At 35.0% G+C, this 134,026-nt stretch overlaps 1 protein-coding gene across 1 annotated transcript; it reads right to left on the reverse strand.

Moving 5' to 3' along the window:
• Positions 1-7,524: 7,524 nt before the first annotated feature.
• On the reverse strand, positions 7,525-120,999 carry LOC150092543 (uncharacterized). Its single transcript, XM_090414651.1, has 11 exons — positions 120,708-120,999; positions 113,146-113,321; positions 108,409-108,540; positions 97,260-97,365; positions 84,494-84,605; positions 72,658-72,830; positions 55,664-55,812; positions 48,171-48,258; positions 47,337-47,414; positions 31,932-32,062; positions 7,525-11,239 (listed from the first exon to the last, which is right to left on the reverse strand). The coding sequence occupies exons 2-11, from the start codon at positions 113,311-113,313 to the stop codon at positions 11,096-11,098; spliced, it is 1,281 nt and encodes a 426-aa protein (XP_090270777.1). The 5' UTR covers positions 113,314-113,321; positions 120,708-120,999; the 3' UTR covers positions 7,525-11,095.
• Between the last annotated feature and the right edge of the window lie 13,027 nt (positions 121,000-134,026).

A 134,026-nucleotide genomic window follows, 5' to 3' on the forward strand; every position in this document is an offset into this window, starting at 1 on the left:
TTACATTATGAGGAGAGGTCACTACCCAGACCGGTTTCGACCTTTATTGAGGTCTCATCAGTGAGTAGGTAGACCTGGAATGCCAAGGTTTAAGTGAACCGAACTTACATACACCCCTACTAAAGAACTGCCAGACCGATGTACCCATATATATTATTATTACTACGATAAAGAGCCAAGAGGCAATTTTTCCGGCGGCGTAAATTAAGTTAAGGGGATAATAAATCCCTCATTATTTTAAAGCCGGATACGAAACTCGGAGATCGAAATCTAGTGTTTACTACCCAGGTGATGACTTACGCTTGGACTCGCCGATAGTTCTCCGGCATGAAACTCTTAGATTTCGATCTCTGAGTTTCGTATCCGGCTTTAAAATAATGAGCGATTTATTATCCCCTTAACTTAATTTACGCCGCCGGAAAAATTGCCTCTTGGCTCTTTATCGTATGAATGTAGTCCTTTTCCATATATTCCAATGTTTTCTCTGATATTTGTCTAAGACTGAAGATTCCTGCCTGCTTCTATTTTTTCGAAAGCCATATTGCATTTCATCAAGTGTATCCTCTATTTGATTCCTAAGCCTCGCTTCTAAAATACGGGCATATAATTTTCCTGGAACGCTTAAAAGCGAAATTCCTCTATGGTTTTCACAGTTGCGGTTGTCTCCTTTCTTAAATATAGGGATTATTATAGCTACTTCCCAGTCTTTGGGAATCATTTTCTTTTTCCACACAACATTGAATAGGTGTAAAAGAAATGTTATGGCTTTTGTTCCTAAATTCTTCATCATTTATGGGGTTATTTGGTCATGGCCTGCTGACAAAATCACTTTTATATAATGGATTGTAATAAGTTACTCTTTGTATTGCAATTTAATTTTCAGTCTTTTTTCACTATGGCACCCAAATTTTCTATTGGGTTAATGTCAGTTACCTGGCCACTGAACATAATGATTTTAGAGGAACTCGAACTCTCACAGGAGCAAGATCCTGTTGAAAGAAGCGTTCTTTATCTTTCTGGATTTGTGGGACCATTTTTTAATATTTTTATGTATTGGCCACTTTTCATCATACTTTTTTCATTAACAGGCATAAGTGATTTTACAGACGTAAAACAACCCCAGAACATTTTTTAGCTGAGTTTTAAGGAGCTTGTTGAAGGTGGGCAGAAGTTTCCTCAGCCATTGATTTGTTCAAATAAGGTATGTGTTTACTATAGACAAAGAAATGGCTCTCATCTGAGAATATAATCACCCACTTCTCAACAGTCCAATCTTTGTATACTTTTGTACACTAGAGCCTCTTTTTCTGCATAGCCTTTGTCAACAGTTTTCTTTTTTGGTTTATGGACAGTCCTCCCTTCTTCCAACAATCTTTGACAGACTTGTAATGTCAGAAACATTAATTCCACTAACTGCTAAGTCTATAGCAGACAATGGTGGATGCATTTTGCTTTTCCTAACTGGTAAACAATCTTAAGTGCAGTTTTCCTTTTCTGATGAGTCAGTTTAAAAAGAAAGTTTAGGAAGAAATACATATTTCTGAATGCTTTCTTGGAAATGTATCAATTTTATAGCTGCATAAAATTGATAAAACATACAAGGCAACTTGTTTACTTATAGCAGAAGGTTTTTACATTATTAAAAACGCACGAGATTATTAATAAATATCATAGTCAGATAAAGAGCCAAGACGCTATTTTTTCCGGCTGCGTAAATTAAGTTAAGGGGAAAATAAATTTATTATCCCCTTAACTTAAATATCAGTCCTTTTTTACACAATGAAACCTGTGGTGAATTCATCACTAAAAACACACGTATTAACCACATTGATAAGTTTTAATACGTAAATATTTCATCCAAAGTATTTGGGACATCCTCACTGTATATTTACGTATTAAAACTTATCACTGTGGTTAGTACGTGTGTTTTTCAGTGATGAAACATCATAGTCAAAACATACAGCACTCCACCAAAATAAAAAAATAGTACAGTGAAACAAAAAGTATGGTGAACTGAAATAAAAACAGCCAAAAATAATTTAACACATTCATACTGGACAAAACACAAATTGTCATTTGGTATTCACTAAGGGGATGCAACAAACTTCTTACTTCTGGTTTGTCCTCTGTTAAGCACACAAATCGTTACATGTGCTTTCTAGAGAAATCAAAGTTTCACAACCCAAAATTAATGTAATTCGCTAATAATTATGAAAATTTATATAATTGTAATTTTATATTTAATCCACATCAAATTCTATAAAGGAAAACTTGAAATTCACACGTCATTCCACTTTGTGTAGACAGGCCCATCTAAAAATGGGTGGGAGGTAAAGAAAAAGCAAACTCTGGAAAGATACCAGATGCAAAACATAACCTGGAGACTGAAGAAAATGAAAAGCTGGGTTTCAAATAAGAAAAAATAGTGCCACTTTCGTGAAGATGAGCAGTCAATGGCCCTTCTCATCATCTTCATTCCATCTACTGCTCTTTCTCGAACAGCTTTCTATGGGATACAACAAATCATGCTATACTTTCAGTTTATTATCTGTTGGTTACCCATATAAAGTTAAGCAAGCTACTGTCAGATGCACAACACACACCCCAAAGTGGCCATGTTAATGACATGGATAACAGATCCAAAAGTGATACAGGGAATTATAGGTTTGAATTCAATTCAGTATCCATTATGAAGCTAATATATTACACTATCAATAATTGTCCAGACACTAGCAATTTACAATTGATACCAGTAGGTGGACCCTAATATCAAGTATGTCCACCTTTGGCTTTGATCACCTCCTGTACCCTTACCCTTTGTGGGAGGCTTTCCACCAATGGCCATCTAGGTGTTTCCTTCTACTAATAATGCCAGAACATCTCCATTTGTTGATTACATCACCAACCGTTGATTTTGGCTGTTCCAGTTGAGTGGCAATGGTACGCATAAACTTGCCACCAATGTAACAGCCAATGATGACACCTCTCGAAGTCACTGAGTTCAAGTCCTGTTGTCATACCAGCTGTATTCAACTGTTAATATGAAATACTGCTATCTGTACACTGGTTTTTGTTATTAACAAACTGGAATGTTTCATAACTTCAAATAACATGAGTGTCTGGAGAATTATTGGTAGATAGTGTATATTAACTGCATCTGCTTTTTAGCTGTTCTGAGGAATGAAAAGCTAAATTTTCAAACAAGCAAACTTCCACCTCCATGAACAGCCAATGGTCATCTTCTACTCTTCATTCCATTTACTGCCCTTCCCATAGTGCATTTCAATGAATACAACTCTCCCCCCAGGTTTTCTAGAAACATGCCTACAAATTCCTTCTTTTACTATAACCATCAGTCCACACAAGGCACCAGCATCTTTCTCTCTGAAGGACAAATCTTGTAATGTTCTTACAGATGCTTTTGTTGGTAAAAATCCAAGGGCCACATTTTGAGATAGTACAAATGATATTGAGGATAATAGTAATGAATTGTAACTGATAATGATAAAAAAAAAGTCAGTGCGCTTTACGAGTCACTGATATAACTGCATCTAGAATACTACAACCATATCTTGTCAATAGGATTTTTTTTATTTGATTTTTATGACACAAAGGCCATACTGCACCAGGACACAGGTTACAACAGTGCATATAGTAGACGGTTAGTAGGACAATCACAAACATCCATGCCCTTGCTGGGATTCAAACCTGTAGTCTCTTGGCTAGAAAACAGATAAACTAACCACTAGGCCAACCAGAATTTTGAGATGAGAAAACAGTGGAAAGAGAAGCATGTAACCAACATGATTTCAAGACCGCAGACTATCAAGCATGAAGACAGTTAATATACTTCACTTTACTTCTAACATCTGCTCTGGTGAACGAGGTGGATGAGAAGTAAAGTGATGTGACAAACAAAACTAATAAGAGGATTTTATAAGATAAAGGAATGTAAAACCTTTTGGTATATAGGAGGGAAAGAACCATACTGCTACTCAACTCCCATCCCTGGAAGTTGTCACATATATATATTTAACTTTCCTTTTAAGTAGCATATAATTTAAATTGCTTAAACAATTTTAAACATTTGAAATTTATAAACCATTATAAATATGCAATAGACATTAAAATAAAGTTTATTGCATATATCTGAATAATGCATAATTATTGTACCTGTATATGAGAATAAAAGCTGTAGTGAAAAATGGTGACTATGGGTAACGGAAACAACTCTGGCAATAGTGTAAGAACTAGATTTTTCTCTTCGCAAAAAGTGAATAAGCAAATAAATTGCCAACGGAGCAGAAATTTAAAGAAAAGTATAAGTAGTACAGTTACACTGTTAAATTTGTGATCCTTGTAAACTTCATGAGAATTTACTTGATCACAATTTAACAAGTAGAAACCTTATTAAGAAAATTGTGCTTGCATCCGAGTACAATATGAAATAAATATATTTTTAAAAAATAATTAACTCTCATAAGAACATTAATTGTATAACAATAGAAAAATAAGATAATGTACAGTAATTAGAGGTAGGATTTTGTATGTGAGAGGCTAGTTTTTGAACTTGAAATAAGAGATTAAAAATTCGAGTTAATTCTTAGAAAATTTTGGAAAGGGGATTAATTTAGTATAGATGACATAAAGGTTAGCTTAAACAAAAACCAATGCTCAAGGTCATAATTCACGAATTGAGACTTCGCAACGTGTCAGTCGCGTGCACACGAACCGCATGTTTGGACAGAAAAACGCCACTCTAATTGATCAGTGAAATCGACTCCAGTAAAGGGGAAGAAAAGAAATTGAAGGGGCCGGTAGGGGTCATCGTATACAAGGGTTAGGAAACCCCCCCCAACGAGGCTTTTTTTCCCCTGAGTTTCTTCACGAGTCTTCGGATAGGTCTCACACAATTTTCCTGAGTGACGGGTTAGGAGTTTTCTTCGTCCGACACAATAAGGAAACAAAGTGTGCGGGATTTCGATTCCTATTGTAAGAAATGAGGGATGCCGTTTAGTTAAAAGGAAAGAAGTTAATGTCAGTGTGTTTCATCATCCAGTGATCGTAACGAGAGAAGAAAAAATCTATAAAGAAGTCAGTGCCCACGTGGCGAGTTTCACAGCCATAGAATAGATGATCCTATGTATGTCCTTAATTGAAGCATGTATGGTAAAGATTGTGAAAGCCCATCTTAGTGCCAAAGGAACTTAGGAGTGATAAGTTATAGAAGAGTTCGTCCTAGGAAGGTACACTGTATTACCAAGTCAAAAGGTACTGTGAAAATCTTGTGTCAATTCAAATCGTATGTACCTGTATTCATTGTTCAACTACTGAACAGTTGAAGGGATTAATGAGAATTATACTAGGACTTTAGTACATGTCAGACTAGAATGAGAATAAGCTTGTTACTATTAATTAATAAGTATTCATGTGCCCAGAGATTAATGCATGTACATTGTATTTTATTTAAGTTTTAAAGGTCAAAAGGTGTGAATTAGTACAACAAAAGCATAGTTTAAACCATACTGTTTTAGTAAGTTAGAGTAAACTGATTGCAAATGTCCATGGTAATGCAGCATTATAGGGCATTCAGACTAGTAAAGGGTTAAGTGTTAACTAGTTCTGGGATTATACATGTTTGTATGTATAGAATCTGTTATGGCGGCATGATCGCAAATTCCATATAGGATCTTAGCTTAACACTTGTGTTTAGCTAGTGTTAATTTGTATTTTATATTCTTAGTAATGAATTCAGTTTTATTTGATAATAATTGAATTGTACCATGTTTAAGAGTTCAATAAACTTTTGTTCATTGAAAATACAGTTGTCTGAGATTGCCACTCAATGCACCACTTGTAAAAACGTACGAACTTAATCACGCGGGGGGGGGGGGGGGGGATTTTGTTAAGTTATGAGATAAAGGTCACGACTGCATATTAGTTTCAAACTTAGACATATTTTGGTAATTGCTCCTTGTTTTTGAATTTTATATCTTAAACTAAATGTCCTGAAAGGCGCAGTTTAAAAATAAATATTTAGGGACACTAAGGGGAGAAGCTTGAATATTTGTATTTGGGTGATATCTCATATATAGATAAGATTTGGATAAAGATAGAGTTTCACATGTAAGGATAATTGAAAACATATTAATCGTAAATTGGGACACAACACCCCGAGTTACGTAAGTCGAATTTGTAAATTACATACGTACAATAAAATGTTCAATGGCTACTCATACCACTGTATTACATTATTTTTTTTTGCCATTAATCAGATATCTCCCATTTTTAATATTTTTCATTTTCAGGGTGATTAAAAAAAATTTCAATTGTAAGTTAGCTGTCCTTCCCCTTCTACCTTCAACATCGAAAGTTTATCCCCTTTCGATGTTGAAGGTAGTGTGGTTCATCTGAGTTGTCATCTTGACTTTGTTGTGAATGGCATCTCACAAACATGTCTTGAGTAGATTGTGTGGTCACACACTTCTTGTCCTCGTAGATAGACATATCGGAATAGATACAGCGGCTAACATTTTCGAACCTCCGAGTGTTCGGATCCATCGATTCTAATTTTGCTAATGGCATGTCTATCAAGTTAAAATCTCGGCTAGTCCCTTTGTAGTAAATTTCTTTATGTTTAGCAGTTCAATTGGCTTAGTATTTTCTTCGGAATGCCTCCAACCGAATAAGGTCATCATTTGTTAGCTCTTCGTGCTCAAAAGAAGCTCGTTAATGTCACAGTCACATCTCACGTGTAATTTTGATGCTGTGCAGATCTGTACCTTTCTTGGATCGTTCAAACCATCCAGCACTAGCTTTAAATGTACTCTCTGCGGTCCATGATGCTGACCTGCTCTTTTAAATCCTTATATAAGGACATAGCCATCTCCTCGATAATCAGTAAACTTAACGGAGTCTGCTTCTGTGTCAGATCATCGATCCAGTGGGACAATTTCTCCATCTCTGATATCGGGCCCAGCTAATTCTTGATAATAATTGTGCCCTTCAACACTACCGCACCTTTCGTGCTTTCAGCAATGCGAACTTTATTCTTCACTATTGTATTTACTGTCCAAATAGGTCAGGTTTTTTCCCTAAGCTATTGTTAAAATTTTCCTGCCTTCATGCATACAAATTATTTTCAACTTTTCTTCTAAAGTAATTGCAAGCCTTTGTTTTTTAAACTTATTACCAGCGCATTCGGTTTTGCATTTGCATTCCATTTTAAGGGTGAAAAAACAGCGAAAGTGATAACAGAGATTTATTACGTAACTCGGGGTGTAACTGTATGTGGGATGAGTAAGCATCCCACAATAAGTTCTTAGCTCCCTGGAGGCACCTATACTTTTAACATCATAGTCGGCTATAATTAGCGCAACAAACTGAGCATAAAGAATGATGCTGAGTAACAGCATGCATGTTTGTGTGACAAATGTTTACCACATCTGAAATTTAATTTTTTTTTAAATACAAATTTTCTTAAATACAAATGTGTTTGCCTTTACTGAAATACCAGTGCTTAAATTATTATGAACAGAAATATGAATTTATTGAATCATATTCTTTACACCATCACTGCTATCTTTGGTCGACAGTGAGCTAGTGTATACACATTTCCGAATGACCTTGGAAGAAACATTAACCCGACTATACTTCTGAGTTCTAAACAACTGCTGAATTTGAAATTTGCAACATGAGTTCAAAATTTACTTTGTTTAGTCACAATTTATTTCATGTCTATAACAGTGGAAATAGCTTATCTTCTGCTGGTCACTTGGTGCTTTTAGAAGAATGATATCAGTGCATATCTTTAGTGTGCATGATATCATTACTTTCAAAAGCATTTTGTGTGTTGGACAATTTATTAGACCAATACGTTTGTGGCTGATTTCAATCCAGTGGATTCATTTTTGTTTCTTCACAGCAAATCTTTACAGTTCTTCAGAATAAAATACAAAAAATAATTTTGACAACTAAATATAATAAAAGTGAATTGATTATGAAACCTGATAAAAGGTGCAAATTTCAACATCATCCCACAATTCTTAGGTATATTTGCATTTGTTCATATGTGAAAAATAACTGGGTGGCTAAAGTAACTAAAAACTCAGGAGTAACCTCAATACAACACTTCATCTCTATTGATGCGTCTTCAGAAGCATGTGTGAGTCCATATACTGTATACACATTAAAACCAAAGTACAAATATCAGAAATCAATCATTAGGGTCAAGTCTACCATTCTTATAACGCACGCACCCATCCACTGTGTGCAAAATGTATTTAAAAAAAAAGTGTTAAAAGTTCTCACTCTGTTTTGCATTATCATTAATACAGGGTTACATTTAACTCAAGTAAAAGCACACAGTTAATGTAAAACAAATGTTTATAACAAAAGGATAACAGAATTAACACTAAGGAGCTAAGCCATTTCTGTTGTTAATCTTAGTGTACATATGAAATGGCAACATTATTATTACATGACACCTCTAAGAAGTCCAAAGACTCATCGAGAGAAGGCACCCACACTACAACTCTGTTTCCACCACTCAATCCACCAACTACAATGAACCACAACTACACCAATGCCATCTACCACCCACCACTTTCACAGACAATCGCAAGCATCCATGCCCACGGGAGGATTTGAACCCACAGCCTTTTGGCTGGAGAGCAGATACGCTAACCACTCGGCCAAACATGCCCCCGAAGACTGTCAATACAGATATTCATAACATACAGTTAAATTAATGTTCATTAAATTATCTTGAATACACTCAGTGTGAATATCACACATTCACACCTGGAGATGAAATTCATCTGGGGAAGAAAAAAACATTCATGTGCAGAGCCTGTTTAGCTAACTAAGCTAGTTTTGTTTGGTTGGAGGTGTTAACGTTTTGAGGATAGCGTATTATTCTGTTAATTGCTTGTGTTCAGTTGTCCATTTTGTGGGATGAAAAATCCAAGTTTCTAATAAGAAAGAACTGCAACCTCCATACGTGTTAAACTTACTTTTAGTTGAAAAGGCTTTATAAAAATTCTTCATGACATGAATTGAATTAGAGTTAAAGTCTTTCCAACCAAATGACGTTATCAACTGAGCTACAGCAGCTTCCAGGCTGGCTAACATACATACATTATGTATGGATTGAGGAGAGCCATGCATGTCTACTTATATGTTCCAAATCCAACAGAACTGTGCAATCAGATATTGGTCAGAAAAATCATAGATTTCTATACAATATGCAACATATTACTTGAAATGTAATGACCTTCAGTGAATTCAAAAAGTGGACCAAACTGGCATCATCGAGTATTATGCCAAATCATCTTCTCTCCTCAATTAGGATAATATTAATTGATATGTTTCAGATCTAAATATAATATGATTTTTGAATATTTGAAGTAATAATCTAAAATGCAAAAATAATCATTATGAACAAAAAACATGTAAATAGAAAATTTTTTAGTATCAATTAAAAAAAAAGTTTTGATTGGTGGCATAAAGGAGAATACAGCATTATTAAGATATACATATTTAACCTTTTTTCATATATTCAAATAACAAAACTAGTGCAAGAACTACGAGATGTTTCTCCCTTTGTTTTGTAATTTACGCTCAGAATACAGTAACGGCTTTACACTGAAGTAAATGCTGGGCTTGCTTCACTACAATTGACATGTTAACAAAATGGATTATGTTTACAGATTGCAAATAATATTTTAGTGTATATTCTCATGGTATACAAAATTTGTAAATTATACAGAGCTCAAGTTGCACTTTTAGCAATTTTACTTATAAACATTTCAGATAAAAAAAATCTAATAGAAACATGATTGTTCACTATGAATATAATATCTGTATAAAATGTTTCTTTAAAACAGCATTCATTTTGAATACAACAGCTAGGCTATACTTACTGTATCTATCAAATGGCACACTATGGACTAATCTAAACACTAATAACAAGTAATAGCATCCCTATTTGTGGTGATAAAACTCGTGCATCAGTAGGCAAGATAGTATGTGTGCTCGGTTATGAGGTCACCTTCATGTAAATTTTAACTAATGCAAAAATACTTTCAAGCTAAAGATGCATAGAGTAATATTACAAAAGTGGCAAGACTTTCACAGTAAAGATATCCACTTGTGCATACTAATTTGGCACAACAGCATTTGACACATGAAACAATCAGCCATTATTGGAAATAACAAAAAGAAGAACCTTTAAATTTCATTTTTAACTATGCATTATTTTGAAATAATTGTTAAAAATGTCTAACACAGATTAACCTAAAACAAATCAGTTATTTCTTATTTTAGGATCTAATGAAAAAAATATGCGAGTGTGGTTAATAAACAAAATTAATTTCCAGAAAAAATGAACTAACAAAGAATTCATAGATTATACCAGACACGATCCAATTATATAATTTTTTATGACAACTATACTAGATTTCTCAAAACATTTACATAGGAATTTCGAACACAAAATGCCGAATATATCATTTTTCATGTATGCTAATAATCAGGCCGCAGGCCCAATAATTTATGTTTGACATACAGTGTATCAATAAAGCTCCTTCTTAAAACAGAATTTTTTTTTATCATTAAGAATTCTGCAATAACGTCTACAAACAAGCACATTTAAATTCATGACTCACAACTCATTATTATAATGGAAGTCTGTGAGGATAAAGAAAAAAAAAAGGATCTGAGCAATAACCATCCTAAATATTACCAAGACACACATGAGCTTTACATAGGGTGTGAAATGAGAAAGTCATTTCTTGTGAATAAAACCTAATCTATAAATTTCCAAAATATACAACAAATTCCACAAGCTAAAACATTTATATCCAAATATACAAAACTGAAACCTGATGAGCAGAGCTGCCAGTACTCATGGTGTATGTGTGTGAATACATTACATACACACACATACATGCTCACAATAGTGAAAAACATAACAGCATTCAGGAACATTTGCACTGTTAGAAACATTATCTAATAAACATGGCACATCACTTGCAGTTTTCTTAGCAGAGTAATTACTTTTTGATAGTATCCAAATGCCTTAGAAGTTCCAATTTCATATCGGACGCGACTTAACTAGGTCTCCTGTGTTGAGGCGTCGGCGAGGCAAATCACCAAACATATCTGTACTATCATGTACATTAACAGTAAGAGCTTTGATGCTGGCAGCAATTTGTTCAGGATCATTCATAGCCACTATCTAAATAAAATAAAAAATAGAATTAACATTCTTTATTTACTTATAAATAAAATACTTTATTTACTCAACAGATTAAATAGCATAATGAAAACATAATAAAAATAAAAAATATATTTGTATGCAATAGCACTGCATTTTTGCTTTCAAATTGTATAAAAAAGTATCAATGTTCGAGTCATTTAACTGTTTTCAAGATAAAATGATTTTTTTTTTCTACGAAAAGTTAGAGAATCTAGAGAGCATCATCTATCATGGACAGACCAAGAGTTAGATGCCAAGATATCTACTCTGGACACCAACCATGATTTTTCAGTCTTTTAGTAAACAAAGTGGAGTCACATTGAATAAATTATATCCATAATGAAGATATATCTGGCTCCAAGCTTATCTAAATATCACTCTCCAAATCCAAAAAGTGATCTGAATGTTACTATATTACTTTTTTAAATATCTGAATTCATTTAAAGACAGTGGTGTGTTGGGACCAGCTCGCATGCGCTTGTTAAAATTTTTCAAATTTAGTGAGCCGGTTGTTAATATTTTTAAGTTGGGCAAGCGTGGTTATTAAAATTCTTTATGAAAGGATAGATGATGAATGATAGTATATACTTTTTCTCGTAAATATTTTGAAATTGTATATAAACACTTTACGAATGGGAATTTGGAAACGATTTTATTTATTAAACAATGTCTGTATTCATTAAAACAGTAACACATTATCAAAACTCCCGTACTAGGTATTTGAATAAACAATAATGCCTTATTTTTCGGCGAATTTCCAAGAATTTGCAACATTGTTGCACTATCGATAAATATAAGAATTCGTTGCCTGCTACAGTCTCGTCATTTGATCGACTACTCACAGTTATAATTGTGCCAGTCATAAACGAATGGTAATATTAATGTTACTTTGTTTTATTTTGTTCAGGATTTCATTTGATAATAGGTAAGTTGTAGGTAATATAGTCAATTTTTCTTCATATGTTTTTATTTCGTTTTTTTTTTTTTGTTTTGTTTTGTTTATAATTAAAATAATTTTAATCATGGTTAGAGTTTGATGGTCGAAAAAGCGGATAGCCGTTAGTTGAAAAAATGAAATAGAAATAAGCAACAACAAATATTCTTCTGTTTTTTAATAAATGTATGTAAGAACAACAATGCCTTTCCATTAGAAAAATGTTAAGAAATGTTTTTTTTTTCCCAGCCCTTGTTATTCAAACTGTCGAAGAAACAAAGCGATTTAAGAAACCTTATAAACATTAAAAGGACAAAATTTGAAAAAGCAGAAACAAAGACATCTGAAGATACAATAGAACTTTGTGAAGAATCAAATTCTTCACAAAGTTCTATTGCAGAAGATTCTATCTATGACTATAATGAAAATTCCTTATTAGGAGAAAAATCTAATCTTTCTCTTCCAGATTGTTGGTGTGAAAAACAACTAATAACTTTTTTAGACCAGTATAAATGGCTGGATATAAAGGAAGGAAAATTGGGATGCAAAGATTGTTTCAAAGTTGGAAATTTAGGAGTATCTGTGGAGAAACATGTGCATGTATCAAAAGAATACGTATTTGATTGTCTCAAATGGAAATAATAGAAGTTCTAGACAGGCTTCTTTGAGAAAAAAAAATTTGAGAACATAATTTGTCTAAATCACATAGTCTTGTACAGAATTTATTAAGGAAATCAGCCAATAACACTATATCAAATTTAATAGAAAAAATAAATTCTAAACAGATTGAAATTACTGCGAAAATATTTAACACCGTGTATAGTTTAATAAAATGAAATAGACCCTTAGCTGATATTGAAGGGGTACTAGAATTGTAATCAAAAAACGGTGTTGACATAGGAAATTGTTTACATACGCGATATATGGCTACAAATATTGCAGAGCATATTGCAAATGAAATTAGAATAAAAATATTTAAAAATGTGATCAACGAGAATTCTAAAATTTGCATTATAATTGATGAAGCGTCCACAATTTCGAAAAGAAGTACTTTATATTTACAACATAGTGTACCATCCATCTCCAATCCAGTTGTTGTTTGTTGCATTGAAAGAACTGATATATACAACTGCAGAAAATATTTTGATGTCCACATTGAATCAATTTGGTTTTGATTATGAATATTTACAAGCAAATTTAATAGTTTTTTGTTCTGACGGTGCCAGTGCAATGCTAGGAAGTCTGGAGTGGTTACCAAATTAATGGAAAAATTTCCAAAAATAATTCTTTGGCATTGTTTAAATCACAGGCTTCAGCTAGCACTTGACGATTCAATTACTGATATAAAACAAACAAATCATTTTAAAATATTTTTAGATAAATCAATTTATCACCAATCAAATAAAAATCAAATAGAACTTGCAGCTATAGCAAAAGAACTTGATATAGAGATTATTAAAATTGGGCGAATTCTCGGGCCGCATGTAGTTTGCAATCTGCTAAAGCAGCAGTATGATGAGCATATCCTGCTTTGTATCAGCATTTTGCTCAGTCTGCAGCTTATACCGGTATGGCAAAAAGATTAACAAATATAAATTTTTTTTAAGATCTGGCTCTAATGATAGATATTCTCAAAGAATTTTCTTTACTTTCAATCGGCCTTCAATCCCGAAAAACAAATTTAACCAAAGCTCAACTGTTAATAAAGCATACAATACGTGCTTTTGAAATTCTTAAAAACAATCACGGAAAGCATGAGCAACAAATTAATGAGTTAATGGAATCTGACAAATATAAAGATATCCCATTTTATAACGAAACAAAATTAATGTCACTTCCCAAAGAAAAATTGCTTGACAAAATTATTTATTTTATGAATTTGCGACTTTTACCCAACGAAGCTAATAAAGATATCTTAGAACTTTTCGATTTACTAGATGAATCCACATGGCCCTATGAAAATTAACTTCACCTGGATGGAAGGTGAAAGAAAATTAGATAAATTAATTGAAGTTTTGAAATACCAGATAAATAAAAATGATTTTTAAGATTTTGTGGATGACAACATAAAGGGAAAACCTGAAGCAGTTCTTACAATTAAAACAGCTAGAAAAATAATTAACACTATAGCAATCAGTAGCGCAGAAGCTGAAAGAGGTTTTAGTTTAATGAACTTGATATGTTCAAAACTTAGAAACAGTTTAACGGTTGAACATATTTCTGATTTTGTGACGATTAATTTACTGGGCAAAGAATTAAAAGAATGGGATTACACCTTTTGTAAATTCGTGGATAAATAAAACTCATAGATTGGCCACAGATATGAGAGAAAAAGGAGAAAAATTTTAGTGAAAATCAAATTTCTGTTTTTGGAAATTATTATAAAAATTTTGGAAAAATATTTTTCAATAAAAATAAATATTGAATTATTGTTTAGTTTTGTTATCATCACAATTTGTTTCATGAAAGGATTTGAAAGCATTCACTATCTATCTTGCCACAGACCGACATGAAATATAACATCATCTGCATAAAGCAATAAGCTGACATTAACATCTCCAATTTTGATATCAGATTCCTCCTACCAGCCAAGGTGGATGAAATAGCGAGACCACCCCAGAATTTTTGTTACTTCAAATTTTCTTCACTGTACTAGGATACATGATCGTTTTTTTTTTTTTTTTTTTTTTTTTTGCCGCCGAATTTATTTCTTGTGTCTCTTTCCAAAAATAGAAGTTTCACATCAGCCTTTGCAATTAATATATTTTAGTAATAGTAAATTTCCTTTTTTTTCTTTGCAAAATACCTTTATATGGATCGTCACATTTCAATTTTAAGAATGATTTTTTTTTTTTTTTATGAACAACAAATGAATATAAACTGCATTACACGGTGTCCGATTGCGTCTTTTTTAGTATCAAAAATTTATATACAATGGTATTTTATCAGAGACACTTCACCATCTTCTTTTGCTTAAAATGGCAACAGTTTTTTTTTTTTTTTTTTTTTGTAGGATGCACATTACTATAATATCCAGTGCTTAACCACAGTAGATATGTTGAAAATATAATACGAAGGATATCCTGTATGGTATGATTCAAAACTTATGCTAATTTTTGGGATTTTTTACTGCAACCCCCCCCCCCTTCTGTCCTGAAACTCAGTTACATAACTACTTTAAATTTCTACTGGTTTGAAAGCTTTCAGATAGCATTCAAAATCTCATATTTCAGTTTACCATTTTGACAAAAGAAATAAAGCAATAATATTGTTGTATATTTGAAGCTTCTAATTCTGTACTCTTTCTTTGCATCTGAAATTATTCAAAGATTTAGAAATACTATGCTATATTTTCAATATGTAAAACTGTATACCATACAAAATGCTGCTGGTTGCTATTTCTAAAATACATCTTAGAAATGCTAGACAATAATCCTCTTAGCTGGAGGAAAAGCTAAAGATCTTAGATTACTCTTTTGAGAAACACAGGAGAGAAAGATTCTCAGAAGTTGCACTAAATTGCCTCAAGCAAGAATGTCTCGTTTCGTTTTCAGACATCCTAACACAGAAAAATTGACAATTCTTTTAGAGGCTGATGCAGTATTTATGCCAAAAATGATTTCTTTGTTTATAGTGATCAGTTTCACTTTTATTATGAAAAATTTTGAATTATTTGATAGAAAAATCTTGACAGAAAGGATTTGAATTTTTTAAGAGAAAAGGCACATATCTGTTACATAATCATTTATTTTTTGAGTTGAAAGGGGTTAGAATAGGTCTAACTAGTTCAAAGCTGAGTAGAGGCAAATTTTGGTATGATATAGTGATCTTCCTGAAGAAGCCACACCAAGTCTTGATTTTCAGTACAACAGGCAGCTTTCTCATGATGGAAGACAGTGAGCAGTTACACAGCACCCACAACTTTTATGTCAATAACAATTAACTCATCTCCTCTCTTTACTAAAAGGTCAGGCTTCCTCAATCCAATGTTAGTCCTATTGTGGGGTTCTACTGCTTCTATCCAAACTTTGTTCTTCAACCTATTTTCTATAACCCTTGTTATTGCACTGTGTCTTCTAACACGACGATGATGATTTATGGTTTTAACTGTGCAAGGACAGCAAAGGTCATAGCAGCATACAAGGTAAAACAATCCCAAACATCCATGCCCACTGCAGGATTCGAACCCATGACCTATTGGTTGGAAAGCAAGTATGATAAGCACTCGGCCAACCAGGCCAGCTTTTCTGACACATACTCCATGTATGCGATAACACTAAGCAACATGAGCCAAAGTTTCTATACTATGACTTGAAGTAGCACCATATTTAGTCCTAGAGAAGGGTTTCTAGATTATCTAGTCATTAGTCCAACCACAATACTAATATAACAGATTTTCAACCTTCTATATTTTCACTATTTTTCTTTTCTTTGTAAACAGTAGTCTTACTTTTACAGAAAAAAAAAACCATCCACAGAACCTCATTTTGTTTACAGCTATATCAACACATTATGCATATGACTGAATCGATTTTGTATCGTTTTTCTAACAATTAATATAAGTCTGTTAAGTCTTGCACTGAATTTTTTATCAGTTAAAATTATCTGAAATTGTCTTTTAAGCAGTGTGGAAGCTTGTGTTAAAGGTCAAGTACACTCCAAAAATACCCAACTGCTTCTTGAAGCATCTTCGGCAAGTCTTGAATGCTTGTATAGACTACATGTACAGCCACAAATAATTATATATTTGAGTTGTTAGTGCACATCTATGATATATGAATTTATTATTGATGGAAAAAAACAACTTAAAAACTTAAATTCCCATTAACTAAATGAATCAAAAAATGTATGAAAACAGTTTTCTTTTGATCCATTTATATTTACACAAGTCAGCAACTGATTCATTTTTATAACATTTCACACAGTTCATATTTGATATTACTTTTGTTGGAAGTAAATATGGCACCCCTGTAAATTATATAGCTGTTATATTTACATGGTCAGTATAACATGAAAATTGCTATTTAAAAAAAAAAAAAAAAAAAAAAAAAAAAAAAAAAAAAAATCTTTAGGTGTATGCATCCATGGAAAATCTGAAATTTATAGATAGAGCTAAGTCACAATAGACATTATGCAGCACAGATCTATTAATTTTAACAATTCTAATACTGGTTTGTGTTTAAAAATTTATTCTACTTTTGTATGTATTCAGTTTTGCTAACTTTATATTATTGATGAAGTATGCAACAGTGCATGACAAAACATTTTTGATTATATGTTGGTCATACTGAAATTTACTCAATAAGATGAACAATCATATAAATTACAGCTTATTGTCTTCAGTGCTTAAGAACATCTTTCAAGACTGCTCTGTTATAAACACCTTCAACATTGGAAGTGACCATCGTATGGTAACTGCCAAAAAGAAAGAACAAAAATGTTTCGGAGATCAAAGCAAAACATAGATGTATACAAACTCAACATTAAAAAAGATATATTCCAACACAAACTAAACAACAGATTTAAACATCTTATTATAGATGACAATGCTGATCTATCAGAAAGTAATGACATTATTACCCAAAACCTTTTACAATGTTCACTTGAAATAGCTGGTACCACAGAACAGAAACAACACAAAATCGCTGAAAAAAACAAAACAGCTTAGGAACAAACAAAGAGAAATGATATAATCAATTAACCTGTGGAATAAAATTGAATACACTGAATTGTGCAAAAATGATCAGAAAACGTATCACAGAAGAAAGAAGAAAATTCAATTGTAAATTCATACAACAAACAATTGAAACCAACCGTAGTCTCCAAAAAGCCAAACGGCAACAAACAGATGGTTGCAGTCAAACTACAAGATGGGACCATCACCAGAGATAGATATGCTATAGCAAAAAAGAGTTGAAGAATTTTACTCAATATTATATCAGGATGGCGAATTAAATGAAGAAGACAACTACAATACAGCTGAAGTACCACAGATTCTACCAGAAGAAGTTATGTCGAGCATCCAAAGCTTACAAAATGGGAAAGCTGCTGCAGGTGAAAATGGAGTTACAGCAACTTCTAAAAACAGGCAGAGAAATAATCTACAAACACTTAGCAAAATGATTTACTTTATGCCTGAAGAAAAATGATGTACCAACAACATGGAAGAAAGCTACCCTAATTCTGATACATAAAAAAGGTGAGATAGAAGACTTGACGAACTATCAGTCTACTATCAGTGGTTTACAAAAGTCTTAACTCATAGGTTTGTATGACTCTAGACCTAGCACAACCAAATGAACAGGCAGGCTTTCGAAGGTCTTTAGCACAATGGACCATATTCAAGTTGTACAGCAGATTATTGAACGGTGTAATGAATATCAATTACCACTATGTCTTGGTTTTATTGACTATGAGAAAGCCTTTGATTCACTTAAAGCTTGTGCAATACTTAAACCATTACGAAACCAACAAGTGGAGGAGCCATATATCAGGACCATCAAATCAGCATACACCAATGCAATTCATTTCAATGGAAACATCTCTACTGTAGGAATACAGAGAGAGATATAAGACAGGGTGACACAATATCTCCAAAACTATTCAGCGTGCCTAGAAGAAATATTCAAACTTCTTAATTGGGAAGGGAAAGGCCCGAAGATAAATGGAAGATATTTATGCTTCACAGATCACATAGTTATCTTAACTTCAACTGCACATGAATTACAGACTTGTATCCATGAACTCCAAATTGCTAGCAAAACAGCTGGCCTAAAGATAAACCTAAAGAAGACCCCCAAGTTATGTTCAATAACTATGTCCAACCAGCAATAATAAAAAAATCAATAATGAGGAAATTAAACAAGTAGATCATTACATAGGGGGTGCTTAAGATTCAAAGCTGTATAACTGAGAGGAGACTTCCACATAGCCTTTAAAGGAATGTGGAGAACCGACCAGGGCTTCTGACCTAATGTCCAATCCTCACCTTCTCGTGGTGCACCCTGTTGGGTATCTACCTGGATACTGAAAAAACGAGGATGGGCTGGCAATTTGGGATTTAGCTGACCAAATTGTATTCCTATTGGTTAAACCAAAATACAAAATGATGGTACAACATGACAAAATTTCATGACGGCTGGGGCGTCACCCGGTTAAACAAGGCCCCCATTGTTTTCACCAGGGAATCAGTGAGAACAGCGAAAAGTCAGCTATTGGAACAAATCTGAAAACACACCCCAACTCAACATCACCAGAGTTAAAGATCGGTATTGGGCGTGAATGGCAAAGAAATGGAACTAGCGGAGGAATAAGATAAGTACCAGACCGACATAATAGGGGTGCCTGAAAAAAAAGACAAAAACTGGTGAGATATTTGCAATAAATACAAAATGTTATATTCAGGCAATGACAATCAAGGAAAAGAAGGAGTAGCCATAGTATTCAAAACAAAATACGAGGTCATCTTCTTGAATGGCAGGCAGTGTCAAGTGGAGTGATTTTGGCAAATATCAGAATAGGAAACTGGACAATGAGACTAATTTGTGCCTATGGTCCCACAGAAGGACCATAGGCACAAATTAGTGGAGGAATTTTTTGAGGCTCTAGAGAAAGCTACTGACACAATGAAAAAGGAAAAGTTGGTCCTTGTTGGGGATCTAAATAGCAGAGTAGGAAGTGATTGTCAGACATACAAAAATGTTTTGGGAAAATTTGGAGAAAAGAGCAAAGCTAATAATAATGGCAAATACCTGTTGGATTTCTGCTCAGGACATGGACTGGTTATTACTAACACCATGTTCCAACATAAAAATGTGCACAAATTCACATGGAGAGAAGAGGCAAGGAATAAGAAAAGTCTCATTGACTATGTTATTGTTGATAGTGATGTTTTCTCCCTGGTACAGGACACCAGAGTGTACAGAGGATTTGAAATTGGAAGTGATCACTATTTAGTCTTGAGCAGGATAAAATTGAATTTCATATTGAAAAGAATGACATGCAAGAAAGTTTTAAAGTGAATAAAAGTTGAGCAGCTCACAGATGTGAACTGTAGACTAAAATACACAAAGATTAAGAAGGATAAATGAAAGAGTTTGAGAACAGGAACCAAACCTTGGAGATTCAGTGGCAAACCTTGAAGAAAACACTGATTGATTCAGCTAAAGAGGCATGTGGTGAAGTTGTCTGCAAGGATAGAAAAATTAGAACTCCATGGTGGACACAGGAAGTTAGAGGCGTGAACAGATGGCATCAATGGCAATATCATGTTAAAAGTGAGAATATTAGGAAAGAACTTGACATTGTCAGCATCCAGGAATGCGTTAGCAGAGCTAATCTCAGGTGGTATGGTCACTTAAACAGAATGGGTGAGGAACGATTAGCAAAACAAGTGTTCTCTGCCAAGTTGGCAGGAAAGCGACCCAGAGGAAGACCAAGATATAGGTGGATTGATACGGTACAAAGTGCCTTAGATGATAGAAATATAAGATCTGATGTGCCAACCTTTTTTAATAAATTACTCTGGATTTAGAGAAAGATGTTGAAAGTTTGTTTTTCACTTGGTTAGAGTATAATAAATTTAGTTTAATCCTTTATCCAAGTGTGAGCAAACAAAGTTTGCGCCTGAAAGTATCTTCAGGACTGGGGGTGGAACAACAGCAAGGCACTCCTTGCAAAGGTGGAGCAAGCTACTAAGAGTAGTTTATTAAAAAATAATTTTTATTAACACTCCAGAGTAATTTATTAAAAAAGGGTGGCACACCATTTGGCAACTCCTATAGGTAGAGATGACCTGCTAATGCTTCTGCGTGGTATCTCCACTTGGGCATGGCTCCCACTGAAGAGACCTCAATAAAGGTCGAAACTAGTCTGGGTTGTGGCCCTTCCCTTAATGCATAACATTAGACATATCCGCAAGGAGATGTGTTTTGCATTATGGGAGATACTGAAATAGGAGTGTTGGTAGCTTGCTCCACCTTTGCAAGGAGTGCCTTGGTGTTGTACCACCTCACCCCAGTCCTGAAGATACTTTCAGGTGCAAACTTTGTTTGCTCACACTTGGATAAAGGATTAAACTAAATTTATTATTTTTCCATGATATTTATGATGTACTCATGTTTTCAGTCTTAGTTTCTCCATGATAGAGGTCACAAATATGTAAAATTTCTCTATCCTGAGCCAATCTCCTCCACTTTTTTGCTACTGATTTTAATATATGATCCTCCCATCTCCTAGGTGATCTACCAGGTTTTCTTTTTGTGCCTGGGATACCAGTCTACTATTCTTAAAGTCCATGTATTGTCTTTCATACATGCTATATGTCCTTCCCAACTTTTTTTGCTATAGATAGCTTTTACCACATCTTTGAATCCATATTTTATCATTATTTCAGTGTTATTAGGCTTTTTTGTTGTTGTGTTCCACGTCTCACTGCTGTAGGTCATTGCTGGTAGAATAATAATATTAAAAAAGGTTTCATGATCTTATTCTGATATCTATATTTTGGTTTGTGATAGTGTCCTATCTAGTTAAAAGCTTTCCCAGCAGCCTTTTTGCATCTAATTTATTTCATTTGATATATCATTATCCATTTTGATTGCTTGTCCTAAATAAATGAAGCTCTCCACTCTATGATTTTATTCATGTCATAGAGTGGAGGATTTGCAAATTAATGCTAAGACAGGGAAATTAATTCTATTGCATGTATTCTTTGACTATATTGTCTACCTTGCAAGATGAAAACGAGTTTTCAGAATGAAAAATCCTATCACCTCCATATGAGATTAGCTAACTTATATATAAATAAACAGACTGAGCAATATACCTCATGTGAAGAAATGGATGTGATTAGCTCCTGAAATGCAATCATTTTCTATATCAAAAGGTACTGGCATGACCTTTTGATATAGAAAATATCAAAAGATCAAAGATCAGTTACTGGGTTTCAAAACAATTATCATGGGCTAATTTTACAAACATCAACAAAAGTAGCGTCTGAACAAAAATTCAATTCCAAAACAATTCAATATGATAAATGCATGGATTGGCTTATGTGTTCGCCAGATATGTTGAATTGGATTTAAACGGTATTGAACTGAGAACACAGATTGATAAGAAAATAACTATTTATTAACTTAAAAGCTAAGATTTTGCTGGTATCTATGCAAAGAAGGCCAAACTCCATAGATTTTAGTTAAGGAACTGATATATCCAGCATCCTCAGAGCACACATTTCAATATGATTTCCAGTCTCATCTTATACTGATGCTTTCCTTGAAAAACACTAATTTAAACTATGATGTAAGTTGCTGCACATATAGTATTTAAGAAATTAATGAATTTGTATTCTCTTGATATAATGAATATCTCATTCTTGTAGTTTCATGTGTTTACTCTTTTTAATGCTATAAAGAGCATTATCAGATTGCAAGAAAATTAGAAAAAATAGATAACCTACTTTTAGATTATCTATTTAGTTTAAAAATAGATAACCTACTTATGATAATGAGTGTCTATATGTCAATTGTGCAAAAGGAATTATGTAGAATTTGTGGATCTGTGGTCTCTGTTTGACGGAAAGAAGGATTTGTACAATGCTGATGAACTGCATTTAAATTGTTTTGGTGTTAGATATCTGGAGAGAGCTTTGTTCACTGAGCATGCTGAAGTGCAAATTCAGGGAAACTTAAGCAATTAGGGTGGAAGCAAGTGAGTTTGTGTGAAGGCACTCATGAAGCAAGCGAGTGTGAGAATGACCAAGTGAGGAATTTAGTCTCGCAAGCAAAAATATTGAATAGGGTAGTCAATTCAGAAAATAAAGGAGGGTGGGAGAAGAAAGGGATGCTACAATTTCTATATACTAATGCCAGAAGTATCAGAAACAATAGGGAGGAGTTTTTGGCATTGGTTAGTGCACCTTCGCCAAACGTTATAGGAATTAGTGAGACTTGGCTAACAGCAGATGATGTAATTACAGGGATTGAATGTGAAGGGTTTAGTATTTTCAGGGAAGATAAAGAAGATAGGATTGGGGGGGGGGGAGTACTGCTGATGATAGCAGATTAATTGCAACTACAACTAAAAAGAATAAGAGACAGGTAGGAGGGTGGCTGTTCGTTTGAAGCAATCTGGTGTGAGATTAAGGCCAGTAAGACAAAATATACAGTTGGTTGTTGTTATAGGTCAGAGTTCCACAGATGATCTGGAAGACATGCATTGGCAAATTAGTACAATTCAGTGATCATTATGGGGGACTTCAACTATGGAGATATAGACTGGAAGTAAGAAAGATCACATGGCAGGAAGGAAATAGAATTTATACATCTGCTGAAAGATAATTACTTAAGGCAGCATGTGATGGAGGGGACTATGGATGGGAGAGTATTGAACCTGGTCATAGGATCAGATGAGCTATTCATAACCAAGGTGAGGACATTGCCTCCAATTGGTGAAAGTGACCATGCAGTCTTGACTTGGGATATTGAAAAACATGAGGAATATTCTATAAAGGGGCATTTGTGGAAATACAAGGTAGGTGATTATGACATGCTGAGGAAGAGGCTTAAATCTATACAATGACCTAAAACACTGCGGGGTAAGGATGTTAGTAGTGCAAGGAATGCAGAGGAAGTCTAGTCAGCAAGTCTAGATGAAGCAGTATTAAATTTTATACCTAGGGTAAGGAGGCATAATTGGGTAGGAGTTAGATGGATGAGTAATATCATTAAGCATGAGCTGCAGAAAAAGAAAATGCTGTGGAGGATATATATAAAGAGGAAGGTGACCAGCATGGCAAAGAAGGCAAAATCAGATTATGAGAAGAATATAGCTGAATAGGCCAAAGGAAATCATAAAGAGTTCTTTCATTATATGGCAAGTAAGAGGAAGAATAACTATGGAAGATTAACCTTAATAAGTGGTGTGGTTAAGAGGAGACAGAAGCAGAAAAAATAGTTGAGTTATTGAGTGACCACTTTGCAAGGGTATATCATTCTAGTGAAGTTTCTACTTTAATCTATGTGAAAGACACTAATGTGGGAACAGAGGTGGATGAACTGGAAGTTCTTAGGATATTACAGAATCTCAATGTAAATACAGCTGTGGGATTAGATGGGATATCAGCTATGGTTTTGTAAGAATGTGCAAGGGAACTGGAAATGCCTTTCACTAGGCTATTTAATTTACGTCTCAGCTTTGGTAGAGTTCCAAGGGAGTGAAAAGAGGGCAAAATAATTCCCTTGCACAAGGAGGTACTAAGACTGTGGTAGCAAATTATAGACCAATCAGTATCTCAGGCATGGTGGTAAAAGTACTAGAAAAACTGGTCAAAAAGAGAAATCAAGAATGGCTGGATAAAAATATGATACTGAATGAGAGTCAACATGGTTTTGTGAATGGTTGGTCATGCCTTAGTAATTTACTAACTTTTCATAATAGGGTAATAGCTGAGTTGGATAAAGGAAATGGTTACACAATGATTTTGCAAAGGTATTTGCAGAATACCACATGGAGCTCTGTTACACAAATTAGAACAAATGGGGATGGATGTGACACTGGTTAAGTGGATAAGATGGTAGCTGCTGGACAGATATTAAAAAATGGTATATGGAGGGGCAGAATTGAGGTGAAAACAGGTGACTAGTGGTGTGCCACAAGGTTCAGTGCTGGGACCATTGCTGTTTAATTTGTACATAAATGATATAGGAAATAATCTGTAAGGAAATATTCAGTTGTTTGCTGATGATGCAAAACTAAGTAGAGTAATAGTTAATGAAGGTGATGTGGAGAGCTTGCAGGATGATTTAAAGATAAGATTACTTGGCTGTTGAAGAACACATTAACAAGTAAAGATAGGAAGTTGTTAATTCCTCTTTATAAGGCCTTGATACACTCACATTTGCATTTCTGTGCTTAAGTCTGGTTCCCTGGGTTTCTTGGGGATGAGAAAGCGGTGGAGAAGATTCAGAGGCAAGTGGCCTGTGGAATGTTCCCTATGAAGATGAATTGAGGGTATGTAGATTGCAGAAGTTGGTTGATAGGAGAAAAAGAGGAGGTATGATAGAATCATTTAAGTTGCTTGAAGAGTTTTATAGGATAGATGCAGGAGAAATGTTTCAGCACTTGGCTAGAAGGACCAGAACATGGAGTCAACCCTGGAACTTAAATAAAGGTGTGGTTAGTAGGGGTGCAAGGACTAGATTTTTTGCTTGGAGAGTTGTGAATGAGTGGAATGGGTTGCCAGAGTGAGTGCTTTGTTTGTGAGTGCTTTGTTTGTTAAAGGGTTCAAGAAGAGGTATGATAGACAGTGTGGATAGATTGGATCTCCCACGATGAGTCTTTGGACTCCATGGAGGTGCTCATAATAATAATCTTGAAAGACTATGCCTAGCATATATTAGGAAATTTTGTTGATCAACTGTTTTTTTATCTTCACTAGTTTCATCTGAATTATAGTACACTTCTTTAGGAGAATGAAATAAAGAAACCAAACTAATATTCCAATGATTGAGTTAAACAATAAGCAAGTTTATCGTAACTCCACCATGGGTTCCTTAGGGATCTCATGCCAGTCTCAAGCCTGGATAAAGGAGGAGGGTCAGTCAAATGAGTGTCAATGCTCTGTCCGTAAAAAAAAAAATGTTATCTGATGCCAATATGATCAACAGTTAAAACATGCCGTCTCAGACATTGCCCAGATGAACAAGGTCTGCGATACCAATCAAGCGATCGGGGCTGGTTTGAAAAGTGGGATATGAAAGGTAACAGAAACTGACAGAACTATTATTAGTAGGAACACGGAACATACAGACACTTTGGATGTCAAGAAAACTAGAATTACTTTGCAAGGAAATGAAGAGATATTGGTGTGATATACTAAGACTGGTGGAGATGCAATGAACATCATCAGGACAGATAAATGGATGCAAAGTCATATGGTTAGAGCATGACACCAAGCAAGAAGCAGGAGTTGGTTTCCTTCTTAACAAAAAACTCTAGAAAGGCACTGTTAGGCTACAAACCAGTCGATGAACGAATCACAGTAGCAATATTTCAAGCAAAACCATTTAATATATCAATAGTCCTGATATATGAACCCACATCTGATAGCACAGATGAAGATATTGACTTATTTTACAAAGATGACAGAAACAATACCAAAGTTGGAAAAGAAAATGATGGTTGGGAAAGTATGGTTATGGGAAAATATGGTTTTGGAGAAAGAAATGAACAAGGTGAAAACATGTGAGAATTTGCTGTGGATCACAAGATGACAATTTGTAACACAAGATTCCAGTGAATGGAGTGTAGAAAATGGACGTGGCGATAAAATGATGGGAAAACCAAGAACATGACATATGATGATTAAAGGACGATGGATAACATCAGTACAGCAGTGTCGATCTTTTCATGGAGCGGATCACAGGTTAGTGATTGCAAATATCAAATTTAAATTAAAAACAAAATATAAATCCCATCATCAGAAACAAAGAGATACAGCAAGAATAAGTGAAGCAGAAATAGGAAGAAGGTGCAGAACAGTGTTAGAAGAGAAACTAAAGTGTGGATAAAGAAAAAAAAATTGAATCTAAGAGTGAAAGGAGTAATGAAGGCGAAAGTGTAAAAAATGCAGTTGAAGAAAAGATCAAGAAGAATGGACAAGAGACACTGAAGTTAATACAGGAGAAGAGAATGTTGAAGATAAGAAGGGATACATCAGAACAAATAGAGAAGCAGTATAGAAGAAAGTGTAATGAGGTGAAAAAAGCAGTCAGAATGTACAAGTTGAAATGGTTAGAAGCCAAATAACATAGAATAGAATAGTACTATGGAGAGCATAGAACTAGGAAGGTGTACTAAATGATCAGAACCATTAATAAAAGGTGGAAACCAAAATAGATCACAATTAAAGATGAAAAAGGCAAAGTATTGATGAATAAAGATAAAATAGTACAGCAGTGGACAAGATACCATAGTGAGTTATATGAAAAAAAACTAGATTTAGATGGAGTTGGGAAACTGATTGAAGAATTGAAGCAGATATCACCACCAGATAATGAGTATGACATGGACATTTTAAGAGAAGAGGTAGAGAAAGCAAAAGGACAGGAGTCCTAGTAATAACATCACTGGAGAAATGATTAAATATGGTGGCAAAAGTATAGTTATAGAAATGCACTGACTATGTAATATGGTATGGAAGGAAGGAAAAATGACAGAGGAATGGGTGAAATCAATATTAGTGACATTATATAAGGAAATAAGCTAAAATGTAAAAATTATAGAACAATTGCTTTGACAAGTCACCTTGGTAAGGTGATGATTAGATGATATTGATAGAAGGATTGAGAACACAATTGAAAGCATTACCTTGCAGATGAGCAAGCAAGATTTAGGAAAGAGAGAAGTACAATTCAACAGATTTTGATAATGTGGTTAATAGCTGAGAAAGCTAGGAGAAAAAATAAAAACATATACTTGCCTTGTTAATTTTCAAAAGACATTTGACAGTATTGACCTGAAAGTGACATTAGCAGTGCTAGAATCCTATGGAATTGACACAAAACTAATAGCTATATTAAAAGATGTTCATAAGAATGCAGTTGCAGCAGTTAGAATAGCTGATAATTTGGGGAAATAGTTTAGAAGAACAAGCAGAGGTACTAGACAGGGAGACCCAATATCACCAAGAATTTTCATTGCACATTTAGAAAGAGCAGTAGATAAAATGAAGGAAGATGCAAAAGGAATATCAGCACATGGGATGAGAATTAACAATCTGAGATTTGCAGATGACATTGTTATTGAAGAAGACGAAAGATAACTACAAAAAACATCATCAAATTCCTGCCATGTACCCTCAAGGGGTGTACAGGATATGATAGTATTACATGAAAAATTTACATCATTACTAACTTCCTATCTACAATTTTCCTCCAAATCAGTCTGTTACTTGTCAAGACTACAAAATTACCAGATCTTATATTTCTATCGTCTAAGGCACTTTGTACTGTATCAATCCACCTATATCTTGGTCTTCCTCTGGGTCGCTTTCCTGCCAACTTGGCAGAGAACACTTGTTTTGCTAATCGTTCCTCGCCCATTCTGTTTAAGTGACCATACCACCTGAGATTAGCTCTGCTAACGCATTCCTGGATGCTGACAATGTCAAGTTCTTTCCTAATATTCTCACTTTTAACATGATATTGCCATTGATGCCATCTGTTCACGCCTCTAACTTCCTGTGTCCACCATGGAGTTCTAATTTTTCTATCCTTGCAGACAACTTCACCAAATGTCTCTCTAGCTGAATCAGTCAGGGTTTTCTTCAAGGTTTGCCACTGAATCTCGAAGGTTTGGTTCCTGTTCTCAAACTCTTTCATTTTTCCTTCAATAATCTTTGTGTATTTTAGTCTACAGTTCACATATGAGAGCTGCTTAACTTTTATTCACTTTAAAACATTCTTACATGTCATTCTTTTCAATATGAAATTCAATTTTATCTTGCTCAAGACTAAATAGTGATCACTTTCAATTTCAAATCCTCTGTACACTCTGGTGTCCTGCACCAGGGAGAAAACATCACTATCAACAATAACACATTCAATGAGGCTTTTCTTATTCCTTGCCTCTTCTCTCCATGTGAATTTGTGCACATTTTTATGTTGGAACATGGTGTTAGTAATAACCAGTCCTTGTCCTGAACCGAAATCCAACAGGTATTTGCCATTATTATTCGCTTTGCTCTTTTCTCCAAATTTTCCCAAAATATTTTTGTATGTCTGACAATTAAAATGAAGGAAAAGAAGAAAGCATATCAAAAGTTCCTGGCAAATAAGTCAGCTTGTGCTCTTAGTAGACTCTCATAGTACCTATATATAAAAAGGGAAATAAAACTGAATGTGAGAATTACAGAGGTATATCCCTAGTGAGTTTTCCTGGTAAGATATATGCAAATATTCTTGAGAAACAGTTGAGAAGAATTGTGGAAGAAAAGCTTGGTGAAGAACAAGCTGGATTCAGGTCAAATAGAGGCTGTCAGGATCATATCTTCACTTTACTTAAATACAGAACTTTGTTATATTCCCATGATTTCTCCACTATTTGTTGTAAAGTGAAGATATGATTCTGACAGCCTCTATTTGACCTCAATGAGGCATTATATCAAGCAATACTTAGTCTTTATTTGAGTTGTAAGTCAGCAGTTAGAACTGAAGGAAGTACAGGAAGATGGTTTAATATTAAATCTGGTGTGAGACAAGGATGTACATTATCCCCTCTGTTATTCATTATCTATATGGATCACATCATATTGACCAAAGACTAGAGACCCCAGATATGAGAGTCCTGAGAAAGATTAGAGGCGTGAACAGATGGCATCAATGGCAATATCATGTAAAAATGAGAATATTAGGAAAGAACTTGACATTGTCAGCATCCAGGAATGCGTTAGCAGAGCTAATCTCAGGTGGTATGGTCACTTAAACAGAATGGGAGAGGAAAGATTAGCAAAACGAGTGTTCTCTGCCAAGTTGGCAGGAAAGCGACCCAGAGGAAGACCAAGATATAGGTAGATTGATACAGTACAAAATGCCTTAGACGATAGAAATATAAGATCTGGTAATGTTGGAGTCTTGACAAGTAACAGACTGATTTGGAGGAAAATTGTAGATAGGAAGTTAGTAATGATGTAAATTTTTCATGTAGTACTATCATATCCTGTACACCCCTTGAGGGTACATGGCAGGAATTTGATGATGATGATGACAAGGACCATCTTTTCCTTTTTCATTGTGACAGTAGCTTTCTCTAGAGCCTCAAAAAATTCCTCCGACCTTAGTAGAACCTTCTGTGGGACCATAAGCACAAATAAGTCTCCTTGTCCAGTTCTCCATTCTGATATTTGCCCAAATCACTCTACTTGACTCTGCATGCCATTCAAGAAGATGAGCCTCATATTTTGTGTTGAATACTACGGCTATTCCTTTTCCTTGATTGTCATTGCCTGAATATAACATTTTGTATTTATTGCTCAGAAAGATCTCGCCAGTTTTTGTCTTTTTTTTTAGTCACCCCTATTATGTCGATCTGGTACTTATCTAATTCCTCAGCTAGCTCCATTTCTTTGCCATTCAGGCTTCTTACGTTGATAGTACCGATCTTTAACTCTGGTGATGTTGAGTTGGGGTGTGTTTTCAGATTCGTTCCAGTAGCTGACTTTTCGCTGTTCATCCTGATTCCATGGCGAAAACAACGGGGGCCTTGTTTAACCGGGCGATGCACCAGATGGCATGAAATTTTGACATGTTGTACCATCATTTTGTATTTTGGTTTAACCAATAGGAATACAATTTGGTCAGCTAAATCACAAATTGCCAGCCCATCCTCGTTCGTTCAGTATCCAGGTACATACCCAACAGGGTGCACCACGAGAAGGTGAGGATTGGACATTAGGTCAGAAGCCTTGGTCGGTTCTCCACATTCCTTTAAAGGCTATGTGGAGGTCTCCTCTCAGTTATACAGCTTTGACACTTAAGCACCCCTACAAAAAAACATTAAAACTGTTAAATGAGGATGGGAAGAGATTTGGACTTGTTATGAACTTGGAAAAAACAAAGACAATGGTATTTGGTGAGAAGAATATGATACAAAAGATACTAGTGGATGGAAGTGATATAGAAAATGTAGAACAATCGACATATTTAGTAAGTAAAATGACATATGATTTGGACTGTAAAAAAAGATATAAAGATCAGAATTGAAAGGGAAGAACAAATCTGAAGGCCATGGATAACATCTGAAAAAGTAAAGCGATCAGCCTGCAAATGAAACAGAGTACTAGAAACATGCATCTTTAGTGGTGTACTGTATGGATCTGAAATGTGGGCAATAAATAAGGAATCAAGAAAAAGAATTTTGTCATTTGAAAGAACTTGTGACAGGAAGATTCTAAGAATAGGATGGGTAGAGCAAATCACAAATGAAGAGCTCTATCAGAAGATACAATCGAAGGAGAATCTAATGCAGAAGATTATACAATGGAAGCTGCAATTATTTGGACACATCTGCAGAATGAGCGAGGACCAGATAAAGATTCATGTTTGGTATTATGGATGGTGTAAACAGAAGAGGTAGACCATGCAGAGAATGGATAGATGACATAAAGGACTGGCGTGGAATGGGTTTACAGAAATTGCTACGCTATGCACTGGACAAAGAAAGGTGGAAGACGATAGTGAAGGAGACATCGGACACCAACAGGCAGTGATTTCCGTGGTTCGTGATGATGAAGTTTATGGTAATAACGGAGAATTAAAATAAACTAACAATGTTGCATGTTTCACATTCTATTATGTGAAATGTGTATGTATGGCATTAACACTGTCAGCATTTTAAAAGTTGCTTTCTCCCTGTTAAGCAAAATCAAGTCTTCAACCTTCAAAACCTTCCATTTCATAACTCAAAAAATCAGCAGTACAAATATCAATTATACCAGTTGCGCAGTTACTTCAAGCACAAACTTTGTTTTCTTACACTCGAATAAAGGATTAAACCAAGAGTATAATTTCTTGGGAGCTATAATTTACAGTATAACCAAGTGGGAAAACTTTCAACAATAAACAAATTCTATAGCTGCTGCTTTAGCAGATTTGTTAGTGGTTCATCTAAAATGTTTCTAAATTAAAAAATTTTATCTAGAAAAATAAATTCATGCATAACATTAAGTATTTTCCATACCTTTTCTTCTTCTTCAGATCCACTGGAATGATTGAATGGAGACCACACTGGAATACTGACAGGAAGAGATGCAGCACAATGATGCTGAACATAACGGGTGCTTGATCCACTATCTTCTGCAGCACTACTGTCTGATAATTAAATAATGAGATGTAAAGCTCCTTGTTTCAAATTTTATTATTTAACTGAATAAATCTGAATTATCAAAATATAGTTATATATATATCAAGAGTAAGGTTTCTTCCCAAGAATTTCTGGAAAAATTTCATGATTGTAAAATTCCTGGATGCTAGGAATAGTAGAAAAATTTCCCAAGAAATTAGATTTTTTTTATAATCTTTTTTGATCTGAAACTCCCCTTTCCCACCACAAGAAATAAAATAATTAGCCTATTCTCCAAGTTCAACATAATCTCAGTCCCTTCATGTGCTATACATATGCAGTATGAAACTGAGGTTAGTAAAATATTTATCTCTCATCTAATCTTCCTTTCCCTCTTTTACCTTGCAGTGTCGAGGGCTGATTAATCATTGGACCTCAAACCGGTCACAGGATAAGGTGGTCAGCTCTATGCCCCAGTGTATCCTATGTCTATAATATTGAGTTCTCAAGGCTGGTTTGCCTGCTTTGCGGGATGAAAAATCCCAGGATAAACTGAGGGAAAAACTCTCCTGTCCACGCCCAAGACCGGCTAACTTGGCTATGGCTGAGGAAGATCCTTCAGCTCCTCACGTCACTGACGGGAATCGAACCTAGGACACTCCTTCCCCAGACATATGGTTGCAAAGTGCACAGCCACTAGGCTAACCGCATGGACTGAAAGGAAGATGAGATATCAAAATATAGTTATGTATATATATATATATATCAAGAGTAGGGTTTCTTTCCAAGAATTCCTTAAGAATTTCTGGGAAAATTTCATAATTGTAAAATTCCTGGATGCTAGGAATAGTAGAAAAATTTCCCAAGAAATTAGATTTTTTTTTTACAATCTGTTTTGATCGAAACTCCCCATTTCCACCACATAAGAAATAAAATAATTAGCCTATTCTCCAAGTTCATCATAATCTCGTCCCTTCATGTGCTATACATATGCAGTATGAAACTGAGGTCAGTAAAATATTTATAATTAATTATTATTTTTGAATAAATACTAATTTCACTTACTTCATTGTAGTTATCTCTAACAATGAGTAAAACGTGCACAGTAATTTTTTTAAAAAAAGGCAAAATACAGACAGCAAATTATCAAATGTGTTCAAAACCAATGAAGAGTAAAGCATCATCATCATGAAAAATGTGGACTTCATCATCTCGACCACATTAATGGCATGAAAAGAAAAGCAGTGAAGGTGATGTGCAAATAATGTCTACTTCAAATAAAAAAGCAGAATATTTCATTTGTCATGTGACATGCTAATTCATCAGTGGACGATGAATTAGTTGCTAAATTTGCAACAGTCTGATAACTATAGTAAACAGTGATTTTATTAGAGAAAATTTCTTTAAAAGAGATCTGCAATTACCATTCCACTCATTCACAACTCTCCAAGCAAAAAATCTAGTGCTCACACCCCTACTAACCACACCTTTATTCAAATTCCAGGTACAACATGTTGATCTGATTCCTCTAGCCATGTGCTGAAACATATTCCCTGAATCTATCTTATAAAACCCCCTTTAAGCAATTTAAATGTATCTATTGTATTCCCTCTTTTCTCCTATCAACCAACTTCTGCAATCTACACATCCTCAATCCATTTTCATAGGAAACATTCCACAGGCCACTCACCGTCTTGGTCACTCACCTCTGAATCCTCTCCACCCACCTCTTCATTCTCAAGAAACCCAGGGGACAGATCTGAGCACAACAATCCAGATGTGGGCACATCAAGGCCCTATAAAGAGGAATAACAACTCCCTTATCTCTACTTGTCAATGTGTTCTTCAACAGCCAAGTAATCTTATAGGATACCTTAGCAACCATAGAAATATGTCCTCTAAACTTCAACTCTGTCTACCACCACCCCTAAATCTCTAACTTCATCTATTTCCTGGAGTACAGTGCCATCAATGTGATACACAAGTTTATTATTATTACTTGACACCTCCAGGGAGTCCAAAGACTCATTGAGGGAGGACACTTACTCTACAACTCTGTTTCAATCCACTAACTAACTACACCAACACCATCTACTGCCCATGACCACCTACTAGTATTTTCACAGACAATCACAAACATCCATGCCCACAGCGGGATTCGAACCTGCAGCCTTTCAGCTGGAGAGTGGATACGCTAACCACTCAGCCAAACCAGGCCGGCTTGTAATCTATTTACCCCAAAATGCATAACTCTACATTTCTTGACATTAAACTGACACCCATTAAATTTTGCCTATACTGATAGCCTATTTAAATCATCCTGCAAGCTCTGCACATCACCTTGATTTTATGCAAATGATATTATGCTCAAATTCAGTACAAGTGTTCAGTATTCTGACTAGATTAAATAATTACTATGATAAATATGGTATTAAATTCAGCAATAAAAAGACAAAAACCATGAAAATATGCAGGAACATGGAAAACATCACATGCATCTCAATGCAAAACCTATAGAACAAATCATAGGCACAATTTTTAGTGAGGATCAAAAGATAAACATGGAAATAAACAATAGAATAAGCAAAATTGGTATGGTGGAGAATAAGCTGGATAAATTTATATGGAATAATAGAAATTAGTAGTATGCATGACAGTGTTAAAAAAAATAAAGTAGTTGATCAACGTGATTATAGATATGTTTTTAAGAAAAACTGGTGGGCTGAATACAAGGCATCAGTAGCAAGTCACATTCAAAATGTATATATTAGGAGCTTGGCATTATTGGCATTCAAGAGCATATGAGCAGAGTTAATCTAAGGTGGCATGGTCAAACAGAATGTTGGAGCAAAGGGTTAGTCAAATGGGTTTGATGGCAAGAAAAAGACAGAGGAAGACCAAGATCTAAGTGCACAGATGCAATTTAAAGTGCTTTAGAAGACTAAAATATAAGCTCTGAAAACATTGGAGTCTTGAAAAAAGTATATTAGAATTTGATGATATTAAGTATTATTCAAAGGTAACTTCATAATTGTGCTAGAAGAAACAAACTTCCAAGTTATCTTGGAAGTTTGTTTCTTTCATTTTTCATTCACAGCTTACTCTGGATATATACTCTCCGACCACATATCCGAGACACTAGTCTGGCAACCTGCCAAGAAGAGTCAATTCATGCTGAAGGGGAAAAAGAAATAAAAGATGTACGAATTGGTCACAAACATGCGAAATCAAATGCTTTATACATAAAATTTTCCAACTGTTATACAAGCAAAATAGTTGCCACTTTAAAAACTACAATGTTCATAAAAGAAAAGTTATTTTTCCAAAGTGTAATAATAAACAACTCATCCCACAAGACAGACTGATTATCCTATTATCGGAATGGATTCTCCTTCTGACATGCACAGAAGAGTCAAAGGGTCTCATATCTGTGGGCGTACAGTATGTTGTCTAAAATGTATTTGGAATGAAAAGGAAAAGAGCACAAGCACAATGTGTAATATGGTTTGAAGAAATGATCTGTAGCATGAGTTCAGTGAATTTCATTTTTGTCAAATAATATAGTAAGTGATCCCCAATTAACTGTCTCTGAATGGCATAAAATCCTTCATCTGGAAAGTGCTCTGGGATTAAATAACAGGACTTGCGCTAGTGATGAAACAAATAATATGTAGAAAATCAACAATCTGTACTAAACTGATTACATAACAAATCACACCTACTCACTGGCAGTAAATGTAGATTCCAGAATTACTTATGGTCATCTGATAGGGATGGTAGATCTGCCTTAGTGATATTGACAGAGCATGAGATTTATTAAAAAAGTTTTCCAGGCCTCAGCAGCCTCAGATATCATTTATATTTAATGAAAAAATTTTTGCCCACCTGGTTGGCCGAGTGGTTAGCGTATCCACTCTCCAACCAAAAGGCTGCGGGTTCGAATCCCACCATGGGCATGAATGTTTGTGATTTTCTGTGAAAATACTAGTGGTGGTGGTCAGCGATAGATGGTATCAGTGTAGATGATGAAGGCAGTTGCAGTTGGTGGAGATGGAGAGTTGTAGAGTAGGCCCTCCCTCGATGAGTCTTTGAACTACTTAAAGGTGTCAAGTAATAATAATAATAATAAATCAAATTCCTGGCATGCTGCACTACTTATAAAAGTAATAGCTTTTCAAAAGTAATTATAAATAAGAAAAATTAAACAGATGGAAGGAAAAATTAATACATATTTATATAGTAAAAAAAAATTATTTGGTCAAACAAATTTGCCAGCTTGGTTGGTCGAATGGTTAGCATATCCACTCTCCAGCCAAAAGGCTGCCAGTTCGAATCCCACTGTAGGCATGGATGTTTGTGATTGTGTGTGAAAACACTAGTGGTGGCAGTAGATGGCATTGGTGTAGATGATGCAGTTCACTGTAGTTGTTTGATTGAGTGGTGGAGATGGAGAGTTGTAGAGTAGGTGCCCTCCCTTGATGAGTCTTTGGACTCCTCGGAAGTGTCACATAATAATAATAAAAAGAAGAAGAAACTCATGCCATACAAAACAAAATTGTAGGATATCTAGGATAAATTCTGGTTTGAAAACCATTGTTCAATGGAGTACTGATATAAATGCCACTTGATGGAAATAACTCATCCATAAGAAAGGAACAAGGAAGATACTAAACTTTTTCAGACAAGTATAAGGACATCCAATTTCACAGAAATCATTTGCCAACTTACAATAAAAGAAAAATTATTTACTGGCTTTGGTGATTAAGTGATTAATGTACCTGCAACTCAATCAACAGGAGCAGGTTTGAATTAATTCCACTGTGGGTACTGATGTTTTCTGATTGCATTCAGGTAAGAGATGAATTTCATTATCCAGCATAGGACCACTATTCTGCTTACTGGATACCTTAAGTAGATTGAGCTCCAGCAATGTAAAAGTAAATAAAAAAATCATAAAAAAGTTCCTTAGCACATACCTATGGCACTGTCATATTGGTTGCAGCCTTTTTTAGGTGTGTGTGTGGGGGGGGGGGGGGGGACACAAAAAAGGGAGATATTTCTTTACACAGGGAAAAAAAAAAAAACTAAATGATTGATGACAAAAACAAATTTCCTTGGTGCAAGTAACAAAGAAGAAATACAATAGTAAGAATTTAATACCAAGTTATAGTAGGTTAATTCTATACATTTAATGGTGTAATATCTAAAAATTGAACTTTTTGTTTAAATCAGCATAGTAGGGTTCTTTGCATGCCAAAACATAAGCTTGTCTAAATACTGCTTTTGGCTAAATGTTGCACATTTTAATACATTTAGTAAGAAAATAAAAAGCTGCTAAAAATATGCACAATTTAAAACAGATTAAAAATATTTCATTCCTTTTTAAATCACCTTTGCATGTCTCTGTGAAGAAAACAAATGATAGTTATCATCCTGGCATTTCATTTTCCTTGTTCACTGCACTATTACCATGATGTCTAGATAAGATAAGAATGAAGGAATTGAATTTTCCATAACATCCTAGTCTTCCCCATCTTGAGATACTTTCAAGTTCATCAACCAGCTCTTTGTTTGGTCTTACTCTTGGGAAAAAAAAAAAAAGCTTCAATAATATCTCTGAACAATTTATTTATTAGCATCTATTTTCACAAGACTCGTTTAAAATTCTTCATATTCACTGACATCATCAAATTACTGATATGTGCCCTAAAAGTGAGTGTAGGATGCTATGATAGTATTAGAAGTTTCTCTCACTAATTTTGTTTCAAATTAATCAGTTCTTCAGGACTTCAATATTGTCAAATCCACTTATATCTATCTGATCTTTTTCCTGCAATCCTAATATCAAACACTTGTTTTGCTAACATCATTTCCATTCTGTTTTAATTAACCATACCACTTTACACTAGAATTGCTCATACATTCTTGAATAATATCACGTTCCTTTCTAGTACCTAAATTTTAGTATGATTTTGTCATTAATATCTTACTTGTCTTAGTTGTTTATGGCTAATTTTCTTCAAAACTCAGATCTGTTTCTATCTTTCAATTAAGTCCTATTCCTAATCTAATCTCTCAGATCTGTAAGTTAAAACTACAGTGAACATTGTCTTGTATACTGCTAGGTTGGTGTTTTGGCTAATTTCATTCTTACTTCCTAAAATTTTGAACCAACTTCCCAGCATACCAATCTGTTTATTCTATTATCTGTTTCCATACTTAATTTGCCATCTTCACTAAAAATTGTCCTTAAAACTGCAATATTTATTCTATAGATTATAGAATAAATGGGGGATGTAGTACTGCAATTTTCTTAGCAATTTGTTTGAGTCCTGAAGATAGACATTGGATTTATTTAGGAGGATAACATTATCTGCATAACAAGTGAATTTATTATCTCTGATTTTAATATCAGCTTTAAACCACTTTTCTTCATAATTTGATCCACATAGATGAAAGCAGCATCGGCTCTTACTTACTTCATCCAGCTACACACAGTGTCATCTACCACCCACCACCAAAAGTATTTTATTATTTCTTTCTTTCTTTTTTTTTTGCCTGTAAATTGTGTGTTCTCCTAGCCAATTTGTCATTGTAGATACAATGTATCTACAATGTACCAAGTGCTATATTTACACTATATAACTGTAGTGCTTAGAGATAGTTTTTTTTTCTTAGCTTTTCCAGATTACAAAACTTAAATATATATCCTTGTTTCATGATTTCTCAACTGTTTGTCTTAAAGGAAAATTCTAAACCTGATATTTCCTATTGAGCCCAGCTTGTTCTTCTCTACAATGAGAAGACCTCGACTCTAATCATATGGAATTCAACCTTCTAACTAGTCCTATATTATGCAGTGTAGTCACTCAAGTGGCTACTCAACAAATTAAATTTCCATACTAGAGCATTTCTGGTCAAACATTATCTACTCTGACTTCCTTTCTACATTTCAGATTTCTGATGGCTTTTTTATCTTAATTATTAATATATAACCTGATTGCATTCCTCTTAAATATTTTCTCCAGTTGTTCTGCAATTTTATTTAACAATCCTTCAAAGTAATTATTGCAAACATCCCGAATATACTTAGCTTCACTTTTATCGAAGTTGATTCATTTAGATTACTCTTTCTCCATTTCTAAGTTTTCCAATATCCTCAAAAACATCTTGTCACTTTCTTGATATTTATCTTCTATCTTTAAAAGCTCCTCATGACTTTTGTTTAGCCTCTTTTACACACAGTTTAGATTTGATATATTTTTCTCTACATTCTTTCTAAGCTAGCTTTTCAAACAAAGCTTGCTTGGCTTTTTACATTCTTCTCTGTATTCTCTCAAGGCATCAGCTAACTTACTTGGCATGAACTTTCTATATGATTACATCTTTTGAAGATTTCCCAAATTAGAGCTCCATCAAACCTTTAATTATTCTAATACCTTCCATTAGCCTGCCTTTTGAAATTTTTTTTAAATATTATTTAAATTAAGGGGATATTGTAAAATTCGATGCAGCATCATAATTCTTACATTGTTTAATTGCATTGATTTTACAGGCGTCACATCCGAAATTCAAAGAGTATGTAATAGATGTAAACAATAATATCAGCCCATATAAAATTAGCCCAGAAAAATTTACATGATTCTGTAGATAAAAGATATATTATTATTATTATAAAAACCTCCATGGAGTCAAAGACTCATCGTGGGAGGTCCACTGTTATACACACAGTTTATCATACTGTGCCTTAAATATATTCACTGTCTCTGTACATACCACACTCTCGGGCAAAGCATTCCAATCACTCACCACTCTCCATGCAAAAAACCTGCTCCTCACTCCCTTGCTCACACCCTCCTTATACATCTTCCAGGAATGACCTCTTGTTCTCCTGCTATCCTCACCCATTCTGTGCAAAACCTCCCTGACGTTAATCTGGTAATAACCACTCAACAGCTTATATGTCTCAATCATACCCCCCCCTCCTCCTTCTATCCACCAATTTCTGCAAATTGCATTTTGTCAATCTGTCTTCATACTCTACATTCCAGAGACCAGAAACCACCTTAGTCAATCGCCTCTGAACTTTTTCCAACGCAATTTCATCTTTTTGAAAACCAGGTGACCAGAACTGTGCACAGTAATCCATATGTGGCCTGATCAAAGCCTTATACAAAGGAACCATAACATCCTTACTTCTACAAGTCAATGTCTTCCGCATCATTCCCATTATCCGCTGTGTTGTCTTCACTATTTTAGTAACATGTCCTCGAAATTTTAGGTCCTTGTCTACAATCACTCCCGGATCTCTCATTTCCTCTACCTCTTCCAAGATATTCGCACCGATTGTGTACTTTACATCCCATCTCTGCTTCCCAAATTTCAAAACCTTACACTTTGAGACATTGAATTGACATCCCCACTTATTTACCCATTCAGACAGTGTATTCAAGTCCTCTTGCAAAGCTACAGCATCCACACTACTCCTGATAGCTCTGCCCAACTTTGCATCATCTGCAAACAACTGCACATCACCATTCAGACCTCTCCAGATATCATTTACATACAAATTAAACAGCAATGGACCCAAAACAGACCCTTGAGGTACACCACTAGTAACTTTCCTCTTCTGGGATATCGCTCCTCCATAGACAACTCGCTGATACCTATCAGACAACCAATCTCCAATCCAGTGAACCAATCTACTGTTCAGCCCCATCCATTCGAATTTAATTACCAGCTTGTCGTGTGGCAATTTATCAAACGCCTTTGCAAAATCTAAATATACCACTGTATATGCAATACCCTTATCCAACGCATTTGTCACTTTATTATAAAAAGTAAGCAGGTTGCTAAAGCATGATTTTCCTTTAGTAAATCCATGCTGGCCACCAAAGAGTATTTTTCTGTTGTCAACCCAATTCTGAACTTTATTCCTAACTAACTTCTCTAATACCTTGACCACAACTCCAGACAACTAAAGACTGGTCTATAATTCAAAGCCTTACTCTTATCACCTCCCTTATGAATTGGAACAATTTTACCTTCTTTCCACTCTTTTGGAACTTGACCCAGTGAGAGACTCATGTTGAAAAGATATACAAAAGCTGTTGTTAACTCTCTGGCACATTCCCTCAAGACACGTGGTGAAATAGCATCAAGTCCCACAGCCTTATTTACATCAAGTCTATTCAATTCCTCATATACCTCCTGTTCACTTACTAACAGTTCCTCCTCCTCCTCTTCTCCCACTACTTTCAAGTTCTGCATGATGTCACATTCGCAAGAGTGAAATACCTTTAGAAATTGCTCATTAAATATCTCAACTATATCCTCCGCAGCGGTTATCATTCCTCCGTTTTCACCAATCAATCCCATTCTACCATGATCATTCTTTCTTCTACTGGCGACATATCGAAAAAACTCCTTAGGATTTTTTTTGGCCGCTTTAGCTAACTGCTGCTCATACTGCATTAGTGTGAATTTCAAAAGAAAATTCCTCAGAGATTAGAAGTATGTTAGAATTACCTACATAAGTAATACAAAATGCCCATCTGTATAGACCCAGAGGAATTACACATGCAAAAATAAGGTAAACAGGTATCTAAAAATAGAAGTTTAGGGGAAATTGCCTTAGAATTCAGAAATGTATTTTGATGTATCACTTGGTACAGGGTAGAATGGAAACCCATTGTAACCAATTGTTGTGTTGTCCTCTTATGTTTTAATGCCCTTTCTATCTCTTGTAAGCATAAATCACACTAATGTATCTTTCTTTAAATAATTCCTACTTATTACTTTCTTATCACCCATTTAATATCATTTATCTTTTAACTTCTATCTCAATATACTTATGACTTAGGCCGAAATCCCTGACGAGAGTGAAATTGTTCTGCGAGACAAAGAAATGCAAATGGCGGATGCCAATTCCTTTGTCTCAGCACTGGTTCTATCTCCCTCTTCAAATTCAGAGAAAAGTTATTTATTAACGCTGTGCCACCCTGAATCCTAGGATATACTAAACATGTAAGACCAGGAAGTTAGAATCCAGTCAGCATTCACTCTTGTCATTTATAAATTTTAAACTTGCAGTCATGACCTGATAAGATCTAATCTTCCCGCCTTTCGAGGTTCGCTATATTTTATGAGCAAGTGCAGTAGGATCTAAGTACAGGCAAGACAACATTTATATTTAAACAAAACATTTTAATTACAAGTAGAATACATATAATACACTTTGAAGCACTGAGTTAATCATTCAATAAAATTTTGGTACAGCATTAGCACTCATACATACAGTTATTTACCCTTTCCATAAATTTCTATCTGAGAAACCTAATTAATAACATTTTATCACTTAGTCTCGTCGTATCACTCTACTCGATCAAATCTCATTCTTAATATATATCAAATTCCATTCGCAATCTTCTCTGACAAATCTTAATCACATTACATATATCTGAGGCCTAATTAAGAACTCTTGTATATCTCTCTCTCTCTCTCAAGGTACATTCATGAGACAATGTTCTATTTCTTTCTTAAATCTATCACTTAACAGTTCAAAGAGTCTCTAGTAGCACATACAATAAAATCTTCTTATTCAATTCCATTAGTTAAAAGACAAAGTTTTCACCTTACCAATTTGCTGGTATGCTACTTTAACCGCTTCAGAATCTCGTCAGATATTTACCTACATTGACCGCTTCACTTCACACTTTACTGGATACTCTTTATGAATTTTCTCTATACTTCATATAGGAAGATTTCTGTAGTTTTCCACTATCATGATCTGCTGGGCTTTTGTTTCCAACTGGTAAGTTCCCTTGGTTGTAACTTCCTCGAACAAAGGAAACCCACAAGGAGGCTCCATACCAGCCGGAGACTTCCAAGGCACAGGAATACAGCAGCAGGAAAACGTCTAAAAGCCATGTGCACGGCGTTACTGCTCCTTTTAAACGACACACCACTTTTCTCATTCATCATCTGATATCTACGTCATACGTTCTCTATGTCACACGGCACTAAGCGCCGCTCGCGGAATCCTCTCATAACTTTCGTAGCATCATGGTGGAAGGGGGGGGAGGCACCTTGCTACATAACAGATGTACCTGTACTATCCCATGTTTTTTTGAAGTCGGCCATTTCACATTTTGGTTATTATCTCTCACCCAGCAAAATGGTTAGTTATTTACATAGTATCCGAGACTAAGCAGCTATACACCAAAATTATAATGACATTTCATATTACAAAATAAGATAAGATATAAAACTAAGGTAAAATTTCTATACAAGTGCTTCTACATTTCTGATAAATCATTAATTCTTTTAAGAGAGTGATAACGATGTTAAGTCTGAGTGAAATGTAATTTTCTTTAATATTTTGTTTCACTCCGACTTAACACAAAGCAGTCCGACACCGCCGTCAAGGTCGATAGCAGAAGGGGTGGTATACATCAGAAGCTGTTACACTAGGCTGAAAACGGGATTAAACTACACTTCAGGGAGATAGAAGTCGGAACTTTCGAGAAGGAAAGGAGTTAGCACGTGATAGGTATGGGGATCTCAGACCTAAATTCAAAGTTTGGCGAAATATCTGGGGGTCTAAAAACTCCGCAAGGGTCCCGTGAGAGGCGAAATAAAAAGGTCAGCAATGGACTGACAATCATCGACTAAGGTGAATCGACAAACGTGCATCGGGAGACGTGACGCCAGGAGAAGAGGGGGAGGTCGATCCATGGAATCCCAGAGAAATTCGTGGAGGGAAAACAGAGGCGAAATTTTATAGAGCAAGTAGCGGCTCAGGACCCGGATGACAAAGCTTTGACCATCAGATTGTACGTCCTAGTGCCTACAAAGCCGAAAGATCGATCTCCAACCCCCGCAAGAAATTCCAGAGGAGAATGTGGATTCCATGACGCATCTGAAGCGATAGAGCAAGCCCTAACAATAGAGGGGGATCCAGAATAAGCCCGAAGAGAAGATACATCTAAGTACAATTGTGCCTATGAAAGAATTAATGTGAGTTGAATTTTTTTGTTGAAAAACTTTCTCTAAAATTTTGATGTGAAGGACTGTTTTGGATAGACCGAATTTTTAGAACTGAAAGATGTAATAGATTGAAAACTAATTTGCATGAAGTGAATCTGCTTTTAGAATAATTGAAAAGATATTAATGAAAGTTTAAGATTATGTTGTATTGCATTGAAATGGTTTAAAAGAGCTGATAAGATAATTATAGAATTTAGAATTGTAATGGTATGAGAAGTTGGATGCTAAGTGTGTGTTACATTTTTTTTTTTTTCTGTGAAAGTTAGAATTGGAGATTTTATTAGTAAAAGCATGATAATTCCTAGATTGTAAATGGGCTGATAGTTATTTGATATATAGAATTAAATGTTTGATGATTTACGTCTTTGATGTTTATAACTTGCCTAAGAGTTGTTCTATATGATGTTTTAATTTTGATGCTTAACCTTGAGAGATAATGATAGTAACATCATTTAAATGTATACATTGTATTATTGTCTAAGTGTGAATAAATATGTTTGTTTTATTTATAAGTGCCATCTGATCTTTTTAGCAACTGCACTGTTCTCAAATAAATCCGATCCTGTAAGCGGGAAAGAAATTAAACCTTGGTATGAATTTTATGTTAGGAGTTAGCCACGACTGTAATTAACTATATAGAGGTGCTTTACTGGAGGTATAAATAATTTCTTATGCCAATTAGAGATTTTTAGTGGCACAGTCTGGAACAATCAAATTTCTAGAAATCTCAAGTATAAGTTTAATATACTGAAAGTAGGAAAAGGGAATTAAAGATTAACTGACTATATAGAAAGGTAACGGATAAGGTGTAATAAAGGTAACAAAAGAAAATATACAAAAATAGTCAAACGTGATAGATAGAAAATTAAAGAAACATAAATATATTACAATGGCACAGTAACACAGATATTTAACAATGGACAACAGAAAAATATTTTTAAATGGCGCAGTAAACATATATTTTACAATATTAAATCCCACATTGTTTTAATACCAAATAAGAAACTCAAAGATCGGAATCAAAGAGTTTCATGCCGAATATAGTAACTATAAAAGTATCAGCGACTACTAGCGTAAGCTAAAGCACGTAGTTCAAGTATGTAGTACAAACTAGGGCAACTCACAGCAAAGGTGGAGAAAGTTCTGATCGCTATTCTTAGTATTTCACATAATGTAAAGCCCATCTCCTAGGAGATGCATGATGTTATGGTGGGAGGTTACTACCCAAACCAGTTTCGATCTTTATTGAGATCTCATCAGTGAGTAGCTAGACCAAATATAATACTAAGGGTATAGCGAAAAGAACTTATATACTCTGCTATACAAGTTGTCAAAAAGGTGCGATCAGAACTTTCTTCACCTTTGCTGCGAGTTGCCCTAGTTTGTACTACGTCCTTGAATTACGTGCTTTAGTGTACGCTAGTAATCACCGATACTTTTATAGTTACTATATTTGGCATGAAACTCTTTGATTCCGATCTTTGAGTTTCTTATTTCGTATTAAAACAATGTGGGATTTAATATCCCCTTAATTTAAATAATGTTTACATTGCCAAAATGAAGCCTATTGGCTCTTTATTTTAAATAATTTTTTTAAATATTTTAAAGCATTTGACCAATACTTTAACAAAGTATTGGTCAAAACTTTTTTTTATGAGATCCACTATGGAATGGTGGAAGAAATATTTTTTTGGGATGAATAAGTGCATTTTATGCCATCTCTTCCTTCTAAAAAACTCTTATTCCAGGAACTAACAAGTTCCATTATTGAAGAAGATATATAAGCAGCATGAACAGAGGTTTAAATAAACTCAAATTCCTCACGGATCTTAATTCCTTCCATTCAAGCAGTTGAAGCTTGTTGACAACTTCATAAATACTTTCATCTAATACTAATGGCTTCCTGTTCAAACCAGAACATAGCATTAATACAAACATAAATGATGTTCACCACTACTTGCAGAACAGACATCCTATTCCTTAGAGAAACCCGGATTGTAATATACATCTCCTACTGTCCACATCCAGTTCCCAAATTATACACGTCATGATTCTTTATGTCACAAGGGTGGCACATGTGCCTTTGTGAAATCCAACATAGCCTGCCAGAGAATGGCTAATTTAGAATCCCCAAGGTTTCCTTGCCCCATTTAGTAACATTCATACATTCATTTGTTGCATTTACTGGACCCCAAACACTGAGAACATCCTGACTGCTTCACATTCCTTTCCATGAAATTCTACCATCTACAATCCAGCTTTCGAAATAGTGATGTCATCTTCCTGGGTGACCTCAACATCCACAATTCCAACTAGCTCCCCTATTCCAGCACCACTGACCAAGCTGGACAAGAAGTCTTTGCCATAAGTAACACAAATCATACACATACATAGTCAAATTCCCGATAAACTGCTTCACTCTCCGAATACTCTGGATATCTTTTTGACCGGTTCTCCTTCTAGATAAACCATACAGGTCACCTCTCCTCTCGGCAACTCAGATCACAATCTTGTACAAGTCTACTCTGTCAAAGAATGCTCCACCTACTCCCAACCTCTGGCACTATAAAGGAGCCAACTGGGACGACCTCCAGAATTTCTACATCTCCTTTCCTTGGTCTGACTATTATTTCCACTCATCTGACTCTTACACCTGCAATGAACAAGTTAAAGAAATTATTCTCACTGGCATGAAGACATGCATCCCCAATTCAAGGCATAATTCTCAACTGCTTTCCAAGCCCTGGTTCAACCAAAAGCATATCAAAGCAGTCAAAGAAAAAAATACAGCATACATAATAAATTATAAATTTATTGTGTAAGCCATATTTATAAATTAATAAAAATAAAATATGTCAAAGTACCCAACACAGGATGAGAGCTATGTCATACCACAACCTCTCATTCATAAAATGTCTGATTTAATGGGTTTGATGAATTTTGATCAGGAATGGACAAATTTAATAAAGACATCGTGTAAAGTTTATATATAACAGCTCAATTATAAATAAGCCAACTTGTGGCTGTTATTGGCTGGAAGCCAACTTGTAGCTTTATTTTCTGCAGAACAGAAATTAGATGGATGGTTAATTGAGGATGGCATTTGTTCTCGTTTTATTTACACTAAAAAAATCACGCCAATCTTAGTTCAGTGCCTTGGGTCAGTACATTAGAAATAACTTCATTTCAGGAGCATTAGTAGTGCTATTAATAAACAAAATATTTAGAAATAAAACTAAAGAGGATTAATCTTACCATCACTATCGCCATCATCAGAATTACAAAATGGTGCTGGATCTTCAGGTGCATCTACACCTTCCATTTCAAAGATGCCTATAAAAAGAAAGCACTTTTTACAGTATAGATTACATGCAAATTTTAAGTAAAACATTAAAAGCATTATTAGTAAGTGAGAATATTAGAAAATTACTTTAAAGGAATCTCCAAACTATATCTGGTAAGTCTATAAGTAAAAAAGTAAGACTAGTCAAAATCATGTATTCTTCTGCGTTTGCAATGCAAATTTAAGAAATCAAAATTATACCCAGAGAAAGTATAATTTGTGTTTTTATTACACCAGTTTCTATTTCAATTGGTATTGAAAAAAAAAAAAATCTTCAAGGGTAAAAAATCTGTGCACCTGAAAAGAAGCTTGTAGAAGCTATTAGCAAATTGGCACCATTGACTGTCACATTATAAGACATTACGAACTTTTTTTTTTCCCATTCTTTAACCTATTTGCTGAAGTGCTATTATTTGTTACTAATGTTAAATGTTGCTGTTACTTTATTCTGAAAGCAGGTGTTATACATATCTACACAGAGAGAGACTGAGAACTCAGTGTTTATTTTTCATTTCCAGGTTTTCATTCACAAATTTTATTACTTATTATAAAATTTGTTTGTATAAGACTAAAGTTGTTACAAGAATGCTAAGCAACATGTTCTCCTTATAAGTGTATATGAATAACAAAAAATGAAAAATTACTATCAGAAATCAGATTTTCCATTTTTTTTTTTTAATTTGAACAATGATACATAAAAAATTACCAAGAAAAAGTATTTGAAAATTTTATCACTTAATAATTACCTCCATAATCAAAACTCTGCGCAAGTCTTCGCGACTTCCATGTAGTTCTACTTTGAGTATTGCTTTTTTTCTTTGTCATGATATGTTTCTGAGAATAATAAAAATAAATCATAAAATAATAAAATGAGAGAACTTCACATAAATCATGCATCATTCTTTCTTTTCTGTATATATGCACATGCACACCCACACACACACACAAAATCAGGAAGTGTGAACAGATCCATCACTAAAAATTGAAAGTCTCCATACATAATTACAGTAATCTACCATTTATCCAACCACATCGGAAGGCAGTTTACATTTCTGAGAACTGAAAGGTCAGATAATTTAAGTACAATTAGATAGTGTTGTACCAGAAGTCAACTGACATGCAAGGATCAGTTAATCGAAGGTTGGATAAAGAGTAGATTACTAGTATTTCTAAACTATCGGGAAAGAACAATTATCTGGAATATGAATACTGACTGGTCATTACAAGCACAATGATTATGTTGCCATCTTTTATTTGGTGTTTCTGGTTTATTAAAAGAATGATTATCAATTATCACAATGTGATTACTTGATAATGCTTGTATTTCAATGGTAGGTCTTTCAGAAAGACCTACTGCAATATTGACTGACTACTTCAACAATTACACAAATATTTTCAAATATTCAGTAGCAATTTGTAGAGGTTGTGTTTAGAGCAGTGCATAAAACTAATTAATTTTTTCAATTTTTAATTGAAATGCTAATTTAATTTTTTAAATTAATTAATAAAATGAGGTCAATTTGTATTAATTTTATTTTCTTATGAGTGGGTGATGGACTGAATTGTTGAGTTGTAGAAATTTTAAGAAATAGTTGTATATTTTGTATTAAAGTAGATACTACCAGTACTGTGCCTACATGTAATAGAACAGCAACCAAGACATCTTTATCTGGAGAGTTTAATATGCAAGATTTTGTGGTGAAACATGAAAGATTTGTGAAAAGAAAGCCAGAATGCTGAGCAAACATGTGGGAAGGGTTTTGAGAGTGGATAAGTGTCAGTTGTGTAGAGAGTAACATACATAACAACAAAGCAGAGTATACTTGAAAAAGCCAGGGAAATATAAGTGGTAGCAATATTGTTGAAAGTGGTGGAAAGTTAGGAGAATGAAGAGAATCTCATTTAAAAAAACAGTACACTTAGAGGTCCTTCAGAGGACAAAATACAAGATCAAATGACTGGAGAAATATTAGATGACTGGTAAAACTTAGAAGAGAAAAAGATAAGGAGTTAAGTAAGAAACAGGAATAAATGGCTAAGCAAGAGAAGAAAGGAAATGGAAAATTTTTTTAAGCAGATTCTATGAGAAGAGCATTTAATGAGAACATAAATAAATATTGTTTCCCTGATATTAAAATAACAGTGAAGCTATGAGGATGCAAAAAAAGGTGAAATATATTGTATAAGAGAATTATCATCATCATCAGCAAATTCCTGCCATGTACCCTCAAGGGGTGTACATGATATGATAGTACTACATGAAAAAAATTACATCTTATTAATTTCCTATCTATAATTTTCCTCCAAATCAGTCTGTTACTTGTCAAGACTCCAACATTATCAGATCTTATATTTCTATCGTCTAAGGCACTTTGTACTGTATCAATCCACCTATATCTTGGTCTTCCTCTGGGTCGCTTTCCTGCCAACTTGGCAGAGAACACTTGATTTGCTAATCGTTCCTCGCCCATTCTGTTTAAGTGACCATACCACCTGAGATTAGCTCTGCTAACACATTCCTGGATGCTGATAATGTCAAGTTCTTTCCTAATATTCTCATTTTTAACATGATATTGCCATTGATGCCATCTGTTCATGCCTCTAATCTTTCTCAGGACTCATATCTGCGGTCTCTAGTCTTTGGTCAAGTGTTTTATTTCTGACCCAGCTCTCAGATCCATAAGTTAAAACTAGTTTGAACACTGTCTTGTATACAGCTAATTTAGTGTTCTAACTAATTTCTCTAGGGGTGCTTAAGGGTCAAAGCTGTATAACTGAGAGGAGACCTCCACATAGCCTTTAAAGGAATGCGGAGAACCGACCAGGGCTTCTGACCTAATGTCCAATCCTCACCTTCTCGTGGTGCACCCTGTTGGGTATCTACTTTGATACTGAACGAACGAGGATGGGCTGGCAATTTGGGATTTAGCCGACCAAATTGTATTCTTATTGGTTAAACCAAAATAAAAAATGATGGTACAACATGACAAAATTTCATGCCAGCTGGGGCGTCGCCCGGTTAAACAAGGCCCCCGTTGTTTTCGCCAGGGAACCAGGGCGAACAGCGAAAAGTCAGCTACTGGAACAAATCTGAAAACAAACCCCAACTCAACATCACCAGAGTTAAAGATCGGTACTATCAACGTAAGAAGCCTGAATGGCAAAGAAAGGGAGCTAGCTGAGGAATTAGATAAGTACCAGATCGACATAATAGGGGTGACTGAAACAAAAAAGACCAAAACTGGTGAGATCTTTCTGAGCAATAAATACAAAACGTTATATTCAGGCAATAACAATCAAGCAAAAGAAGGAGTAGCCATAGTATTCAACACAAAATACGAGGCTAATCTTCTTGAATGGCAGTCAGTCTCAAGTAGAGTAATGTGGGCAAATATGAGAATGGGGAACTGGACAATGAGACTTATTTGTGCCTATGGTCCCACAGAAGGTTCTACTAAGGTAGAAGTGGAGGAATTTTTTGATGCTTTAGAAAAAGCAACTGACACAATGAAAAAGGAAAAGTTGGTCCTTGTTGGGGATCTAAATAGTAGAGTAGGAAATGATTGTGAGACATACAAAAATATTTTGGGAAAATTTGGAGAAAAGAGCAAAGCTAATAATAATGGCAAATATCTGTTGGATTTCTGCTCAGGACATGGACTTGTTATTACTAACACCATGTTCCAACATAAAAATGTGCACAAATTCACATGGAGAGAAGAGGCTAGGAATAAGAAAAGTCTCATTGACTATGTTATTGTTGATAGTGATGTTTTCTCCCTGGTGCAGGACACCAGAGTGTATGGAGGATTTGAAATTGGAAGTGATCACTATTTAGTCTTGAGCAGGATAAAATTGAATTTCATATTGAAAAGAATAACATGTAAGAAAGTTTTAAAGCGAATAAAAGTTGAGCAGCTCTCAGATGTAAACTGTAGACTAAAATACAGAAATATTATTGAAAAGAAAATGAAAGAGTTTGAGAACAGGAAACAAACCTTGGAGATTCAGTGGCAAACTCTGAAGGAAACATTGATTGATTCTGCCAGAGAGGCATGTAGTGAGGTTGTGTGCAAAGATAAAAAAAATCAGAACTCCCTGGTGGACACAGGAAGTTAAAGAGGCAGTGAAGGAAAAGAAGAAAGCATATCAAAAGTTCCTGGCAAATAAGTCAGCTTTTACTCTTACAGAATACAGAGACAAATGTAAGAAAGCTAAACAGTGTGTAAAACTAGCTAAACAAAAGTCATGGGAGGACTTTGGCAAGAATATAGAAAATAAATATCAAGAAGGTGGCAAAATATTCTGGAGGTTGTTGAAGAAGCTTAGGAATGGAGGAAAGAGTGCTGTAAAAGGAATTAGAGATGATAAAGGTGAAATGAAAACAGGAGAAAAAGATATCCTTGAAGTATGGAGTAATTACTTTGAAAAACTGCTAAATGAAACAAGCAGTGATGACAGCACAGTGATAAAAAACACTGACCAGGCATGCAGTCAGGAATACATATCCATACTTGAAGTAGAAAAAGCCATCAAAGGCTTGAAATGTGGAAAGGCAGCAGGAGTAGATGATATTCGACCAGAAATGCTGAAGTATGGTGGTATAAGAGTCTTACAGTGGCTGCACTGCATAGTTCAGAAAGCCTGGACAGAGGGACGAATTCCCGATGATTGGAGTAGAGCTCTCATAGTACCCATATATAAAAAGGGAAATAAAACTGAATGTGAGAATTACAGAGGTATTTCCCTACTGAGTGTTCCTGGCAAGATCTATGCAAGTATACTTGAGAAACGGTTGAGAAGAATTGTGGAAGAAAAGCTTGGTGAAGAACAAGCTGGATTCAGGCCAAATAGAGGCTGTCAGGATCAGATCTTCACTAGAAGACAAATAGTCGAGAAAGCATGGGAATATAACAAAGATCTGTATTTAAGTTTTGTCGATTTGGAAAAGGCATATGACAAGGTGCCAAGAGAGAAGCTATTCAATACGCTGCAGTTATATGGTGTCAATGGGGCATTATATCAAGCAATACTTAGTCTTTATTTGAGTTGTGAGTCAGCAGTTAGAATTGAAGGAAGTACAGGAAGATGGTTTAATGTTAAATCTGGTGTGAGACAAGGATGTACATTATCCCCTCTGTTATTCATTATCTATATGGATCACATTATGAAGGAATGTGGTATTAAACCTGATATCAAAATTGGAGATGTTAATGTCAGCTCTTTGCTTTATGCGGATGATGTTATACTTCTAAATAAATCCGCTACAAGTCTGCAAGATTCTCTGACTAAATTGAATAGCTGTTGTAATAGATATGGTATGAAGGTCAGCAATAAAAAGACAAAGACAATGAAAATAGGCAGAATCATTGAAAATGTCAACTGTGTTGTGAATGGAGAACCTGTGGAACAAGTAAAACATTTCAGCTACTTGGGCACAATTTTTACTGAAGATGGTAAACTAAATATAGAAATAGACAACAGAATCAGCAAAGCTGGTATCGTGGGAAGAGCACTTAATGAGAGCATAAATAAATCTTGTTTCCCTGAAAAAAACAGCACACCTAGAGGAGTCCTTCACAGGATAAAATGCAAGATCAAATGACTGGAGAAATATCAGATGACTGATAAAACTGAGAAGAGAAAAAGACATCCACAGTTTGGAGAACTGTGGACTGAATTTGACAAATAGATTTACATAATACTGATGGATTGCATTTAAATGGATTTGGAGTTAGGTGCCTCCAGAAAATCTATTCACTGAGAGTGTGGAAATGCAAAGAAGAAAAACTAAAGCTATTAGAGTGGGTGCAGGTGAGTGGGTATGTGCTTGTGCAGATACTCATGAGGCAAGTGAGAATAACCAAAAAAATGCAGAATCTAGTCTCTCAAGTGAATAAAAAAATTGTAGTCAATACAAAGAGTAAAGGTGGTTGAGGGCTTAAGTATATTAATGATAAAAATATCAGGAATACTTTGGGAAGAGTTTTTGCCATGGCAGATGTAACTTTACCAAAAGTTAAAAGAATTAGTGAGATGTGATTGACAGCAGATATAGTTAGAGAGATAGAATATAAGGGTATAGCATTGGTGGATGGTAATTCATTTCAGGCAACTCAGTGTGAGACAGAGGCAACAGGACAAAATATAGTTGGCTGCTGCAAGTTATGGGCAGGGGGATGATGTGGAAGATTATTATTATTATTGTTATTGCACAGGCACCTATATGGAGTCCTAAGACTCAGTGTGAGATGCCTTAGAAATCAGCATAAGTGCAAGTCAAGTAATTATTACAGGGGCCTTCAATTACAATGACATAGATTGGAAGGAAGATAAAATAGTTGGAAAGAAATGGAATTTATTCATCTACTAATAACTTGAAACTGATAACAGTTGAATGACTTGGAACAGAGGATTCAAGGCTTCAGATTGCTAGCTCTGGTCATAGAATCAGAAGATCTATCCATAACTAAGTTAGGCACATTGTTTCTGATTTGGTAAGAATGAGCATATGATCTTGATGTGGGAGGTTGCCAAACATGAAATTTTCATGTTAAGAAGAGATATACATATGGAACTAGAGGACAAATCGAATAAGAGTTAGATGGATGAGTAGTATCATTAAACAACAGCAGCAAAAAAAAAAAAAATGTTGTGGAAGGCATATAAAGAAGGCGATCAGAAAGGTCATGATCAATACAAAGTGACCAGCATAGTAAGAAAGGCAAGCTGATTATGAGAAGAAATAAGCCAAACAGGCCAAAGGAAATCGAAAATAATATTTTTGCTACAGGCATGTCAGAAGAAGAATGACTATGGAAAGATAAGTTGAATGAATATTAATAGTAGTGAGGTGAAGAAAGTAGACAAAAGAGTTGAGTTACTGAGTGACCACTTCACAAAATGGTATCATTCAAGTAAGGATACTGCTGTGACAGATGCAACAGGAAATATGAGAAGAGTTTGATGAATTGGAAGTACCAAGGATCTTGCAGAATCTCAACACAAATATGGCCATGGGATTAGATAGGACATCAGTTTAGGTAACACAGAACTTTGTTACATAACAAAGTTCCATATAGTAAAAATGTGAATGGATATGGAGTTAGATTTGGATGCTAGGTGGTTCCTGTGCAAATACAAAAGTCTATTACATGAAGGAGCAGAATTTAGAAGAATGCAGTTGACAAGTGGTGTGAACCATTAATTTGTACATAAATGATATAGAAAATGATTTTAAAAGAAATATACAGTTATTTTCAGATGATGATGATACAATACTGGGTAGCAAAATGATTAATCAATTTATTTATTAATCAAAATGATTAATAAATAAATGACAGTATGGGAAAAAGATAACAGATGGCAGTTTAATTTGGGAAAGCGTAGTTATGAATTTTTGAATGAAAAGATTGCAAGCTGTTTACCAAACTGATGGAACTATACTCCAGGAAACTGAAGGAGCTAGGGATTTGGATGTGTTGATGGACAAGGAGTTGAAGTTCAGAGGACATACTTCAAAAGGTACGTCATAGGATTACTTGGTTATTGAAGCGATAAGGAAGTTATCATTCCCTTTATAAGATCTTGATATGGCCACGTCTAAATTACTGTCTTCAAGTCTGGTCAGCTGAAAGGAGATGGTGGGTGGGTGGTCTGTGGAATGCTCCTTATGATAAAAGTTGGTCAACAGGCAGAAAAGAGGAGATTATGATAGAAACATTTAAGTTATTAAAAGGGTTTTATAGGAATGATGCAGAGGAAATATTTCAGCAGTTGGCTAGAAGGAGCAGAACATAATTCCAATAATTTAGAAATGTTGAGTAAGCCTATCATTAGCAAAGGTGTAAGGAATAGATTTCTCACTTGGTAAGTGGTGAATGAGTGGAGTGAGTTGCCAGAATCTGTTGTGAGTGCTTTGTCAGTAAATTGATAATGTGGATAGTGCAGCTCTCCAGCAATGCATCTTAAGACTCCACAGGGGTTCCTGTCCAATAATAATCTCATAAAAGAAAATTCTTTTTCAAAGAATTGGCTTTTACTGCAGTATATATATTAAGTTTATGTTTAATTTAAAACAATCTATTCAAACATGTGTATCAAATGTATCATCCACACAGGATACAAAATACACAAAATGCAAATCACTGCAAATCACTATAACCTATTAAAAGACTAAATTTTTTTAAACTACATATGTTTTATTCATTTACAAAACCTTAAACACAATGAAACATACTGAAGTAGGTTTATGGAGAAGGAAAGGTCTTCCATGACTTGGTATTTTAACTCTAGTATTTTCAGGTTTTATTTCTAGCCTAGGATCCACATGATCATTTGGTTCACTTCTAGTCAAGGCAGAGTCACTAGATGTAGAAGACTCGTCACCTAATGTGAAAAAAAAAGGTAAAATAATAATGATAAATATCAATCTAATTATCATGCAATCAAGTCCAAAAATATTTATTACAGTAAGCAAGTAACACTTGAATGAATTAACATCATCACTTTTGAAATTTTCAATTATTAATTAGTAGCACAAACGCAAAATCTTTAACAAATAAAACGTTGCCAAGTTTTGCTCCACACGAGTGTTTGCATTAAAATAGATATTTCTAAATGATAAGCGCTAGATCTATCAAATTTCATATCCCATCATCTTATCACAGTTTAAAACAAGAGTTTGATGGGGCTTTCTCAGTGCTGTAATCTCATATTGCATGGTTTCATGTTATGGTAATGCTAAACAAGAGCCAGTACCATTAAATTTTCTTTCTTTAAATGTTGATTTTCTCTAGTCTAACTTTCCCAATACCAAAATCATCTTCCTCAGAGACTGACTTTGAATTCCATTCCCAAGCACATAAAAACTTATCCAGAAGGTAGAAATGCTGAGGCATTTCTATAAGCTCACATAAATTGTTCACATACCTATGAGAATACTAGATAATACCACTTTTCAAACATTCTTGCTCTTCTCCAATAATTCTTCCAAGTACGCTATGGATGTTGTTTGTCCTAAAGAAACAGATCAGATCATAATCTAATACTGCATTTACTCAAATGCAGTACTCTCACCCCTAAATTATACTTTACGAAAAATAAATTAAAAAGTTTTGCATGTACCTTACACACGAAAAAGTTTAAAACTTTCAAAAATAGATAGTGAATGTTATTATGGAAGTTTCAGATATTTTGGAATTCAGTTGAAGAGAATCAACATTTCAACTCAATAATTAGCATCTTGCCTTTGTTGTTGAGTTGCACGATCTTTTGTTAATACCACACCAATCAAGCAAATAGTAGATTCTTGGTAAGTTGTACCCATTTTCAGTTTTTTTAAATCATAGTGATCTTATGATTCCTAAATGATAAAAGGACAAACAATAATGAAACTGTTTGTTTTAATTACAGAAGCACTGTCACGAAAGATTCAAATATATCGCGTAATGAAGGTGAGCAGCCAATTGCGTAAATAATGATAATTTAAATGCATTCATTTTATAAATAATGTGAGCAATTATAAATTATAATGAATACTGAGAATTTAATTATAAACGTTAATTAAATTTATTCCTGAAAAACTTTAATTTCCAAAAATCCCCGCACATCTCACACCACGATTTTTTAACTTTCATTTTGGGGAAAAAAGTGAGAGTTATATTCGAGTAAATAAGGTATTATTCCTGATCCCATAGGACAACACTCAGTCAGTCTCATCATTTATGATCTTCTGATTAAACCATTTAAACTGAATATGTTACTCAATCTCTAATCCATTTAAAATTTTTGTTCCTTACCTAAGTCTTAATTCTTAGAGGGGTCTAATAGCTATTCAAGAACAAAATCAGATATATCACAGCTGGATTTCATTGATATCTCCATCTTCCTTTTCTGCCTACACTAAAGCTCAAAACATCTACAAGCAAATTATCAACACATTCAAAATGGATTCTGAAAGGACTACAAAGAAGAAACTTCAAATCCAAATTACAGTCATGCTTTCTGTTCCCCCACAAAACTATTATGCATAACTTTTGTCTAACTATGCTTTTAAAATTTTTTTTGCATTTGGATGGTTCTACTGCATTATCATTCTTAGAAAAAGACATTTACTTTTCCTCTAATTTTTGCATTGATGATCTCAGTAAACACAGTCCTACTATTTCAAACTGACAACATGCAATGCTTTGATTTTTCATTCAGAAAGAGATCTGAAGATTCACATCCAAACTGGATAAAAACTGCTGATGGCATTACTACTATTATTTCACCCTTCCATCAGAAGGTATTCCATCTTTGAGATAACAGACAAAATCAATGAACTACCTGATTTCTAATATCTCATCTCATCTCATCTTCTTTATACCCTCTTTTACCTTGCGGTGTCGAGGGTCCATTGATCATCGGACCTCACTCCGTTTACAGGATAAGGTGGTCAGCCCTATGCCCCGGTGTATCCTATGGCCTGTAGTGTTAAGTTCTCAAGGCCAGTTTGTCTGCTTTGCGGGATGAAAAATCCCAGAATAAACTGGGGAAAAAACCCTGCTGTCCACGCCCAAGACTGGCTAACTTGGCTATGGCTGAGGAAGATCCTTCAGCTCCTCACGTCACCGACGGGAATCGAACCTAGGACACTGCTTCCCCAGGCATGTGGTTGCGAAGCGCATAGCCACTAGGCTAACCGCGCGGACTGTAGACCATTTTTCACAATACACACATTCTATTTGCAGAGATTCCAAGATGTTTCTTAAACCTTTGACACCATCTTTCATATATAGGCATGTTTGTGTCTTTATTAAAGTTCTTTATGGAATAACTTACCCCGTTCAATTAACACGCTACCTAACAATTCCATTCCATCACTTGTTGAAACCGTTCTGACATCACTCGATCACTCAGTACACTCCATTTTTTAGTTTTTCTGACTCATTTCCTTCTTTATATCAAAAACAGTTGACAAACCAGTATTATTTAACACTGTTTTCACACCAAAACACCAGAACTGAGTTGTTTCAACTCGTCTACCTTATCTTGTATCAATATGGACTTGTGCATATGCTTTGAATGATTCAAAATATGAATCACTCAAAATAAAGGGATCGCCATCAACACCTGCAGTGTAAACATATGAATGCATGCCACTGTTAAATATTTTCTCTGTGCCATTGTCATGTCGTTACTTTTCCTTAAACATTTTACTTCCTTTATGAATTTTCCTCTCTACAATAACTACAAGACTTACAAAATTTCCCTGACTCTAATAGCTGTATCACTTCTTACATGTTCATTCTATAAGAAAAGTAAATTCTATATCTCTAGCCGATTCCTAATTTTACTCACGTGCTTACCCTGACTGTTAAAGGTTATTCCTTGCTAAAAGCAACAAATCCTCTAATTTCTTTCTGGGGCCCGCTCCTCTTCAGATATTGACAAATTTATTTTTTAAAGCTGCGCCAGCCAATATCTTAGAATAGAGGGGACTCTTATTCAGGGAGACTTTTCCAGACTTTTGGTGCACATAGGTGAATAAATTTAGTGCTTAAACTCATGAATTAAACGCTTTACCGTGGCTAAGTAAATTCTGGTTTGCAGTCGTAACCTCTATAACAACATGTTATAACTTTCTTTCAATCCCCCCCCCCCCCTCCCCTGCTATGGTTCAGATTAATGAGTGGTAGTTTTGGTTCGTATCACAGGCAAAACTCAGGTATAGCAGAAAAAACATATTTATTGGAATCTAAAGACATAATATACACTTAGACCAATCTCACTTTCAATTAGTTCAATGACATGCTAAAACTGTGTCAAACTGATTAATACTCTAATGCATGAACAATAAATCCTTCTTTTAAGTTAGAGATTAAACACACATAATATACACATTATACACTTCTAATCAATATTCTACCTACTATGTTAGTCTTGCATATTAAACTAGTCACAATCATCTATAATCATTCCAGACAATTTGTCTTATGGACATTAGCCACTGCTAAATAATCACTTAAAGTTCTTAAATACTGTCCATACTCGATTATTACACTACAATGATCTTTCCCTTTTACCGACTGGGTAATTATACAACAAAATCTGTACTTTACCATTTCTTGGGGCAGGTTTCTGCTGCCAGTTCTGGTATACGTCTGCGATATTATTCCGTTGGAACTTTCAGTGAAGAAGCAAAGACAGCATATGCTGGCATCTCAAGCTTTCATACCGGCAGAAATTCCAACATCGAAGGGAAAGGCGCACCGTCCAATATCGTACTATTGCCAAGAAACGCTATTAGGAACTTCCGGTCCATGGGAGAAGTCAAATCATCATCGAGCAAAATAGGTGAAAAAAGCCTTGAGAAAGGAGTGCAAACCCTTTTTATTCTCCCTTCACTTCCCCCCTTTTTAGCACCCTGTTATTAGCTGTGATAGCACCCTCTTCTTTCTGTGATCTTTTTTCTGCCCGCTACTTTCTTCGACCGTGAGAATTTTGGCACATCGCTAGATCTCTGGCAGCGCCTTCCAGGAAACGAATGTGCGTCGCTTTCCGAGACTGCCAATGCCTCAGGCCTGCCCGTGACCTTTGGACTATTGTTTACATCTAATTTACCCATTCATTGTATACATGATGCATTCATATAATATTAATTTATACTCAAAGTCTTTACATGGCATTACAATTCTACTAAAAGGAGGTAATTCTATTTCTATTTACAGTTAGTGCTTTATTTCTTCTGCTCGAGTACAAGTTTTTTCTCTCAGCTGATTTTTCTGACTTGTTAAATCCTGAATGAATTGGTTCTTTAATAAAGTTCTTCATTCAGGATGTAACACCACTTTAAACAGCCCATTAAACTATTTAAGAGAATTTCAAGTGGGTTTCTCGTAATTCTATTTGGACTAAAGGAGGTGCCAAACTATCCAATCTTGGAAAATTGGTGGTGTAATTGCATCTACAAATATATTAGTAAATATACTGAAGACCACAAAATATGGTAAAAAATACACTAATTAATCTAAGAAAACATTTGATAAATTTAATAAAAAAAATCAGCTATCTTATTATAGGAGCATGAAACAAACCATCCTCACTATAGCATCAAAACTAATATTAATAAATATATATATACATACATACACACATATTTGCTAATTGCCACTACCCCTCAAGATCTGACTCTTCCATTTCACTCCAAAGGAAGAGATCCCCATCTATTCAAAAACACTCACAAAACCTTGTGTGAAAACATTGCTAAAGCACCTCACAAGCTATCAGGACAGTGTATTATATCTGGCAAGTTTGGGGAAATGAAAAACCAAATTCCATAAAAGCCTTGCCATCCTCATGAGACTAACTACCAACTAACTCAACTTTAGCTGGCAAGCTCTTATAAAGAGTCTTCACATCTTAGACAGAATTTGAATACTCAGGTCTTCCTAATCATACAGCATTATTGGTACCAAATGATTCACAGAAGTTCTACACAAAAGTTTTATACTTTATCATCATCATCATCAAATTCCTGCCATGTACCCTCAAGGGGTGTACAGGATATTACAGTACTACATGAAAAAATTACATCATTACTAACTTCCTATCTACAATTTTCCTCCAAATCAGTCTGTTACTTGTCAAGACTCCAACATTATCAGATCTTATATTTCTATCGTCTAAGGCACTTTGTACCGTATCAATCCACCTATATCTTGGTCTTCCTCTGGGTCGTTTTCCTGCCAACCTGGCAGAGAACACTTGTTTTGCTAATCTTTCCTCTCCCATTCTATTTAAGTGACCATACCATCTGAGATTAGCTCTGCTAACGCATTCCTGGATGCTGACAATGTCAAGTTCTTTCCTAATATCCTCATTTTTAATATGATATTGCGATTGATGCCATCTGTTCACGCCTATAATCTTTCTCAGGACTCTCATATCTGCGGTCTCTAGTCTTTGGTCAAGTGTTTTACTTCTGACCCAGCTCTCAGATCCATAAGTTAAAATTGGTTTGAACACAGTCTTGTATACAGCTAATTTAGTGTTCCGACTAATTTCTCTTTTATTCCATATGAATTTATTCAATTGACTTCCCACGATACCAGCTTTGCTGATTCTGTTGTCTATTTCTATATTTAGTTTACCATCTTCAGTAAAAATTGTGCCTAAGTAGCTGAAATGTTTTACTTGTTCCATAGGTTCTCCATTCACAACACAGTTGACATTTTCAATGATTCTGCCTATTTTCATTGTCTTTGTCTTTTTATTGCTGACCTTCATACCATATCTATTACAACAGCTATTCAATTTAGTCAGAGAATCTTGCAGACTTGTAGCGGATTTATTTAGAAGTATAACATCATCCACATAAAGCAAAGAGCTGACATTAACATCTCCAATTTTGATATCAGGTTTAATACCACTTTCCTTCATAATGTGATCCATATAGATAATGAATAACAGAGGGGATAATGTACATCCTTGTCTCACACCAGATTTAACATTAAACCATCTTCCTGTACTTCCTTCAATTCTAACTGCTGACTCACAACTCAAATAAAGACTAAGTATTGCTTGATATAATGCTCCATTGACACCATATAACTGCAGCGTATTGAATAGCTTCTCTCTTGGCACCTTGTCATATGCCTTTTCCAAATCGACAAAACTTAAATACAGATCTTTGTTATATTCCCATGCTTTCTCGACTATTTGTCGTAAAGTGAAGATCTGATCCTGACAGCCTCTATTTGGCCTGAATCCAGCTTGTTCTTCACCAAGCTTTTCTTCCACAATTCTTCTCAACCGTTTCTCAAGTATACTTGCATAGATCTTGCCAGGAACACTCAGTAGGGAAATACCTCTGTAATTCTCACATTCAGTTTTATTTCCCTTTTTATATATGGGTACTATGAGAGCTCTACTCCAATCATCGGGAATTCGTCCCTCTGTCCAGGCTTTCTGAACTATGCAGTGCAGCCACTGTAAGACTCTCACAACACCATACTTCAGCATTTCTGGTCGAATATCATCTACTCCTGCTGCCTTTCCACATTTCAAGCCTTTGATGGCTTTTTCTACTTCAAGTATGGATATGTATTCCTGACTGCATGCCTGGTCAGTGTTTTTTATCACTGTGCTGTCATCACTGCTTGTTTCATTTAGCAGTTTTTCAAAGTAATTACTCCATACTTCAAGGATATCTTTTTCTCCTGTTTTCATTTCACCTTTATCATCTCTAATTCCTTTTACAGCACTCTTTCCTCCATTCCTAAGCTTCTTCAACAACCTCCAGAATATTCTTGATATTTATTTTCTATATTCTTGCCAAAGTCCTCCCATGACTTTTATTTAGCTAGTTTTACACACTGTTTAGCTTTCTTACATTTGTCTCTGTATTCTGTAAGAGTAAAAGCTGACTTATTTGCCAGGAACTTTTGATATGCTTTCTTCTTTTCCTTCACTGCCTCTTTAACTTCCTGTGTCCACCAGGGAGTTCTGATTTTTTTATCTTTACACACAACCTCACCACATGCCTCTCTGGCAGAATCAATCAATGTTTCCTTCAGAGTTTGCCAATGAATCTCCAAGGTTTGATTCCTGTTCTCAAACTCTTTCATTTTCTTTTCAATAATATTCCTGTATTTTAGTCTACAGTTTACATCTGAGAGCTGCTCAACTTTTATTCGCTTTAAAACTTTCTTACATGTTATTCTTTTCAATATGAAATTCAATTTTATCCTGCTCAAGACTAAATAGTGATCACTTCCAATTTCAAATCCTCTGTACACTCTGGTGTCCTGCACCAGGGAGAAAACATCACTATCAACAATAACATAGTCAATGAGACTTTTCTTATTCCTTGCCTCTTCTCTCCATGTGAATTTGTGCACATTTTTATGTTGGAACATGGTGTTAGTAATAACCAGTCCATGTCCTGAGCAGAAATCCAACAGATATTTGCCATTATTATTAGCTTTGCTCTTTTCTCCAAATTTTCCCAAAATATTTTTGTATGTCTCACAATCATTTCCTACTCTACTATTTAGATCCCCAACAAGGACCAACTTTTCCTTTTTCATTGTGTCAGTTGCTTTTTCTAAAGCCTCAAAAAATTCCTCCACTTCTACCTTAGTAGAACCTTCTGTGGGACCATAGGCACAAATAAGTCTCATTGTCCAGTTCCCCATTCTCATATTTGCCCACATTACTCTACTTGAGACTGACTGCCATTCAAGAAGATTAGCCTCGTATTTTGTGTTGAATACTATGGCTACTCCTTTTCCTTGATTGTTATTGCCTGAATATAACATACTTTATTGGCCTGCTAATTAAGCAGGCCAATAAAGGGGCTGTAGGAATAAAGAGGCTTCTTGAAATAGTCAAGACAGAAACCATCTGTGACAATTAACTGGAATAAAACTTTAAAATATACAAAAACTGAGCTGTAGATCTGATGCTCAGGCTGCCTAATGTAGTGTGCATATGCATGCACTGACTTTGGTGAAGTCCAATTAATCGTCAAACTGCTGGACCTGCTAATAGTCTTAGATATAGCCATACTTTCAGAACCAACAAACATTAAACCATCAAGGCTTAAGGAAACTTAAGAGTGAAATAATGCAGGCAGGAATTGACTATGGAACTAAACACAGATGCACCAATTTTTTTTTTTTTTTTCATTTTAATCATACAGCTTCAAAATGGTCCTTTCTGAAGAGCAGACACAAAATAGTATACTACTCCAATCTTAACAGCAATACCATAATCAAACTTAGAAATGCTTTAAGAGGTTCTCAAGAATGGCTAGTGAAAAAATTTTCTTTCTACCACTATTGTGCCGGATGTGTGTCTGGAGGGAATCCTTCTAGGAACACTTTGGTGATCATACTACACATGACACTATTTAGTACTGAAGGAATGCTGATGCCTTAATTTATAGGAGAGTTAGGGGAAATTATCCACGTGTATGACTTATCGATGAATCCATTACTATTTTAGTGTGCAGGCTCTTAAATACCTATCATATATATCTTTGAAAGCATGCACCAACAGTGCACTCAAAACATTCACTAGTATCCTACTTCACACATCATGAGAACATAGACAAGCTAATATGTTTCCCAACAACATCCTTCCTTAGTCTGAAGATCACATTTCCTCAGTTTATCCTCATGTACAATTCCACAGGCCAGATATCATCTTGGTTACATTCTGCTAGATATATCTGATATATTATCAGATATTAGTATTATTATTATTGCACAGAAAAAGGATGCTTCTAGTTTGTCTTTATAGCTGAGTTAAACAATCATAAAAGGCCAAACAAAAAGGGAAATAGGTTAGACATAGTGAAAATTTCATTCCTTCCAAACCTTCTGGGATCCACTTCTTAAATATATGTGGTCTCATTTACAACCTCATCAAAACTGTTAAGGTGAAAGATGAATTTCAATCAGTGTGAGACTGTCACCTGGTGAATGGCTGCCAGAAGTGACTTAAGTTCTATGTTTGCTCTAGAACTGAAATCCCAGATTATTTGTCCTTTATCCCTCTCTCATGAGATACACATCATGGATAGGAGTTACATAAAAAAACACTACACACTAAGTATTTCTCATCTCGAAAGCATAACAGTTTGCTCTGACATCATGTCAGTTGGTGTCCATCTTATAATCTCCACTTTTGGATCTGCTACAACATTCATTGCCATTTTAATTGCTCTCCTCTAATAGCACTATTCATTCTGAAATTTCCCCAGACCAACTTGCATAACATATCGATGTAATCTTCAACAGAAAGTTTAATGTTCATAATTCCATCTGGATTCTCTTTTCCAGTGTTGCATTTATCTAATATACAGAGTAATATATCATCTACTTTTACTATTTCCTATTTTTACTAGTTTACGTTTACGCATTCGATGCTGTTGCACAAACTGTTCTCATGACTATACCTGAATCAACAACTCTACAAACACTTCTGACCTTTTACTCTCACTAATATTCCTTCTAAATATATTACCATGGTATGTGTTTATCCTCTATCAATTCAAATCGCAACCTAAAGTTTATTTCTTCACCCATGGAGTACAACCATTATCAACTACTTACTGTTTGGCACTATTAAAATGCCAAGCAGGATCTCAGTAATTCCTATTCATCACTTACTTGGATGAATTACTGTTTTCAGTCTTTTAAGCCTAATATCTGAAATGAACTCATCACTTAAACCATTTTTGTACATGCAGAAATGTTTATGCTTATGCTCCATTCCACTTTAAATTCTCATCCTTTATCTCAGCTTGAGTTCTTTAAGAAGAATGAGAGTCTGTTCAAGAAAAGAACTAGCTGTTATACTTCCACATTGAGATTTCAGTAGTAGTAAATTCCCAGTTGAAAATTTCTGAAATAAACTATGTAGACAAAGGAATGAAATAACTAAATTATTTACAACTTGATGTTTTGCAAGTTCAAGAAAGCATTATCAAAGGCATTTTTAAGATAACCACTAAACCGAGAGTAGAATCACATTGGCTTCCAGAACCAGGAGACAGTCATCACATGCATGAAAAGCGACAGTGGCTAACCAACCAGACTGGCAAAAATAATAAACCTGTAATATTTATTTCTGTTTACTATCTGAGTGCTATACAGTACATAAGTTAGTTAAGACTCTTTCTTCAAAGTTGCAAAAAATTAGGGTTTAATTGCTTCATAGCTTAGGGCTATCAAAGATATGACAGGCCAGTTAATCCTTATTGACATAGCCTAATATGTAATTACACCAGTTATCTAGCCAGTTTGTTTTGTTTCTCAGGGAAACAAAACATATCTAATTTTCTGGAGAAGGGAAAAACTGCCACCTCCAGTATCCAGTTAATTCACTCTACCCTTAGATGGAAACTGAGGTGCTGATGGTATTTCTTCCTGGAATGAAGGGATGGTTTCAAATTTTTATATTTGGTGTTTATGCCATCTCAGATCTAGATTTGTATGATGTAATCTCAAATCCAGGTTTATTATTTGTGTGTGTTTTTGTAGTCTCAAACAAGAATATTCAACCACTGCTACCCTAATACATACCATGGATGGGGTGGAAAGTTCAGAGAGGAGTAATTTATTAATAACTAATAAATATTAGCTCTTGAGCGCTGCAGATTATTCTTTAGGAAATATAAGAATTTCAATTCTTCCCAAGGACAACAATAGAGAAAATGAATGAAGAAAGATTTGTGCCACGAATAAGAAATGAATTGTGGCAAACTAGTAACTAGTTGTTGTATGTATCCTAATAGATTCAGAGAAGAGGGCAGTAATTACTGATGTTAATTCTTATAAATGGAGGGTGTGGACATTCAAATCATGGTATGATGAACTGTGTGCACGCGAGAGATAGAGAAGCCCTCGATGATGGTCATCGACTCCACAGAGGTCTGATGATAATAACAACAATAATAAAGTACAAATGAGAAAAATGCACCAGTCGCAAACTAAATCAATTCTATCTGAAAGAGTGGAGTGGTAAGAAATAGGTTACTGTTCACTAACTGCTCATCATCAAATTCCTCATATATACCCTCAAGGGGTGTACAGGATATGATAGTACTACATGAAAAATTTACATCATTCTAACTTACTATCTACAATTTTCCTCCAAATCAGTCTGTTAAATGTCAAGACTCCAATATTATCAGGTCATATTTCTGTCTTCTAAGGCATTTTTTACTGTATCAATCCATCTATATCTTGGTCTTTTTCCTGCCAACCTGGCAGAGAACACTTGTTTTGCTAATCTTTCCTTGCCCATTCTGCTTAAGTTACCATACCACCTAAGATTAGCTCTGCTAATGCATTCCTGGATGCTGACAATATCAAGTTCTTTCCTAATATCCTTGTTTTTAATATGATATTGCCATTGACCATCTGTTCATTCCACTAATCTTTCTCAGGACTCTTATATCTGCAGTCTCTGGTCTTTGGGCAAGTGTTTTACTTCTAACCCAGCTCTCAGATCCATGCGTTAAACTTGGTTTAAACACCGTCTTGTATAGCTAATTTAGTGTTTTGACTAATCTCTCTCTTATTCCATATAAATTTATTCAGTTGAATTCCTACCATACCAGCTTTGTTGATTCGGTTGTCTATTTCCATATTTAACTTACCATCTTCACTAAAAATCGTGCCTATGTAGCTGAAATGTTTTACTTGTTTTTATAAGTTCTCCATTCACAATGCAGTTGATATTTTCAATTTTTCTGCCTATCTTCATTGTCTCTGTCTTTTTAATGCTGACCTTCATACCATATCTATTGCAACAGTTATTCAATTTAGTCAGGGAATCTTGCAAACTTTTAATGAATTTATTTAGAAGTATAACATCATCCACATAAAGCAAAGAACTGATTAACACCTCCAATTTTGATATCAGGTTTCATACCACGTTCCTTCATAATATGATCCATATAGATAATGAATAAGAGAGGGGATAACGTACATCCTTGTCCAACACCAGATTTAACATTAAACCATCTTCTTGTACTTCCCTTAATTCTAACTGCTGACTTACAACTCAAATAAAGACAAAGTAATAATGCCCATTAACACCATATAACTGTAGCGTTTGGAATAGCTTCTCTCTTTGGCACCATGTCATATGCCTTTTTCAGATCTACAAAACTTAAATACAGATCTTTGTTTTATTCCCATGATTTCTCAACTATTTGTCGTAAAGTGAAAATCTGATCCTGACAGCCTCTATTTGGCCTGAATCCAGCTTGTTCTTCACCAAGCTTCTCTTCCACAATCCTTCTCAACCATTTCTCAAGTATACTTGTATATATCTTACCAGGAACACTCAGTAATGAAATGCCTCTGTAATTCTCGCATTCAGTTTTATTTCCCTTTTTATATATGGATACTATGAGAGCTCTACTCCGATCACTTTGAATTTGTCCCTCTGTCCAGGCCTTCTGAACTATGCAATGCAACCACTGTACAACTTTTATACCTCCATACTTGAGCATGTCTGGTCGAATATCATCTACTCCTGCTGCCTTTCCACATTTCAGGCTTTTTCTACTTCAAGTATGGATATGTATTCCTGACTGCATGCCTGGTCAGTGTTTTTCAACACTGTGCTGTCATCACTGCTCATTTCATTTAGTAGTTTTTCAAAGTAATTACTCCATACTTGAAGGATATCGTTTTTCTCCTGTTTTCATGTCACCTTCATCATCTCTATTTCCTTTTACAGCACTCTTTCCTCCATTTCTGAGCTTCTTCAACAACCTCCAGGATAACTTGCCACCTTCTTGATATTTATTTTTTATCTTTTAAGGTTACACTGTGATCAGCATTCATATTTACGAATTTAGGGACACAAAACACACATGTTGAAATGATTATTTTACTAATTATTAATAAAATAACACTTGACGTTTCGACCCCTGTATTGAGGTCATCATCAGAAGGATACATGTGTATAGGGAACCAAGTTACATGCTCTTGCACTCTATACTGGTAAATTAAATCTATGCTGTTAATTAATCTTTTTCTTAGCCTGACCTCTAGTGATAATAAAATAAAATAAAAATTGAAAAAAAAATAATATATTTATTTTATTTTTTTCAATTTTTATTTTATTTTATTATCACTAGAGGTCAGACTAAGAAAAAGATTAATTAACAGCATAGATTCAATTTACCATTATAGAGTGCACGAGTATGTAGCTTGGTTCCCTATACAAATATATCCTTCTGATGATGACCTCAATACAGGAATCGAAACATCAAGTATTATTTTATTAATAATTAGCAAAATAATTATTTTAACCCGTGTGTTTTGTGTCCCTAAATTCGTAAAGATGAATTTATTTTCTATGTTCTTGAAAGTTCTCCCATGACTTTTGTTTAGCCAGCTTTCAGTGTTTAGCTTTCTTACATTTGTCTCTGTATTCTCTAAGAGCATAATCTGACTTATTTGCCAATAACTTTTGATATGCTTTCTTCTTTTCCTTCACTGCCACTTTAACTTCGTGTGTCCACCATGGAGTTCTGATTTTTCTATCCTTGCACACAACCTTACCACATGTCTCTTTGGCTGAATCAATCAGTGTTTTCTTCAGGGCTTTCCACTGAATCTCCAAGGTCTGGTTCTTGCTCTCAAACTCTTTCATTTTTTCTTTAATAATATTTGTGTATTTTAGTCTACAGTTCACATCAGAGAGATGCTCAACTTTTATTCTCTTTAAAAAAACTTTCTTACATATTCTTCTTTTCAATATGACATTCAATTTTATCCTGCTCAAGACTAAATGGTGATCACTTCCAATTTCAAATCCTCTGTACACTCTGGTGTCCTGCACCAGTGAGAAAACATCACTATCAACAATAACATAGTCAAGGTTACACTGTGATCAGCATTCATATTTACGAATTTAGGGACACAAAACACACATGTTGAAATGATTATTTTACTAATTATTAATAAAATAACACTTGACGTTTCGACCCCTGTATTGAGGTCATCATCAGAAGGATACATGTGTATAGGGAACCAAGTTACATGCTCTTGCACTCTATACTGGTAAATTAAATCTATGCTGTTAATTAATCTTTTTCTTAGCCTGACCTCTAGTGATAATAAAATAAAATAAAAATTGAAAAAAAATAATATATTTATTTTATTTTTTTCAATTTTTATTTTATTTTATTATCACTAGAGGTCAGACTAAGAAAAAGATTAATTAACAGCATAGATTCAATTTACCATTATAGAGTGCACGAGTATGTAGCTTGGTTTCCTATACAAATATATCCTTCTGATGATGACCTCAATACAGGAATCGAAACATCAAGTATTATTTTATTAATAATTAGCAAAATAATTATTTTAACCCGTGTGTTTTGTGTCCCTAAATTCGTAAAGATGAATTTATTTTCTATGTTCTTGAAAGTTCTCCCATGACTTTTGTTTAGCCAGCTTTCAGTGTTTAGCTTTCTTACATTTGTCTCTGTATTCTCTAAGAGCATAATCTGACTTATTTGCCAATAACTTTTGATATGCTTTCTTCTTTTCCTTCACTGCCACTTTAACTTCGTGTGTCCACCATGGAGTTCTGATTTTTCTATCCTTGCACACAACCTTACCACATGACTCTTTGGCTGAATCAATCAGTGTTTTCTTCAGGGCTTTCCACTGAATCTCCAAGGTCTGGTTCTTGCTCTCAAACTCTTTCATTTTTTCTTTAATAATATTTGTGTATTTTAGTCTACAGTTCACATCAGAGAGATGCTCAACTTTTATTCTCTTTAAAAAAACTTTCTTACATATTCTTCTTTTCAATATGACATTCAATTTTATCCTGCTCTAGACTAAATATGGTGATCACTTCCAATTTCAAATCCTCTGTACACTCTGGTGTCCTGCACCAGTGAGAAAACATCACTATCAACAACAACATAGTCAATGAACTTTTCTTATTCCTTGCCTCTTCTCTCCATGTGAATTTGTGCACATTTTTATGTTAGAACATTGTGTTAGTAATAACCAGTCCATGTCCTGAGCAGAAATCCAACAAATATTTGCCATTATTATTAGCTTTGCTCTTTTCTCCAAATTTTCCCAAAATATTTTTATATGTCTGACAATCGTTTCCTACTCTGCTATTTAGATTCCCAACAAGGACCAACTTTTCCTTTTTCATTGCATCAGTTGCTTTCTCTAGAGACAAAAAATTCCTCCACTTCTACCTTAGTAGAACTTTCTGTGGGACAATAGGCATAAATAAGTCTCATTGTCCAGTTCCCCATTCTGATATTCGCCCACATTACTCTACTTGAGACTGCCTACCATTCAAGAAGATTAGCCTCATATATAGTGTTGAATACTATGGCTACTCCTTTTCCTTGATTGTCATTGCCTGAATATAACATTTTATATTGCTAAATCCCAAATTGCCAGCCCATCCTCGTCCGTTCAGTATCCAAGTAGATACCTAACAGGATGCACCATGAGAAGGTGAGAACTGCATTCGCTCAGAAGCTCTGGTCAGTTCTCTGCATTCCTTTGAAGGCTATATGGAGGTCTCCTCTCAGTTATATAGCTTTGACCCTTAAGCACTAACTGCTCTCCTATATTAAACCAAGAACTTTTACAATTCTAACATTTAGAACACATTCTGGCAATGCATTCCACATCTCCATGTAAAAAATCTACTCTTCACTTCCTTTTACACAACTTCATGATGGCATCTGTTTTCCCACCGCACTTCTTTTCTCCCTCCACCCTAGGTATAATTCCTTTCATATTAATCCTGTAAAATCCTCTTCCAATTTAAACATCTCTATGGCATTTATTTTCTACTTGTACTTGAGACTCAGCAATTTACATTTACTCTCCTCATAACCAACATTTATGATCTTTTTTTCACTCTGGACCCTTCTTCTGAAATTTGCACACAGTAATCCATATATAGTCTTTTCAATACCCTGAGCAGTGGCACAACTACCTGCTTATCTTTTATCGGTGAAAGTGCTATTTTAATTAATCAATGGGTGATGCAACATACAATGTAATACTGAGTGTCAAAATTATTCATTATACACATTCAAGTTTATAAATATTTCTCATTCTCCTTCTTTTGCATCTTATGCAAAATATTTTAGTATAGCTATAAATGAGTGTAATTAATTAATCAAGAAGCTAGTCATTCCCACTGTAGTGGTGGTGATGAGCATCTATATAGTACACTCTATATCCTCTTTCTTGGGAGTCCAACACAAACAAGGACCAACTTTTATTCCAGTAAAAATAATTTGAAGGACTAATAGGAAGAAATTCTGAGTAAAGGACATCAAAGTAACATGCACTATCTATCATCAATTTCTTTTAGTTCATTTATAATGTTTAATTGCCATTTTTTTTCCTTTTATTCCTTAATTAACCTAAATTCCTTCCATGGCATGGTTATAGGTTGCTATTCAGTTTGTTTTATCTACCAACTTCAGTAAATACAACTCTTGTATTTACTGAATATATAGAAATAGAGAACAAAAACAATCAGGTTATGATAATGAAATTTGTTATTCTGTCTCTACAGCACTGTAATATTCACAAAATCTATATCAAGAAAAGTATTTATCTGTAGTTAAAAAAATTGAAATAAGGCAGTAAGTGATACTATTTTACCTTCCAAAGTGGCAATTACAAGTTGCCATCAATATTTATAACATGAACTTACTTGCTGGTGAAGCTAAAGTTGGAGAAAATGGAATGCTACTGGTCACAGCATCACCTAAGGTATTCCGATCTTTTTCAGCACATTTTAGTAATATATACATCATAGCTTGTTTATCTTTCCTAATTTTCTGCTGAAGATTGTTGAAATGGGAATGCTGCTGCTCTTTATAAATTCTGTTTAAAATGGCAGTATTTATAAAGTGTCTATTAACTTTATATATGCAAATAAAATATTTTTAAAATAACATAAGAGAAATATTGTTCATCAACTGTTAAACAATTTTCTGCCTGAAGTAGGTATTTAAATAAATATGCATCAGCACATAAAACTTATCCAGGTATTTATTCAATTTCATATAAATGTATCCAACAGTTTATTCAAGTACCACTTTTGGAAGTTTTTTTTTTTTTTCCCACTTTTATAAATACTTTTATCTCAATTTTAATGAAAAAATAAAAAATTATTCATTTTGGGATAATTTGTAATATTTATGATGTGAATGGTATTAGCATTCTAATGTCATATAATTCATTGGCCACTATGCTGCAGGAAAAATAAAGTATTTCTGTATTTTCAGAAGCAGCTGCATGTGTGTGAATACAGAATCTGACCAGCATCATTTGTTATGATGAATGTCACATACTGAGAAAATATAAGTGGCTTATGAATGAAGAGAAGATAAAAGACCAGAAATGAGAGGATGAAAGGTGTGAATGCAAGCAAAAACATAACTCTAGGAAACCAACAAAATACTAAAACATATGAATATACGACTACGAGAGTGAAACCAAATGAGAGAAGAGAATGGATGACGAAGATCTGTGAAGCAGTACAGGAGAGGTAAAGAAATAGCAAGATTTTTAAGTTTAGTATAAAATAAAATGTAAGTTAAAGGAAAGGAAGTCTTAGGAAATCACATGTAAGGGATGGAACAATAAGTTTAGTTGAAGAAATCCGGCTTGTTTTGACTAAAGGGAGTTAACAGGTGAGGCATTATGTGAAAAAATGGTATGACAGCAAATGACCTGATGACTTGGGTTTAAGATTATTTGGTGCAAACAAAATACATAGCTAAGTTTTTATATGTAAATATGCAAAAGAGAATGACTGCAAAATATATATGCAAATTATCTAAATGAGCACAGGGAAACTAATATGGAAGATCTTATCTATTAGAATGCAGACTAGAAAGAGAAAATAATATGGGAAGAAGGAAAGAGAATTTCTTGTGACTGATGAATAAACGACCTATGACAACATGCGATGGAGCAGACAAGATTTATGAGTGTTGAATCTGGTATGACTTACTGTACCAAATATGAAACAAAGTACTGATAATTCTCAATGAAACCCAACAGGTACAATGCTATGCTAAAAGAAATTCACTATAAGAAACTATCACATTATAATAAACAATACTACCTGTGGTCCCTGCAAGTCTGTTATAGTGAGTCAACTGTAATAGCATCAGAATATAATACCACAAGTAATGGCTGGCTGAAGTAGTACCATGCCTTCAAAGGTTAGAGAATAACAAAAATATAGAAGAAATTTTGAGAGAAATGTCATGAGCATCAAAGTACACTGCAGTACAAAAATGTACAGACAGCAAGACCTGAGAGATGAGGCATGGAAAAGAATAAATAAAATTATGAAATGAAATTAGCTGGAATCTAGAAAAATTCTTAGGATTCTTTTACTATGTGGAATGTAAAAAGAAAATGTGCAACTGATTGAGGAATTAGGACACCACTAATTAGAAATAACTTTAAATTGAGTTATTTAACTAAAATTTTGATATTTATAAGAAAGGCTATAAGAGCAACATATGTACACTAAGTTTATTATTACTGCATAGGATTTTCCACAAAGTTTGAAGACTCATCACAGAAGACCCAAACTATTCACAGAATATATATCATACCTTTCCTTGAATACATTCACAAAACACTCAATTAACTGGCAACTCATTCACTACTCTCCAAGCAAAAAAATTGGTATTCCCATCCATATGGGAATACCAAGTGCTGAAAAAATTCCTCTGCATCCATCTTCTAAAACTTTTTTCTATGACATTCACTCTTTTTCGCCTATAAACCAACTTCTACAACCCAAGATCTTTGAATCCTTTATCTTTGAAGAGAACACTCCATAGACCAGTCACCATCTTATCACTTGCTTCTGGATCCTCTTCACCACCATCTCATCTCCAAGGAAGCCAGGTGACCAGACCTGTGCACAGCAAATCAGATGTGGATTAGGATTACAGTGATGTAGAACTAATAGATTATTAACAGAGACAGGGAACTAAAAAAAAGAATGATGATTCAAGTTTCAATTCAAGTTCAAGGATTTTAGAAATAGTGCTTTTGGTTTCAGTCCACGCAGTTAGCCGAGTGGCTACGTGCTTCGCAACCAAATGCCTGGGAAAGGAGTGTCCTGGGTTCGATTCCTGTTGCTGATGTGAGAAGCTTAGGATCTTTCTCAGACACAGCTAAGTTAGCCGGTCTTGAGTGTGGACTGCAGGCTTTTCTCCCCAGTTTATCTGTGGTTTTTCCTCCCCCATGCAGGCAAACCGGCCTTGAGAACATAATGCTTCTACAGACATAGGACACACCAGGAGGCATAGGGACAACCATCTTATCCTCGTATAACGGTTGCAGTTATAAGGAATAGAAACCCTCGACACTGTAAAGATAAAAGAGGGAAAGATTAAGAAAAAAAGAAAGATTTTGATTTCAATTTCAGTTTTATCATGTTTTCCTGATTCATTTTTTTTTTTTTAATTAATTTCAGTTTAAACTTGTTCTATGAATATGGAGTTTGACTGTGAAGGGATGTTGGATGGTAAATGCATGTGTTTCAATAGGTTTCTCCAAATGTGCAAGCAGTACTTGATGGATGGGCAGATTTATGATTTGTACAGGATTAATAGCTGTGTGTGTGGGGGGGAAGGGATAAAGTAATGCCTTGAATGACACAGGAATCCTAATTTTTGCATTTCAAGGAGGCAATGTGCTTATGCCAAGACAGTCTTGATGTCAAGGTAATCCCAAGAAGAGAAATCTCGTCTTCCCTAGAGATTTGGGTGGTTGTCAAAAGTAAGACTGAGATAACGTTTTTTTTTTTTATTTTTTTATGGGAAATAAGGCAAAACTATTTTGCAGATATTGAAATTAACAAGTACAGAATCATTTGGCATCCCAGCATTAGTTGCATAATTAGAAGATAGGGAACTGTCTACTATTACATGCAATGTGTGTGTGTCCAGTGAGAAAACTGGCAATCCAGTTGCAGAGGTCATGGGGCATCCGGAATGATGGAAGCTTACTTAATAGGTCCTTGTGCCAGACCAAGTCAAACCCTTGGAAATATCTAGATAATACTATAGAATAGCATTGGCAGAATCCATACTGGCAGTCATAGTTGAGTTTCAACTATGACTGCCAGTATGCCAGTATTTCAACTATGACTTTCAAAATAGCATCAAGGCTGGCTATTGATATTTTCTTCATTACTTTAACAGAGAATGGATGTGAGAGAAACTGGGCGATAGTCTGATGGCAAGGATCTATCACACTTCTTGGGAAAAGGACTATGGTAGGAAGACTTTAATCAATGATCATGACAGGAAGCAGACAGAGGCAAAAGAAACAGATGCAGAATGAGCGTTTTGCAAAGGTGTATCATCCAGGCTTTTACATTTGTTGATCTGACAGATATGCATATCAAAACTGAGGTAGATGAACAGGAAGTATTTAGCATATTGCCAAACATCAATGTGAATAGAGCAGTGGGATAGGATGGCAATGTCAGCCCATGTAATACATGAATGCACAAGAGAACTGACATTGCCTCTGATTATTATTAGTTGCATGGGCACTTCCATGGAGTACTAAGACTAATCATGGAGACCCCACCTATCAACACAATATCTATTGTACCTCTCCTCTTCCAGGGATGACCTCTTATTCTGCCCCTCTAACCAAGTGCTGAAATATTTCCTCTATGTTAATCTTATAAAATCCTTGAAGTAACTTAAATGGTTCTATCATATCTCTTCCTCCCATTTTCACCTATCAGCTAATTTGCAACCCATAAACCCTAAATCTATCCTCATATAGAACAAGAACATTCCATAGACCACTCACCATCTTGGTTACTTGCCCTGGATCCCCTCCACAACTTCTTCATTCCCAAGAAACCCACATGACCAGACCTGAGCACAGTAATCCAGATGTGGTCATATCAAGATTTTACAGAGAGGAATGACAACTCCCTCATCCCTACTTGTTGAATAACCAAGTAATCCTGTGAGCTACCCTGGCAACTTTAGCAATATGCCCTCTAAACTTAAACTCTCTATTTACAACTACTACTACCCCCAAATCCCTGGCTTCATCAATTTTCAGGAGTAAAGTTCCCTCAATGTGTACACAGCTGGTAATCTTTGTATACTAAAATGCATTACATTATACTTTTCCACATTAAATTGACATCCATTATGTTTTGCCCTTGGCATCACCCTTTTAAATCATCCTGCAAACTCTCTACATCACTTGATTAACTATTGCCCTACTCAATTTTGCACCAATAGCAAACAACTGAATATCTCTCTTCCAATTATTTCCTATATCATTTATATACAAATTAAACAGCAGTGGTCCAAGCACATTTACTTGGGGCACACCATTAGTCACCTGCCTTCTTCTGGATTTTGCCCATCCATATACTACTTTTTGGTATCTGTCCATCTACCACCCTTTTATCTATATCACCAGCTTCATATCCATTTGTTGCAGTTTGCATACCAGAGTTTTATGTAGTATCCTGTGAAATGCCTTTTCAAAATCCAGTAGTATTTTCGCATAGCCATTTCCTTTACCAACTGAGCTGTCACACTATTACAAAAAGATTAGTGAGGCATGACCGACCCTTCATAAAGCCATGCTGCACATCTAGAGTATCATATTCTTATCCACCCATTCCTGAATTCTGTTTTTGACCAACTTTTACCACCACCACTCCTGAGATACAGATTGGTCTATAATTGCTAACAGAGACTTAGATCCTCCTTTATGCAAGGGAATTACTTTGCCATTCTTCCACTCTCTTGGGACTTTGTCAGAGCTGAGACTTAAATGAAACAGTCAAGTCAGAGGCATCACCAGTTCTCCCTGGACATTCTCTTAAAATGAAAAACAATATCACACAGCTGTATTTGTATTCAGATTCTACAATATTCTAAGTACCTCATCAACCTCTGTTCTTGCCTCAGTCCCTGTCACCTCTGGCCTAACAATATCTTCATGTGGATAATATACCCTTGCAAAGAGGACATTCAGTAGCTAAAAATTGCATCTGCCTCTGTCATCTCTCTATCATCTGCACTTAAAATAATCCTTCCATAGGAGGATTATTTTAAGTAGGAGGAAAATTGTAGGTAGGAGGAAGAATGGTCTCATTCTTCCTCCTATGTGCCACATAACGAAAAACATCTTGGATATCTTTCAGCCTGCTAAGCTAATTTCTTCTCATGATCTATTTTTACCTTCCTTACTATGTTGGTCACCTTTCTTGCCTGATCCTTGTATTATTCATGAGTTAGCTGGTCACCTTTCTCCCTGTATACCCTTCACAACATTCTTTTTTTTGCAACTCATGCTTAATGACAGTACTACTCATCCAGCTCCTCTGATGAAATTATTCAATCTAAGTCTCAGCGGTGGCAAAAGATGGTTTCATTACAGAAAGGTCATAACAAGACAAAATAGCAACCTACAGACCAATTAATATTCAGGAGTGGTTGTCAAAATACAGGAAAAGTTGGCGAAAGGTAAAATACAACACTGGGTGGATAGGGATATAATACTACATAGTTGGCACCACAATTCTGTAAAAGGTAGGTCCTGTATTAATAATTTATTCACATTTCATAATAAAGAGACAGTGAAATTGAATAAAGGAAATGACTACACCATTATACTGCTCGATTTTGCAAAGGCTTTTGACAGAATACCACATGAAAAACTATTACAAAACTTGGAACGAATGGGAATGGATATAAAGCTAGTAGCAAGGATAGGGGTAGCTGACAGACAGACACTAGAGTAGTATATGGTGGAATGGAATCCAGGAAAATGAGAGTGACTAATGGAGTACCTCACTAGTTTTTAATTTGTATATCAATGATATAGAAAAAGATTTAAGGGGGAGATATTCAGCTGTTTTCTGATGATGCAAAATTGGGAAAGGCAATGGTTGATAAAGATGATATACATACCCTGCAGGATTTAAATAAATTGGAATTGCAGGCAAAGGATAATGACTGTCATTTCAATGTTGCAAAATGTAAGATTAATGCACTCCAGGTTGAAAAAGATCACATACTGTATATCGCATTGATGGTACTGGATGATGCCAGGGAATTAGAGCTAATGGTCAATAGAGAGAGTTGAAGTTTAAAGGCATACTGCAAAAGTTGACAAAATATCTCAAAGGATTTCTTCATCATCAAATTCCTGCCATGTACTCTCAAGGGGTGTACAGGATATGATAGTACTACATGAAAAATTTATATCATTACTAACTTCCTATCTACAATTTTCCTCCAAATCAGTCTGTTACTTGTTGACACTCCAACATTATCAGATATTTTATTTCTATTGTTTAAGGCACTTTGTACTATATCAATCCACCTATATCTTCCTATGGGTCGTTTTCCTGCCAACCTGGCAGAGAACATTTGTTTTGCTAATCTTTCCTCGCCCATTCTGTTTAAGTGACCATACCACCTGAGATTAGCTCTGCTAACGCATACCTGGATGCTGACAATGTCAAGTTCTTTTCTAATATCCTCGTTTTTAATATGATATTGCCATTGATGCCATCTGTCCATGCCTAATCTTTCTTAGGACTCTCATATCTGCAGTCTCTAGTCTTTGGTCAAGTGTTTTACTTCTGACCCAGCTCTCAGATCCATATGTTAAAACTGGTTTGAACACTGTCTTGTATACAGTTAATTTAGTGTTCTGACTAATTTCTCTCTTATTCCATATGAATTTATTCAACTGACTTCCGACCATACCAGCTTTGTTGATTCTGTTGTCTATTTCCATATTTAATTTACCATCTTCACTAAAAATCATGCATAAGTAGCTGAAATGTTTTACTTGTTCCACAGGTTCATCGTTCACAACATAGTTGATATTTTCAACAATTCTACCTATTTTCATTGTCTTTTTAATGCTGACCTTCATACCATATCTATTACAACAGTTATTCAATATAGTCAGGGAATCTCACAAACTTGTAGCGAATTTATTTAGAAGTATAACATCGTCCGCATAAAGCAAAGAGTTGACATTAACATCTCCAATTCTCATATATCAGGTTTAATACCACTTTCCTTCATAATGTGATCCATATAGATAATGAATAACAAAGGGGATAATGTACATCCTTGTCTCACACCAGATTTAACATTAAACAATCTTCCTGTACTTCCTTCAATTCTAACTGCTGACTTACAACTCAAATAAAGACTAAGTATTGCTTGATATAATGCCCCATTGACACCATATAACTGTAGCGTATTGAATAGCTTCTCTCTTGGCACCTTGTCATATGCCTTTTCCAGATCAACAAACTTAAATACAGATATTTGTTATATTCCCATGCTTTCTCAACTATTTGTCGTAAAGTGAAGATCTGATCCTAACAGCCTCTATTTGGCCTGAATCCAGCTTCTTCACTAAGCTTTTCTTCCACAATTCTTCTCAACCGTTTCTCAAGTATACTGGTATAAATCTTGCCCGTAACACTCAGTAGGGAAAGACCTCTGTAATTCTCACATTCAGTTTTATTTCCTTTTTTATATATGGGTACTATTTGAGCTCTACTCCAATCATCGGAAATTCGTCCCTCTGTCCAGGCTTTCTGAACTATGCAGTGCAGCCACTGTACGGCATTTCTGGTCGAATATCATCTACTCCTGCTGCCTTTCCACATTTCAAGCCTTTGATCACTTTTTCTACTTCAAGTATGGATATGTATTCCTGACTGTATGCCTGTTGAGTGTTTTTTACCACTGTACTATCACTGCTTGTTTCATTTAGCAATTTTTCGAAGTAATTACTCCATTCTTCAAGGATATCTTTTTCTTCCGTTTTCATGTCACCTTTATCACCATCTCTAACTCCTTTTACAGCACTTTTTCCTCGATTTCTAAGTTTCTTCAACAACCACCAGAATATATTACCACCTTCTTGATATTTATTTTCTATATTCTTGCCAAAGTCCTCCCATGACTTTTGTTTAGCTAGTTTTACACACTGTTTAGCTTTCTTACATTTGTCTCTGTATTCTTGAAGAGCACAAGCTGACTTATTTGCCAGGAAATTTTGATATGCTTTCTTCTTTTCCTTCACTGCCTCTTTAACTTCCTGTGTCCACAATGGAGTTCTGATTTTTCTATCCTTGCACACAACCTTACCACATGTCTCCCTGGCTGAATCAACCAGTGTTTTCTTCAGGGCTTTCCACTGAATCTCCAAGGTCTGGTTCTTGCTCTCAAACTCTTTCATTTTTTCTTTAATAATATTTGTGTATATTAGTCTACAGTTCACATCAGAGAGCTACTCAACTTTTATTCTCTTTAAAAAAACTTTCTTAAATATTCTTCTTTTCAATATGACATCCGATTTTATCCTGCTCAAGACTAAATGGTGATCACTTCCAATTTCAAATTCTCTGTATACACTCTGGTGTCGTGCACCAGTGAGAAAACATTACTATCATCAATCAATATCATCAATAGTCGATGAGACTTTTCTTATTCCTTGCCTCTTTTCTCCATGTGAATTTGTGCACATTTTTATGTTGGAAAATTGTGTTAATAATAACCAGTCCATGTCCTGAGCAGAAATCCAACAGGCATTTGCCATTATTATTAGCTTTGCTCTTTTCTCCAAATTTTCCCAAAATATTTTTATATGTCTGACAATTATTTCCCACTCTGCTATTTAGATCCCCAACAAGGACCAACTTTTCCTTTTTCATTGTGTGAGATGCTTTCTCTAAATTCTCAAAAAATTTCTCCACTTCTACCTTAGTAGAAACTTCTTTGGGACCATTGGCACAAATAAGTCTCATTGTCCAGTTCTCCATTCTGATATTTTCCCACATCACTCTACTTGGGACTGCCTGACATTCAAGAAGATTAGCCTCGTATTTTGTGTTGAATACTATGGCTACTCCTTCTTTTCCTTGATTTTCATTTCCTAAATATAACATTTTTGTATTTATTGCTGAGAAAGATCTTACCAGTTTGTCTTTTTTGTTTCAGTCACTCCTATTATGTCGATCTGATACTTATCTAATTCCTCAGCTAGCTCCATTTCTTTGCTATTCAGGCATCTTATGTTGATAGTATCGATCTTTAACTCTGGTGATGTTGAGTTGGGGTGTGCTTTCAGATTTGTTCCAGTAGCTGACTTTTCGCTGTTCGCCCTGGTTCCCTGGTGAAAACAACAAGGGGGGGGGGGGGGCTTGTTAAACCGGGCGACACCCCAGCCAGCATGAAATTTTGTCATGCTGTACCATCATTTTTATTTTGATTTAACCAATAAGAATACAATTTGGTTGGCTAAATCCCAAATTGCCAGCCCATCCTCATTCGTTCAGCATCCAGGTAGATACCTAACAGGGTGCACCACGTGAGGATTGGACATTAGGTCAGAAGCCCTGGTCAGTTCTCTGCATTCCTTTAAAGGCTATGTGGAGGTCTCCTCTCAGTTATACAGCTTTGACCCTTAAGCACCCCAAATTTCTTAGATGTTGAAAACTATGCTAACCAGGAAACATTGGAAATTAGAGGACTATAATTTGGTCACATTTTGATCACTGCACACAGATTTGGTGTGGGATTCTTGAGGATCAGTAGGTGGCAGTGAGGATTCAGAGATGAGTGACCAAGCTGGTGACAAGTCTGTGAAATGCTCCCTATGAGGATAAGTTGATGTGTGGGATACAAAGTTTAGTTGATAGGTAAAAGTGAGGAGACATTACAGAAACTTATAAGATATTAAAATGGCATTTTATACAAAGGAAATTTTTCAATATACAACAAATAGTCAGAGAACTGTAAAAATTGTGCAAGAGTGTGGTTATTAACGGTTTGCAGGCTGGATTTTTTTTGCATGGAGAGTACTGAATGAGTGGAATAGATTGCCACAATTAGCTGTGAATGCTTTGACAGTGAATGAGTTTAAGGAAGGAGATGTTTTGGGTGTATAAATGTTAGTATGAGTCTCCAGACCCCATGGAGATAAGGGATACTGTATAATAATAATCCAATTTGTTATTAGCTCAAACTGTTCCATAATAAATTCCTCAAATAATAATGTACATTATGTTCCATTAAAAGGTTCTTTTCCCAAAGCATTGCTCTCATACCCTCCTCTCCCCACTCCAATAAGCAGCTTATTATACTGAGTTACAGTTTTTCCTTACTCAAAGATGCTCTTGTATTTCTCCATTTATAATTATCTCATGAGCCTGACTGTTTACTTCATTATTATAGAGGGATGAATAAATGCCATTAACTACCAACATCATGTTTAATATGGTCTCAGGATTATGACTGTCACATCATTCCCAATTCTTTATTGTGTTCAACATAATATCTTTGTAAGAACCTCCTCTTCCTGAGAGCATCTATCTGATTCATTTCCCAGCTGTTTTAGTTTCAAATTTTGATTTGTTAAAATAATTTTTTTCTTGAGTTATAACCTGTCAAAATTTTATTTTAATGATCCAGAAGAGAAGGCTTATTCACTTCAGCTTATCAGAAAATAACAAAACCACATGATAACATTAAACAAGACAAGTAGTCAAATATGTCTCTGAAATCAACTTGATGTGAAAAGCATATAAGACTGACAAAACATACCTACATTATAAAACCAATGGCTAAGATACAACTAGTTATTTACAACAATAACCTAAATGACACATGATCATTAAATGACATGAATGGATGTTACACAGAAGGCAGGTGGATGCCATGCTACCAGAATGAAACTAGATCTGCCAATATCAGTAGCATTCTGAGAGACATACTTTATTACTATCTCTTGTATTTAACTTCACAGAAGTGCCTGTTTCAACTAAGCTTACTTTTGCAAAATAAGAAACAAAGCATGTGATGAAGAGGACATTAATTCTCACCATCACATGGTTTGTTTCTTGACTCAGAAAACAATAAGAGCTTGTTTTTGGAGTCAATATGAAACAATAAATCCCACACGCTTAACTCATCGTATGTCATTTGATACCAAATGGATAGTCCCATAAGAAGGTAAGGGCATTTAGACAGAAAACCTATTTCTTTTTCAACATTTCTTAAAAGATAATTAGAAGGCTCTTTCTGGTTATCCAGCCTTGATATTTTTAACTAATCAACAATGACATAAAAACATACAATTATAAATTAAAGATACCAAGAAATTATATACTTGGTTTAATCCTTTATCCAAGTGTAAGCAAACAAAGTTTGCGCCTGAAGTATTTTCAGGACTGGAGAAACTCATAAGGAAGCTAAGACTTCACATCGCTTGCCTTAGTATCCCATAATGCAAAGCATATCTTCCTTCCAGACATGCATAATGCTATGCATTATGGGAAGGATCACTACCCAGACCAGTTTCAACCTTTATTGAGGTCTCTTCAGTGGGAGCCAGACCCAGAGGTGATACTAAGGCTGAAGTAATGCAGAAGTCATATTTTCACATATGAGTTGCCAAAAGGTGTCAATGTATTATTAAGAATTATTTACCGAATTCTCTCTTCCATAGCCTGCTGTTCCTCTTTTAAGTAATTAGAAACTTGGTGTTGTATAGCTGTCATTTCTGTTTCTACAGAAATGTTTTTAATACAAAATTCAACACCTGAAATGAGAAAAACATAAGCTCTTCAATTTCATTTAAAGCTGAATGAAAAATAAATTAATATATTAAAACGTGAAGAAATGTTGCTTCTACTTGTTATTTGCATTTCAAAATAAGCACCAAAGTTCAGAATAAATAAATAAATAACCTCATCTTTCATTAACATATTAGACACAATAACCTGTAGCCAACTACCTGACTTTTTATAAGCCTTATTTTATAAGGTAATCCTAGTTTCATAGTGTGCTATATTTCTATGTTGTTTATAAAAAGATTGTTTTACAGAGGAAATGCATGAAATTTTTGGATGAAAAACACTGCCACACCTGTATGAGTGAAAACTAACTTTTAGTTGAAAAGTGTAGTCAACCATTCTGCTTTCATACTAAAATACACTGGTGTCCAAAACGTAAGGACAAACACTATTTCTGAAGATTACAACTACAAATTTATACAAATCAGTTTCTGGCAATTTGTATAATTGATGATTTTGAGTAGAAAGTGGACAGACATTCAAATTTTCAAATCATGAACAAAAGAGTGACGTGGTAGCACTCAACAGGATAAAAGGCAAAAGGATACACTAAGTGCAGCCATTTGCCTTTGAAGGATGTTTTTGTGAAGGAATAAAATTGCAAACTTGGAGGGCTTGTAATGTCTCAAAGATATCATCTAGATAATTTCACGTGGGGAAGAATTATTGGAAAGCCTGAAGAAAGGTGCAGAATTATGATATTGCCAGAGAGTTTGGAATCTCACATAGCATTGTATCCATAAAAATTGGACATGACACTAATGGGCTAATGTACTCTTTACAGATGAGCCGTTTTAATCTTTCTTCCGATCTAGACAACACTTGATCTGGCATGAAAGTGGTATTGCTTATTGTGAGAATGTTCTTAAAAAGGGACAGATATGATAGTGCTGGGATCATGGTGTGGGGAGGCAATATTCTTAATGGATGCACTAAGCTGCAAGTGTGGGAAAAATGGGCTATGACTGGTGACCAATATTGTGAAGTTCTTCAATGTCATATTTGATTGTTCTGTGGTGCGCTAGGTGAAGAATTCATTTTTATGGATTCTTCACCTAGAGCATTTTTATGGATTCTTCACCTAGAGCATTTTTATGGATTCTTCACCTTATACATGAGCAGTGGAGATACTTCTGGAGACCAAGGATGTTAATCGAATCAAGTGGCCAGCACTCTCCCCCAGATCTCAACCCATAGAACACGTTTGGGATGTAATAGGGGGACTCAGCGCTGCTCAAAATTCTCCTAAACAAGGCCATATCGTTGCTCTGAAAGAGCAAAAGTGGGTCAGTTTGCCTCAAGAACACCTGAATTACTTGGTGCTAAGCATGATGAGACATTGTGAGAGCTGCATTGCAGTTCGAGGTGGACATATACCATAAAATATCTCTCCAAATAGTTTTCTGTAAGCACTGTACATTAATTCCTCAACTACATCCTTAAGAAATTTTTAACTTTTGCCAAAAAAGTATTGTAATTTAATTTGTATGAAATTTATGACACATTTTTTGTGTAATATAATTTATTAATATGCTGGCAATGAATTTATGTCCACATTGGCTGTAGTCTTGAAAATTTTTTTGTAGTTCGTCCTTATCTTTGGACACCAGTTTAGAATGTTTAGCAAACCATGTTGTCTTCTATCCCTATCAATGCACTATTAAGATGTGACAAACAGACAAATTATATTCTTGTTTTATCTATATTTTACTGTAGTATACATAAATAAAAGTTTACTGCCCTGCATCATGGTTACTTTCCTGCCCATCTTCAACCTTCACCGAGGTGTTATCAGTGGGAAATTAAATGCATGTAGATATAATGCATAAGCTAACTCAGATATATTTTTTCTCTATAAGTAAGATAATGGATAATCAAATTTTTATTATACCCTGAATTGGATTTTTAATCCATATTAGATATAATAAACCATGGAAACTTATCAATGAAGATCAAGACCATTTCAGTTATAAGCAATGTAACTGAAGGTAATTTCACATTACCAAGCCTGATTTTTTTTTTTTTTTTTTTTTTTTTCAGTGAAAAGCCCACTCAATAACCAAAATAACTTGAAAAAAAGGGAAAGGGAAGGATGGAAGGAAAAAGTAAAGAGGAATTATGATTAAGTAGCATTTGAGAATGAGTAATCAAATTCTAAGTTATACATGAAAGAAATTAAAAATCAAGAATAATAATACCACAAAATAAATATTCCAAAGCATGTAAGGTTCAAAATACACAACAATAAATTAGATAAAATAAGAACATAATTTGTCTGTTTGTCACATCTTAATAGTACACTGATAGGGATAGAAGGCGACATGGTTTGCTAAACATTCTACACTGGTGTCCAAAGATAAGGATGAACTACATTTTTACTTGTATATGAAAAAATTTTCATGACTATAGTCCGACCACATAAGCGAGAGCTGTTGTTGGCAGACTGCCAAGAAGAGTCAATTCATGTTGAAGGGGGAGAAAGAAATAAGACGATGTACGAATTGGTCACCAACACGCGAAATCACGTGCTTCATATGTAAAATTTTCCAACTGTTATACAAGCAAAATAGTTACCATGTTCATTATGTTGAATTTTTTCTTAACAATTATTCATAAGACTATTACACTTTTTTTTATATAATCTTTGTCAAGTAGCTTTATTTTATCCTCCTACATGTTTCGCCAATCCTTTTCTATTAGCATCCTCAGGGAATACAAACTAGTAAGCTAAAATGAAGGTTACAGACTAGGTTATAACTGATGGTTCTAATTCATACAAAAAATTGGTATTGTACGTGACAATGTGCGTGTCTCGTTAACGTGATTTATTCGTTATGGCTCATGACGTAATTGTTATGAAAGTTCATTTCTTTGATGTTTAATGATCTGATAAAAGTTTTCCAAATTTCTGGTAAAATTAGACCTTGATTCTTGTTTAGGTTTTCAGTTTTACGGGCGACTGTCACTGCTTCTTTAAAGGTTCTTGAATGGTAGTTATCTTCTATGTATGGCATAAGGTGCTTATCCCACTCAATGTGATGGTTAGTAGAGGCAAAGTGGCATGAAAGGCCTGAAATGTCTTGTCTGTTATTTCTGACATATCCTATGTGTTCTTTCTTTCTCGTTTCAAAGCTTCTAGAGGTCTGACCTACGTAACTAATACCACATGAGCAAGGTATATTATATACTCCAGAGTACTTGTAGAATGGGTGAGGATCTTTCGGTGATCTTAAAAATTTCCGAATAGTGTTGATTGGTTTGAATGACACTCTGATCTTATGTGGTTTTAAAAGGTTAGCTAATTTTTTGGAAAGGTTGCTGACAAAAGGAATCGTAATTGTACTGATGTATTGGACGTCATCACGTTGTTGATGTGGTATATCAGTAAAGAGAATCTTGTTATAGAGTCTTTTTTGGGTAACCATTTAAAGAAAGTTCTCTGGATATTGTGGTTAATTCTGTTAGTAGGTCATCCTTGTCTGTCGTATACTGTATAGCTCTTTTCTTGAGACTATGGATAATGCTAAGTTTCTGAGCTATGTGATGAGCTGAGTTGAAATGGAGGTAACGTCCAGTATTTGTAGGTTTTCTGTATACAGATAGGTTGATACTATTATTGGATTGTTTCTTTATTAAAATGTCAAGGAATGGTAGTTTTCTCTCTTTTTCCATTTCTAATGTGAATTTGATGGTATTGTGGAAACTATTGATTTGGTTGAGGTAATTCATTAGTTCTTCTTTCGTATGATCCCAAATGATAAAGATGTCATCTACATATCTGTACCAAATTTTCGGTTTTGGAATGATCTGGGTTAAGATTTTTTTCTCTAGATCTTCCATGAATAAGTCAGCACAAGGAGGTGAGAGGGGGCTACCCATAGCTAATCCAGTGAGTTGTTTGTAGATCGTTTTTTGCCAAATAAAATAGTTAGAAGTTAAACAGTGATTGAACAAAGTAGTGATGTTTCTTGGGAAAAAGTTGTCTAAGATGTTGATGACTTCAACCACTGGAATGTTAATAAACAGAGATGTAATGTCCAGGCTTGCTAGTATATCCTCTTCAAAAATAGGGATGTTTTTTATTTTATCTATAAAATGTTTTGAGTTTTTAATATAAGTATCTGAGACGTGAATGTGTTGTTGTAAAATCTTCGCAAGATACTTGGACAGTTGGTAAGTGGGAGAAGAGATTCCATCAACTATTGGACTAAATGGTATACCTTCTTTATGAATTAAGAAATGAACTTTCACAACAATTACGTCATGAGCCATAACAAATAAATCACGTTAACGAGACACGCACATTGCCACGCACAATACCAATTTTTTGTATGAATTAGAACCATCAGTTATAACCTAGTCTGTAACCTTCATTTTAGCTTACTAGTTTGTATTCCCTGAGGATGCTAATAGAAAAAGATTGCCGAAACATGTAGGAGGATAAAATAAAGCTACTTGACAAAGATTATATAAAAAAAAGTGTAATAGTCTTATAAAATAGTTACCACTTTAAAAACTACAACGATCATAAAAGAGAAGTTAATTTTCCAACGTGTAATAATAAACACTCATCCCACAATACGGATTGATTACCCTATTATCGGAATGGATTATTCTTCTTTTGATATGCGCAGAAGTGTTAAAGGATCTCTTATCTGTGGGTGTACTATACAGCCAAATATGAACATAAATTTATTACAATGAAATACATATTTCACTGTTAGTTCTTTTTGAACGAGGTAGAAAAATTTCTTGGGTAATAGTATTAGATAAAAAAAAAAGTATCTAAAGTATGTAATTCACATGTTATTACATATTACAAAGAAGGACATATATGACAACTTGAAATACAAACTTAAAAAATAAAGAAGTATGAGAAATTCTAAGAATTAAAAGAATCATTAATTACAGAAGTGCAGATTACAACAAGCAAGTGAAATTCTGAAATAAATTGATCTATTTAATCTTCTTAAGTGATACTTGACAGCAATCATAATAGGTATGTAATACAGAAATATCACTCCATTAGAACATAGGAGATTTAGATGAAAGCAGGGTCATTATTATCCTTTTACCTGAAAATATGAACACTATGTGGTGAAGGAATGAATCCAGTACTTTCATCCATTGATGAAAACTCTTGACTCTTGGCATCACAATTCTCTTTTTTTCTTTTTTTGGAATGGAAGAGCTTAGCAAAAATTAATGAAAATGAAGAGTGAAACAAAATGTCTCGAGGACAAGACTGAATGTCTAAAGAAGAGTGATTGTTGTGAATGAAAAGGAGGTGGTTAGTGGTGTGAAACAAATGTCAAAGGAAAATCATGTAGCATTATATGAAGTTTAGTCACTAGAGATGCGATGAATAATCAGATATATAAGACGTTTTTCAGGTAGAAACAGTGAAACAAATAATTGATGCTTCCATGGAAGGAAGGAAGGAACAGGCATCAGAATTAGCAGTAGTTGTAGGCACAAATAACTCAGATGGTGAAAACAAGGAGTGTGGATAGGGATTTCAAGAAGTAATTGCAGGAGGTAAAGGATAATAGAATTGTTCAGAAAGTAGCTAGCATGTTGTCCAGATATGATAATGGTGAGTTGAAAGAACGGCAAGATGTTTGAATTGCGTAAGGCAAAGGATGTTCAGTTTGTGAATGCATGGAGTGAATTTAAAGAGAGGTTGAAATGGTTAGAGGTTGATGAGTCATATTTGAGTGGATTTGGTGTTGGATGTTTGGAGAAACTGTTATTTGATGAGAGTGCACTGAGTCAAGATGACATTAGTGTAAGGATCAGAGAGAGAGAGTGAATGTGATACAGGAAGAAGATGAATACAAAATTGAAAAAGTGATTATAGCAGAAGTTGCTATTAGTATAATCATCACATCCTCCATTGAGTCAGCAGACTCATTGTGGAAGGTTCAATTCAATTGATAACATATTTTATATATATTGAATCTTAAAATCCTCAACATTCCCTGCATTAGTAACATTCTGGTATGTTCCATTCACCTACAACTTTACATGTAAAAAAAAAATATATATATATATACACTACTCACACTCTTACACGATTTCCAGGGATGGACTCTGATTCTTCTGCCCCCTCTCACCTTCTACTCTTTTTATAATCCCCTCTGTATTAATCCAATAAAACTCCTCACTAACTTACATGTCTATCATATCACTCTTTTCCTCCAATCCACTAAACTATAATTTACATTCCCTTAACCTCGTTCTACAGCTAACATTCCAGAATTATCATAATGTCTTAGTAACTCATCTTTGGACCTTCTCCAATGTTTCCATATCACAATGAAAACTAAGTTACCAAATCTGAGCACAATAGTCTAAGAATGGTTTGACCAATGCTTTATACAGTGGTACAACTACCTTCTTATCCCTACATGTCACAGCAGCAGCAATGCAATGTGCATTCTTCGCAAAACTTGCTATGTGACCTCTAAACTTCGGTCTACTGTCAACTTTCCCTCCCAGATTTTGAATCTCTTCTACTTCCTGCACAACAGCTCCATCAGTATAGCACACTGCTTTATATCTGTGCACTTCAAAATGCAGCATTTTGCACTTAGTAATATTAATACTACAACCTCAATTTTTGTCCAAGCTAAAAGTCTATTCAAATATTTCAGAAAGGAATTAACATTAGCAGTGCTTCTTATAATTCTTCCCAACTTTGCATCACCAGCAAGCAACTGAAGATTGGAAGTCAATTCACATGAAATATCATTAACAAATAAATTAAATAGGGTTCAAGAACAAACTTCTGAGACAGACAAATTATTATCCTCCAATATACTACCCATTCCCATCCTCTGCAGCTTGAACACCAACCTATCATAAGATCTATCGAATGCTTTTGCAAAGTCAATGGATATCGCTGTATATGAATCTCCCTTATCTAACACATTCATTACCTTAGCATAAAATGCAATTACTAAAACAAGATCTAAGGGTAGGTAAGCATCCTGTTACCCCCCCCTTACAAACTCAAACTGAAAATCATGAAGAATCCAATTTCCATTGACACCATCCTGTACTCTACTCCTAATCTCTCCAATACCTTGACTAAAAATGCAGATATACTGACTGGTCTATAATTGTAACCTTTTTTCCCCTCTTCAGGTATGTTTTCCACTACAAGATCTTTATTAAATAACTAGATCAAGGGCATCAGCATCCATGCGGTTAGCCAAGTTGCTATGCGCTTTGCAACCATATGCCTGGTAAGGAGTGTCCTAGGTTCAATTCCCGTCGCTGACGTGACGAGCTTACATATAGTGGAAGAAGCACCAAAGATGCACCTTATTGTTCTCACCTACTTATTGCTCTCATCTTGTAATGATATCACCAAATCTAACATTCTGTAACCTCTAGCTGCTTCCATCACATGCTGTTTAAGATAGTTATCCCTCAGAAATTCAACAAAATTCCCTCTCCTTGTTCCCATACACTATCTCCTTTCTCAGACATAGCCAAGTGAGCAGTCTTGGGAGTGGACTGCAAGGTTTTTCTCCCGTTTATCTGGGGGTTTTCATCCCACAAGCAGACCTTTAGAACTCAATGCCTCTACAGATACAGGATACACCAGGAGGCATAGGGCTAACCACCTTATCCTTGTGTATGATTGCGGTTAAATGAATTGAAAACCCTCGACACCACAAAGTAAAAGAGGGGAAAAGGAAGAAGAAGAAGAAGAAGCAAGGGCATCTATTTGGCACATTCTTAAAAATCTAACCCAATAAACTCGATACACCTCTTCTCCTACTACTCACCTCCCTTTTACATGTTGCACAATATCATTTACACCGGTATGCTATGTAGTGATGAAGAGCTCATTAAATAATTCCACAATATCCTTTGCAATGGTCACTCTGCTGCCAAAACTATCCACAAGTGTTAACTTGTCATACTTATTCTTTTTCTTACTTGTCATATAGTGGAAGAACTCTCTTGAATTATCCTTGGCCTGACTAGACCAATCTCCTCTCATACTGTACTTTTCTTTACCATGCTTGTCACCTCCTAGCCTGCACTTTGTGCTGCCCTCATGCATCTGATCGTCACCAACTGTCTTGTACCTCCTTCATAACATCTTTTCAACAATGCTTGATTTATCAATGATTTGCTTAATTCTTGGTAAGCAGTTACAGATCACTTGTGTCAGACACTGCCTTATCAATTCCCATGCCTTGTCATTTACACCGCTCATCAACTCGATTTACTGATGCTAGTTAATGACAAAGCTTTTCATAGTCACCCACCTTATAAATTCACATTTTTGGCATTAACCTTTTCCATTTCACCACTTCTCAAAGATGCACTTTATTGTTCTCACCTACTACATCTTGTAATGATATCACCAAATCTAACACTCTGTAACCTCTAGCTGCTTCCATCACATGCTGCTTAAGGTAGTTATCCTTCAGAAATTCAACAAAATTAACTCTCCTTGTTCCCATACACTATCTCCTTCTTCCAATCTATATTTCTGAATTAAAATTCTTCCAATAGGACACCTTCAACATGCCAAATTGATTTTATCCAAAACATTTCACAATCAGTGCTCTCTACATTCCCTGGCCCAAAATAACAACATCCTGTTAAATACATTATTCTGTTAATTTCAACTTCACATCCGAGATTCAAAATCTTCACACGTACTACCATTTAACTTCTACTCTTTGTAAACAATTCCTCCGCTATCGTTAACAATACTCCTCCTGTTTTCACCTTCCCATCCTTCAATTTCTATTCCCAATAATATATCATCCTCAGACAATCAAGTTCCACTTACACCAATTATGTTTGGGTGTAATGACTCAATCAATGGAACAAATTCTCAGTTTTCTAATACTCTTTAAATTAGTATACAAATATAATAATCCCCTGTCATTTAGGCCATCTCAAGAACACCACCTACTCCAGCTGCTATACCTTACCCATCTCTTCAGTCTGACGATTCCCATTTTCCTGATCTGTACTGACTGCCATTCATATCCATCAGATGTATCCAACTCTGTCAACCCCTCTTTTTTCCATAGCTCATCAAGTCGTAATATTGATGCAGTTTACTAAGGGGATTCTTATTAATCAACCAACTTAATTCTAAATATATTCCAACTTTTCACCAATCAGCAGGTGTTTGATACCTCACTCACAACTACATTCTGTGAAGATATCACCAAATTTAACACTCTTAAAACTCATGTTGCTTAAGGTAATTATTCCACAAATTCACTCTCCTTGTTTCCTATCTCCTCCTCCTTCCAATCCATATTCCTATAATTATAATATCCCATTAAGATCACCCTTTTACATGCCTAAATAATTTATCTTAATTTCTTCCTGATTTACACTTATGCATAGACCTACACTTCATTGTGTAGGTATTCAAAACCAAATCTGATGGAATAGGTTGGTTAGTCCTTATTCCAGAAGTGTCTTATATCTGTATATTGCATGTGTTCTTCTAATCGGCTTGCCTGTTTTGAGGAGCAAAAAACCCTCCACTCTGTATGAGGCCAGCTAATTCACCATTTGAAAACACCTCATAAAGATCAATTTTATGACTTGAGGTTCCTCAAGTTATAGAATTCAAACCCAAATCTTTCCAAACAAAGGGCTTGCTTGAACCATCTGAGCTACAGAGGCTCCAATTTAACTTAACATTTCATAATCAGTTCTTTATATATATTCAAGTCTATAAAAGATTTTTATTAGATATACCATTCTAGTAATTTTAATCCTCACACCAAACAGCTTTAAAACCATCACATTTGCACCACATATTTTCCACATTTGGCATACAATTCCTCTAATATCATTAACTGTACTCCTATCCCTCAGGCCTTTTTATTTCATGTTCTTTCAGAAGATTCTATAGCTCTTAATTTATATTCCCAACAATATATATATGTCTCATTGAACCAAGTGTCATTAATGCCAATTGTCTTAAGGTACACCTACTCAATGCCACAAACTTGGCTATTATTTCTTATATTCCTTGCATTACTATACAAACATAATCCCATTCTTTGAAGCCACCCCACCAACACCATCTCTCTCTTTACTCTAGTTAATATGATAACTCTTTCTACTCTGACCACTCTTGTTTCTGTTTCTTACTCTGAGAAAGATATGAATGAAAATTACTCATGCATTCTATTGATCTACCCATAATGACCTTCTCACCTTTGTATCCATTTTCCACTCATTCTTCCAAATCTGTTTATCAATCTTTCTTTCTCCCTCCCTTTCTCTCTGATCCTCAGTCACATTAACAATGTGTACTCTCAGCAAATAGCAGTTGCTCCAAAGGTCCAACATCAGATCAGTCTATTAGAATTCCATCAACCATAAACTAATTCAACTTCCTTTCATGTTCACTCATATGCTGCACAGCCTTTGACTCATACAGTAAAGATTGTGAAAAGGAATTTATTGCCAGATACGAAGAATAGTAGCATTAAGAAAGTGGTTAGCATGTTTTCCAGCTGTGATATTGAGTTGAAAAGGAGTGCAGAGATAATCAATGCCAAGATTCTTCGTATCTGGCAATAAATTCCTTTTCACAATCTTTCAATTCCCCCCCCCCCCCCCAACATTTCAAGTTATTCATGTTCACTATTAATTCTGATGCTCGTTCATTCATTTCATGCAAAACTTCAGTAATCTGTGTCAGTGTGCCACTGTAAAATATGTTTTATGCAATAATTTCCACACTTCTAATGACGAAATCCCCTATACAATACCACAAGATCATCCTTTAGCACTTTTATCTTACTAACTTCCTTTCTCTCATTTACATCAGCCAAAAGCTATTTCAATTGCAATTTCATTCTCTTCCTGCATATTCCATCATTTCACTCTAATTTTCACCAACTTTCTCTTAAGTTCTTTCACTCTATATTCACTGTTACCATTACTAGTACTTTCATCCAAAAGTAACATATTTTGGTTATGTTTCATGTTTCATCATGCTTTTCTAATTTTTGGAATGCTCCAGTCTCTCACTGAATTTCTCAAATACCATAATACACTAATGCTTTTCAATCATCTTCCTATTTCACAAATCCTTCATATTCTTTGACACATATGTAAAACAGTTTGCAGTGTCTAATGGAAAAAAATCCCACGCAAAATTATCTCCAAATTAAAACTTCATGCTACTGTTTACACTGGCTTACAGCTCCATTTTTGAAATGTCAACCACCAACAGTAACTAAACCAAAGTAACTGCAAATTAATAATACCATAAGCAGGACTTGACAAATTATGGCAATTCCTAATTGGCACTAAAAAGTACTCACTCAAGGATCCCCTCCCCACCCCTTGACACACACATTTTTAATGATGTCCAAATAAGTTAACAGGAAAGTGATTAATAGTAATGTGTCATTATTTGGAGTATATTTCCTTTGTGTGAGAACCATTCCAAGAATGAGAAGTCAATAAATAATAATAGGAAGAACAGTAAAAATAACATTGACTTTTTAGAAAAAAATTACAATTTGTTCCATTAATTTTTATTCTAGAATGGCCCTGTATATTATGCATATTATTCCATGTTTCTTAAAGTTAAAAAAATTTTTAGAAAATTATAAAAAAATATTGTTTCATCCAGCCTACAGCTGCTTGCCAGCCGATAAAATCTACTTGCCATGGACGAGAATGTCTGTTGAGTCTTGACCATAAATACTATGGTATTTTGCACATCAAGTAAATAGCTTATTTTCTCCTTAAAATTTAATCATATATTTTCATAAATTATATCTGGCTCTCTGAAGGCATCAACAAGGTAGGGAATGTGAAGACTGTCTAGGATCTTGCATAACCAAAATCTGTTCCCATTTAGGTATAGTCAATTTCCATTTGAATTATATTATTACGTGACACCTCCAGGGAGTCCAAAGACTCATCGAGGGAGGGCACCTACTCTATAATTCTCTGTCTCCACACTCAATCCACCAACTACATCAAATCGCATCCTCTACACCAACACCATCTACTGTCCACCACCAGTATTTTCACAGACAATCAAAACATCCATGCCCACAGCGGGATTCGAACCCACAGCCTTTTGGCTGGAGAGCAGATATGCTAACCATTTGAAGTCACACTTTTCATCATCTCAATTATGATTATTTTACTGTTGATTAATTTTTTTGTGCTAAAAAAATGTTCATATATAACATTTTGAATATTAATTAACATCAACATTGAATCTCCGATTAACTTTTCTCTACGTGCTATGCACTGCATGATTACAAAGTAGCTCAAATGAAGTTAAAGTTTCCAGCAATGATGACTAATACCATGGCAACATCTTGACAGCAAAATTTCATTTTACACATACATGGAAAAATTACAGTAAACATTGTTCCAGCTTTATAAAAATAAAAATAAAAAAATAACATACTAAATTAAAAAACTCCATATTTAAGGGTGGAGGAAGAATGATATTAGTATCAATTTGCAAAGTATGTATATATCATAAAAATTTAAATAAAACGTCATAAGAATTTTGCCAAACATATTTATCTACAAATTGTTTACTATTTTCACTGACATAGTACTATTAATAAAATTCTTACCTATGTTATTTTGAGCAAAACTGTCATTAATATGTGGCAGTAGAATTTTGAAGAGAGGAGAATAATCTTCTGATTGCTTAAGAGAAGTAATACGAACGCAATCGCTCTAAAATCAAATTTAACAGATTAAAAGATTCCTTGCTAGAGTAATACACAAACATTTTGAATATTCATATCATTAAATTTCTTTATCTGGTGTAATTAGTGCATTTTCATTAAACAGTACATCCAGATTAGCATTTACACATTAATGAATTATTTAGAAAAGTGGTTTTTTACCAATAAAATCAAAATAAGCAAGCTTACAAGCTACACTAAAAAAGTGCAAACATTGCCATTAATATTTTACATTCAAAGCTAATAAGTGCACTTAAAATAGTTCCCACTGCAGTTTTTCCTAATTACAGAAATTTAAGCAGTTTCTTTTGTAGAGAAATAATACTGAAGAAAGAATGACCACACTGATGATATTGTGATGTATGAAACAAATTGTATATGGAATCCCAATACACTACTCTCGTTACAGCAAACACCATTATAACAAAGTACTGAAAGATCTCACTCAAAGTCCCATAGGTGTAAGTAATGACATGCTAAAAGAAATTCAAAATAGCAAACCTTCCACCATAACAAAATATTTCAGTCGTTCCCATGAGGGAGAGTCAGCTGCTGTACCTTCAAAACAATAAAAGGAAAATAACTTATGAGAGTTTCTGAAAGTTCATAATCATGCAGCCAAAGAGAATGAGGAGTAAATTTAGTATGGAGCAGTGGATGAGTGGAATGAATTGCAAGAATGTGAATGAGTTTAAGATTAAATGTGTTGGGCATGTTGCTTGCTGAGCAAGATCCTTCTGCACCTATCAAGAGGTCTACAAATGTCAATATGTCTTCATACCCCACATTTCAGAGATTAGACACAACACCAACATAATCATTCTCTGCATCCTTTCCAATATATCCTCATTCCCTCAGAAACCAAGTGACAAAATCTGTGTAGACTCTTAATCAGGCAACTTAATTAAGACCTTATACAACAGAACCATAACCTCTTTACTTCTACATGTTAGTGTTTCTCCTCGTTACTGCCATAACCTGTTACAACATCCTCACAATTAAAGCAGTGTGGTCCTTAAATTTCAGATTGCTGTCATACTGGCCTGGTTGACCAAGTAGTTAGCATATCCATTCTCCAATTAACAAGTTACAGGTTTAAATACTGCCATGGGCATGGATATTTATGAGATTGTCTTTAGGTGGTAGATGAATTTCATCATATGGTGTGGGACCCCATCCTGCTTATTGGAGGCCTGAAGTAGCTTGAAGTGCAAGTTTGGTTTCTGGACTATGTAAATATTAAAAAATGCACAAAAAAGTAGCAAATTAATAAAAAAAAAAAACATCCTTACCTATGATAGGACTAAATGAGTTACCCACAATGCAACAGGTTTGCGATAAACCTTTCGTGATTGGGAACAAACAAAAACAGATTCCTTATCTCCACTAATTCAATGCTACTCTACATCCCATCTTTGCCTTCCAAATTTCAAATTATGAACCCCTAACAAGATCGAACTAGTGATCCCATTCACTTTCCCACTCAGGCAGTCTATTCAAAATTCTTGTAATAGTCACAATATTTGTACTATTCCTCCTACTTCTCACCAACTGCACATCATCTACAAAAAAATTGCATGTCTACATTTAAACATTTCCCATCATCAAATTTCTGATATGTATCCTCAACAGATATTACTAATCATGTACATATATATGATTACACAATCATCATCATCAAATTCCTGCTATGTACCCTCAAGGGGTGTACAGGATATGATAGTACTACATGAAAAAAAAATTACATCATTATTAATTTCCTATCTACAATTTTCCTCCAAATCAGTCTGTTACTTGTCAAGACTACAAAATTACCAGATCTTATATTTCTATCGTCTAAGGCACTTTGTACCGTATCAATCCACCTATATCTTGGTCTTCCTCTGGGTCGTTTTACTGCCAACCTGGCAGAGAACACTTGTTTTGCCAATCTTTCCTCGCCCATTCTGTTTAAGTGACCATACCACCTGAGATTAGCTCTGCTAACGCATTCCTGGATGCTGACAATGTCAAGTTCTTTCCTAATATCCTCGTTTTTAATATGATATTGCCATTGATGCGATCTGTTCATGCCTATAATCTTTCTCAGGACTCTCCTATCTGTGGTCTCTAGTCTTTGGTCAAGTGTTTTACTTCTGACCCAGCTCTCAGATCCATAAGTTAAAACTGGTTTGAACACTGTCTTGTATACAGCTAATTTAGTGTTCACTAATTTCTCTCTTATTCCATATGAATTTATTCAATTGACTTCCCACCATACCAGCTTTGCTGATTCTGTTGTCTATTTCTATATTTAATTTACCATCTTCAGTAAAAATCGTGCCTAAATAGCTGAAATGTTTTACTTGTTCCACAGGTTCTCCATTCACAACACAGTTGACATTTTCAATGATTCTGCCTATTTTCATTGTCTTTGTCTTTTTATTGCTGACTTTCATACCATATCTATTACAACAGCTATTCAATTTAGTCAGAGAATCTTGCAGACTTATAGCGGATTTATTTAGAAGTATAACATCATCCGCATAAAGCAAAGAGCTGACATTAACATCTCCAATTTTGATATCATGTTTAATACCACTTTCCTTCATAATGTGATCCATATAGATAATGAATAACAGAGGGGATAATTTACATCGTTGTCTCACACCAGATTTAACATTAAACCATCTTCCTGTACTTCCTTCAATTCTAACTGCTGACTTACAACTCAAATAAAGACTAAGTATTGCTTGATATAATGCCCCATTGACACCATATAACTGCAGTGTAATGAATAGCTTCTCTCTTGGCACCTTGTCATATGACTTTTCCAAATCGAAAAAACTTAAATACAGATCTTTGTTATATTCCAATGCTTTCTCAACCATTTGTCGTAAAGTGAAGATCTGATCCTGACACCCTCTATTTGGCCTGAATCCAGCTTGTTCTTCACCAAGCTTTTCTTCTACAATTCTTCTCAACCGTTTCTCAAGTATACTTGCATAGATCTTGCCGGGAACACTCAGTAGGGAAATACGTCTGTAATTCTCACATGCAGTTTTATTTCCCTTTTTATATATGGGTACCATGAGAGCTCTACTCCAATCATCAGGAATTCGTCCCTCTGTCCAGGCCTTCTGAACTATGCAGTGCAGCCACTGTAAGACTCTCACAACACCATACTTCAGCATTTCTGGTCGAATATCATCTACTCCTGCTGCCTTTCCACATTTCAAGCCTTTGATTCTTTTCTACTTCAAGTATGGATATGTATTCCTGACTGCATGCCTGGTCAGTGTTTTTTACCACTATGCTGTCATCACTGCTTGTTTCATTTAGAAGTTTTTCAAAGTAATTACTCCATACTTCAAGGATATCTTTTTCTCCTGTTTTCATGTCACCTTTATCATCTCTAACTTCTTTTACAGCACTCTTTCCTCCATTCCTAAGCTTCTTAAACAACCTCCAGAATATTTTGCCACCTTCTTGATATTTATTTTCTATATTCTTGCCAAAGTCCTCCCATGACTTTTGTTTAGCTAGTTTTACACAGTGTTTAGCATTCTTGCATTTTCTCTATATTCTCTAAGAGAACAAGCTGACCTATTTGACAGGAACTTTTGATATGCTTTTTTCTTTTCCTTCACTGCCTCTTTAACTTCCTGTGTCCACCACGGAGTTCTGATTTTTTTATCCTTACAGACAACCTCACCACATGCCTCTCTCGCAGAATCAATCAATGTTTTCTTCAGAGTTTGCCACCGAATCTCTAAGGTTTGATTCCTGCTCTCAAATTCTTTCTTCAATAATTTTTGTGTATTTTAGTCTACAGTTCACATCTGAGAGCTGCTCAACTTTTATTCTCTTTAAAAAAACTTTCTTACATATTCTTCTTTTCAATATGACATTCGATTTTATCCTGCTCAAGACTAAATGGTGATCACTTCCATTTTCAAATCCTCTGTATACACTCTGGCATCCTGCACCAGTGAGAAAGCATCACTATCAACAATAACATAGTCAATGAACTTTTCTTATTCCTTGCCTCTTCTCTCCATGTGAATTTGTGCACATTTTTATGTTGGAACATGGTGTTAGTAATAACCAGTTCATGTCCTGAGCAGAAATCCAACAGATATTTGCCATTATTATTAGCTTTGCTCTTTTCTCCAAATTTTCCCAAAATATTTTTGTATGTCTCACAATCATTTCCTACTCTGCTATTTAGATCCCCAACAAGGACCAACTTTTCATTTTTCATTGTGTCAGTTGCTTTTTCTAAAGCTTCAAAAAATTCCTCCACTTCTACCTTAGTAGAGCCTTCTGTGGGACCATAGGCACAAATAAGTCTCATTGTCCAGTTCCCCATTCTCATATTTGCCCACATTACTCTACTTGAGACTGACTGCCATTCAAGAAGATTAGCCTCATATTTTGTGTTGAATACTATGGCTACTCCTTCTTTTCCTAGATTGTCATTGCCTGAATATAACATTTTGTATTTATTGCTCAGAAAGATCTCACCAGTTTTGGTCTTTTTTGTTTCAGTCACCCCTATTATGTCGATCTGGTACTAATCTAATTCCTCAGCTAGCTCCATTTCTTTGCCATTCAAGCTTCTTATGTTGATAGTACTGATCTTTAACTCTGGTGATGTTGAGTTGGGGTTTGTTTTCAGATTTGTTCCAGTAGCTGACTTTTCGCTGTTCGCCCTGGTTCCCTGGCGAAAACAACGGGGGCCTTGTTTAACCGGGCGACGCCCCAGCTGGCATGAAATTTTGTCATGTTGTACCATCATTTTTTTATTTTGAGTTTAACCAATAAGAATACAATTTGGTCGGCTAAATCCCAAATTGCCAGCTCATCCTCGTTCGTTCAGTATCCAAGTAGATACCCAACAGGGTGCACCATGAGAAGGTGAGGATTGGACATTAAGTCAGAAGACCTGGTCGGTTCTCCACATTCCTTTAAAGATTATGTGGAGGTCTCCTCTCAGCTTTGACCCTTAAGCACCCCATATATGATTACATATTACATTATAACTAACTTCCAATGAACAATTTTTCTCTTGATTAGTCTATTTGTCAAGAATTCAATATTTTTAAAATTTCATATTTCAGTATTTTAACACTTTTGACTGCAATTACACATAGAGCTTCTCTTCCTCTGGGCCTCCCCCCCCCCTGCATCCTGGCATCAAATGCTTGTTTTACTAGATATTCCTCTTTCAATCTCTTAGCAAGCCCATTTCACCAAAGATTAGTTCTACCTATCTTGAATGTGACAATGACAAATTCCTTCCTGGTGTCTTCCCCCCTATGGCTGCTGAAGCTATCTGTTCCTTAATTTCTCTTAAACTCACTCTGGTCTCTAATCTTTGATCACCTGTTTCTAACCTAACCCTCAGATCGTAAGTTAAAAATTATTTGAACACTGTCTTGCATATTGATAGTTTAATGATTTACTAAATTCTCTCCCTCACATTCTATACGAATGTATTCAACTAGCTCTCCAGCATATCAGCTATGCTTATTCTGTCATTTGTTTCCCAATTAAATTTGTCATCTTAACTAAAAATTATGCTTATCTCTGAGCAGTTGGTGTTGTCTATGTGCATGACTAATTTCATAGTTTTGGAATTTTTTTATTGTTGAACATCTTCTATTATAATTATAATATAAGCCAAACAAGTAATGATCCCAAAACAGACACCAGTAGCAGCATGAATTTCTTATTTTAGGATATAACTCCACATACAGCAAATTTCCTATCCCACACAATTCATTATTATTACAGTAACCTCCATGAAGACAGCGTAACTAGCAAAATGTCCATCGTATTAAGCCTTAAAATTATTTACAGTTCCTGCATTCACAATGTACTGGATCATGTATGATGAAGTCAGGTATTTGGTAGTTTTAGTAGATAGATTTGAAGTTTAGAGGGCATACTGCTAAAGTAACCAGAGTAGCACATAGGATCACTTGGTTATTGAAGAGCACATTAACAAGCAAAGATAAGGGTGTTATCAATCCTCTTTATAAAGCTTTAATACGACCACATCTAGATTACTGTGTTCAGGTTTGGTCACCTGTGTTTCTTGGGGATGAGGAAGTAGTGGAGAAGATCCAAAGGCAAGTGACAAAGATGGTGAGTGGTCTGTGGAATGCTCCCTATGAGGACAGATTGGGGAGGTTTCTCAATTGCAAATTGATGGGGAAAAAAAAAGGGGGGGGAGATTACAGAAACATTTAAGTTAATTAAAAGATTTTATAGGATTAATACAAAGGAAATATTTCAGCAATTGGCTACAGAGCAATGAACAAGAGGTCATCCCTGGAAGTTGGGAAAGAGTATGGTTAGCAAAGGCATGCTGACTAGATATTTTTTGCTTACAGAGTGGTGAGAATGGATGGAATGGATTACCTGAGCCAGTTGTAAGTGTTTTGTCTGTTAACAGTTTCAAGGAGAGGTAAGATAAATATTGTGTTGATAATTTGAGTCTCCTGTGATGAATCTTAGGACTTCATGGAGGTGCCCGTGCAATAATAATAATAATTCCACTCTCTATATAAAAAATCTAATCCTTGCACTCTTCATCACATCTTTACACAACTTCCAGGGATGATCTCTCATTCTTCTCCCCACTCTTTTTATCATCTCTGCTGTTAATCTGGTAAAATCCCTTCACTAACTTGAACATCTATATAAATATCACCTCTATTCCTCCTATCTACCAAACTCTACAGCCTACATTCCCTCAACTGCTCTGCATAACCAGCATTCCAGAGTGCTAATATTACTTTTGGTCATTCATTTCTGAATATTTTCTAGTGTTCCACATCACAAAAAAACTACATGACCAAATTCGAGCACAGTGGTTCATATGTGGTCTGACCAATGCCTTATATGGAAACACCACACCTCCTTATCTCTGCTCATCAATGTACTTCTTATCATAGCAGCAATATGATTTGCAGTCTTTGCAGTACTTACAATGTGTCCTCAGAACTTTAGTCTACTATCAGCCATCACCCCCAAGATCCCAAATCTCATCCACTTCCTGAAGTGCAGTCCTGCCAATAGTTATGCAGATTTATATCTCTGCACTTCAAAATGCAGCATTTTGCATTTATTAAGAACAAAACTACAATCCCCACTCATCTGTCCAAACTAAAAGTCTATTCAAATCTTTCTGGAGGGAATTAACATCAGCAATGCTCATTATTATTCTGCCTAACTTTGCATCATCAGCAAGCATTTGAAGATCCCCAGTCAATCAATCTATGTGAAGTATCATTAAACAGATACGTTAAACAGCAGGGGCCCCAAAAACAAAACCCTAAGGCATGCTACTGGTCACTTTCCTTTTCTGAGATACTGTTTCATCAAATACAACTTGCTAGTATTGTTTAAAATGCCAATCTTCAATGCATCTAACCAATCTGTCTAACCACATCCATTCCAATTACCAATTTGTCATATAACAAAGGAATGTAATGGATGAAAATTAAAATAAACCTTTATTTTAATTTTCAACAGGTACACTTCATCAGGAGCATGTTTATATGAGTTAATTACTCTTATAAGCATGCTCCAGTCAGGCTATAGTATGCAAGGTTTTTTTTTTTTTTTTTTAAATATTAGGTTCTCATCATATGGTTATTATGGGAATTTTGAAAAACATCTTTACAACCCACAGAAACTTACAACTTTCAAAGAAATAAGCTTTAACATATTAACTCCAGACATGCATCACACACACCGTATTTACCAAATACGGTGAAAAATGCAGGACATCAGGCTATAGACAGACAGAAAATTTTATTTAACAACACAGAGAATGCCAAAGAAGTGAGGTGCCTCAGCTTTGTCATCACAAGTATTCTCTTCAGCTGACCCCCAGATGCCTTGGCAGTGAGATATCAAGTGTAGTTAGCCTGAACTATTACACCATTGCTATAACATAACTGAGAGAAGAATTTAGGTATTCTTAGAAATGGCACTGGATCCAAAACACCTAATTATAAACTCAAGCATCAACTTGTTGGACAATATCCTAGCCATAGCTAACAAAATGTGAATGTATAGGTGTGCACAACATGCTCAACAATACAATGCATAATCAGAAACATTTTTAAAATCATCAGATTCTTGTACAGCTATGTAGTGGTTGTCAAGTTGTTAATCTTTTATGGTTTGTCTGCTAGTTTTGGTTTTCCACCTGAAGAACACTTAAGTAGGATGAAATATGTTTTTCATTAAAGTAATTATTAATAAAGTGGCCACCCAGTGTATATCCTTTGCGGTGTTACTAGTCCTCCATTTTCATCAACTAATATCTTCTCCCTTCCATTAACTTTCTCCCACTGGCCACACATCAAAAAACACTTAAGATTTTGCTCTGTCTGACTGGTCAACTGCTCATACTGCATTTTAGAATTCCTTACCATCCAAAATTACCTTCATAGTCTTTTCTTTTGTAATCAGGTAAGTGATTACTACCTCTCATTTTATACTTACCTCAATGCCTTATAGACTGCATGCTTAATTTCTAATTCATCCATTTTATGCTATATATGTAACCTCCTGCCCAATGGAATACATACAATATTGCTACTGTTAAATACAATAATCACACAATTAAATGACCAGAGAAAGTAATTGCCAGCCAGATAACTGAAAGATTGGATAATCTGAATAAATAACTGAGTCCACAATTAAGAAAGCTGTACTGTCTGTTGTGTAGAAAGGCTTACATACTGGCAGTTCATCTTAAGTTTCTCAACAGTTTGATTTACAACACAAGACAATTAAAAAATAAACAGTACATTTACTTAGTTGCTAATATTTCACAAGTTTTTTACCCAGCATCTTCAGAATGCAAACAGGGTAGAATTGTAACAGACAACTCAAAGAATTGAACTCCTAATTGGCACCATCTATTGTTGGATAAAGAGAGGTCTACCAGTATTAATTTGATCTTGAAATGACTATCTCCAAGATTTTTAGTAATTTCATACAGCTATACATGTTGAGGTTTAGAGAACATTTTAGAGCTGCTGCCAATTTCAAAAACAGTCCCTCCAACTTTTAATGCCTTCTATGTAGCATTTTGGCTTTTTTTTTTTTTTTTCATATAATTCTCTGTGAAGGAGTGTCTAAAGCATGGTGTGAACATATAGAAAGATGTGTTGACATCAAAAATTTAAATTTAAATTTGTCTGCACAGTTAGCCAAGTGGCTATGCGCTTCACAACTATATGCCTGGGAAAGGAGTGGCATGGGTTCGATTCCCATTGCTGATGTGAGGAGCTTAGGATCTTTCTCAGACATAGCCAAGTTAGCCGATCATGGGAGTGGACTGCAGGGGTTTTTCATCCCACAAGCAGGCAAACTGGCCTTGAGAACTCAACGCTTCTACAGACATAGGATACACTGGGAGGCATAGGGCTAACCACCTTATCCTTGTGTACGGTTGCAGTTAAAAGAATAGAAAACCATTGGCACTGCAAGGTAAAAGAGGGAAAAAGGAAGAAGAATCTTAATTGAGTATATTTAACCTACAGAAAGTATAAAAAATACATTTATAAGGACTTTTTTTTTCAGCTGACAGTATTAAACTCAAATGATCCAATTTTTATTCTTTTGTCATACTTCTTGCAAAGATACAAATTAGCTGAAGAACACATGCAATTAAGAGACAGAACATGCTTTATTTTCTAGCTTTAGATGCTGCAACATGATTCTAAAATAACCATGTACTTGAACTTTAAATATTATATGATAATATTGGTATCTTTTGTGTATTATTTTATTATATTAGTATCATCTAAGATTTGTCTTCTGTGAAATCTTCTTATGTTAATTATTACTTGTGTATTTTCAGAATCAGATTACAAGGTATTTGATACAATAAGCAAAAACCTATTATTTCCATTATTTCACTAAAGTCAATTTGGCATCATCATGGCAACAGCTGACAGGTACATGTATTCAAACACAATGTGGATATGAAGAACCAAATCAAGGAGGAAGTAATAGCAAAGCCTAGTCTGAAAGCTAGTGGGCAGAGTTGGACATCCTTGGCTACTGGGCTGGTCCTTCAGAGTTATAGCAATCCTAAAATTGCTGGACTGGAATGTATTGTGAATACTAGGAGTGTGAATGAGAAAGTTTAGTCATGTTGGAGGTTTAATGGAATATTTACAGCACTAGGAAAGGATAAAAACTAATTTTAATTTGCAGATGCACGATTTCTGTTTGTGTGTTACAAATCGTACATCTGCAATCACGACTACGGTCAATCTGGCCTTGCAGCCCATGTTTGGATATAACCCACAAGATCTCCTAGAAGAAAACTACACTGCTCCACCACAGTAAATTTAAAAAGGAAAGACTGTTTTAAGAATCTGCATCGGAACTCGGATATCAACCTAACTAAAATAATACTGATGCATAAAATTTTGCAAAATTTGGAAAACAATAATTATCAAAAGGTCCCACTTTTTTATCCTAGGCTGTCTACAAATGCCCATAGAGGGCACACCACCTAGATATAACTTTAGTCACCAATACAAAGACAACACAGTACAATTAGTATTGTGTGTGTGTTACAAGAGTTATTTGTAATCTGTGAAGATGTCTCAGTGACTGAGATGAAATATTGGAAGCATTAAAATTAGTTTTTAATCCTTTCCTAGTGCTGTAAATATTCCATTAAACCTCCAACATGATGTCCTCCCAGCACTTAAGCCTTAACATATAAAGTTTAGTATGACAGACATGTTGCTGAGATCTCCTACAAGGCCAGGGCGTTATTAATAACAATTATAATAAATGGCCAACTCATTTAAGGGTGATAGGATATTTATCAATAAATCACATAAAACTTCTGAATAATTATGCTTGTTACTTCTGATACATATACTAGTTATTGAACAAAAAAAGAGCATGCCTAATAACATGAATTGTAGGCTTCTTAAAAGATCAAATAACTAAAAATTACAAATCAATTTCAACTAAAAATAATTATAAAAAAAAATCTTACTTCCATTAAAAGGCTAACTAATACATGATTTTCCTGAGGAGAAAGAGCAGCAAAAGCATCCATGCCACAACTTATGCATGATGTTACTATCCACTCTCCAACTTGCCGAGTTCTGCAAAACATCATTTGTTCCTGCAAATAAAGTAAAAATGTTTTGTTTTCATTAACTTAAACATTAAACATCATTATTAGACTATTAATCATTTGCAGATCTCCATGGATTCAGACTGATTACAAGAGGTTCTCACTGTCACATACAAAGCTCATCAAATCATGCCTTAAACTTATTCACTGTTTCCATACTCACCACAATCTCAGGCACTGCATTCCATTCATCTATATCAGTCTATGTACAAATCACATCCTCCTTATACAGCTTCCAGGGATAGCTTCTTGCCCTCCCTCTCTCTCTCTCTCTCAAAATTTATCAAACTTGAACTATGACTAATAACTATTTTTTGACTGTCAAGAACCAGTCAAGAAATTGTTTCCTTGAAGCTGTTTTCAAAAACGTAGCTTCAAGGACATTAACAAACAACATTAATTATGAATTATTGACTGTTAACTAACAACTAATATCCAATAAATTAAAAAATTTGCAAACTCAGGACAGATCCCCCTATTCATTAATAACAATGCTGATCCATATTGTAATTCCCATGCATAAGAATGCTGTAATTCTTCTTTATATTGTTTGTATGGTTTTAATTAATTTATTTATTTTTAACAAGTCACCATATCATAATACAATGGCAAATTTGTAACTTTAGAAGCCCAAAGCACTATGTCAACTTTAAGAACACTTATGAACTTTCAAGAGCAATCACTAGATTTAGAAAAGAATTACAGGAAACAAAAGAATTCCCAGTATATGAAAGGGCCACTATGCAGACTAGTTTTGATCTTTATTAAGGTCTCATCAGTGGGAAATTATATTCTTGTTCAATCTTTATCCAAAGCAAACAAACTTTGCACATGAAATATCTTCACGACTAGGATGCTTGTATATAGAGGCTAATGACTTCACATTAACTATCTTATCTTAGTATCCAATGGCAATCATTATCCTCTATATACAAGTAGCCTAGTCATGATGACCTCTTGAGAGAACTGAGGAGTGAAATGATCAGATGACAGTTTGCTAGCTTTTTTTTTTTTTTTTTTTTTTTTTTTTTTAATGATGGCTCATCACAAAAAGAAGATAGTATCAAATGGCACATGGATAAGGTTAGCTGTGTGAAACTTAGTCATAGGAAAGAAACAATGTCAAAGCTAGTTATCAAGAGGAGAACTGACATTTACAGTATACTGGGAAGGACAGCTACTTAAAAAGAGATCCTAATCATTGAATGAATGACGAAAATAATCTAGTTTTCTGGGTAGAAAATGGACAGTCTGTATTAGAACATTTCTAAAAGCTAACGTAAAATTACTTTCTCAAGCAGCACATGAAAAAAAAAAAAAAAATGAATCAAGCACAGGCCAGAGAAGTAACAACTATTATACAGAAAGCAAAGTTAGAGTATGAAACTGGTGTGTAGTTAAAGGAAACTCAAATGAATTTTATCGTTATGCTGAAAGTAAAAAGAAGAACAAATGTAAAAGAATAACTTTACTGAATACAGATGGTACATCTTATGTCAAAGGTATATGTGTGATTATTCAAATAATGAGAACTCACTTCACTAAGATCCATCAATTTACATAACATGAAGCACACTACCACCACTACATTGGATGAGGAATTACTGATGCATGAGGAGGAGGTTCTAGAGTTGTTACATAACCAAGATAAGAATTCAGCAACAGGAGCAGATGGGATATGAGCACATTATTCATCTTATTATTATTATCCCAAGATCCCATGAAGTCACACTCATCTAGAAGGTCTCATCATATCATGCCTTAAACACACTCAAAATACTCTGCAGATACCGCTCTCTCAGGCAAGGCATTCCAAACATTCACAACTCTGCATGCAAAAAAAAACTGCTTCTCACTCCCCTGCTCAGACACTCCTTATACAGCTTCCAGGGATGACCTCTGATTCTCCCCTGATCTCCCATGGTTTTCTGTAAAAAACCTCTCCAACAATGATCCAATAACAACTGCTTACTAACTTGCAGGTCACACCACCCTTCTTACTCCTATCCACTAGACTCTGTATATTGCATCTTCTCGACTTTTCTTCATATTCAACATTTCAGATATCAGAAACTACCTTAGTCAGTTGCCTCTGGACCATTTCAAAATCTCTTTGTCCTTTTGAAAACCAGGTGACCAAATCTGTGCATAGTATTCCATGTGTGGCCTAATCAAAGCCTTATACAATGGAATAAGAATCTCATTACTTCTACAAGTCAGTGTCCTCCACATCATTCCCAGAATTCTTTGTGTTGTCCTCACAATTTTGGCAATGTGTCCCCTAAATTTCAGATCCTTATCCACTATCACCCCAAGAACTCTTATTTCCTCCACTTCCAACAATATATCCCCACAAGGTGTAAATTCTACATCATCCCATTTTTGTTTCTCAAATTTTAAAACCTTACATTTTGCAACAAAGAACATGCATCCCCATTCCTGTGCCCATTCACTCAATCTATTCAAGTCCTCTTGTAAGGCCATAACATCTCTACTCTTCATAGTTCATCCCAACTTTGCATCATCTGCAAACAACTGAATATCCCCATCCAAATCTTCGCCAATATCATTAAGATACAGGTTATACAGCAATGTACCTTGAAACAGAAACTTGAGGCAAACCACTAGTGACTTTCCTCTTCTGGGATACTGCTCTTCCATACATAACTTGTTGATACCTATCAGATAGCCAGTCTCAAGATCAGTACTATCAAACAAGAAGCCTAAATAGCAAAGAAATGGAGCTAGCTGAGGAAATGGATAAGTACCGATCAACATAATAATTCTAATACATAATCAACATAATAACACTAACCACTCAGCCAGCCAGGCTGGCCGAGTAGTTAGCGTATCCGCTCTCCAGTCAAAAGGCTGCAGGTTCGAATACTGCCCTGAGCATGGATATTTGTGATTGTGGAAAGAGCAGTGGTGGTAGTCAGTGGTAGATGGCATTGGTGTAGTTGCAGTCAGCTGGTGGATTGAGTTGGTGGAGACAGAGTTGTAGAGCAGGTGCCCTCCCTCAATGAGTCTATGGACTCCCTGGAGGTGTCAAATAATAATAATAATAACATAATAGGAGTGACTGAAACAAAAAAGGCAAAAACTGGTCAGATCTTTTGGAGCAATAAATACAAAATGTTATATTTGAGTAATAACAATCAGGGAAAAGAAGGAGCAGCTATAGTATTAGAAACTAAATACGGGGCTAATCATGAATGGCAAGCAATATCAAGTAGAATGACGTGGACAAATATTAGAATGGACAATGAGACTTATTTGTGCCAATAGACCCACAGAAGATTCTAAGGTAGAAGTGGAGGAATTTTTTGAGGCTTTAGAGAAAGCAAATGATACAATGCAAAAGGAAAAGTTGGTCCTTACTGGGGATCCAAATAGCAGAATAGGAAATGATTGTCAGACATACAATATTTTGGGAAAATTTGGAGAAAAGAGCAAAGCAAATAATAATGGCAAAACCTATTCGATTTCTGCTCAGGACATAGACTGGTTATCACTAACAGAATGTTCCAACATAAAAATGTGCACAAATTCACATGGAGAGAAGTGATGGAAAGCAGAGCACTGGCATCCACTCAACCAGTACAGCATGATCTGACAAACAAAATTATCATCATTATAAAATAATTTAATTTTTGATTTAATCTTTAATTCATTGAATTCAAAATTACTCTACATAATGCTACACTTAACAATCTCACCTGCAAAAGTTTTGAAATCTAGACTATTATATTATCATGGGCAGGTCAAAAGACAGAAATATTCTTCTTCTTAGTCACTGTTCACAATATTATTATACATGATACGTTCTATGCATTCCTTAGGAATCATTGCAGAAAGGCACTTTATATTACATAATCCACCTCAAACATATTTTTACATATTTATTGCATTGATAGTTTAATAAAAAAAAAAAAGAAAGCATTTTTGGTGAGGAAAACCTTGCTATTAGAACAGTTAACTGAACTGCAAGAAGATTCCTTACATCAGGACAAGAATCAAACCCAGGTATTTTCCAACCAACCAAAAGACATATAGTCATATCATTCTTATAATTGCAGTACAAATGAAATTCTTCCCCCCACCCCAATTTGTTTTAAAGAAATAAGGATCAGCCCTATGCCCATGTTCAGACTTTATCTCTAAATGGTAAAATAAAGTTTCTCCTGCTAGAGATGCCTAATACACATTTCTTTCACTGAAAACTGATGCACAGTATAATTATTTATGACAATATCCCCACAAATGAAAGAGATGAGAAAACTATAAAAAAAGGTGATGCTATCATTTTCTATAGCTCTCTAAAAAGGTAGAAAAGGTAGGCTGTGAAAACTTGATTTCAGCATTAGTCAGAGAATGTTGTTTCAGTTTAAAGGTACATACTGATTTTAAATAAAAAAGTATGTCCACTTTCAAACAATACTTCCAAAAAAAGTCCCAATGCACGAAGATACCATCAAGTTAAAAAATAGTAATAAATCGGAATATGGGACACTTTCAAATTAATCAGCAATAGCTTTCTTCCGAGTGTCTGTAATGAGCTGTTAGCTTGGAAGTAGTATTTAACACACCTACCTTTGTTATTCCTCCTAAATCTAAAGATACTTCAGCAATCCCTTTCTGAAAAAAAGCATCTGCCTTTGCATTCTCTGACAAGTGAAAAGATGTTAAATCTAGCAGACAGAGATTATCTTCTTTGGCATGGATCTTGATGTTCAGACACTGACAAGTAACTTGAACCATGATAGACACTAAAAAAAAAAAAAAAAACTGAAATAATTAAATGTTCTAGATACAAGTTTAATATAAATATATTTGAAAGAAATTAGATTTTTGTTTATATTTTACTCTTGTACATTAGAAAATAATAATACACTGACATTTATTAAGTTTCAACAGGTCATGTATCATACACAATAAAAATGAAATTCAAAATAAACCTCATTCTCCCCCCCCCCAATCCCCCCCAAAAAATTGGTAATTTTTATATACCCAAAGTTAACAGAATACTTTCATTGCATTTACATTTGAAATTATTGCAAACCAGCAGCTTCTTTTTATATGCTTAGAGGAAAGTGGAGAAATGATGCAACCAGTTTGATAGCACAGCACCCATACAAATAGCAATAACAAAACAAATAGAACATCAGTGAGAAAATGGTTGGTAATGCTGTGAAAGAAAGGAGTCATGTCATAAATGGATTATCTGTTTATGGATAACATCTAGCATTTTAGTTTGGGGAAAGAGAGAGAGAGAGAGGGGGGGGGGGCACTCTCCCAAATGCAAGACCAGTATTCTAAGGTTGGGCAAAATTATGTAATGGTAGGAACTGAACAAATGAGAAGTAATTTCTTAAACAGAAAAGGACAGATTTTTTTGGAGGATGAGGACACTATGGATGTGAAAGAAATGTAAGGAAGTCCAGGAAATGAGATCTGTTAATGTCCAGAGATGTATTATCAAAAATGGGGATATGAAGTGAGATAATTCTCATAAAAAATTATATGAAATTACATGATTTCAGTGTTATATTTATAGATTCTGCATGTTCATTACTAGTCTGTCACTTTGTATCTCTATTTTGAGACAAACTAACTTCTTCAATCGAAAATGCTGAGGAAATATTTTGCATCATTAGCAGAATATGAACCCAGGTCTTTGCAACAAACAGACAATATTATGCAATGACCAGCATAGAGCTATTACTATCAGTAAGAAAAAGGACCAAATATATTAGCAGAGTGGTGAGGATTTTTCACAGAATAAGTAACAAACAGGCAATATTCAGCTGTGTGCTGATAAAGTCGGAGAGAATTATAAGGAGTGATGTTGAAGTTTCTTCAGAAAGACCTCGATACTTATATTTTGGATTGATGAATGAGGTTACAGTTTTAATGTTAATAAATGCAAGGTGTTGCATTTCAGAGTACTAACTCAAGTGTAAAGTTCTGTACTGTATTCATGAAACTGTGCTCTAGGAGACTCAGATTTGGAAGCAATGGTAGATAGATGCCTAAAGTTCAAAGCACACTGCAAGCATTGTAAGGACTATACAACATGTTGATGCCATGATAAATAGATCACTCAGTTTCCAGTGTGATGTGGAAACTGGAGAGGTTCCACAGAGAAATGATTAGGGCAAAATCAGAAAGCAATGTCAGTTATGGGGAAAGAGTTAAGGAAAATGTAAAATGCAGAGTTCAAAGGACAAGTGGAAAAAGGAGGTAACATGATAATGACATTTAAGTTGGTAATGGTATTTTTCATGATTGACACAGACAGAGAAGAAGAGAGGACTATGTAGAAGTTGTAATAAAGAAGGAAGGTGAAGAAGGAAGTGAGCAGTAAACTACATGGAAAGTGAGTGGAGTGAAATACATAGCTAGAACATGTTTGGTATTAATAATGATAATGAAAATTAATAAACCATTCTTTGCATATCTACAGAGTGATGAAAATCAATCATATGTGTCCAAATTAAAAAAAAAAAAAAGTGAAGGATATGGAATTTGACAAAAGCAAATAGTAGAATAAGAAAAGAACATTAAATGATTGCATCAAGGTAAGTACAGAAAAAGATGCTAAATGAAGCTAACAAAGAAAAGTAGCAAATGTGTTAGTCAAAAACAACAGTATAAGGAAAGAAAAAAAAAAGATCAGAAGGGTGGGAAAATAAAACACTCCACATTGGCTGTCTGATAGGTATCAGAGAGTTGTGTATGGTGAAGCAGTTTCAAGGAGGCAGAGGGTTACAAATGGGGTCCCACAGGGACCCCATTTGTAACCCTCTGTTACAAATTTGCAAATCTATCATTGATATAACCTTTATATCAATGATATTGCAAGGGGATATTCAGTTGTTTGCAGATGATGCCAAGCTGGGAAGGATTATTAGTAATAGTGCAGATGTGGTAGCCCTGCAAGAGGATTTGAATAAGCTAGATAGATGGGCAAATGAATGGGGGTGTCGGTTTAATGCAGCAAAATGTAAGGTCTTGAGGTTTGGGACACATCGATGGGATGCTGCATACTCTATGGGAGGAGTTAAACTGGAGGAAGTAGGGGAGACAAGAGATCTGGGGTTGATGATTGATAGAAACCTGAAATTTAGGGGACATATCGCAAAGGTGGTGAAGGTAACACAGAGGATTGCTGCAATTACAAGAAGGACACTGACCTGCAGAGATAAAAGGGTTATCATTCCGTTGTACAAGTCTCTGATCAGACCACACTTAGACTATTGTTCTCAGATTTGGTCCCCAAGATTTGAAGGAGATAAATTAACTGTGGAAAGAGTACAAGATGGATGAAAACTCTGCAGTCCACAAATGATGTGGACTGCAGAGTTTGGTGGATAGAAGGAGGAGAGGTGATATGATTGAGGCTTTTAAACTGTTGAGAGGTGGTTACAGGGTTGACACTGGGAGAGTTCTTTCGATTGGCTGAACAACGGCAAGGAGTGATCAAAAGAGGCCATACCTGAAAGTTACGAAAGGAAACTGTGAGCAAGAGGGTGAGGAGTGGTTTCTTTGCATGGAGGGTGGTTGAACCATGGAACGCATTGCCTGATGGAGTGGTGAGTGCAAGAACAGTCAATGAGTTTAAGGAATGGTATGATAGACTTTGTGTTTCTTAGGGGGGGGGACCTCCCCTCGACGAGTCTTGACAGACTTTATGTTCTTAGGAAGGACTTCCCACGATGAGTCTTTTGACTCCATGGAGGCCTGAATAATAATAATCAATATTCGAAGACACTGATGGGGAAGCTGATTGTTACTCAGTTTGGCAATGGTTACAGCAGGAGCACAATCAAGAAAGATAAAAGGTCTAAGATTTGTTACTCAAGAATATGCATTGCAAACAAATGCCATAATGGTGAAGATTGAAAAGATCAGTAATGATAGCAAATATCAACTATGAAAAGATAAAGAAATAATGGACAATCCAATCAGTTCTTGCAGCAAGTTTGTTCAAAGAGACTATAAACAAAAGGATGATCAAGTTATAAAAGCTACACACTACAGCTTGTTTATAAAAGTTTCCCAACTTGCAAAAGCCTCTTTAGGGATATACAATAGAAAGTATTGAAAATGTGAAGATGTTATGGACTTTAATATTCAGACATATTTGGAACACAATATACTTGACAAACCAATGTGTATGGTTTATTGATATGGAAATATCAGGAGATGGTCGAATTGAAAGGGAAAAAAAAGGGGAGGGGCTAAAAAACTGAAAAAATATAGATCAGAATATTAAAATTCAACAAATTTGATGGAAAATGGCACCAATTCCAAATGTCATAGGAATGTTAGGAATAAAAAGACCAAGCAATCAAAAATTTCTCATTTAATGTTTCTATTTCTATGCTAGAACATAACATAAATAGTAAATTTATGAAAAATGAGCATTTAAACTATCACAAATTATGTTAATATTATATTTATTGATAACAATTTAGTAATGTTTGTATTGGGATTTGCAACAGATATACACAAACTTTCATTCACTGTGTATGTGCAGAATGAGTGTGCAAGTATGCAAAATTGCTAACTAGAAATATTCAAAGCTACTGGTAAGAGATTTCTACTTTTTCACTAAATTAAAATGCATATAAACTTTTTCTTTATATTTTTAATAGTGATCATTTTTTTTTTAACTTTTAGTCACTAAAAATTCAATTCCAAATTAATATGGATAACTTTGAAGTTGCTACATAATAAACATCTTTATTATTCATAAGTGTTATATTCCATCCACTATGGGTGGCTAAAAGCACATTCATGTATACAACCAGCATGGCTGGTTGAGAAGACAATGTTACTACTTTGTGATCTACAGGCTTGGTGGGGGGGGAGGGTCTGCTTGGGCATAGATCAGTTATTTCAGTGACAGATGATTTACATCACCTAGTGAAAGTCCACCACCACAGACATTACTGGATATTGACTGGAATCATGGCTTAAGTAACTATGGCTATGCAGTCCAGTGTATATATATATATATATATATATCAGTTAACTGACATTTATAAGCTACATATTATTATCCAGACATCTCTTTGAAGACTCATCACAGGCGGCCCAAACTAAGCATCATACATACATACAATGCCAATCATACTTCTACTTATACTTCGATAATGCAGCACAACCCTCTTGTAACCCATTTACTCATTTATTGATTTCCAAACAAAAAATCTAGTCCTCACAACCTTGCTGATCACACTAATACTCAATTTCCTCAGGTGAGCTCTTGTTCTCTCCACTTGTAGAAAATTTTCTTCTACATTTATATCTATATTGCCGACCTGGTTAGCCGAGTGGTTAGCATATCTGCTCTCCAGTCAAAAGGCTGCGGGTTCAAATCCCGCCGTGGGCATGGATGTTTGCGATTGTCTGTGAGAATCTAGTGACGATAGATGGCATTGGTATAGATGATGATGGTGGAGACAGAGTTGTAGAGTAGGTGCACTTCCTCAATGAGTCTTTGGACTACATGGAGGTGTCATGTAATAATAATATATTATAAACTTCCATTAGTAACATGTTTTATCATATTCTCTTTATTCCATCAACTTATCATCCTACAACCAAATTTTGTAACCTATAAACTTTCAATGTATTCTTACAGGGAAGAGGGCACAGGTCATCTGCATCCAAATTCTCTTTACCCCTTCCTATTCTCCAAAATTTGAGATGATTAAATCTGAGCACATTAATCTAGATGTAGCCATGTCAAAGATGTAGTCATATCCTTATAAAGATGGAGAATAATGTCCTTATTATTGGACAGAATAGCACAATTCATTGTACTATTCTATCCACTTCTGCAATATTTTCCCTTAATTTCAACTCCCTGTTCATCACCATCATTCCCACATCCACAGCCTTATCAATATAATACAGCCTTAGGTGCATAATGTTGCTTCACCCCATTGAAATGGACCATTATCCTTCACCCACAATATCAGTCCCTTTGCTATAAGATTAGTCTTTCATAGGTGGAAATGTCCTAAAATGAAATATGTTAAAAATATCAATTAAGTTATAAGAATTCATTTGTGTTGTTTCCATTCCTTCAAAATATCTTATTATGTGACGATTATTGCTGATCCTTCCTTGGTTTCTAATACCAATTAAGAAAAAACAGTTCTCAAATAGTAAAGATTTAAAAAAAATATTGGTTACCCAAGATTTGTGCCACCCATAAAGGAAATTATATAATCTTTAAAAAAAAAAATAAATAAATATTTTTAAGTACGGAGATTGAATGTGAACAGAATGCAATTCTTAAATTATCTAATAATTTCAAAACATGATAATGTAGATATTTTTGGTTTTACTAAAGTGGCAAAAAAAGAGTTACTTTATAAATAAATTTAAATTAGATGCAAAATTTTCCTTTGCAACTGGTAAAAAGTCCCAATATTCTTTAAGGATGATTTCAATCATGTTATGAAAATAGTTTTGTTTAATCTCTTATTTGAAAATGTTTCATATAAAAGTTTAATGTTAAATATCATGCAGAAAAATATTTTTTTCTTAGAATTTATGTTTACTCATTTCTGTCTTTAGAAAAACAGCAGGATTTTATTATATAATAACACTATTATATTAACATCCACAAAAAAATTCACTGTAAGAGGAACGATTAAGCCAAAATGTTTGTCCTGCAAGCCTTGAAAATCATTATATTGCAAACCTTTACACTGTTCTCTAGTGAGTGAGTGTAATGCATTGCCAACTTTCATACTCCACAAAAGCATACCCTTATACTTCTAAGAAGCATCCTATCACTCTTGCGACATGTATGTACCCTGAACTTCAGCTTTGTTAAGGTTCACCCTGGATTCCATATCTTCACCTTCTGCACTTTGGTCCCACTAACACAATATTTGTTAGTGGGACCAAATTCTAGACAACATCCCACCGGTCTTCCAAAGTACATTACACATAACATATAGCAAGTTCCAATTTTTATGCCAAAACTAACATTTAGTTTCAAAAAACTGAATAGAAAATTTATTGAATGCAATCTCCAATATTGGTACTAGAGATATACACAGATAGATATAAAATGTGAAGTATACATAAACACATACATTAAGGAACTTGGAAGGAGAGAGAAGAGAGCCTTGCTCAAGAGGTATCAATTTTTTTCTTATATCCCTAATTCCTTTATTTCTGTCTCTATCTTGATGAACTATGCTCTCTGTAGCATGTCTTTCTGTGATACTGTATTTATAGATTTGATAAATTTAAACTAACCATTTTTGCAAAAACAATGGGATCTGACAATTATTTTTAAACAGTAATTATGTCATTCCATAACCACTCTTCCCAATTTACATCTTGTGAAAATAGCAATAAGAAATGCATATATTATAAAAATGGTAGAAACAGGATTTTTCTATATAGAGATCTTCATCCATCTCTCAAAATGATTTTTTTTCTGCATTAGCATTATTACTTCTACCAATATGATATCAACTAGGAAAAACAACTGAATGTAAGCAAATAATCTGCTGAAATGAACGACTAACCAGTGCATTGGTGTTCTGATCTTGCATACAGAAGTGTGCTGCCATGTTCTATGAGAGGAGAAGGATCAATTACATGGATCCTCAAAGAACAATTTTAAATATAATAAAAAAAAATTCTTATATATATTACTTGACTATATGCTTATGGCTAACACATTTCTAGACAACATTTTCGTCTTTTTTTTTTTTTTTTCAGTATTATCGAAATTTGAATTACTACTTCTACGGTATTCTAACATAAATAATTTCAGATGAGTAATCCATAAATCTAACCAAATTTAATTAGCATTTAATGTTTTTAAAATGAAAAAGATTTATATCCACTTTCGCTCTTTAGACATAGAGTTCAGTTTTCTTCTTTCCATCATTAAGCATCAACTGATTCTAGCTGCTACTAATTATTGATCAATAGCTGTATCAGTATTTCTGGTAGTAAAATTCCTATCACGTGTTCACAAGTGTTTTAAAGAATTACTAGAACTTGCCAAATGAAACAAAATCATGTTTCCTGTTTAACATTATTTACTATGGCAAAATCGAAATATTTGATAGTTACCCTTAAAAACTTCAGAACTTGTTGCATTCACTCACCTGAACTGCTGTGTAAAAAAAAAATAACTAGATATGTGTAAATTTAAGATACAGATGTCCTATACTTTAGAAAATAATAACTCGCTTTCTCAAAATATAAAAGCACAGTAATACTGTGTGGCGTTTTCACAAAATAAAATAACATTAAAACAGTAATCTAGTCGTTATACAAGAAAACAGTATAAACGCCATCCACAATTCCAAACAATCACTCCAAAAAAGCAGCTACCAACTCGTGTTATTGCAACAAGGGATAGAGAATTATTGAAACAAACATCAGCTTGGACGAGTCCATTGCATCCAGCTGATTAGGATTTCACGCGCATCACAATACAAACAATGACCTTGAACCGCCTTCCCATAAGCCATCACTATTAGTTATCATAAAACATCAGAGAGGGCAGCACACTGAAATAAACTTTAACGCCGTGATAGTAAATAAAAATCATAATTCGAGCAGTTCTAAGAATCCTCACATTTTTTAAAATAATAATAATTGATAGAATTAATTTCACACTAATATTAGAATAAAATAAAATTTTATTATATTTAATTTTATCTTTTTGATGAACACACTTTTCATTATTTACTAATATATAATTCACTGTTACCAATAATAAGATAAAAAGCCAAACGGCTATTATTACATCCGCAGATTCTTTCCTGACACAGTAACGAACGAATTATTCCGAACACACACATTTTAAAGAAAAAAATTTAATTTCGCAAGAAAAGAACTACAAAAATTAAACTCCAACTTTACCAATGAAGATTTTATATGTGCTCCTCTGTTCCTAATAAGTTTATTAATTCACTTAGGCATTAACTCTACCAACGTAGAGCACATTTTTCTTATTTCCGCATCTCGAAAACATACTTTTATAATGGATTGTATTAAGTTATCCTTTCTATCAAAATTTAATTTTGGAAAATTAAATTGTGATACAATACATTTTCACTATGGCCCACAGATTTTCTATTAGTTTGAAGTCAGGAGAGTTACCTGGCCAATGAAGCAATTGGATGTTGTGATTTCGCTTTTCTTGAAGTGTGGCATGGAGAGAGATTATTATTATTATTATTATTATTATTATTATTATTATTATTATTATTATTATTATTATCTGAGACCTCCAGGGAGTCAAGGACTCATCGAGGAAGGCTATAAATCATTCAAACCAGATGTCATACCTTCCCTTAAATTCATGTACACTAGATGCACTCACTACCCCCTACCCCTGAAGGCAAACTATTAAACTCACTCACTACTCTGTGAGAGAAAAACCTAGCTCTTACTCCGTTCTTGACAGCAAACAAATTTAACTTCCGTGGATGACCCCTTGTTCTCTCCCCAGCTTCCATATAACGAAAATTTTCAATGTCATAATATACTATCCATTCAAAAGGCTTTAACTTATATAGCATATCACTCCCTCTTTCTACTATTAATCAAAGTCTGCAATCCAAAATGTTAGCAAACTGTCCTCATAATCAAAATCCCATAATCCGGATACAATCTTCGTAACTCTTCTTTGCCCTTTCCACAGCTTCCGTATCCCCTTGGAAGCCAGGAGACCAAATATGCGCACATTAATCCAGGTGTGATCCTATAACGGCCTTATAAAGAGGCAACGTGACTTCCTTCTCCTTACATGTCGAGATTCGCTTCAACATCGGACTTATCTTTTCAGTTGAAAGTTTATTTTTCACTTGGTTAGACTATAATAAGTTTAGTTTAATCCTTTATCCAAGTGTGAGCAAACAAAGTTTGCACCTGAAAGTATCTTCAGGACTGGGGTAAGGTGGTACAACACCGGGACACTCGTTGCAAAGGTGGAGCAAGCTCACAACACTCCTATCTCAGTATCTCTCTGGCCACTACCCAGACTAGTTTCGACTTTTATTGAGGTCTCTTCAGTGGGAGCCAGGCCGAGAAGTGTAGATACCAGGCAGAAGCATTAGCAAGATAATCTCTACCTATAGAAGTTGCCAAACGGTGTGCCACCTTTGTGGTGTGGCCCTCCCATTAATGCATAACATTATACATATCCGCAAGGAGATGTGTTTTGCATTATGGGAGATACTGAGATAGGAGAGTTGGTAGCTTGCTCCACCATTGCAACGAGTTTCCCAGTGTTGTACCACCTTACCCCAGTACTGAAGATACTTTTGGGCACAAACTTTGTTTGTTCACACTTGGATAAAGGGTTAAACTAAATTTATTATAGTCTAACCAAGTGAAAAATAAACTTTCAACATCTTTCTCTAAATCCAGAGTAATTTAATAAAAAGGTGGCACACCATTTGGCAACTTCTATAGGTAAAGATGACCTTGCTAATGCTTCTGCCTGGTATCTCCACTCGGGCGTGGCTCCCACTGAAGAGACCTCAATAAAGGTCGAAACTAGTCTGGGTAGTGGCCCTCCTCTTAATGCATAACATTATAGATATCCGCAAGTGATGTGTTTTGCATTGTGGGAGATGCTGAGATAGGAATGTTGTGATCTTGCTCCACCTTTGCAACGAGTTTCCCGGTGTTGTACCACCTTACCCCAGTCCTGATGATACTTTCAGGTGCAAACTTTGTTTGCTCACACTTGGATAAAGGATTAAACTAAATTTATAATATCTTTTCAGTTGTATTTGAAGCTTTTGCTACGTGACGATTGAACTTTAATTCTTATCCAATATTATTCCAAGATCCCTAGCCCCATCACGACAAAGTACATACCTCTACATTTACTAACATTAAATTGAAAGCCATTTTCGTTTGCCCAAATTTTCAGCCTATTCAAATAATTTTGTGAGTGCTGGATATCAACAGTCCCTGAGTGCTCTGCTTATTTTCGCATCATTGGCAAACAATTATACATCCCCTGTTAGACCCTTGTTAATATCATTAATGTATAGATTGAACAACCATGACCTAAGGACCGAACTCTGAGATACACCACTGGACACCTTAAATCTGGCACATTCATACCCACCATATACAACTTTATGATATATATGTCTATCAAACATCACTGAACCACGTAAAAAGTTTATATTCCAATATGATATTCTCCAGTTTATGCGACAGCTTTTCGTGTTATTTCCTATTAAATGGCTTTTCAAAATTCAACATTATCATAATGCATCCATTTCCTTTATCCAGTTCGGCCGTAACATTGTTATAAAATATGAGCAGCTTGCTAAAACATGACGTTCCTTTAGTAAGTCCATGCTAATCCTTGCAGAGTATTTGTTCGACTATCCATTTCTGTATGCGAGTTCTTATCAACTTCTCTAAAACCTTTACTACCACTCCAGAGATACTGAAAGAGAGGTAGCTAGACACATCGGTGTTTGCACCACCCTTATGCAATGGAAGTATAATACATTCCTTCCATTCTTGTGGTATCATTCCTGAGCTGGAAGGACGGGCATGCCAGTAGCGTCCGGTGCCTGTGTGCAAAACTTTAGTTGGCGCCCCTATCCCCCCCCCTCAAATAAAAAAATACTTAAAGAAACGTTTTTTTTTTTAAGTATTTCCTCCTCTTTGGCGCCTTTACTGTCCTAGCGACTGTGTGCATCGCACACATTGCACATATGGCCGGTGCGCCCCTGGCTGGGACTCAAATTATACAAGCCAGGGGCAAAATTCTTTTGGATTGCCTTTAGCCTTTATTGCCAATTTCTGTTCATATTCCGATTTAGCTTTCTGTACAATAATACTGGCTACTTTTCTGGTCTGAGCTTTATATACGGTATTTCATAACTCTTCACATTCGTATTCTCACGATATTCTTTCCACATCATCTTACTCTTGTGGATCTCTCTTGCAATCGCATTATTGACATTAAAATTTTTTCATGGATCAATAAAACATGAGCAGTTTTCTGCCTTTTATCATTGCATTAACCTACTTTGTAATTAATTAATTAATTGATTGATTAATTAATTAATTATTATTATCATCATCATCATCATCATCAGCCTAATTGTTTCTGTTCGCATTCAGTCAGAAATGGACTCTCCAGCCGAACCTCAGCCTCTGTCTGGTGATAGGCTTATCTCTGGTGATGGACCTCAAGCTTCAGGAAGCGCTCCAGCTCCCTCGGATGAACAGCCTCATCCTATGTCTTCAAAAAAGAAGGAAGTGCTCGCAATCATATTCGGATCCCTCCTCATATTAATTATAATTTGATGTGTCGTCAATAAAGTGGCCTATAGAGAGCACTTTTCTGCTGTCATCACGTCAAGAGTCCTCATACAACTGGGTTTCATTATTTGTGTGGCCGCACAGAGATTTTTAGTTCCCTCCAGTGCTTTTGCTCTGCGCCCAGAGGGAAGACGTCAAGGAACTGCATCTGCTCCCACTCAATCAACTGGCTTCGGACGCCTCTTACCGGCAAGATACGGTGAAGCAAGATTTTCAGGAGCTCGTTATCAACCAGTCTTAGAGACAATACCACAAGTACCCGAAGAGCCGCTCTCGTCCTCGGAAGGAAACAGTCACTCCAGTACCGGCAGTGAACAAAAACCACTGCTGGAAGAATTGCAAGAAAGTTACGCTTCTCTTACCGAAAGTTGCGAACTGAGTGACCTACGAACAGTGCGTTTTTAATTCAAGGAGTCAAGCATTGGATCCAGCTTCTGCTCCATACCTGAATCAAAGCCACCATCTCCCTCCAATTATGACAGTTCATTAGAAAGTGAAGCAAAAGAACAATAATTTTTGTATTAGATTTTATTGAGTTAGTTTTTAACTTGTATGATATTTGGAAATTTTTTCACTTCACTTCACTTCACTGGGCATCTAAAGAGGCCGTATGGTCACTCCGATACTCGGTGATGTGCCACACCAGGCCTCGCTATGTAGTCCTGTTGTTTGCTTTTCTGGTGGTCTCAACCCTCTGAAGATCAGTCACTCCACACACACCATCCATCCATCTCATTGATGGTCTACCCCTGCATCTTTTTCCAGGAACTTTACCTTCTATTACTGTTCTGAGTCCTCCTTGCATCCTTTCTATGTGTCCAAAATATTTTAACTTTCTTCTGTCAATATCCTTAAGAAGCCTTAAAGTTCTGCTGATCTTTTCTAACACCCATTCATTTGTATGCCTTTCAGTATATGATATCCTCAACAGCCTTCTGTAACACCACATCTCAAAAGCAGATATCCGTTTCTTATCTGATTTCTTTAGGTTCCAAATCTCACATTCATAAGTCGCTGTTGGAAAAACAATTGTATCCAAAATCCTCAACTTTGTTTCCATGGAGATAGATCCATCCTTCCAGATTTTAGAGGTCTCTGACTGTTGTTTTAGCCATTCCTGACCTTTATCTGACGTCTTCTGAACAGCAATTCTTCACATTAATAATGGATCCCAGGTACTCAAACATGCTGACTTCCTGAATTCTTTCTCCATTAAGGTACACTTCTTTCTCAAGAGCTTCTCTGTTTGTATTTCCTTTGAGAACCATAATCTTTGTCTTGCTAGGATTGAGTTTTTTTAATAAAGTTTTTTTTAGTAAATTATTATTATTATTATTATTATTACTTAAATAAAAGAGGCAATAGGCTTCACTTCGGCGATGTTATCGCGAGTTGCCCTAGTTTGTACTACGTGGTTTAGTTACGCTAGAATCCGCCGATGCTTTTATAGTTTACTATTTACTATATTTGGCATGAAACTCTTTGATTCCGATCTTTGAGTTTCTTATTCTTTGAAATATTGTGGTATTTAATATCCCCTTCATTTAAATAATAATCATAATAATAATAATAATAATAATAATAATAATAATAATAATAATAATAATAATAATAATAATAATAATAATAATAATTATTATTATTATTATTATTATTATTATTATTATTATTATTATTATTATTATCTTAACACAGCTCTCTGCAAAGCACAACAAGAACTAAACGAAATCACAACATACTTCCACCGAAACGCAATTCTAATCAATGGCACCAAAACACAGATGTTGATAATACACAACCCAAGAATCATACGCCCCGCATCACTGTCGATACATTGTCACACATACCGCTGCATTAACAACAAAAATACCTGCCAATGTTCCGAAATCAAACCTGTAACACACGCAGAATACCTCGGTCTCTATATAGATTCCCACCTTAAATGGACAAAACACATAGAATACCTACACACCAAACTCCGGATCATCGCAGCAAAACTCTTCCAAGTTAAAGACATTATTCCACCCAACATAAAAAAAATCCTATATCACAGTATCTGCGAATCCCTACTCAGATACAGAATAACAGTCTATACAAATACATCAAACAGCCACCTAACAAAATTAGAAACACTACACAGGAAAATCGTGTCAACAGTGATATGGGCAACTTACATCCAACAACCAATATCCGACAAGCACATGGCGATACACAGAATTCTGAGCATTAAAAACCTGAAACACTACATGACATTAACAAGGAATTACTTCAACATCACCTATCGAAACAACAGAGACACATATCGTAAAACACGACCTACGACAAAAACCTACGACATATCGTATAACTCTCTACATCCCCACACCCTTCAACAACTCATACGGTTCTTTTGTGAGATCACATCAGATACCCACGCAACTCAACAACCTACCAAGAAAGTTAAAACACGTAGATAACTACAGAACATTAAAAAACGAACTCTGGAAAATATACCAACAAAGTTAAGAAACCATTAACACTAATATACACATCACAAATCACTAGCATCCAATGCCTATATCCCATACATAAACAGTAGCAACAACACAAATAGTGAAGGCTAAATCCCACTCTCTTCATAAAAGCTAACCCAAGCTTCGAAGTAGGTGGGATTAACTTGCCTCACTCATCTACAAGTAATCCTTACAAGCAAATGCAGAAATGTGTATGTATAATCATTCTTTCTCTTTCTCAAACTTAAAAAATAAAAATAAAAATAAAATAAAAAAATAAAAAATTATACAAAAATTCTGTGTAATCTTCATTGTTAATATTAGAAGAACATGTGTTGTAAATACATAATATACAGGCAAAAAAAGTATTATTAAAATTTTTAATTGAAATCCAATGTAGAAAATGCAGCACTTAGTGCTGAATTCTGTAAAATTATAAGTTGCAATATCACTCAAGATGTTTATCGTATATGTAAATATTTTAGCAATCAATAAATAAAAAAAAAAATAAAAATAAAAATAAATATTATCATTAAAAAAAAAATCTAAGACCCCATGAAGTCAAAGATTCATCTAGGAGGTTCCTTTTGGATACAAACAGCTCATCACACATTGCCTTAAACACATTCAAATTCTCTGCTGACACCACATTCTCAGGCAAAGCATTCCAATCATTCACAACTATCCATGCAAAAAATCTGCTTCTCACTCTTTTGCTCACACCCTCCTTATATAGCTTCCAGGGATGACTTCTTCTTCTTCCAAATCTTTCACCATTTTATGAAAAACCTCTTCAACGTTAATGCTACGACAACACTTTACCAACTTGTAAGTCGTTATAATATCATCCCTCTTCCTTTTTCCACTAGAGTGTAAATTGTATCTTCTCAACTTTTATTCATACTCAACATTCCAGAGACCAGAAACTAAAAATAAACTTTGTCGCCTCTTGATCCTTCCAACATCTCTTCTTCATTTTGAAAACCAGGTGATAAAATCTGCACACAATAGTCCATATATGACTTAATTAAAGCCTTATACAATGGAACCAAATCTGTTTATTGCACAAGTTAATGTCCTCAGCATCATTCCCAGAATTCGTTGTGTTGTAGTTACAATCTTGGTAATGTGTCCTCCAAATTTCAGATCCTAATCCGCCCCAAGATCTCTTATTTCCTCTACACTGCCAACCATATATCCCCACCAAATTTATATTCTACATCCCATCTTGGTTTCTCAAATTTTAAAACCTTATATTTCGCAATATTGAACTCGTATCCCATTACCATGCCCATTCACTCGATTTATTCAAGTCTTCTTGTAAGGCCACCATATCTTCTCTACTCTTCATAGTTCATCCCAACTTTGCATCGTATGCAAACAACTGAATATCCCATCCAAATCTTCCCCAATATCATTAACATACAGGTTAAACAGTAATGACCATAAACAGACCTAAGGCACACCAATACACTAGTAGTGACTTTTCTTTTCCAGATATGCTTAACCCATACACATCTCGCTGATACTTATGAGATAGTCAATCTCCAATCCAAAGCACTAGTCTAATATCCAACATCATCCGTTTTAGTTTGACTATCAACTTATCTTGCTGTAATCCATCAAAAAGCCTTTGCAAAATCTAAGTACATTACTGTATATCCATCTCCTTTGTTCAATGAAATCATCACCTTATTTTAATAAGTAGATTACTTAAACATGATCCAAGTTAACAAATCAGTGCTGTCAATCAAATAGAATACCATTGTTGTCAGTTTAATTCTGGATCCTGATTCTCACCAGTCTTTCCAACATTTTAACCACAGCACCTGATTGTAGAAATCAATGTAAGTAATCACTTGCATCGATTTACACATATATCAAAGTGGCATCAGTTTTTTTTTTTTTTTCATTTCGATGTACAAAAGTAATGAATAATGTCGTGTAGTATTTAAAATGTTAATGCTTATTAAACTGAAATTATTTTAAAAAAATATTAGTTGTATTACGGGCTACTCCATGTAATCCTTTGTCATCGAGGGCGGCCCTAAACATCAAGACAAGCATTATCCAACATTTGTGCAGTATCTATCATACTCTGCTTTGAATTCATTCAGAGTCATGGCACCCACAATAGATTCTGGCAACCTATTCCACTCATTCACCATCCTCTAAGCAAACACCTAGTTCTATCACTCTTGCTAACCATGCTCTTGCTTAGGTTCCAAGGATGATCACTATTTCTCTCACTACAAGACCTGTTCTGGAAGATACCCACTGTATCAACCCTGTTAAAATCCTTCAGTAATTTGTTTATCTCAAAAATATCACCCCTTTTTTGCCTGTCAACCATTTTATGTAACACATACTTCTTTAACCTATTCTTATAAGATTAATTCCATAGACGTGATATCTATTGGTCACTCGTCTCTGGACCCTCTCCACTTTTTGCTCATAGGCAATAAACTCAGATGACGAGATTTGTGCCCAGTAGTCAAGATGCGTTTTATGGAGGCTCAATTAAGAAAAATAATAAGCTCAGTGTCTCTGCTCGTAAAAGTATTCTCTAGTAACCAAGTAACCTGATGAGCTACTTTAACAACTTTTGCCATCTGCCCTGTATAATTTAACACCTTATCCACTAACACTCTCAAATCTCTGCTTTGTCAAATTCCTACGGTAGAGTTCCATCAATGGCTATACAGCTAGTAATCTTTTCACTCCACGATACATAACCTTACACTTTGCCACATCAAACCGAAATCCATTCTCCTTTGCCCAGAGTGCCAGTCTATCTAAATCATCGTGCAAAATTTCATCATCATTTGTATTAAGTATTGCTCTACACAACTTTGCACCACCGAAAAAAAACACGAATAATTCCTCTCAGTTCCTTTCCTATATCATTAATCTACAAATTAAACACTAATGGCCAAAGAACAGAGTTCTGTGGCACACAACCAGTCATTGGTCTTCTGGACTGTACTCCTGAATAAACTGCTCTGATATCTCTCCATCAATTACCCTCTTATCCACCTCATCAACCCTATCTCCATTCTTTGTGCTGCAGTTTATTGGTTAGCGTTATCAAAGGCTTTTGCAAAGTCCAGTAGTATCACTGTAAACCGATTACCTTTATCCAATTCGACTGACATTGTATTATAAGAGGTAAGAAATTTATGGAGGCATGACTACCCTTCACAAAACCATGCTACCCTACATACAATATTTCATTTCGGTCTGTCCATTGCCTGTATTTTGATGTTGTCAAGTCCTGTTGACCAGGACTTGACAACATCTCCTAATATGCTAATTGGTTGGTAATTTGCTACATCAGTCTTGGAGCCGCCTTTATGTAATGGAAATGGAACTATTTCTCCACTCTCTACCCTCTCCTTGGGACTAATCCAGAGCTGAGACTTACATTAAAATATGGTCAAAGATACTTACATAAAAATCGAGCTATTATACCATCTAATTCCATAACTGTATTCTCCATCAACGTTCTGTAGTATGCTATGTACCTCCATTCAGTTACCTCCCTACCATCAGCAGAACTACTTTGCATTACTTTGGCCTGTACTACTAATTTCCTTTCATACTCTCCTTTTGCCAGAAGGGCAACCACACTGGTTGCCCTTCTGGCCTGTGCTTTGTACTACTCATATGAAAACAATAAAACCTACGGGCTCGTCCAGGATCCTGTTTTTGGTTCAAGGTCCAGTAAAAACAGGACCTTGAACCAAAAACAGGACCTTGGGATACTTTGGTATGGCCATGGACCACTGTTTGTAGTGCCACGAGAGGTATCTGAACACACTGGACAATGCTTCCAATTCTGTTAAATTCCAATTTTGGTTTAATCCTTTACCCAAGTGTAAGCGAACGATGTTTGCACGTGAAGTATATTTTCACGTCTCGGCTACTTGTATATAAAGCCTGATGACCGCACATGAATTGCCTTAGTATTCCATAATATAAAGTACACACCCTTTCAGATGTGTATAATGTAAGTTATATGGGAAATAAGACCTGCATTCCTTCAACCTTGGTATCTTCTCTTGGTTTGGCTCCCACTGATGAAATCTCTGTAAAGGTCACAACCGGTCTGGGTAGTGTCCATAGCATTATACACCATCTGAAAGTGGGTGAGCTTTGCATCTTGGGATACTTAGGCAATTGATGTGAAGTCATTAGCTTCTCTATACAAGTTATCCAATCATTAAGATAATTTACGAGCAAACATTGTTTATTTACACTTGAATAAAGAATTAAACGAAGAATATAATTTTTTGCCATCTTTCATTTATAGTATAATCAAGCGAAAACACTGTCAAATCTAGGACCCGATTTCATGCCTTTAGGAAGAATGGTTCAAAATTCCCATTGACCGCTATCGTCTGCTTGTGGAAAGTATGCTCCGTATGATTTCTGCGGTCACTGCAGCGAAAGTGTGGTCCTACATCATATTAAGGTGAGTGCCATGACTGTTTATTCTCCACACTATGGAGATCGTTGATTTCTTTCCAAGCAGTGTATATTTACTTCACCATTTGGATGCGAATTGGCAGTGCACTTGACCATATTGTTTAATCTAAGTCTCAGTTCTGGGTTAGTCCCTAGGTGGTGGAAAGAGGGGAAAATAGTTTCATTCATAAAGGAGGCTTCAAGACTCATGTAGCAAATTACGGACCGATCAGCATATCAGGAGTTGTTGGCAAAGTATTGGAAAAGTCGGTCAAGAGAAAAACACAGGAATGGGTGAATGAAAATGGGATACTGTATGGGGGAACAGCATGGTTATGTAAAGGATAGGTCATGTCTCAGTAACTTGCTCATGTTTTATGATACAGTGCTAGCTGGGTTGGATGGGGGTAATGGATTTACAGTGGTGCTGCTAGACTTTTCAATTTCTTTTGACAGCACACCACATGGAATTCTAATAAGTAAAGCGTGGCACATGAAAACAGATATAGGGTTGGTGAGATGGATAGGAGCATGGTTGATGGTGAGATATCAGAGAGCAGTATATTCCCGAGTAGAGTCCAAAAGAAGGCCTGTTACTAGTGGTGTGCCGCAGAGTACTGTTCTGGGACTGCTACTGTTTAATTTGTACATTAATAATAAAGGAAAGGATCTGAAAGAAACTGTTCAATTATTTGCCTATAGTAGATCAATAGTTAATACAGACGATGTCAAAATTTTGCAGAATGATTTGGATAGATTGGCAGACTGGGAAAAGAAGAATGAATGTCTGTTTAATGTGGAAAAGTGTAAAGTTATGCATTTTTTTTGGGGGGGGGAGATTATCAGCTGTATATCACATTGGTGAAAATGTACTCCAGGAAATTAACGAAGCCCGAGACATGGGAGTGTTAGTGGACAGGGAATTAAAGTTTAGAGGGCACATATCAAAAGTGGCTAAAATAGCTATTCAGATTACTTGGTTACTGAAGAATACTTTGACGAGCAGGGAAATGCAGGTTATTGTTTCTCTTTATCGAGCCTTGATAAGACATTTTTTGGCTACTGCACACAAATCTGGGCACCAGGGTTTCTTGGTGCTTTGGAGGAGATGAAGTGTAACTAGAGACGAGTGACCAAGATGTTTGCAGGTCTATGGAATAAACCATACGAGAACAGGTTTTAGATTTGCGAGTTACTGAAAATGGTTGATAGACGGAAAAGGGATGATATGATTGAGAAATACAAATTACTGAGGGGTTTTTACAAGATTAATTCAGAGAAAATTTTTCAGAACAAGTTTTGTGGCGGGAGAATTAGGGGCCTTCCATGGAAACTGAGTAAGAGTGTAGGGTGTTAGAACCAGGTTTTTTGCAAGGGTGTTAGAGCTAGGTTTTTTCTGTGAGAGTAGTGAATGAGTGGAATATATCGCCAGAGTCTGTTTGTAGGTGCTATGATTGTGAATGAGTTCAAAGCAAAGTATCATAGATTCTGCGCAAATGTCAGATAGTTCTTGTCAAGATGCTTAGGGCCTCCCTCGATGAGTCTAAGAAGTACTTAGAGTATCCCATAATAATAATAATCGTTGATAGTGGTAGATTGTCTTTTTTGAGTTGTGAGATATTGTTTGTGAAGGCATGGTTGAATGAGTTTGCTAGTTCCTCTTGGTTTGTATCCTGACCGAAACTGTTTGCAATAAAATCTTGCGCTGAAATTTTCTTTTTTCGAGTTACGAATTCGTTGAGTGTACCCCATGTTTGCTTCATGTTGTCGTTATGTTCCATGAATTTTTGGAAGTAGTAGAGTCTTTTCGTCCTACGAATTTTTGTTGTTAGTTGATTTCTTGTATTTTTGTATAAAGTTTGTAAATGTGTGTTACTGGGTGACTTTTTTAGTTTTTTTCCATAGATTTTCTTTTACAGTAATACTATTTAGCATGTCGCCATTTATTCATGGATTGTTTTCCGTTTGTCTAGGCTTTGTTTCGTTTTTGTATATTTCTGTGAACTTTAGTTGGAAATTCTCATATAATGTTACAGGATCATTTATTTTAAGTAAGCAATTCCAGTCTGTATTTTTTTACATGGTTATCGACAATGCTCTTTAATATAATCGAGTTTTGTCGACTTTTGTAGTGGATGGGGGGGTGGGGTAGGTAA

The sequence above is a fragment of the Typopeltis vanoorti genome, chromosome 25 (assembly GCF_054136105.1).
Source record: "Typopeltis vanoorti isolate ZY-2024b chromosome 25, IOZ_Tvanoo_1.0, whole genome shotgun sequence".
In the NCBI taxonomy this organism is placed as follows: domain Eukaryota; kingdom Metazoa; phylum Arthropoda; class Arachnida; order Uropygi; family Thelyphonidae; genus Typopeltis; species Typopeltis vanoorti.

What these genes read in the sequence shown, in the direction of transcription:
- LOC150092543 (XM_090414651.1), bottom strand. Translation starts at nt 113,313, where the DNA reads ATGGTTCAAGTTACTTGTCAGTGTCTGAACATCAAGATCCATGCCAAA. An exon ending in TAGTTAGCCTTTTAATGGAA is followed by an intron (nt 97,366 to 108,408) that starts GTAAGATTTTTT and finishes ATTTGATTTTAG; the next exon opens with AGCGATTGCGTTCGTATTAC. An exon ending in TGATGATGGCGATAGTGATG is followed by an intron (nt 32,063 to 47,336) that starts GTAAGATTAATC and finishes TTTAATTATCAG; the next exon opens with ACAGTAGTGCTGCAGAAGAT.